The sequence below is a fragment of the Miscanthus floridulus genome, chromosome 18 (genome assembly GCF_019320115.1).
Source record: "Miscanthus floridulus cultivar M001 chromosome 18, ASM1932011v1, whole genome shotgun sequence".
In the NCBI taxonomy this organism is placed as follows: Eukaryota; Viridiplantae; Streptophyta; class Magnoliopsida; order Poales; family Poaceae; genus Miscanthus; species Miscanthus floridulus.
This window is the reverse complement of record NC_089597.1, coordinates 26997799-27141451: the sequence shown is the minus strand read 5'-3', so window position 1 is coordinate 27141451 and position 143653 is coordinate 26997799. Positions and strand designations below refer to the sequence as shown.

Here is a 143653-nt window from a genome sequence, read left to right as displayed (position 1 = left end):
ATGATGGATGTCAAGGTCCGTAACACAAAAACTGTTAGGTCATACATAATTCGATATTTTGGAGCTAATCAAATTGCTGATTTCTGAGATCGTGCCACCATTTTCATTTTTCAGACATCGATGAGTGTGCCCTTAGTCCATCTCCATGCCCTGGGCGTTGCGTCAACAGACAAGGTAGTTTCGACTGCAGGCGTGGTGACTTGTCACCCTCTGGCACAGCGATACTATCTATTGGTAAATCAGAATTATATCCAGTGCCCTTTTTTGTCTTCTCTTAGACGGTTAAACTGTACCAGTAGCATATGAAAAACTTTCAGGCATAAGCATCGCTGTTGTCATACTGGCCATAGCCATCACTTGCTCATATTTGACCCGTGAAAGGAGGAAACTGGCCAACATCAAGGAGAGATACTTTCGACAACATGGGGGTCTGCTGCTTCTGGAGCAGATAAGCGCAGGGCAAGGCACTACATTCACAATCTTCACAGAAGCAGAGCTCATGGAGGCAACAGACCAATTCGACGACAAGAATGTTCTTGGTCGCGGCGGCCATGGGACTGTCTACAAAGGCACACTCAAGAACAGCACTCTGGTCGCGATCAAACGGTGTGTATCAATGACAGATGAGCAGCGCAGTAAGGAGTTTGGCAAGGAGATGCTCATTCTGTCCCAGGTCAACCATAAGAATATCGTGAAGCTCCTAGGATGCTGCCTCGAAGTAGAGGTCCCGATGCTAGTCTACGAGTTCATCCCCAGCGGTACACTATTCCATTTCATCCATGGTGGCAGCGGGTGCTGTGGCGCCCCATTCTCAACTCGGTTACGGATCTCCCATGAGTCTGCCCTAGCATTGGATTACCTGCATTCATGTGCGTCACTGCCAATCCTTCACGGTGATGTGAAATCCTCCAACATACTTCTCGATGACAAGTACTCCGCGAAGGTATCAGACTTTGGAGCCTCCCATAGTGGCACCGACCGACGAGTCCCAATTCGTCATTCTGGTGCAAGGGACCTGTGGGTGCCTGGACCCCGAGTACATGCAGACATGCCAGCTTACAGATAAGAGCGACGTCTACAGCTTCGGCGTCGTTCTCCTGGAGCTGATCACCGGCAAGAAGGCGCTCAACCTTGAAGGGCCCGAGAGCGAGAGGAGCCTCTCCGTGAGCTTTCTGTGTGCGCTGAAGGAGGGGAGGCTGCTGGACGTGATAGATGACCGCATCAAGGGTGAAGAGAACGTTGGGCTGCTGGAGGAGGTCGCTGACCTCGCGAAGCAGTGCCTGGAGATGGGTGGCGAGAACCGACCAGCCATGAGAGACGTCGCTGAGAGGCTCGGCAGGTTGAGTAGAGTGACACAGCACCCGTGGATGCAGCGTGACCCCGAGGAGATGGAGAGCTTGCTCGCTGTCAGAGAGCCATCGGTGGACGGCATGGAGATGGTGAGCGCTAAGGGTGGGCGTTCGGTTCTCGGTTCGGTTTCGGTTCGGTTCTCTCGGTTATTGATGAAATTCGGTTCCTGAAAAATGGGAACCGATCGGTTCCAAAAAAATTTAGGAACTGAGCATTTCGGTTCTCGGTTATTTCGGTTTGGTTCCGGTTCTAACCGAACTAACCGAATTTTTTCAGAAGACCTTAGGACAACAATAAATATACCTGTTGTAAGACAAATTTATGCAACACTATGTTCATTTTTCATAATAATAATGTATAAAAAAACAATAGCAATACAGTAAGACAAATATATAGCAGTTCAAATATAAAACACTACACATAAACCAAACATAATCTTACAAATACAAGTAAGTGAAGTATAATTCATGTAATTCGGTTATTTCGGTTAATTCGGTTAACCGAGAGTAGGAACCGAATTTTCTTCGGTTATTTCGGTTCATCAATATCAGGAACCGAATTTTTTGGTTTCGGTTCCGGTTCTTTCGGTTTTGGTTTTGGTTCTGGTTCTTTCGGTTCGGTTTTCGGTTCTCGGTTAAATTTGCCCAGGGCGAGTGAGCGCTACGTTTTTTACCATGGAGAGGAGCGTTGGTCGTGGCCTACTGGAGTTTGGTCGTTAGAGACACCTGCCCGTCATGTTTTGTGGATCATCTTGCGTGTACCTATGTACTCCGTATGTACTATGATTCCATTGCTCTGGGAGATCTGACCTATTGTTTGCTTGGTCATCTCTGATAGAGGTTGCTGTTACTCGGCTGTTCATTGTCTCTTTTGTTACTCCTGAGGTATTATGCATTTGTGCCTCCCTTGTCCAATTCTCTCTTGTTCAAAGGAATATTATATACTAATGCGTAGTGAAGGGAATCAACCCTTTGGTGACGACGAGCGGAAATTAGAATTGGATACAGATATAGAGTGAAATCGATTGTCTCCATAAGAGCATTTCCAAGAGTTCTCTTATCCTCTTATTATCTCCACGAATTCTCTTATCCAACCTTTTGAAGTCAAAATTAAGATTTATGAAAAAAAAAATCACCTCTAACAGCCCCCTTATCTAATATCCTATATTCTCATCTTTGGAACAATTTCTCATACTAACCAATAACTACGACTTTATTCTGCATAAAGATATGCTTTGTCAACCTTTTACTTTCACTGATAAAAAAACTTTGAGAAAAAGGTCATATCCCCTTGGTTTGGTTTAGGGTTGATTTTACAAATAAAGCCAGACAGCCTTATGTGGCATACCAACAGAATACAAAACTTGGTGGCCTTGGTCACAACTCACAACCCAGTGACTAAAAACTATTTCTAGCAACACAACAGACAGCACATGCCCTTCTAGCCCAGCCAACCTAAATTGCCAACCTAAATGGGCACTACTTCAACATCAAAACTGCACAGAGCCTAAACAGAGAGTACTATGTTCTCCGTATCTGCACTCAGAATCTCCAGATGAGCCAAGCAAATCGCTTCGGTGGTCCGGTGGCCCCTTCTCGTTCTCCAAGAGGTCAGCCTCTCATCCAGCTCACCTCACTTGTCACTTATCTTCTCCCCAACGGATGCAAGTGGACTAGCCACAAAATCAAGGGGTTGTTGGATCCGAGGACTAAACCCTGTCACATGGAACGTTTGCATACTGATTAGGAAGAGGACTAAATATGAGCTAATTATAGAAAATTAATTGTACAGATGTAGACTAGTTTGCTAGGCGAATATATTAAGCCATCATTAGCACATGTTACTGTATCACCACGTTGTTAAATTAAGGACTGATTAGACTTAATAGATTCGTCTCGCAAATTAGTATTAATCTATGCAATTAGTTTTATAATTAATCTATGCTAAATTAGTATCAAATATCCGATGTGACTGGGACAGTTTCTGGAACCAAACACTTACACTAAGAGTAGACAGCAGCGCTGCCAGATCGGTTATTATATATTATATATACATGTTACTTACCTGAGGCAATTCAGAACCAGTTGCTCTCAAAAGCCCAGATTCCATGAGTCCCCAGCGCAGCATGCAACACGCCAGCTACAAGGCCCTCCATCTCCTTCACCTCCTCGTATTACGGGTTCGTAGGCTAGCTCACTTGCATCCCTATCCCCAAGTAACTTTTACCGTCTAGCAGATCACGGCATCACACCATCCGTAAAACAACACCATTATTTTCCTAACCATGTGAGGAAGAGTACAAAACAACCGGTAGCCGGCTTGAAAATTGAGCGACCTCGATCTACCCCAACCATCCAACGGATGTGCATAAGTGCATTGAGGTGGATAAACAAGCCCGAAGTGGGAAACCTAGCCTAGAGCCGAGTTCGTCCTCGTGATCACTTTCATTGGCAAACCGCCTTCCATCCGCAGCGTGAGCGAGAGCACGAGCCCCGGCCGCTCCTCGCCGCCGACAAACTGGAAGCTGAACCTCTCCAGCACGCACGCCACGATAGATTTCATCTGGATGTACGCCATCTCCTTGCCGAGGCACATCCTTGGCCCCGCGTGAAAGACCGGATACTTGAACGGGCTCTCCGGCCGGAACGCGCCGTCCTCGCCGATCCACCGCTCCGGCCTGAACTCCTCGCAGTCCGCGCCCCAAATGTCCTCCACCCGACCCATCGCGAACGCGGAGTAGGTCGTCAGCCACCCTTTCCCGACGAACGTGCCGTCGGGCAGGAAGTCGTCTTCCTTGCAGCTGTGCGTGTCCATGGCCACCGGCGGGTACAGCCGCATGGACTCGGTGATGGCCGCGTGGAGGTACTGCATGTCCCGCAGCTCGTCGAAGCTGAACGCCGCCGCGGCCGAATTTTCCTGCCTGCCGGACGCGCGCCGCACCGCGCGGACCTCGCGCACGATCTTCTCTTCCACGTCAGGCCGTGTGGAGACCAGCCAGAAGAACCACGTGAGCGCCGACGACGTCGTGTCGCGCCCGGCGAGGAGGAAGTTGGTGACCACGTCCCGGAGGCTCTCGTCGCTGTGCTCGCCGGTCGCGGCGAAGCGCGACAGGAAGTCGTTGTCCCTGCCGCACGCTGCTAGCCCAGCCGCCTCGCCCCTCGCCAGGCGCTCGCGGATGATCCTGTCGGCGTAGCCGTGGACGGTGCCGACCGCCTCGCCCATCCGCCGCTCGGGCTCCATGTTCAGAAACTTCTTGAGGCGCCACAGCGACTTCACCGGCGACATGAACCGGGCCATGGTGGCGCTCTGCGCGTCGTTGAAGGCGCGCATGAACTCGGCGCTCTCTGGCGCCGCTATGCCCTCCTCGGCGAGGCACGCCGGGTCCTCGCCGAACGCCACGCGGCAGATGTTGTCGAGCGCGAACCGCTCCAGCACGTCCTGCACGTCCAGCGTCCGGCCGTCGCGCCGCGCCCCGTCGAGGAGTGGCAGCAGCCGCTCGACGACCTCGAACTGGACGGCGTCGACGACGAAGTTCCGGAGCGAGCGCTTGCTGAACTCGTAGCTGGCGGCCTTGCGCTGCCACTGCCACTGCTCCCCGTCGGAGTTGAAGATGCCGTGCCCGAGGAAGTCCTCGATCATGGACACCGTCAGCTCGCCCTTGGGGTAGTTGGCGAAGTTGGTCTTGAGGATGTGCTCGACGTTGGCCGGGTTGGCCGTGATGGCGCCGCCGGTGAGGCCGAGCGCCTTGAACGACAGGGTGTGCGAGGGGTCGTGCTTGAGCACGTCGGTGGACCAGTCGAGGAAGCGGCGCTGGTTCTTGACGAAGTGCGGGAGGGTACCGACGAGCGGGTAGACCTTGAGGCCATGAGCGCGAGGCTGCTTCTTGGGGTCCTGGCGGCGCAGGTAGAGTAAGCAGAGGAGAGGGAGCAGGGGAAGGAGCACGACGAACTGGAGCACAGGGGATGAGGTCAGGGAGAGTTCCATGTCGATACGGGTTTGCGAATTGCGGGTGGTGCCGATCAGCTGACGATTTCTCGTTTTGTACTGGCCCGTGGGTTCGAGTGGCTCGGCTGACTGATGCGTCCGGCTCTAGGTGTACCACTCGTACAAATATCCTGGCACATTCTAGTACTCCGTACAGTACCTATACGAGTGCAGCACTCAAACCTTTTTTTCATTCTGTTATAACAAAACCTCCTTTCATATTATTTGTTTTCTCTTATAAATTATAATACTCTCTCCATTTCAAATTATAATGAGTTTTGACTTTTTTTATATCCATAGCCTTAGAATTGTCAAAATGTCTTATATTTGGACATAGAAAGTAATATACTAATCACCTTGTTCTTCAGCACTACTTCAACAGTAATTTTCAGCGAATGAACAGTGTTTTTCTCTCATAGCAAATCAGCATGATATCACGAAAGTAGATTTCAAGAATATCGTTGTGATATCTAATAAACATGATATCACGAAAGTAGATTTCAAGACAAATTTATACATAATATGAACTTTTTGAAAAAAGAAACTATTTTTGGTCAAAGTTTTCAAAGTTCAATAGGAATTTTGTCAAAGTGCAAGTGTTTCCTGCCAAAGGGAATATGGAATTTCTAGTTGTATGGTTGGAAACGGTATTTTTTCCTTTCCTTGAAAAGTCTCATGGGCAACTAGAATTTCATACTAGAGAAGCTGCATACCATGAATTTTCTATTTTTCATTGAGGGAGTGGAATTTTTCATTCCAGATAGATTCATCAGATAGAACCGAATGAGATGGAAAACCTTTTGCTCCTTGCAGGTTTCTTTTTCAAAAAAAAAGTTGCACGTTAGCCTGGTTCTCTTGTTTGTATGGTGAGGAGTCAACTGAATTATCGATTTTGGCCAAGAAATCTCTCGGGTGGCCCAACCCAAGCTCGGTCTGGCAGGACACACGGCCTGTATCCATACAAGAGCGGCGATCAGGCCGCGGCGCACGGCGCAGCAGGACTCGGCGGCTCTGCCCTCGAGGCGCGATGGTCGCGGAGACGCGGACGGAGAGCCGGAGAGGTCGAAGCCAGGTTAGCAGAGGGCTTGAGATGCTGCAGGGGTTCAGCTCGACGTGCGGAAGCGACGGCTAGACGGGTAGCGCGAGGTATTGCCTTTCCCTGTCCCCAAATCTGAGTCCACCAACTGAACAATGTGTTGACTTATGCTTTTTTTTTTAACATGAAGAGCTCTCCATTACTCATAGACTGACGCCAAATCTTTGGCAACCGGTGACCAGCCTGTTCGCTCGCTCGTAGAGGATCGTGGTGGAACAGTATTTTTCTCTCACAGCAAACCCACACGTAGTAAATAATCCACCATCGTTTACGACGAAACGAACAGGCTGACAAGCTGAAATACTGTCCTGAATCAGAGTTTGGGGGAAAACAGCGGGTTGGCTTAGTCCTGTTGCGATCCACATCCTGCGTTCAAATAATGTCCGATGACCTCTGCATTTTAAGGCTTGGCCAAACCAATCCACGTTCCGCGTTGACTTTAGTTTGGCGTGACATCTGTAACTATCGACCTCTGCACCTCGTAGTTTAAGGTACAGACTCCTATTTGAGTGAGGGCAAGTTGAGGGTATCTCTTGTGCAGCTGCGCGTTGAATTTTGCCGAGTTGTGGAGCTAGTTGAGGCCTTGAGGGAATCTCTTGTCAGGTTCCAATAAATTTGTGACAAGTGAGTGAGTGAAATGGAATACTTTTGCTGCTGGCCACGCAAGATTGAATTGTACAATGGGAGTAGAAGATGTTTGTGGAGAGTCAACTACACTGTACCTGCAGTAACTCATTGACTTGACCAAAGATAGCAGACTGCAAGTTTAGCATCTAGTTGTTTGATTCTCCAATATTTTGTCCTGAGATTGCAAGTTGAAACCAAAAGATGGTTTAAAACCGTAGCATTGAGAGACTAATGTAAACGATGGCTTAGCATATATATATATATAGAGAGAGAGACGGTTAACAGTATCAAAGCAGACACTGTAACACACCAAAGCACACTATGACCAACTATTCCTACTACAAGAACTCCACTGATATAGTGCCAATGCTTCTGCTGCTACTTTTCAGCCTCACAGTCACGCTGCAATTCCAAGCCAAGACGCTGGCTTTGCCAGGACCCAGCTGCCTGAAGCATTGCGGCGATGTTGAGATTCAATACCCATTCGGGGTTGGCGATGGCTGTGCAATGAAAGGATTTGAGCTCAACTGCAACAAGACTAAGGATGGCCGCAGCTTCTTAACGGTCTTCGGCAAAATTCCGGTGCGGAAAATATTGCTGCTTGATGGCCACGTTCGGATCATGAAACACATCTCATCCATGTTCTATAGTCGCTCGACCAAGGAGATCGAGTACAGTATTTGGGGCATGGATCTCTCCGGCACGCCATATACATATTCAAGGAAGTCTAACATGTTTACGGTTATCGGTGTCAACACTTTCGCAACCATGACGGATAATGTTGTGAGTAGATTCTTGTATAACAAGAATTCATTTATAATCATATACGGATAGCTGTATGTTTTAATTCTTCAGTACAATGGACTGGGTACGTTTTAGGCTGCTAATAAGTTGAATCTTCATGTTTATGCATGCAGAATGTGATTTTTGGGTGTGTATCGAGCAGCTCAGCCTACAGCAACCTCGAGGCACAAGATGGGAAGTGTGTCGGTGCCGGATGCTGCCAGGTTGCACTCCCCGGGGACATGCACTATGACGTGTTAGAAAGTTCTAAATTCTAGGTGTAAATCTAGCGGGTAAAGAACATTTGTTGGTGTATATTGGTAGCTAGTGCGTCCGCAGCGACCGGAGATGAAGTGCAGTCGCAGTCCCTACGGCGACGCGAGGTACAGCGTCACGGTGGTGGCACTGCAGAGGCGACGATGGAGTCGGTGGGGCTTCCCGTCGCTGGCAGCACCCTTCTTTAGATTGAATTAGTGTTTCTTTGTAGGTGGTTACGGCGGCTCAGGTCAACCTCGTCGTTAGAGCCCTGTCTTCCCACCTCTCCTTATAGTGCTGTGCGACAGGGGTCCACCAATCATATTAGGGTTGGACGCCCCCGATCAGGGCGTAGATCCAAGGAACCGGTGGAGATCAACTAACATTCTCCACCTTGATCTCACTACAATCTTTCAATTTCATATCATTTACTTTTGTTCATTCCTTTACAGATTAGCGCATAGAGCATGTTTCATCGTCACGGTCAATTGCCGATAGATTTAACAGCTACAACACACCACTCTGTTCTAAAATAGATACTTAACTTTGAACCTTCTTTTGTCCAGGAATTTTAGGCTTTTCCTTAAACCCATGCTAGCTACATGTTCTCTGAACACGTTGAGTGGTAAGCCTTTTGTAAGCGGATCCGTGAGCATCTTTTCGGTACTTATATGATCAAGACTTATGACATGATCCCAGACTTTATCTTTCACAACATAATACTTTATGTCAATGTGTTTGGTAGCACCACTTGACTTATTGTTGTGAGCATACTGTACTGCCGGATTATTATCGCAGTATAACTTAAGTGGTCTATAAATGTCGTCAACCACCTTCAAACCGGGTATGAACTTCTTTAGCCAGTTCACCTGCCCCGTTGCCTCATAACACGCTTGAAAGCTCTAGTTTGGTTTTGGTTAATTGATGAAACCCTAAGTGCTAACCTAGTTTATCAAAGTGATTATGAGATAGGTAGCACTACTCTAAGTGATGAAGCAATGATGAAGATCATGACAATGGTGATAGCATGGTGATGATCAAATACTTGAACTTGGAAAAGAAAAAAGAGAAAAACAAAAGGCTCAAGGCAAAGGTATAAAATGTAGGAGCCATTTTATTTTAGTGATCAAGACACTTAGAGAGTGTGATCACATTTAGGTTTGATAGCCGTACTATTAAGAGGGGTGAAACTCGTATCGGAATGCGGTTATCAAAGTGCCACTAGATGCTCTAACTCATTGCATATGCATTTAGGATCTAGTGGAGTGCTAACACCCTTGATAATATTTGTGAAAATATGCTAACACATGTGCACAAGGTGTTTGCAGGGTTGAGATGGGTTTGGGTCCCTCTCTCCCTCCCGCCTCGCAAGCTCGGCGGGATTCGGCGCTTTCGGGAAAATGAAATGTCTATTTTCTATTGCACCGGATGCAAAATTCTTGGTGGTTGGCACATTTGAGCAAGGGTGAAGAAGTTAGAGTTGAAATGGAGTTGGTCGAAATGATGCTGGCGTCGGTCTACTGATCGGACGCTGGGTCACTCAGCGACCGGACGCTGAAAGACTGCGTCCGGTCGAGCTGTCAGACGGCACAGTGGGTAGGGTTGAGCACCGGACGCTGGTCTGCGTCCGGTCAAGGTGGACCGGACGCGTCCGGTCGAAAAAACATGCCTCGGGGAGCTTACTGGAAACGACCGGACGTTGGGGCTTCAGCGTCCGGTCAGTTTTGACCGGAGCGTCCGGTCAGCTTCGTAGCCGTTGAAATCTGACAAACAGCGTTTGAAGCTGGTGACGCGTGGCGTCCATCGGGCGACCAGACGCTGAGGGCCAGCGTCCGGTCAGAGCGTGTTTTGCCCAGTGAAGGGGTACAACGGCTCTATTTGATGGGGGCTCTATTTATAGCCCCATGGCCAGCTCATGGGGTAACTCTTGCACATTTTCATTGGCATAACAACCTTATGAGCTTAGCCAAAGCCCTCCCACTCATCTCCATCATTGATCCATCATCATTGTGAGATTAGGAGAGAATCAAGTGCATTGCTTGAGTGATTGCATCTAGAGGCACTTGGTATTTGTGTTGCGCTGCGGATTTCGCTTGTTTCTCTTGGTGGTTGCCACCACCTAGATGGTTGGAGCAGCGGTGAAGGATCGGCACGAGTTGGTGATTGTTCGTGGCCACCTTCGGTGATTGTAAGGGGAGTTGTACCTTCCCCGGCGGAGTGCCGAAAGGTAACTCTAGTAAATTGCTCGTGTCATTGAGTTACCTCACTTGTGGGTCGGTTCTTGCGGTGTCCTATCGTGTGGACGAGGTTTGTGAAACACCTCTTAGCCGCCGAACCACCAAGTGTTGGTCGACACAACGGGGACGTAGCGTGTTGGCAAACACGTGAACCTCGGGAGAAAATCGATTGTCTCTTGTCTTTGGCATTCTCCCGGTGATTGGCTATATATTCATCTTGTGATTGGTTCATCCCCTACACGTCGGTATAATCACCTTACTCACTTATTTACATTCTTGCAAACTAGTTGACACAAGCTCTTTAGTGTAATTAGAATTGAGAGCTTGCTTTATTATTTATATTTATCTAGTTGAGCTCTTTAGAGTAGCAAGGTTGAGAGCTCTTAGTGAGTAATTACATAGCAAGTTTGTGTGCCTAAGTAATCATGGCACCTAGAATTGTTAGATAGGTGGCTTGCAACCCTTGTAGAGCTAGAGCAAGTTTGCATTACGCTATTTGTCATACTAATCAAATTGCTCTAGTTGATTTGTAGATTTTTAAATAGGCTATTCACCCCCCCCTCTAGCCATATTAGGACCTTTCAACGCTACAAACTCGGCATACATTGTGGACGATGTAGTGACGGTTTGTTTTGAGCTTTTCTATGAAATAGCCCCCCTGCGAGAGTGAATACATATCCAGACGTAGATTTTCTATCATCTCCCGCATAGTCAGAATCAGAATATCCCACTATATGGAGTGAATCTGATCTTCTATACGTCATCATGAGGCTTTTCGTTCCTTGCAAATAATGTAAGACTTTCTTTATCATTTTCTAGTGTTCTGTTCCAGGATTGCTCTGGAATCTGTCAAGTAACCCGGTAACAAATGCCAAGTCAGGGCGCGTACACACTTGAGCATATTGCAAGCTTCCGACAGCTGAAGCATATGGAACCGTTTTCATTTGATCGATCTCATAGCGATTCCTAGGGCATTGAAAATCCCATATCTATCGCCCTTGACTATAGGAGCAGGTGAGGGACTATATTTGTGCATACTGAATTTCTTTAAGATCTTTTCTGTTTATGCCTTTTGTGACAGTTCTAATACCCCTTTACTTCTATCTTGGTGAATCTCGATCCCTAGAACGAACGAAGCTTCACCAAGATCTTTCATATCAAATTTTGAGGACAAAAACTTCTTTGTCTCCAGTAGTAGACTAACATCACTACTAGCAAGTAAGATATCATCCACATACAGGACAAGGAAGATAAACTTCCCATTCTTAAACTTTGCATAGACACAATTGTCCTCTACATTCTCTTTAAACCCAAAATTTCTTATTGTCTGATCAAACTTCAAGTACCATTGTCTTGAAGCTTGTTTTAATCCATAAATGGATTTCTTTAGGCGCCATGCCATTCATTCTTTTCCTTTTATGACAAAACCTTTTGATTGTGCCACGTGAACATTTTCCTCGAAGTCCCCGTTGAGAAATGCCATCTTTACATCCATCTGATGTAATTCTAAATCGTAATGTGCCACTAATGTCATTATGATTCTGAAGAAATCTTTACATGAGACTGGAGAAAAGGTCTCATTGTAATCAATCCCTTCTCTTTGCGTAAAGCCTTTTGCCACAAGTAGCGCTTTATATCTCTCTATATTCCCTTGAGAGTCAAATTTTGTTTTGTAGACCCATTTACAGCCTACTATTTTGGCTCCTTGAGGAATTATTTCCAAGTCCCAAACTTTATTGGCATTCATAGATTTCATTTCATCTTTCGTGGCCTTAAGCCACTTTGATGAATGATCACTTCTCATGGCTTCTTCAAATGAGGTGGGATCATCCTCCATTTGAAATTTCTCAGTGTTGTATACTTCATAGTCAGCAGGAATAGCTGATTTTCTAACTCTTTGAGACCTTCTAAGGGCCTCAATATTTGGCACATCTTCTGTTTGAGGTTGTTGTTGCTCCCCCTCATGTGTGGCAATATGTTCTATAGGATCCTGAAGAACAGGTTCCTCATCGTCATTCATTGTTGCCACAGGCGAAATAACAACAGTGCTAGCACCACAATATCTTGTACTGTTGGTGCAGCGACAGCAGGTAGTGAGAAAAATGGCTTATGAATTATCGGAGTGGGCGCATACACCCGCTTCTCTTCAAGGTCAATTTCTCGAACTACCATGCTCCCCCTCATCATTTCATCCTCTAGGAAGACAGCGTGTCTCGTTTCCACAAACTTTGTATGTCTGTCCGGACAATAGAAATGAAAATCTTTTGACTTTTCTGGGTAGCCAATGAAATGACAACTTACTATTTTGGGATCTAGCTTCCCAATGTCTGGGTTAAATATTTTAGCCTCAGTAGGACTCCCCCACACACGTAAGTGGTTTAGTGATGGTACTCTTCCTGTCCACAACTCATACGGTATTTTGGGCACCGACTTACTTGGTACTCTATTGAGAATATGAATGGTGGTTTTTAACGCCTCCATCCATAGGCTCAACGGTAAGGTGGAGTAACTTATCATACTGCGCACCATATCCATCAGGATACGATTGCGTCTTTTAGCTACTCTATTCTGTTGAGGTTCGTCCGGTGTAGAATACCGGGCTACTATGCTATTCTCCTATAAGAACCTTGTAAAAAGGTCCAGGAACTTGGCCATATGGGGTATGCCGACCATAGTACTCCCCCCACGGTCAGATCTGACTATCTTAATCTTTAAATTGTGTTGGTTTTCAACTTCTGCCTTAAATATCTTAAATTTATCCAATGCTTCTGTTCTTTCTTTAATTGGATAAATGTAGCCATAATGGGAGTAATCATTTGTGATGTTATGAACGAATCATAACCATCCACACTATTTATAGGAAACAGATCACAGATGTCTGTGTGAATAATATGTAAAATTCATGTGCTTTGTTTGGCATCTTTCTTAATTTTCTTTACATACTTTCCTTTTATGCATTCTCTGCATTGTTCTAAATCTGAGAACTCTAATGGAGGAAGAATATCATTCTTAACTAGTCTTTCTATTCTCCCCCTCGAAATATGGCCTAAACGACAGTGCCATAATTTCAACGACGCATCGTGAGATCTCTTTTATTTTCTATTTACATCCGCAGACGAGGATACATTCTCATTGTCGCACGCAACGTTCCCATCATCGCATACAACATTCACATCATCACGTAGTAATAACAAATATTATGTGCTCTCTTATGCCATCATTTTCAGAGTACCTCTCTGTCACCAACTGCTTTATCAGCTGGATAGCATATGTCTTTGAAGAGTTAGTGAACTGACTCAGGCCCTGTTTGGTTGGGCTTTTGGCTTTGGCTTTTGGCCCCAAAAGCCAAAAGCCCAACCAAAGGGGCTGCTTTTGGAGGGTGCTTTTTCAGAAGCAGCTGCTTTTCCGTAGTTTATTTTTGAAAGCTGGGTTGACCCTGCTTTTAGCTTTTGGCTTTCTGCTTTTCGAAATTGGTGCAATAAAAAGCTCTTCCATAGTTGTTTCAAGAGAGATAAAGATAAAAGGTATATTTTATACTTGTTTAACCAAACAACTTTCAGCTTTTCTACAGCTCACAGCCCACAGCAGCTTTTCCACAGCTCACAGCCCACAGCAGCTTTTTCCCACAGCCACAGCTCAACCAAACAGGGCCTCAACTGGGTAGCATATGTCTTTGAAGAGTCAGTGAACTGACTCTTTATTCTATCGAGGTACTCGGTGACCGTGTCACGCTCTGGGATTAAGCCCACAATTGCAGGTTTAATCGTGTTCTTTATCACAGCCAAACATTTCTTGTTGGCAGTGACCCACTTCCTATGCTCAAGGTCATAGGACATCTTTTGGGATTCAAAATCTCTCTCTTTAGTTGTCCAAGCGGCATCAGCCTCGTTTGTCTCCCTCATCAGTGCCACAGGCTCAGTGGGACACGGTGAGGTGACTACCCAGTCCACCTCAGCCAAGATGAAGGTCAAATCAATCTTTTTTTTCTTCCACTCCATGTAGTTGTCACCTTTGAGAGTGGGGATCTCTTTGATACAACCTATCAAGTTGTATCCGCCTGGCAACACAATTCATATAGAGTGAGAACATAAATAATAACAACAATTGCATGCCTTGATTCCAACGTTGATCAAAATTAAAACATACAACTGTTCTTATACACTAATTCTACATCACCGTTGGGCAGAAATAGAATTAATGCATAAAATCATTAAAATTACGATATTGTTATTAACAACGTTGGTCATAAAATAACAATATCATAATCATGTCAAAATCTCTTTTTCTCCAATTAAATATCACGTTGGTTGATTATGATATTATTATTAACAACGTTGGTCAGAAAATAACAACATCATAATCATGTCAGAATCTCTTTTTCTCCAATTAAATATCACGTTGGTTGATTACGATATTGTTATTAACAACGTTGGTCAGAAAATAACAACATCATAATCATGTCATAATCTCTTTTTCTCCAATTAAATATCACGTTGGTTCCAAATAACTGGAAAATAAACAATTTCTTTAGCAGCGGAAAACGTATACTCAATTTCTTGAATTTTACCCACAGGGAAAAATTACTTTTTCTATTTTCTTTGAGCTATTTTTCATTTTTCAGAAATAAGCAATTACTGGAAAATAAAAAAGAAAAAACTGATCTTAGGCCGAAACTCGCACAGTGGCCCGGCCCAGCTCTGCCCTTTCACTCGCGCGCGCGTGCGCTGCGCTGACCCAGGCCGCAACCTGGGCCTAGGCCGGCAAAGCAGCCCGGCGCACTCGCCCGCCTGGGTCGAAAGCCGGCCCGGCTGTTCGCAGCCGCTCGATCAAGATCGACGGTCGTCCGCGCGTCTTGGGAGATCAAAAGCGCGCCGCGGCCAGTGCCCCGAAACCCTAATTCCATTTCAAATTCTCTGCTTCTCTCTCTTCGCTCTCTCTTCGCCGCTCTCCTCTTCCTTCTCAGTGCAGCCACAGCGAGCGACCGAGAGCGAGACGCGACGCGGGCTTGGCGGCTCCGCCGTGGCACCCCTTGCTGGCGCACGCGTGCGGCCAGAGCCGCGCACGGCACCATCGAGCGGCACCACGGTGGTGCCCTTTGGCCCGAGCCCGAGGCGGAGATCGTGTGGCAGCGCTTCTCCCGCCCCGGTGGCTGAGGTTGTCTTCCCGCACGGTGTCCGCGCGACTGCCGGTGGTGGAGACGGAGCGGGCGGACCCTAGGTAGGAGCCCTGCCCCTTTGTCCGTTCACTCTCTTCCCCTTTCTCGTCGTGAGTTAGGGTTTCGTTAGGTAAGCCGCCTTGTTAGCTCTTCCCCTTTCCCCTTCTTTTCTTTTGGATCTTCTTTCTTTTCTTCTCGAAGCTTTGCCGATTGGGGATTAGGGTTAGGGTTGTGTACTGTTCTTCTTCCCCGAGCTATTTGCGCGGGTTAGGGTTTGACTCACTGGAGTCACTATTCATCTTCCCCAGCGAGTTCTTCGTGGGTTTGAGCTTGGATTCGGGTTCTTCTTGAAGCCGAGTCCTTCTTCTTCTTACTCCTTTCCTTCACCCTGTTAGGGTTGGGGTTCAGCGACCCTCTTTTAGATCCGAAAACCGAATCTCTCACCTCATCTCTGTTCTTTTCTTGCCGCGCACCGGCGAAGACGGCGGTGCGGCATCTTTCCCCGCTCGGTGGCGGTGGTGACCGGGAGTTGAGTGACGTCCGCCACCCCCCGATCTCTTTTCATTTTCTATTACCCGGTTAGGGTTAGGGTTAGGGTTTCAATCCAAACCGGATCGAACCCACTGTTACTCTTCGATTTCTTTTCAATTCTCTACCCCATACTAGATCTACACACTGGCAACCTTGGCTCTGATACCATTGTTAGAAAGTTCTAAACTCTAGGTGTAGATCTAGCGGGTAAAGAACATCTGTTGGTGTACCTTGGTAGCTAGTGCGCCAGCAGCGACCGGAGATGAAGTGCAGTCGCAGTCCCTACGGCGACGCGAGGTACAGCGTCCCGGTGGTGGCACTACAGAGGCGACGGTGGAGTCGGTGGGGCTTCCTGTCGCTAGCAGCACCCTTCTTTAGATCAGATTAGTGTTTCTCTGTAGGTGGTTACGGCGGCTCAGGTCAACCTCGTCGTTAGAGCCCTGTCTTCCCACTTCTCTTTATAGTGCTGTGCGACAGGGATCCACCAACCATATTAGGGTTGGGCGCCCCTGATCAGAACATAGATCCAAGGGCCCAATAGGTGGAGATCAACTAACATGACGACGTGTCTTTCAGCTCACTTTACAACACGACGAAATACTACACCAACAGAAGTGCCACAGACAGGGCAGAGTACCAAGGCTATGCTGTGGTTATGGAGACTGACGCATTCTGGTTCAAAACAACATATCTAAACACAACAGCCACTCTGGATGAGCATGAGAACCACCGTGTCCCGGCCATCTTGAGCTGGGAAGTGGGCAACGTGACTTGCGATGTCGTGACGAAGAAAAACAATTCATATGCTTGACTCAGCACTAACAGCATGTGCGTTAATTCCAGCAGTGGATCAGGCTACCTTTGCAACTGCAAGGAAGGATATCAGGGTAATCCTTACCTTCCAGATGGATGCCAAGGTCGGTGTTGCAAGTATGGCAATGTTCGCTGGTCTTATAATCCGTATTTTTCGGCTTGTCTTTTTAGCCGGAACAACGTTTTTCTCTCACAACAAATCAGCCGGAACAGTGTTTCAGCTTGTTTTTTCAGCGAAGCGAACCGAAGCCTATACCTTTTGATTCATGCATACAAGCACAGCAAACAATTTCACAAAAGAATATATTTAAGCAAAATCTCTGAGGCTTGAGCTCTAAGTATCGTATTATTTATGCAGATATTGATGAGTGTGCTGACAAACAACCTCCATCCGCTGGCTGCAAGAACACACCTGGAAGTTTCTCTTGTCCAGACACGAGATCCTTGAAAGTTGTAGCACTAGCTGTCGGTAAACACGCTTTCTCTTCTATCTTTGAGAAAAATGTGTTTTCACATCTTATACCATTATCAATTAGAGACTTATTTCAGAGCCCAACATTAATCCTCATAAGACACACTAGGAAAAAAATGGAAAAGTTATAGAAGCATGAGCATAGTAGTGTCAATTGGATAGACTCAAATCATCATGGACAATAATAGCTACTGGATCTATTTTGTTTTTAAAAATACCAACCTCTGTCATTATAAAAGATAGTCCCTAGCTCTAAATTTCTATCTAAATTTCTCACCTCTACCATTATAAAAAACACCTAAAGCTAAGTAATCCAATAAGCTTTCATCTAAATTACCCATATATGTCATTATTAAATCTGATCTAAGGTACCCCTAAATTTGTATCTAAACTAGTAATCCCCAAAATTTTCATCCAATTTACCTATAAAAGTACTCTATAATCTATATATGCTTCTAGAATGCCAACTTATGCCATTGTTAAATAAAATCTATCACCACCGTATAAAGCAAAATGTACATGTACGAGTATGTGTTAGAATATGAACAAATGAGAAACCAAAGATAAACAACTTTGATTAGATAAGGACCCTAGACTTATCTGTGATCTTGTTTTTTGAAGATTTTTTTTTATTTTTAACACTTTTTGTAAACTAATTTTAAATCTAACATTGTTTTATTTTTTCCCAAAACTATCACTTTTGGCCGCGCCATGCATGGTGGCGCGGCGGGAGGATGACGTGGCGACGACTGGGGCGCTGACCGATGACGTGGCAGGGTCTGCCGCGCCAAAGACCATGGAGCGGCACTGACGTGCCAAGGCCCACGGCGCGGCGGATCTAGACGCAGACAGAAGATCAGCCTCAATTGCAATTGCTGCTGTCGGTGAGGATCGGTAGCAACGCGACCATGGACCCCGGCTTCGCGTCGCAGCTGAACGGCACCTGCAGCTCTGACCCCAACGCCTTCGCCTTCCTCGACCCCTCGTCGGTGGGCTTCGACAACGCCTTCTATCGGAACCTACAGGTCGGCAAGGGCCTCCTGGGCTCCGACTAGGTGCTCTACTCCGACATGAGGTCGCGCAGCACGGTCGACTACTACGCGTCCAACCAGGGTGCCTTCTTCGGCGATTTCATGACGGCGATGACCAAGCTCAGGAGGATCGGGGTCAAGACGTCGGCAACCGGTGGCGAGATACGCTGGGACTGCCGGTTCCCGAACTAGTTGCTAGTTAATCTCATCGGCAGTGCTGTCGCGACGCATTGAAATGAATATGAAGCAAATAAATGGAGTCCGTGCGCAAGTTGACAAGTTGCCACATAACATTTTCATTAGTTCATGAGTCTGCAAGTTTCGGAAGACAATATTTGTTCGACATAAGTTCGACATAACCAACTAAGTCTCAGGAGTGTAAGGATCCCTCGGACGTCTCTGTCTCTTCGGATTTGTAGGCAACACATTGGGAGTGTAGCCAACGTTGGTGTGGTTACGTTGCCGATGCGTACGGCTCATACCCTACAAGTATATGATATGCACGATTACTTATAATCTTTATGATCGTTAGTTCATGGAGCCTACATATTTAAAAAACTACCTTTGTTACTACCTGTGAGGCTCCTTAGGTACCAAGCGGGGCACCACCTAGCTGAGACATGTCGATCTCGTCCTACTGCCAATCGTCCCACTGGTGGTGCTATATGCGGAAGCCCGGGGGGTCATCGTCGTTGTCATCGTCATCGTCGTCCTCGTTTGCAGGGTCCTTCCCAGCGCTATGATGTGGTGGTGTACGCACTGCAGAAGCGGCACCTGTCACCGACTGAGAAGAGCCGGCTGGTGTCCTCAAAGAGCCAAAAGACGTGCCACCTGACTGCGCCGGGTAATCGGGTTCCACCCAAGGAGTGTCCATGCAGCTCAACTTCTGAGCTAGCTTCCTGCAGCTCCGCTTCACCTTCTGCATAAATAGACGTTAAAGTCAGTGCATTTCCCAAACGCATATACACTAAAGAAACATTTTCGGAATGGACAAGTTTATGTTTACCTCCACAAAATCCTCGAGAACGCCTAGCCCATGCCCTCTAGACTCGTGAGCCAAAACGCGGCTTCGTTGGACAGCCTTGATAATTGTGTCGCCTGGGTACAGAAACACGGTTGGATAGTTTTAGTACATATACTTAATACCAAATGGATAATAAATTGTACCATTCGAGTATCTTACCACGTATCTTTGAAGCGGGGCTCTCTATAGTTGTGTGTCGCCTCTAGTGGCAACATCGTACACATCTTTGATCATATCTTCCTCGTTGTCCTCGTCAATCACCTCCTCAGTGTACGGGGGCTTGATATGTGTCCTCGTAGACCTATGAAGCCACCGTAGGTACTCGTCGAAGGTGTGCTGGTCATGTGGGGGACCCGCATCGACTGGCTACCGGTCCCTGTTCTACCACAACTGGATGTACGCGTTGTGTGTCATGTACCAATCCTTGGTCTTGTACCTCTTCCTACAGTCATACCTGCAACAAAACGATTATTAGTTGTACCATACACACCTCTGAATTGTAGCTTTGTTATTAATCGATAACGCACCCGTGCAATTCTTGGTTGGTGGAGTAAAGCGGTGGTGGGTAGCCTGTCATTCTTCCAAACTGCCTGCAAACCCTGATGGGCAAGTGAATCTCGACCACGTGAAAGAAAATAAGAGGGACGTTACAGCGATACTCGTCTGACTCATCCCTAGTGATAGGACTCAGATAGTACTGGAGCTCCGGAGCATCCCAAGGACACCAATGCACCTGAACATTTTGTAATTGAGTTAGGTTGTGATATAGTATACATCGAACAAGACACATGTATGATAGTAAAGAGAGCGTAACCTGGTGCTGTGTCAGGACGTCGAGACAGTCCGTGTACTCCTTGTACTTGCGCCTCGCATTCCCTCTAACTAACTCTGCTTATGTCCAGATATACAGAGCTGTAGGGAGTGTATCCTGCCTGTTTCAATGCTGCATTGAACACGATAATGAATTAGCCATTAATAATTTCATCATATATAACTGCCTCGAAGAATATAGTGAACCGAAGTACTTACCGATAAACCAGTAACATGGAGCCTCCTAACGGGCCATCGTTCCCAACACCAAACCTGGAGTAGGTAGGAGCAACCCCAAGGTTCGCATACGCTGAGGTGCAACGGCAGGCAACGCATAGCTGTTGATACGTCCATGCCAGGACTACACTGCCCTAGCTGTACGCCGCTATGTTATCCCACGGTTGGCGTAGTATATCAAGAAAGATCCAGCTGATGGTGTTGCCCGAGGCGTCTGGGAATAGGAAAGCACCAAGGAAGTGCTAGAGCCACACTCTAGCGAACCTATCGATCTGAGCCTCATCAGCCTGTGGGTCTAAGTAATCAAAGTGCTCTGTGATCCACGACGACGAAACACCAGAACTTTTCCTAAAATTCACCAAAGAAAATGAGACCTGATGGCTGCAGGAAAGCAATACAAGTATTAAATAGGCTTGAATTGCTCACTTATTTTTCTTGGAAACCTCGTCGTTCGGTGGAAGAAAGCATGTGAACTGAGCCACTGGCTCCCTCCAGTGATCGTTGTCAACTATACCTGTCACTGAAAGTCCCCCCAACTAAAGGCCAAAGATAGCCTTCACGTCCTGCATGGTCAAGGTCATCTCGCCGCAAAGTAGGTGGAACGTGTGGGTCTCAGGCCTCCACCTGTTATAAGAATAGAACGACTGTTAGTTGCCTCAAATTTGTTATAAGAATGTTTACGTACAATGAAGGCACTCGCACCTGTCTACAGCTGCAGTAAGTAGTGCTGGGTCAAGGGGCGAAAGACCATAGTTGACAACATGGACAAGCTCGAGGAAGCCGGCACGCCGTATGTACGGTGCGTAACGCTCGTCCCACTGGTGCGCCCTGGTGTGCGTGCGGGGCCTCAAAGGAGGCAAGGGCACCTCTGCGTCGGTGTCAGTCAAGAAGTGTGCTCGGTGCGGCTCGTCGTACTCCACCTCAAGAAGGGGGTACAACTGGTGCTGCGTGGGAGGGGCCATCCTGTTACAAATTGATAAACAAAGGGTTAGAGTATTCAAATGAACAATATTCAAATTAACATTATGTAGCATTGCAAAATTTGAACTACTTGTTATGCAATATGAACACAATATGAATACACATGTATATATTCAAAGTAACATTAAGAGACATATTAAACAACTTCACTAGGAAAATAAGCAACTTCTATGTATGAACATGTTGCCCTCGTCTTCTATGCCTGCTAGCCTTATGACCAGGTTCTTTGCAAACAGAGCAAAGATTCCTGCCACGGGTCTGGTTGAAGTCTCTCCCTCTGTACATGTCTTCGTCGTATCTTCTCATAGCGTAACAGTAACCTAAACCCTAACTAACAGTAACCCAAAAGTGAACAACCGAGAGTCCTAACTAACAGTAACCTAAACCTTAACTACCTAACCAAACCTTAACTATACTACAACACACAACCTAAACCCTAAAAACTACCTACCTAAATAAACAAATTCACTAACCTAACTATACTAAATCACTAACCCTAACTATCCTAAATCACTAACCCTAACTAAAATAACATTCATAATAACAAGAAATCGAGAGAGGGAGCTACCTTGATATGAGCGAGGACCTTTTGGGGTCACCCAAGCCGAAGGAGATGGCCGCTGGCGCCTCAACACTGGCACAAAGCACGTGAGGCGGCGGCGCAGGCGCTGGCGCCTCAACACTGGCGAGGCAGCGGCGGCTAGCGCAGGCGAGGTGGCGGCGCTGGCAGGCGGTGGCCGCATAGGCGGTCGGCGGCGGCGGCGCCTGTTGGTCGGCTGCCGGTCGGCGGCGGCGGCGCTGGGCAAGGGCGGGCGTAGGCGGTGGCGGCGTGCGGTGGGGTCGAGGGCGAGGGTGGGCGCAGTGGGGGCGTCGCGGGCTTTTACTGGGCCTTTCCGCGCCACCAGCGCTGGCGCGTCACAGCTGCGCCAAGATGGGTGACGCGGCAGACTCTGCCATGACGACGCCACGTCATCCTCCCGCCGCGCCACCATGCATGGCGCGGCACAGGCGTTTTGCCGCGCCATGGCAATAGGCGCGGCCAAAAGTGTTAGTTTTGAAAAAAAATAAAACAATGTTAGATTTAAAATTAGTTTACAAAAAGTGTTAAAAATAAAAAAAAATCTTTTTTGAATTAGTAGCCCATGTAGGAGCAGAAGTTGATTAACTTGTTAATATTTGTAATGATGGTAATTGTCTGAAAACCACACAGGTTCAAGTGGGGGTGCGATTGTGGTCATAGCCATCACCTGCACGTACTTCAACCATGAAAGGAAGAAGTTGTCAAAAATCAAGCGGAAGTATTTTCAGCACCATGGAGGGATGCTTCTACTGCAGGAGATAAGCTTAAAACACGGAACTGGTTTCACCATCTTCACAGAAGCAGAGCTCATTGATGCAACGGACAAATTTGATGACAGGAACATCCTTGGCCGTGGTGGCCATGGCACTGTCTACAAGGGGATGCTCAAGGAAGGAATTCGGCAAAGAGATGTTAATCCTTTCCCAGATCAACCACAAGAACATTGTTAAGCTACTGGGCTGCTGCCTCGAAGTAGAGGTTCCAATGCTAGTCTATGAGTTCATCCCCAACGGCACACTATTTCAGTTCATCCATGCTAGCAATGGCTGCCACAACATCCCCTTCTCAACTCACTTACACATTGCCCTCGAGTCTGCTGCAGCCTTAGCTTACCTACATTCATGGGCTTCACCTCCAATCCTTCATGGAGATGTCAAATCATCCAATATACTCCTTGACAAGAACTATGTAGCTAAGGTCTCAGACTTTGGGGCCTCTACACTGGCACCGACTGATGAGTCTCAGTTTGTCACACTTGTGCAAGGGACTTGCGGTTACTTAGACCCTGAGTATATGCAGACGTGCCAGCTGACGGATAAGAGTGATGTCTACAGTTTCGGGGTCGTTCTCCTGGAGCTTCTCACTGGCAAGAAGGCACTCAACCTTGAAGGGCCTGAAAACGAGAGGAGCCTTTCACTGCGCTTCTTATGTGCTATGAAGGAAGGCAGACTCATGGACATCATTGACGACTGCATCAAGAATGAGAACGACATGGGGTTGCTTGAGGAGGTTGCAGAGCTTGCGAGTCGGTGCTTAGAGATGGTTGGCGAGAGGCGGCCGGCAATGAGAGATGTGGCCGAGAAGCTGGACAGGCTCAGCAAGGTCATGCAGCACCCATGGGTGCCTGCGCAACATCTTCCTGAAGAGATGGAGAGCCTGCTCGAGGAGTCGTCGATGGTCAGTTTGGAGATGATAGGCACAGGAAATTTCAGCATGGAGAAGAGGATTGTGCAAGGGCTGCTGGAGTCTGGACGTTAGAGTTTTCAGCTGTCACACCTTCATACCACAATACCACATATTCATAGTGATGGTCTTGTGTGTGTGTGTACATATACGTCTGTTGGTTTCAGGGATATATACATACTCCATAATAACATTTCTTGGGGAGAACTTATAGTTATTTAATTTACTTGAGTAGCACTAATGGAAACGTTGTTTACGTTTGCGGTGAAAAATCTGTTATTACTGGGGAAAGTTTCTCTTTTGCGACCTCTAACGTCGTTTTCAGTCTTCCTTAGGCGTTGTTTCGATATTGTCGGGTTTTCCTCATTCCACATGTGTTGAGGTGGATTAGGATGAAATTTAGTTCAAGTTCCACTCCAATCCGCCCCAACACATATGGATTGATGACAATCCGACTATATCCAAACAAGGCCTTACCTGGAACGGTGAAATCTGAATGCGGACATCACGAGAGAGAGAGAGAGAGAGAGAGAGAGAGAGAGAGAGAGAGAGAGAGAGAGAGGGAGAGAGAGAGAGAGAGAGAGAGAGAGAGAGAGTAGTTGTATGATCAACTCTTTTCTGCAGGACCGAAGGATGTGGAGTTGTAGGTGCTGGTGGGCCACTCCGCACTGGTTATGCCTGCTATGCTGGGTTGGTACCTATATTTTCAGCCCCAACATCTCCAAGAAGCAATCTTTAGTTAGTCAGATTCCACAGTACTTGTGTGGCCCATGAGCCCATCATGAACATGTGCAGTGGACTACTGGCCATTTATTTATGTGAAAGTTTGATTTTCCTCGCCTTCAGTATGTAGCAGAATTTGTCAAAGATGTTAAATAAAATTTGCGATGACGTTCTGCTGTGTGCACCTCGTAATTTTGGTACGAACTCCTATTTGAGTGAGGGCAAGTTGAGGGCATCTCTTGTGCAGCTGTGCGTTGAATTTTGCCGAGTTGTGGAGCTAGTTGAGGCCTTGAGGGAATCTCTTGTCAGGTTCAAATAAATTTGCGACAAGTGAGTGAGTGAAATGGAATACTTTTGATGCTGGCCACAAGTTTGAATTGTACAATGGGAGTAGAAGATGTTTTTGGAGAGTTAACTAAACTGTACTTGCACTAACTCATTGACTTGACCAAAGATAGCAGACTGCAAGTTTAGCATCCAGTTGTTTGATTCTCCAAAATTTTGTCCTGAGATGCAAGTTGAAACCAAAAGATTACTGTATTCAAAGGGTTTAAAACCGTAGCATTGACAGACTAATGTAAACGATGGACTAGTATATAGAGAGACTGTTAAGGTTATCATGTGTGCTCATGAATCAAAACAGACACGGTAACACACCAAAGCACACTATGAACAACTATTACTACTACAAGAACCCCATTGATATATAGTGCCTATGCTTCTGCTGCTACTTTTCAGCCTCACAGTCATGCTGCAATTGGCTTTGCTTTGGATTTTCCTAAGTGGGTAATCAAAGCAATTGATAAGATAAGATGGGCTTTTTTATGGAAAGGTCGCAAGGAGGTGAATGGTGACCATTGCCTAGCACATGTTTATGCTTGTAGAACGTGATTTCTGGGTGTGTATCACTAATCACAGAGCTCACCCTACAACAACCTCAAGGCATAAGATGGGAAGTAAATGGGTTACACTTGATCAAACATTGGGTCGGGTCAGGACGGGAAAAAGTTTTGGGTCAAAATCTTTGGGCCGAGCTTGACCCAACACACTAGCTGATGAGATTAGGGTTAGTTTTTTGTAGGTTTTTGCATCAAAAATCATGACTCGAAATGGTGGATTGGGTTTTTTGGGCAAATTGGTCGGGGTAACTTAACGAACGAGTTGGGACATCTATAAAAAAATATTTAAGGGAGCATTTTATTAGAAAAACTCAAGATAATTACATCAAGTTGATGTAACCACTTTAATATCATTTTTTACCTGTACACAAAAGTGCATAACCTATAAAAGTTCATTTCTCGAAAGATATAGACATACCGGTGACTATCAATTCATAGACTAGACCGCCACTAATGTGGCTCGGTAAAAAATCTCCTTACCACAAACTCTAATTATTGTTATACCATACCACTATGACCAAATCCTGTGAATATAATTACTAGAAAATAACCCAAGTATAAGCATCAATGAATAATCAAATAGATAAACTGCAAAGGAAAATTGATAGGCGTATGCAGATGTCGCAAGTTATAGTTGTTCAATGAGGAGTGAAGAATATTAGGGAGAATCGACAAAAGTAACTAAACTGTAGATGTCGCAATCCCTTGACTCCACCGTGGACTTGACGAGTTAAACACATCTGCGTCCATTCTGTTTTGGTGAATGTTTCCCTGATGATACTTCCATCGCCATCACTGGAAGGATTGATCAATATTTTTTTTAGAGTTCAAGGGTGGCCCCCGGCCTTTATGGGCTTGTTCGGCTGGTATTAAAGCCGGCTGAAGCTCAGTTAAACATCTTTACAAGTTTCTCAACCAGCACCGATACAGATTGATCAATATCTTTGTCCTGAGTTGGAAATTGGAAAAGGAAGACGCGTTGCTGAATAGAAAGTCATGACCGAGACGAAGCCTCGAAGGGTCCAAAATAGTAGCGCGTGTTTCTGGTAGAGAAAGATCCTTAATCTTAGATGCATAACTGCTTCAGTTCACTTTCAGAGAACGGATGTCCTTGTCTTTTCTTGGGAGGACATTTGGTTAGGCCGAGTCCCACAACTGCGGTATCCCATAATTGTTTTCCCTTGTCAAAGAAAAAGGGTGTCTCTGCACAAGGCAATTTCTGCACAGCCTCTGCATCGGCTCTTTCACCTCCCCCTATCTCTGCACGCTTTTGAACAGTTACTTGTTGAGTAGTGGGATTTGGAGGACAAGAACTTACCGATCATGTCTAAGGGCATGAGGGATTTTTACCAGGTTGAGACCCCTATTAGAGTAAAATTCCAACGTGTCCTGGGTGAGCCAGAGCCCTCTCCATGTGTGCTTTGTTTCAAGAGTTTGAAACCCATACATGGTACTTAAGATCATTGTCACGCTCCGAAAAAATTCTATTTTGAAATGTGAATAAAAAATACTAATAAAATAAACAATTTAATATTTTTATAAAAATTCTAAGCTTTAGTTAGTATGTTGTCGATTTAGAGAGTGAAAGAAAATTGATTTTTATAAAATGTTTATAATTTAATATAACTTGTTGGTTACATTCCATGCTGTTGCATTAACTTTAATGCGCGTAATACTGAGGCCCTGTTCGCTTGGAGGAATTTGGATGAATCTAGAGGAATTTATGAGAGAGTGAACAGTGTTTTTCATCCATAAACAGTGTTTTTCAGCTGAATTTCAGGGCAGCCGAACGGCCCCTGAGTTTAGAAAATGATTAAACTTTATTTTCAAAAACAGAACAAAACCTATTGGGAGTGTAAACGAATTTTCAAAATTCATTTTCACAACAAAGCTAACGCAAAGGCATAAATGCTAGAAAACAGATCATATTAACTTGTATTTTTAAAAAATAAAACCATGCATTCATTCTTTAAATTGACAACACACTAAAAAATCTTAATTTTTTTAGCAAAATTTATTAAATCGTTTATTATATTTAGTGTTTTCTATGGACAACGTAAAATAAAAATTTCACATTCTCTATTCCAAATAAGGGAGGGCAGGTACATTCTTACACGCCAACGGTCTCGTACTATGTCTCATGCAGTGCCACGTAGGATTTTTGATGATGTGGAGCAAAGAGAGAAGAGAGAGAGAAAGAAGGTCATTGCTTCGCAAAACAACCATCTTATGAGCTAAAATTTAGGGTTATGTGACAACTATTGTACCATTGTTGCAACTCAAATTTTCATTTTTATTCTATGCATAAATTAAAGAATTATGAGTTACTATAAGACAACTTAAAAGTCAACCAGCATTGTACATATAGTCTATTAAGTCGTCTTAATTACGTGGCACTACATGAGACCACGTACAAGACAACAATTGTTTACTTGCCGTAATGAAGTAACTTTCCACCCGGTGCATGATCCTTCTCCAGGGGATTGGATCGCCTTCTGCAACAGTGTTGAGTCTGTCTCAAGCTGGACATGAGGCCATGACTTCACCGTAGAGGCGTAGACTTCTAGTTAAACTTGTATGTGCCATTTTGTTGAGGTGAAAGGTTCCTCGATGATACTTCCATCGCTATCATTGTAGGTCTCTGTAGCTTGTAGCTTACACTTTGTTTAATTCTCATGAGGCCTTGTCAATACTGTAACATTGTTATCAGTTGAATGAAAGCTTGCCTGAAGGCATTTTTCAAAAAAAAAAACAATCATGACCCTGTCGAAGGGTGTCCAAAACTATAGCATGTATTTGGTGGGGGCCAAACAGTCATCTTGTTTTGCATAAAAATGACTGGCTGGTTGGCAAAGTAAACGCTTAGGGCCCGTTTGGCATGGCTCCGGCTCGTGAAAAAACAGCTCTGGCTCTGGCTCGTATGGAAAAGCAGTTTTTTCTGACTCTGGCTTATTTTGTACGAAAACGTTTGGCAAAACGGCTTCTCCTAGTGTAAAGAAGATGTGAAATGTCCAAAATACCCTTATATTTTTTTTTCTTTTTCCTTTTTTCTCTTCATTTTTCTTTCTTTTTTTTCTTTTTCTTTCCTTCTCCCTTCTTTTCTTCTCCTTATCCGAACGGCCTCACTCCTTACCGGCACCCACTCCCTCCATCCATCCATCTCTCTCTCTCTCTCCCTCTCTCTCTCTCTCTCGGGCGTAGCAGGAGACCGGCCCACCGGAGCAGGGAGGGGCCGACAGTGGGGCGGAGCTGGAGCTCGAGGCCGGCGGGGCGGAGCTAGAGACCGGCGGGGTGGAGCAGGGAGAGGCCGGCGGTGGGGCAGAGCAGAGCAGGGAGAAGCCGGCGGTGGGGCGGAGCTCGAGGCCGACGGAGTAGAGCATGGAGAAGCCGGCGGGGCGGAGCTCAAGGCCGACGGGGCGGCGTAGGGAGGCGGCCGTCGGCACGCGGCGTCGGGGAGGAGAGCAAGCTGGGGACAGGGATCGAAAGTGACGAGCTCGAGCCGGAATAAGCTAGTATTTTTGGCTTCTCGCGTGGGGAGGAACTGAGTCACCGGGTTTTGCGGGGCTTTTGCCTGCTTCTTGCCGCAAGCCGTTTTGCCTGTCGCCGTTTGGCAGGGCTTCGCGCGAAGCCGCTTGAGGAGCCGCGGCAAAAGCCCTTCCAAAGGGGGGCTTAGTCTATAGACATGGCACCGTCAAAGGATTCAACATCATATCACGCGTTGGAAGTTTGAACTTGGAAGATGCTTGACCTGGACTGAAATAATAGCCATGGGCCCATATGCATGACCCCGTCATAGGGTTCAACATCACGCCGTGTGTACTATATATAGAGTGTGTCATATGTGCTCATGAATCGAAGCAAATATTGTGAGACCCCATAGGAAACTATGTACTACTACAAGAGCGCCACTGATACAGTTCCTATATGCTTCTAATTCTACTCTTCAGCCTCACAATTTTGCTGCAATTTCAAGGCAAGGCGGTGGTGGCTTTGCCAGGCTCCAGGAAGGCAGTGGTGGCCATGGCACTGTCTACAAGGGGATGCTCAAGGAAGGCAGTCCGATCGCAGTGAAACGGTGTATATCAATGACCAGTGAGCAACAAAGGAAGGAATTCGGCAAAGAGATGTTAATCCTTTCCCAGATCAACCACAAGAACATTGTTAAGCTACTGGGCTGCTGCCTCGAAGTAGAGGTTCCAATGCTAGTCTATGAGTTCATCCCCAACGGCACACTATTTCAGTTCATCCATGGTAGCAATGGCTGCCACAACATCCCCTTCTCAACTCGCTTACACATTGCCCTCGAGTCTGCTGCAGCCTTAGCTTACCTACATTCATGGGCTTCACCTCCAATCCTTCATGGAGATGTCAAATCATCCAATATACTCCTTGACGAGAACTATGCAGCTAAGGTCTCAGACTTTGGGGCCTCTATACTGGCACCGACTGATGAGTCTCAGTTTGTCACACTTGTGCAAGGGATTTGCCGTTACTTAGACCCTGAGTATATGCAGACGTGCCAGCTGACGGATAAGAGTGATGTCTACAGTTTCGGGGTCGTTCTCCTGGAGCTTCTCACTGGCAAGAAGGCACTCAACCTTGAAGGGCCTGAAAACGAGAGGAGCCTTTCACTGCGCTTCTTATGTGCTATGAAGGAAGGCAGACTCATGGACATCATTGACGACTGCATCAAGAATGAGAACGACATGGGGTTGCTTGAGGAGGTTGCGGAGCTTGCGAGTCGGTGCCTAGAGATGGTTGGCGAGAGGCGGCCGGCAATGAGAGATGTGGCCGAGAAGCTGGACAGGCTCAGCAAGGTCATGCAGCACCCATGGGTGCCTGCGCAACATCTTCCTGAAGAGATGGAGAGCCTGCTCGAGGAGTCGTCAATGGTCAGTTTGGAGATGATAGGCACAGGAAATTTCAGCATGGAGAAGAGGATTGTGCAAGGGCTGCTGGAGTCTGGACGTTAGAGTTTTCAGCTGTCACAGCTTCATACCAGAATACCACATATTCATAGTGATGGTCTTTTGTGTGTACATATACGTCTGTTGGTTTCAGGGATATATACATACTCCATAATTACACTTCTTTGGGAGAACTTAGTTATCTAATTTGCCAATGAGCCTCTAGTCCATCTGGTTCAAGAGTCTAACATCCTTGGTGTTACAAGCTTGCTTAGCACCGCGATTTAGGTCTAAGTCAAATTTTCAAAACGAGTTTCTTGGAATTTTTTATTTAAAACGTGCTTGCCGTGATGAGGGAATCGTGTGTGACTTAGTTTCGTGTACTCGAATCAATGCCCAAGTTAAATTACTCAGTGCGTAAAGATATTTAGAAATATCGAACGACGATGCTAGCGAACGGTTTGTCCTATTAGATTAAGCATGAAAAGTAACTTTTATAAATAAAAATAAAATCCATTAATAAATAGAACGATATACATATATATAGCTTTTGAATCAAATTTAAATTCGAGCTTGTTGAAATTTTCCTATGCCTAAACGTTGCAAATTATCTAAATTAGTAAACCATTATATATATATATATATATATATATATATATATATATACACACACGTTACGACGATAACTCTAAAACAAAGAATTAGAAGAAAGGGTAAACGTACTCAGCGATACTAGTAGCGATTGACTGTACAAGTTGACCGACTGCTCCTCGCTCTTTCTTTTCTCCGCTCGTCTGCCTGCTACTGTTGCCGTACTGGACGTTGCTTCCTCGCGACCTCACGCACGTGGGCCTGCCCGCCTGGCTGCGCTGGCTGCTTGCTTCGATGTGATGCATCACGTAGTCCTTCCTTGTTTGTTCGCCTGCTGAGCCACGTGCTCATGGTCGCTGCCGATCGGTCCGCTCCTCCTTTAATTGACGAGTTCGCTCGTGTGCTTTCCCCACCGACGCGCCTTGTGCAGAGCCATCCTTCTTCCCTCCCCGCTCGCTCGTGCTCTCGGCCCTCTCCTCTGCTTGCGCGTGCTGCCCTGCTGCGGCGCCGTTGCCGGCTCCACACCTAAGCGCGCGTGCCCCGGTCCCGCGTTGGTCCTGCGGTTCCTCGGCGCGCCGAGCCACAGCGCCGCCCCCCCCTTTCCCCGTGCCCACAGTCGCCGAGCCCGAGTCCCACGCCGCGCCCCCACCATTTTCGGCGCCGGAGCCACCGATGCACCTGGAGCGCCGCCCGCGCTGTTTCCCTCCGCTGCTGCGGCCTCGCCGCATCACCGTCGTTCGCCTTCCGTTCACCGTAGCCACGCGGAGCTCCGCCCAGTCCGCACCACCCCACGCCACGTCCAGTCACGGCCGCGCATCTCCTCGCGCTCGCCGTCTGTAAGGTCGAGATGGCGGACTAGAGGGGGGTGAATAGTTCTTTCTAAAATTAATCGCGTCGGCTAACCAAAACAATTGCGGAATTAGAACTATCAGTCTAGCCAAGACTACACCCCTCTACCTATATCCTCTAGCACCTTCCAAAGATACTAATTAAGCAACAAAGGTGCCGGGCTAGCTAGAGCTCACCTAACCAATTCTAGGAGCAAGGTCACACAAACCTATGCCACTAATACTTTGAGCAACAAGGAAGCTCCTACATATGCTAGTAAGCAAAAGCACAAAGTCAACTAAGCTCACTAGCAATGCTCAATAACAAGACAACCAATGCCAAATTAGAGAGCGCAAATACTTAGCTACACAAACTAAGCAAAGTGACTAACAATGTTACACAAACCTAATTAGCCACACAAGGGAGCTACTTCTATGCTACACAAGCAAGAAGGTAATTAGCAAGCTACACAAGCTATCTAATTACAAGAGCAACTACACAAGCTTAATATGTATAAAAGTAATGGCAAGCTTGTGTAATGGGGATGCAAACCAACGGGAAGAACAAGGTTGACACGATGATTTTTCTCCCGAGGTTCACGTGCTTACCAACACGCTACATCCCCGTTGTGTCGACCGCTTACTTGGTGGTTCAGCGGCTAATTGACATCACTCGCCAAGCCCGCACGTCGGGCACCACAAGAACCTACCCTGAAAGTGAGGGTAGCTCAATGACATGCTCAACTAGAGTTGCTCTTCGTGGCTCCCGCAGGGCGAGCACAATGCCCCTCACAAAGCTCTTCTCCGAAGCACCGCACAAGCTTCTTGCGGGCTTCGACGGAGACCACCACCAAGCCGTCTAGGAGGTGGCAACCTCCAAGAGTAACAAGCACCACCGGCTTGCAACTCGATCACCTAGTGCCACTCGATGCAACCTCATGATGCAATTGCACTAGAATCACTCTCTCACACAATCAAATGATCACTATCAAGTATATGTGAGATAGAGGGCTCCCAAGCACTACTACACAAGCCACCAAGGCTCTAGTGTGCTCAGCTTCCGGTCCAAGGCCAACCATGGCTTCTATTTATAACTCCACGAACAAATAGAGTCGTTACCCCTTCACTAGGCAAAAGTCGGGACGACCGGACGCTCCGGTCCGATAGACCGGACGCTGGACCTCAGCGTCTAGTCGTGCGATGCACGCCACGTGTCCCCTGCTTCAAATACTATTCGCCCGATCTCAACGGTCATCTATCGACCGGACGCTCTAGCTTGAACTGACCGGGCACAGCAACCCCAGCGTCCGATCGTTTCCAGTAAGGTACCAGACATGACCGGACGCGTCCGGTCGATCGCGATCGGACGCAGCACCAGCGTCCAGTCACCTCCAGCAACACTGCTCTGCCTACGTCATCACACATCACCTTGATCGGACGCACCCTATCAGCGTTCGGTCACTTCTAGCGCCAGCGTCCGGTCGAAGACCGACGCCTGCCCGCTGACTGCCACTTCTGACCGGACGCTGGAACCTAGCGTCCGATCACTATATGACCAGTGTCTGATCTACTCTGTGAGACCCTATCTTTTCGGAATAGGGTGCCGGTGGCACTGTCGGACTGTTCGCACTCTACGGGCGGACACTCTGCTGGTGGAGTTCAGAAAACCCTTCTCACCTCCGTTCCATCGCCGAGTTGATCCACATCAACTCTAACTTCATCTCCTTTGTAAATGTACTAACACCACCAAGTGTACACCACCATGTGTATGTGTGTTAGCATTTTCATAATTATTTTTCAAAGGATTAGCCACTCAACTTGCCACGCTACTCAATCCTAGCGACGATGCAAAGTTAGATCACTCGAGTGGCACTAGATGACCGATATGCAAACAAGTTTGCCCCTCTTGATAGTACGGCCATCTATCCTAAACCCGGTCACAAACTTCTCTACACACCTATGATCGGTGAAATGAAATGCCCTAGGTTATACCTTTGCCTTGTGCATTCCATTCCATCTCCTCCAATGTCGATGCAACACATGCACCAACATGATCAACAATGATATGATCCACTTCATATCATCACGTGATCATATTGGTTCACCGATCTTGACTTCACTTGCTTTTCACTGTTGCCTTCATCCATCGGCGCCAAGTCTTGCTCAAGCTTCACCGCCACGCGGTCCATCACTCCAAAGCCTCCGACTTGCCCTTCATGGTTGCAACCGGTCCATCAAACCAAGTCTTGTCTTGATCTTCTCCACCTTGATCACATGACTCAATGTCATGTCTCATGTGCAATGAGCTCCTTCATCATCACATGTGTGAGGTTTGCAACATATCCAAGCCATTTTCACCTTCATGGCATATGATGCTCACACATATGTACCTATGGACTAATCACCTGTGTATCTCACATAAACATAATTAGTCCACCTAGGTTGTCACTCAATTACCAAAACCACACAAGGACCTTTCAATCTTCCCCTTTTTGGTAATTGATGACAACTCTACAAAGATATGGAAATTAAGCTCTTTTGGATTCATGTTACTTGCCCAAGTAATTTTACCATGTGAAAATGATTTAGGACAAGTACCACAAACCCGAGATGGTAGTATTAGCTCCCCCTACATATGTGCTAGAGTGTTTGATTTGAAGCTCGCACATATGCATAGATTAAAATTGTGGGAGAGTAATTACTACTAAATGATGCTAAGGTGTATAGAATAAACCTTTGAAGCGTGTACCAATCGGAGTTGCACCTTTAAGTTCATCCTTAGCACCATGGTTAGCTAGATATCACTTAGAAATAAAAACACTAGATACCTTATGAGATCAATATTAAAAGCAAGGTATTAGCATTACTTGAAAAGCATACCAAGTGTCTAGCTATCATCCTATGCATGCTAGTTATCAAATCATTATCCAAGTTCTACAACTAGCATACACCACACAAGCATGCATATTGAATTTGAAAGCTTATGCAATACAAGCAAGCACATGAATATGCACATATCAAATGCAATCAATCAAAGTTCATGAGCTTGCTCCCCCTACTTATGTGCTTCTCTTGTCCAAGAAATTTTGATCCATCTCTTTTCTTTAATGTTGCTCCCTCTTTGTCTATATCCATGTCCAACCTCTACTTCTTTGAGCTTTTATATATTATCTCTCCCCCTTATATAATCTCAATCTCAAAGCTTTCATATCTTTGTACAATCTCTCCCCCTTTGTCATCAATTTTCATAAAAGGTGTGCTTCTCATTGATACAAAGGTATGCATTTGGGGTAGATGATTGAGGCTTGAATCTTGTATTTTTTATGGACATCATTTGATTGGTGGAATGACACCACTTGAAGATACCACTTGTAACTTATACCACTTGTATCTTGTGTAGGGATTCTTGAGATACCACACATAGGATCTTTGATCTTGATATCAATTTGTGGTACACCTCCCCCTATGTGATAGCATGGGTCATCTATTTGATACACTTGAGCTCTTGTAGGTGAGGGATGCATTCTTCATTTGATGATCACTTAAAGTTGAGGATCACTTGTGGAACCATCGTCTTGCATGATTGATACCATGTGTAGATGTGATACCTCTTGAAAGAATCTTTTAGTATGGAACCACTTGTTTGATTTATCAATAAGAACCATTTCTTGAATATTTGCTATCTTCATGAGTACCACTTATAGGATATCACTTGTGAGTTGATCTAGACATTACTTGTAGATTCTTGATGAAATACTTGAGTCTAGATACCATTTGAAACAAACAAACTAGATATCTATTTACATTATTGTCTTGCGCTTGTACTCTTATCACTATCATGAGCTTCTATGATTGACTTGAACTAAATTAATTTGCCTAAGCTTCCAAGTCCGGTTTGAACCAATGACAAGCTTCTTCACACCTCTTACAAGGGTTATCTTACCAATATTGTACTTGTCACTTGTTAGCAATCCAAATTGAGTCAAGTACTTGTGTTCACTAGCTCATGAACAAATTCATGTACTAACCACTAGATCAAGTAATCATTCAAATAATAGTGGTAGGCTTATGAATTTAAGCATTTCATTTGTTATGTATGATCCTATGAAACATGTACTATATGCACTAACCGTATACTAGTAAGGGATGAAATGATCATGCACATTATAATGATACCTTTGCTATGTTGGAGTAGAGGATAGTCACATAGATTCCAATTCATTACTCCAATAGCAATGTAAAGTCCAATTATAAGCTTGGTGAAGACCAATAGATACCATGTTGAATTTCATTCTTCACCCATATGAAATGAATACTGTAGGATCTACAGGAAGACAAAGAAGGCCTAGAGGGGGGGTGAATAGGCCTGTAAAAAAATTAATTCAAAACTATATTAGAATAGAGGGCGGCACTACCGGCCTTACAGGGCGGCACTGCCGCTCTGCAGAAATTAATCTAACACAGTTGAGATTTAATAGATATGAACCTAACCCCACTAGCTGCTTATTCCTGCAATATAATTTCAAGATCCAATTCGAAGACTGGATACCACAGAAACTTCACACAAATGTAAATCGAGCAACTAAACCATAACAATAGCCAGCAACAAAGTAAACAGCAAGTATAATCAAGATGAAGCACGCAAGACATAAGATTTATCCCATGGTTCAGCTCACCACTAAGGTTTGCCTAAGTCCATGTTGTTGAGGAAGCCACAAAAGGCTTGAGCTTGCCACAAAGGCTTGCCTTACCCTCGTTCTCAAATCAAGAGAGTGAACTCTTAAAGTGAGGGGTGATTTCTTAGCTTTCGAATGAGGTTACAAACCTCCCAAGGCTGCCACACAAGTTGGCAAGCACATGGGTGATGCCTAGCCGGCTAGGAGCAAGCTCCAAGAGTAATAAACCCTAGAACCATCAGCCAAGCGTGAACCAAATGCTCTTAGACTTTGGGAATCAGTGGATCTACTCTCCAATCGAGTTTTGCTGTCTTTTCTCTCAAGTTTTGATGGTTGGAATCAAGGATTTGCTTGAGGGATGGAGGAGCAACAATGGTGGAGAGGGATGAGCTTTGGTTCTGTCTGTTTTCGAGCAGAGTGACTCTGTGTAGAAGATGACCGTTGTGGGCTAGGCCTGAGGGGTATAAATACCCCCCCCCCCCCGAGTCCAACGGTCGGTTAAGGGCGGCACTGTCGCTCTTAACAGGGCGGCACTGCCGCCCTAGCCAAAACAGGTAACATGATCTGAAATTTGGTTGGCTGTTTTGACTAGGTGAGATGATGTAGATCTGTGAATTTGAGCATCTGGTTCAATAGTTGACCAACTATCCTAAAATCCCTCTTAATAGTACGGCTTTCCCTAAACTTAAATTCAAAACATAAATGAATTTAAACCTCTTTTGAACTGGGTCTAGCCACCTTTCGTAATTTGGACACTTGTAGCCTATACATCATCCTCATTCTTTGATTCCCTGCTTGTCATCTCAATAAACCTCATTAGTCCTCTAATTTGGTGGTCATCAATACCAAAACCCACAATAGGGCTTGATTACACTTACAATCTCTCCCTTTTTGGTAATTGATGACAACCCAATTAGAGCTTACATATGATATGAAATCTAAACTGAGATTTTTGAATCATGAATGTAGGAGGCTCCCCCTAAATCTGTGAATAGAGATTTGAATTCTCAAACTGGCCTAAAAGGCCATGATTCACATTTTAGGTGTGAAGGGAGCCTCCCCCTATATCCATGCCTGCTGTGTGGTGCTAAACAAAGTGTCACAGGAATAAACAAGATGCATATGATAGGTTATATCAGTTCAAGCACACGAGATTCTAGCTGATACAGAAGAGGGCGGCACTGTCGGTCCAATAGGGCGGCACTGCCGCCCTGACTATGTCAGTCAGGTAGTAAACAGATTTCTACAGCAGATCATATATATATAAAACAATTTAATCTTAGAATATGACGAGCTAAAAACAGTAACCATGAATACATGTCCATATCCAAAGCAAATAAAGTCACAAAGTAGCATAATTTCATAAAATAGAGTTTTAAGCGACTCTCAAACTCACAATCTGACAACTACTCTCATCAGATCTGAACATAAGCGCAACACGAAAAATCATATGGCGTCGAAAAACATTGACCCCTCTAATTTTCTCCCCCTTTGGCATCAAGTACCAAAAATAGAAGAAAAAGAAGAGAGATCATTTATCACTGTCGGAGTCAACGTGGGCACGTCTGGCGACGTGGGTGTGCGAAGTGAAGCGTGCTGAACATCACGGAGGTATAGCCCTAGCTGATGTAGAAGGCCCTAGCTGATTCGTCAAAGGACGCGGTCTCCTGGAATAAGTGCAAAGCAAAGCTGCCTGAACCTATGGATCGGCCTCTGTAGGGTGAATCTCTACACCAAGGTCCTCCTACCTTGGGGGCTCCTCAAAATGCTGCCCCAATGGGTACCCATAGTACTGACTGAATGGCTCATATGAGTGCCCATACTGCTGATCTTCTGGTTGCTCATCATGGTGCTCATCTGCCTGATCCTGCTCCTCATCAGAAGAAGAAAGGCGAGGCAAGTTAGGAAACTGGGGTGGTGGCTGCACTGGTGGAAGTGGTGACAGCCCTGCCATCTCCCTAGCATGCCTCACTGCTTCTCTGTTCTCCATTCGATCCTCATAAACAGTCTGTGAGGCATATGTACACTGAGCAAAAATTGCTTTCATCCATGCACTCATTTTTCCCCACTTTGACTTCTTCTTTTGTTCCCTAGCCCTGGACGGCTCAGGAATATCTCTGTGTTCAGCTCCAGAGGGATGAACGCCTGCTGCCCCACTATCTCCAAGTCCTCCAGAACTAGTGTGCTGAGTAGCTGAGCCAAGTCCCCCTAAACCACCATGGGTCTTTTTGATCTTATAAACAGTATGCTCACAATCCTTAGGGAACCACATGCCAGTTACTCTCTCAATCGTAAACATGAGGTAAGGAGCATAGGGCAAAGATCTCCTCCCATCATCCATGGCATATGCAAGCTCAACCCAAATAAACCTTGGAACATTAAATTTCTCACTGTTGGGAAACCTAGACAACACATTAGTGATATAGCCATTCAAATCTATTGCATTGTCTTTAGGGTTGAGAGTGATCCTGAAAAGATTGTTCATGATGTAATAAAAACTCTTGAGCTTTGTTCTTGACCAATCAGGAACTGCAAGATTTTGATCCTCCCACATGAAACTTACTTCCATTGGCTCAAAACGATGCTCATTATGTATCCTCTCATATGCCCTGTGGATGTGTCCAAAACCAAGAATTCGACAGAAGGTAACAAAATCAATGCGATAATGTCACCCATCAGTCATCCAATGAAGCTCATCCACTTCCCTGTTCCAATAGTAAGTAGCATGGAATTGAGCAAGAATCTCCCTGTTCCAGTCATACCTGAAACTCATGATGTCTGTCATCTCAAAGTGGTCACAGGTCTTGATTGCTGTAACAAACTGATGATCATCCCTGCTCTCCAAGTCACCAAAGTCAATGTACTGTATCTTGCTAATCTTGCCCTTGGACTTAGACAGAATGGCTGTAGCATAAAAATCAGATTGGAAAGCATTCCAAAATCTATAATCAATACCATTTGATCTGTCAGAAAAGTAGGGATCAATCTCTCTGGCTTCACCTGTCTTCTTCCAACTCATAGAATAATCAACAACTCTATGATCATCACTGTTTTGGGGAGGAATGAGATCGAACCTATCGGTGTTATTTCTCATGTAGCTGCTATCAAACTCTGAAATGTGCAAAGGAGAATTAGGCCATACATGAATAGTTCTTCCCATCCTCTGAATGTTTTCCTCTTCAGCAAGTTCTTCATCAAGATCTCTGTCTCTGGGAGTATAGCTCGCCTGTCCCCTGCCTCTCTTGACCTTTTGCTTGGTTGTCAACACCTTTCTTTTACCTCGGTCCATCTATGCAATATAAATGAGACTTGATAAGAAACTGTAAAAGATAATGAGTTAGACATAGCTGCAAGCAGGTTTTAACAAGAAAAAGAACTTTGAAGATGACACAGAAAGCTGTGCTGGATTTGAAATCAGCATGGTAGGGCGGCATTGCCGCCCCCTGAGGCCGGCACTGCCGCCCTCAGTAGCTTCACTATTTCATCTTCAATTTTCTCGTTCTGGTTAAATCCTATTTCCAATAGTGTCTATTCATCATCACAATTTCATAATCACAGTCTAAACAGAGAACACATGAAACCCTAGCCATGGATTTAAAAGATTGAGTATGAAAAACTTTTAGAACGATTTTTGATAAGTGAATCCAATCCATTCTAAACTTCATCGGCTATTTGAAATTGAGTATAGCAGTTAGAATTTGTGAGGGGTGCCATTAATGGTCCCAAGGGCGGCATTGCCGCTCTCCCCAAAATCATCCAATCGGTGAAATCCAAAATAAACTCGATTCAACCATCAAAAACCTTTCTAAATCCTTCATACTCCCCCTAGAAACTGAAATCCATGACTAAAAGCTTCACATTGCATAGATCGAGAAGGGGTTAGGGTTTCACCTTGCTTCCAAACCATTGGAGTGGAGGGAGAAGAGAAGAAACGGCTCGGCCAAGAGCCTCCTGCAGTGACCAGCGAAGAAGAGTCTTGGCCGGCTGTAGGGGCAGCACTGCCGGAGTGGCAGTCCGCAAGGAACGGCGGCAGCGTGTGCTTGTGAAAGAGGAAGAGAGAAGCACAGGCGTCGGCGTCGGCTGGGAGAGAAGGAGAGAGTTGCATTGGGGGCCAGAGAAGGAATAAGTAGAAGAAAATGGGCCCCGCGACCTAGCCAAAATTGGCTGAAAATGGCCCAGTTTTCAAAGAGCGGCACTGCCAGCCATAATGGGCGGCACTGCCGCCCTACCAATTTTGTAGAGATTACGCTGAAACTTTATGACCTTCTTAACCTCAGATATGGATATATATTCTCTAAATATCATGACCAGTAAGCAATTAACAATACAGACAATGGTCATGACACTTAGTTGGTCTTTTTAAAGTGATTTTGAAACACAATGTAATATCCTTTTAAATCATTTTCCTATGTTTCTAGGTTGTCATAACAGAGTTGTGCTATATTTCAGACCATGTTACGAGAATCAAGTATATTTAGCTCACTACGCAAAGCACAAAATCTTGACTCATCGAGAGGCTTAGTGAAGATATCGGCTAGTTGTTTTTCGGTGCTCACATGACGAATTTCGATATCTCCTTTGGTTTCGTGGTCTCTCAAGAAATGATGTCGGATGTCTATGTGTTTGGTTCTTGAGTGGCTTACGGGATTGTTTGCAAGCTTTATGGCACTTTCATTGTCACACAAGAGTGGAATTTTGGTAAATTGACATCTGAAATCAAGAAGGGTTTGCTTCATCCAAAGTAGTTGAGCACAACATGCACCGGCTGCAACATACTCAGCCTCAGCGGTGGAAAGGGCTACACAATTTTGCTTCTTAGAACTCCAAGACACTAGGGACCGTCCAAGGAATTGACATGTCCCTGAAGTGCTTTTTCTATCTACCTTGCAACCGGCATAATCGGAATCCGAATAGCCAAGTAGATTAAACTTAGAGCCTTTGGGATACCACAAGCCAAGGTTAGGAGTGTGTACTAAATATCTTAAGATTCTCTTAACAGTCACTAAATGGCACTCTTTCGGGTTAGCTTGAAATCTAGCACACATGCACACACTAAGCATTATGTCCGACCTAGATGCACATAAGTAAAATAAAGAGCCAATCATGGAACGATATACCTTGATGTCGATGGCTTTCCCTTCTTCATTTAGATCAAGATGTCCATTAGTTGGCATGGGAGTTTTGATAGGCTTGGCATTCACTATGTTGAACTTGTTAAGCATATCATGGGTATACTTGGTTTGGCTAATGAATGTCCCTTCCTTCATTTGCTTGATTTGAAATCCAAGGAAGAACTTCAGCTCACCCATCATGGACATCTCAAATCTCTTAGTTATAGTCCTACTAAACTCATCACAATACACATGATTAGTACTACCAAATATTATGTCATCGACATATATTTGGCACACAAATATATCATTTCCAACTTTGTGAGTAAAGAGTGTAGGGTCGGCTTTGCCTATTTCAAAGCCTTGTTTGAGCAAGAATTCCTTAAGGCATTCATACCATGCTCTTGGTACTTGCTTAAGCCCATAGAGCGCCTTTTGGAGTTTATAGACGTGGTTTGGGAACTTGGGATCTTCAAACCCTAGTGGCTGCTCCACATACACCAACTCTTGTATTGGGCCATTGAGGAATGCACTCTTGACATCCATTTAGTATAGCTTGAAGTCATGATGGGCAGCAAAGGCTAGAAGCATTTGAATTGCTTCAAGTCTTGCCACTGGTGCATATGTTTCTTCAAAGTCCAAGCCCTCTACTTGAGTGAAGCCTTGGGCCACCAATCTTACCTTGTTCCATGTCACCATGCCATTTTCATCTTGCTTGTTGTGGAAGACCCACTTGGTACCAATGACATTGGTATTGGGCCTTTCCACCAAGTTCCACACTTGGTTTCTCTCGAAGTTGTTAAGCTCTTCTTGCATGGCCATGACCCAATCTAGATCTCCAAGTGCTTGTTCTACCTTGAGGGGTTCCAAAGAGGAAACAAACGAGTAATATTGACAAAAATTTGCTAAGTGTGAGCGAGTTGTTACCCCCTTTCGAATGCTCCCAAGAATGTTGTCAACGGGGTGATCCCGTTGTATAGTTTGACGTAGCCTTGGATGCTCAACACCTCCTTGTTCTTCTTCTGGACCTTCAGTCTCTTCTTGTCCGAAAATAGGTTCCAAGTTGAGCCCTTGAAGTGGTGGAGTAGGAGTTGAAGCAGCTGTTGCTGTGGTGGATGGGGTGGCACTGCCACCCTGCTGATGTTCAGCAGGTGAGTGCTGCCCTTGTCGATGAAGTACGTCAGCGGAAATTTGTGCAGCAACTGCCTGGGGATCCTCATCATCAGTGGCTCGATCTTCTTGTGGCCTAATGTCGCCGATAGCCATTTGCTTGATTGCCTCACATGGTGGATCCTCCTTTCCTACAACACTTGAATCAACTTGCTTCACTTGAGAGCCATTAGATTCATCAAATGTCACATCTACCGTGACTTCAACTCTTCCCATGGTTTTGTTGAAGACACGATAGGCATGCTCATTTGATCCATAGCCAAAAAGAATTCCTTCATCAACTTTAGGTGCAAATTTAGAGGTTTTGAGTCTTTTGTTAAGTATAAAACACTTGCACCCAAACACTCTAAAGTATGACACCTTTGGTTTGTTACCGGTTAGAAGCTCATATGAAGTCTTCTTGAGTTTCTTGTGTAAGTAAAGACGGTTGATGGCATGGCAAGCGGTGTTGACGGCGTCACTCCAAAAGAGATCCGATGTCTTATATTCATCTAGCATTGTCCTTGCCATATCAAGAAGTGTACGGTTCTTTCTCTCTACTACACCATTTTGTTGAGGGGTGTACAGAGTTGAAAACTTATGCTTGATGCCCTCATCATCAAGAAACTCTTCAACTAGAGTGTTCTTGAATTCGGTCCCATTGTCACTTCTTATCTTCTTGATAGGAAGGCTGAACTCCCTTTGTGACCTTCTCACAAATATTTTGACTTTTTCTTGCACCTGGGACTTATCATAAATAAAGAACACCAAAGTGAAACGGGAATAATCATCAACAATAACTAGACCATATTTGTTACCCCCGATGCTTATGTAGGCGACCGGTCCAAAGAGATCCATGTGAATCAACTCCAGTGGTTGTGTGGTAGTCATGATGCTCTTTGGTGGGTGTGGTACACCTAGTTGCTTTCTGGCTTGGCAAGCACTATAAATCCTATCTTTCTCAGATTGAATATTGGTTAGTCCAAGAATGTGGTTGTCTTTTAGGAGTTTGGCCAAGTTCCTCACCCCAACATGAGCCAGTCGGCGATGCCATAGCCAACCCATGCTAGATTTTGCCACTAAATAGGTCTCAAGCTTAACTTTACTTTTGCTGAAATCAACTAAGTAAAGCTTGTTCTTGAGGTGACCCATAAAGACAATTGAGGAATCCTCCCTCTTAGAGACTTCCACACCCTTATCCGTAAAGAGACAATTGTAGCCCATCTCACATAATTGAGAGACGGACAACAGATTGTACTTCAAGGAATCAACATGTAAGACATTTGTAATTGAATGATCAAGTGTAATAGCTACTTTACCAAGTCCAATCACACCCCCTTTTGAATTATCACCAAATATGATATTTTCATCTGAATTTGTAGTTGGGGAATATGATGAGAACATACTCCTTTCTCCGGTTATATGATTTGTACATCCACTGTCAAGCACCCAACTTAACCCACCGGAGGAGTATTCCTGCAACACAAGTTTAGTTCCTAGTCTTAGGTCCCCAAATATTCTTGGGGCCTTGCATGTTAGTAACAAGAACTTTAGGAACCCAAATAGAAGCATTATGATAAACATTTCGACCATTGCCAACAAACTTGGCAAACACCTCCCCCTTGTTGTTGTGCTGCAAAACAAAGTTAGAATCCAAACATTAAGGAGGTGATTTTGCCTTTGGTTGATAAGCATATCTGTTTGGAGTGACCCAGATAGATTTCTTTGGTTTCTGAACAACCTGTTCTGGAAGTGACACTTTCTTCTTGGGCTTGTCATGAGCAGAGGAGTAGGAGGTAGTCTTCCCTTTTCTGTGGGGAGCGGCACTGTCGCCCTTCACAGCGGCACTGCCGCCCATAGGCCGCGGTGCTGCTCTAGGCTGGCCTTGTGCCACCTTCTATCAGACCTATATGTACCTTCCTGCCCTTTGCTCATGAACTGAACACACTCATATCCATTTATTATCTTTCTTCCATTGATTTTACCTCCATGAGTATGCCCAATCCCATCTTTGATGCGTGGATTTCTTTCATCTTTGTATTGTGGCTTCGTTGGTTTTTCGCCTTTGCCACTAGCAGGTTTCTTACCTTCCATGCCCCTTTTTCCTAACATAGCATTGAGCCTAGCAATCTCCTTTTTCATGACCTCCAAGTTTGCAAGGTTAGTGGAATAAACTTTTAAGTCAAGATTATAGCATTTTCCACACCCTTGGCTAGTGGAGGAAATAGAAATGTCATTTGTGTTGGAGGGAAGTAGGGTGCTCTCGCATAGAAGGTTATATTGCTTCTCAAGTTTGTTGTGCTTTTCAACTAAGACACAATACTTGTCATTGAGTGCAATATTTGCCTTCTTTGTGAGAGCATGTTCTCTTTGTTCTTCGGCCAAGGCCTTGTTCAAAGAGTCCACCTCACTTCTCTCTAACTCAAGAGCTTCCTTGCAGCCAATATACATCTTTTTGGTTTCCTCAAGATAATCATCTCTATTGGCTAGCTCAACTTTGATACTTTCTAGTTCCTCCATTAGATTCATGATGAAGAGCTTGGTTTTAGAATCTAACTTTTTGGTCAACTTAACATATTTCTCAACCTCACTAGTATCATCATCACTAGAATCACTAAGTTCACTACTAGAGATGTCACTAGGAGGTGGAGGAGATTTAGCCTTTTAATTTACCTTCTCACCCTTTGCCATAAGACAAATGTGAGTGGAGCGGTGGTCATCATCATCGGACATGTTGTTGAAGAGCCTTGAGGTAGAGGATGACTTTTGAATAGCCACGGCTGCAATCTTCACATCCTCTTCACTTGACTCTCTAGTTGAGTCCCACTCATGCCCAATGTGTGCCTCTCCCATTTGCTTGTATCTCCTTTTGTGCTCATGCTTGCCCTCATTGTTGTCCTTCTTATATTTGTTCTCTTTCTTGTCATAAGGACACTTAGCAATGAAGTGCTCCGTGCTGCCACAATTGTAGCAAGTCCTCTTCTTCTTGTTTGGGAACCTTCTTTGCACTATTTTGTACCCATTCTTTTTCAACCTCTTGTGATAGCTCCTCATGAACAAAGCCATGTCATCAATCTTCATATAATCAGCCCCATCATCTTCATCTTCACTTGAGGATAAACTTGGATTATTATTTTGTGGAGTTGACTTGATTTCCTTGGGTTGACTTGTTGATGCTTGCTTGCTGCCCTTTACCTTGTTGGAGATGCCTTGATTGCTTGATTTGTTGGCCTTGAGAGCTACTTCATTGATCTTCATACCTTCTAGCTTGGCTTGCAACTCACCAAGTCTTCTCCTCTCATTAGCTTCTTCTCTTTGCATATCAAATGTCAACAATCTTCCAAGCACATCATTAGGTGTGAAGTGCTCAAACTTCTTCTTATCCCTAATCAAGGTGACTACGGTCTCATTTCTTGGTGAGTAGGCCTCTAACATAACCTTCACAACTTTGTGATCATCAAGCTCATCACACCCATAGCCTCTAATTTTGCCCACCAAGGTCATTAATCTATCAAACATCTCTTGTGGCCCCTCTCCATCTATAATCACAAACCTATTGAGCTTGGCCATCAACAAATCAATCTTTGCTTTCCTCACTTTATCTACACCTTCATGTGCTAGATGCAAAGTGTCCCAAATCTGTTTTGCAACATTGACATTCATCACTCGGTTGTACTCATTTCCATCCAAGGCACTAAGGAGAATACTTGTGGCTTGGCCATTGAGATGGACAACAGCTAGCTCTTCATTTGTTGGCGCTTCAGGATCTTCCGGTGGCTGCAATCCATTCACCACAATCTCCCAAAGACCGGGGTGAAGACCTACAAGATAGGCACTCATCAAGTGCTTCCACTTGGCAAAGTTTGTCCCATCAAAATGAGGCAACTTTCCTGTGGGTACATTGACAAAGGACCTTTTGTTATGGTTAGACAAATAAGAATAATTAAAGGATACAACGGTATATTTGTTCTTGTTATTGTTGCTGCCCTTGTCCTTGTTATCCTTCTTTTTGTCCTTGCTCTTCACCTCCTTGCTATCTTTTGAAGCATGGTATGACACATCATTATCTCCATCGTCCGAGCTACTAGAGAGCTCACTAGATGATGCATCATACTCATTCTTCTCTTGCTCTTGAGTTCTTGCTGCCCTTCTCTTAGCTCTTGCCTCTCTTGTGATTCTTCTTTCTTCTTTTCTCTTCTTCTTGTCTTTGAGACGCTGCTCTTCCTTCTTCTTTTCTTTAGCTTCTCTTGTCTAGATCTTTGTGGCTTTTCTTTCTTTTCTTGCCTTTCTTCTTTCGGTATCGATGGTCTTGGGTTCTTTGATGGTGGCATCACTTGCTGTGGACATGGACAGCTCACTGCTGCTGCCGACATCCTCAACGTGCACACCACTTGCGTCTGTAACGTGAATGTTCTTCGAACCTTCTCCTTCTTCCATACTTCACGCGGTGAAGCGTATGCAAAGCAACCTTGCTATGATACCACTTGTAGGATCTACAGGAAGACAAAGAAGGCCTAGAGGGGGGTGAATAGGCCTGTAAAAAAATTTAACTCAAAACTCTGTTAGAATAGAGGGCGGAACTGCCGTCCTTACAGGGCGGCACTGCTGCTCTATAGAAATTAATCTAACACAGTTGAGATTTAACAGATATGAATCTGACCCCACTAGCTGCTTATTCCTGTAATATAACTTCAAGATCTAGCTCGAAGACTGGATACCACCGAAACTTCACACAAATGTAAATCAAGCAACTAAACCCTAACAACAGCTAGCAACAAAGTAAACAGCAAGTATAATCAAGATAAAGCACGCAAGACATAAGATTTATCCCGTGGTTTAGCTCACCACTAAGGTTTGCCTAAGTCCACGTTGTTGAGGAAGCCACAAAAGGCTTGAGCTTGCCACAAAGGCTTGCCTTACCCTCGTTCTCAAATCAAGAGAGTGAACTCTTGAAGTGAGGGGTGATTTCTTAGCTTTTGAATGAGGTTACAAACCTCCCAAGGCTGTCACATAAGTTGGCAAGCACAAGGGCGACGCCTAGCCGGCTAGGAGCAAGCTCCAAGAGTAATAAACCCTAGAACTGTCGGCCAAGCATGAACCAAATACTCTTAGACTTTGGGAATTAGTGGATCTACTCTCCAATCGAGTTTTGCTGCCTTTTCTCTCAAGTTTTCATGGTTGAAATCAAGGATTTGCTTGAGGGATGGAGGAGCAACAATGGTGGAGAGGGATAAGCTTTGGTTCTGTCTGTTTTCGAGCAGAGTGACTCTGTGTAGAAGATGACCATTGTGGGCCAGGCCTGAGGGGTATAAATACCCCCCCCCCTCGAGTCCAATGGTCGGTTATGGGCGGCACTGCCGCTCTTAACAGGGCGGCACTGCCGCCCTAGCTAAAATAGGTAACATGATCTGAAATTTGGTTGGCTATTTTGACTAGGTGAGATGATGTAGATATGTGAATTTGAGCATCTGGTTCAACAGTTGACCAACTGTCCTAAAATCCCTCATAATAGTACGGCTTTCCCTAAACTCAAATTCAAAACATAAATGAATTTAAACCTCTTTTGAGCTAGGTCTAGCCATCTTTCGTAATTTGGAAACTTGTAGCCTGTAGATCATCCTCATTCTTTGATTCCCTGCTTGTCATCTTGATAAACCTCATTAGTCCTCTAATTTGGTTGTCATCAATGCCAAAACCCACAATATGGCTTGATTGCACTTACAAATACCACTTATGATCAAGTGCACTTTCTTGTTATAGTTGGTTTGCTTTATCTTTTGATCTTTGTTTGCATGAGAGCATCAATTTAAGAATACCACTTGAAATATCATGACTAGCTCTCTTTTAGGTGTTGCTTGCTTTTCTTGATCAACCATTTTGATTGCTTCAACTAAGCATCTTAAATGTTCCTCGGATCACCACTTCCATGTTAGCCTTCTAAGTACCACACTTGGTTCATCTACACATAGGCGGCAAGCCCCTACACTAGGGAGAAGTGACCTCTCTCCAAGAATCATTCTTGATACTCACTTGAAATGACTTGATTGATTGATCCAAATGATGGACTTAACTTGGTGAGTAACCTTGATTCCTTCTTTAAGTCCTTTTCTTTCTTCTTGTTTAAGTCCTTTTTCTTTCTACCAAATGATTTCCAATAGTCACTAAAACTTAAACTTCAACTTTATCTTGAGTTTGATCTTGATCTTTCAATTTGAGTACCAAATGTTTGCAAAGTACACTCCACAATCAAATAGCCTTGTACTCTTTGCTTGTCATGCTTCTAGATCATCTCAAAACCAAACTTAGGTACCTCAAACACTTGTAAACATGTTTCCAGCTTGAGGACCTTTCAATCAAAGTGACTCTAGATCAATCCAACATTTGTCACTTTTCTAACAGATTTTATACCCTTCAAAGGAATAAGCATATTTCCCAAAGTACAAATCCAAATATCATGAAATTTGGTGGAGGTGTGCATTACTAAGTTGTCTAGTAGCTGTAAAAATTTGAGAATCATTTGACTTCTAGATTGCTACCAGATTTCAATTCTTCCACCACTGCTACATGCTAAAAACTGTTGCACTATAACCGACAAGATTCACTCCAAAACCAAAGCATTTCTTATCCAATTCTCATGAAAATTGTACAGCATCTTATACCATAAGTCTAGAGCATGTACAACAATTTTTATACCAATCCAATAGGTTTTGATTGCTCAAATATGGCTAAGATCACAGCTAGCTCAGATTCTCAATATAAGATAGATTTCAATCACTTGAGCTATACTTCATCAAATATGAATCAAACTTGAAACTAACTCTTTGAATACTTTCACAAGGCATAAATCCATTCAATCCACTTACTAAATATCATCTTATGAACTTATCCAACACAAATCAATCCAAACTTGACTACTAATCAATTATCCATTCAATCATCTCATAGCAAGCAACGTTGCATATTTATCCAATTCAATCAACTCATATGCAGTCAAATAAAATGATCAACAGAAGATATACCTTGATTAGCTCATGATCATCCAACTTGCAAGCTTCAACTCAATTATTTGCAAACCATCAAATATATCCAATGAATCACTAACAACTTAAATTTGACACTTGTATGTTGTAGCACATTTGGACTTCACTCAATTTGTCATGGCATTGGGACAATGATCATCACTTAGCAATACTTGGCTCAACTACATAATCAACAAGATGAATATCATTTGAACCAAGCCTCCAATGCCGATGGTATCTACAAACAATCATCCACTTTTTGATGGTACCCAAACAAGTTTGGGTCCTCTTAAGTTAGGAGCAACATACTTAGGCATAGCCTTAGTATGAATAGCGGGATGTTTTGCAATAGCAACCATAGAGGTACCATTACTATCCTTTCTAAGCACATTATTATCCACATTGAAATAGGCTTAGAAATATCACCTAGGGGACATGAATGTGCCATGTGTCCCCTTTCCCGGCATGAGTAACACTTTCTCTTTGCTTAAGTCTTCTCTTCTTTGCTCATATGGTGCTTCTCATTGCCTTGCCTCTCATGGATTGCTTGAGCCTTCTTCTCAAGCTTGGTAGGACACTTAGAGGCAAAGTGTCCCACACTTCCACACTTAAAGCACTTGTTGTGAGCATGATCTTTCTTCTCATCTTCATTCTTGCTCATCATCTTGGCATCTTGAGTTTGCATTGGATGCCTTGCCTTTTCACCCCTTCTTGTTTTCTTCTTCTTTATCATCCAATCACCACCATCTTCATGATTGATCTTGATTTGAACTTGGGGTGTCTTCTCTTGCTCAACTTGTGGCTTTGGTTGAGGGTTCACTTGTTGCTTCACCAATTACTTGATTGGGCACATTGAGGTAAGATGACCCAAAGTGCGGCACTTGAAGCACTTGACATGCTTGAGCCTCTCATCTTCTTTTATCTTCTTGAGCTTCTCAAAGTTAGGGCAACCATTTGCAAGGTGTCCCGCTTCATAACACCGGTAGCACATGGTATGAGAAAGCTTTCTTTGTTGTAGCTTCTTCATCTTTCTTTCCCTCTTTCTTTCACCCTTTGTCATCTTCTTCTTGAAGCCAAGGCCACACTTGTCACCATAGTTTCTTTGAGTCTTCAACATGTGCTCAAAGATGACTTTTGAGTTGTAGCACCTCTCTAACTTATTGCTCAAATTCTTTACTTCATTTTTGAGCTCATTGTTCTCCTTCAAAAGGTTAGTCTCACAAGATATAGAAGTAGAACAAGCATCTATATGTGAAGAGCATAGCATATCTAATAAATCATCACAAGAGGTGGATACATGCGTCTTGCCTACATCACAAGGGTTAGCAACAATTTGTGATTTATCATTTGATCCATGTGATGAGCTCTCATTATTTTTAAGTTTCTTTGTAAACATTTTAATGAGAGAAGCATGTTGTTCTAATAATTCATCATGAGATGCAAGTAGTGTCTCATGATTCAATTTTAGCTCATCATGTGAAGATTTATAAGCATCAAGTAATTTCTTATGTTCTTCACAAGAGTTCTTTAGAAATGAGTTTTCATTTTCTAATTTCAATGTTTTAGCTTTCTCATTTTCTAAAGACATGGTCATGCTAGCAAGTCTACTAACAAGCTCATCATATGAATCAACATGATCAACCACATTATCATTTGTTACCTTGGTATCACCTTGTGACATGAAGCAATGTGGTGATATAGTTGGAGAACTTGTAGTAGCATCTTCAACATGGCTTGAGCACACTATTCACCTAAATGGTCATTTAGCCCGTTTAAACACCATGTAAACGCTACACGGTGGTACGCCATTTCTGTTTAATCACCCGTTTACCCCGTTTAATTAGCCGTTTAGCCCGTTTAATGGGACGTTTTGCCCGAATAATGGCTAAACGGTAGGTGACCGACTGTTTACCATTTAGCGTTTAGGAAAACACTACTTGAGCATGAACCATCATCACCATCAAGTGTGCATGGGGTAGAATCATCACTCACAACACTTGTGGCATCATCATCAACCTTGTCAAGTGAACTTGTAGTAGATCAATCATCACCATCATCACTTGACCATGAGGTGGAGCAATCTTCCACAATCATCAAATTGTGGTTATGCTCAACACACTCATGCACCTCCTTCTTGGGCTCATCCTCCTTCTTGAATTTGCTATCATCTCATGTGGAGGAATCACCGAAGGTTTCCTTGATAGACTCCCATATCTCACGAGCGGTTCCCTTGATGTTTACTTGTTTCATCAAATCAAAGCTCAAAGCATCCATTAGAAAATAACAAGCATGTGCATCAAATTCATAGAGAACTCTTTGAGCTTTGGTGAGATTTCTATGGTCCAAGACATGGGTGAGACCACTAGTGACAATCCACCAAAACTTAGGTCCCTTTTTACGAAAATGATCAAGCATGTGATTTTTCCAAAGCGCAAAGTTTGTGCCATCAAAAATATGTGTCTCACAAACATCTAGCCCACTAGATGCCATCGTCTCGGGTCGGTGAAGACTATAAATAAGAGACCTAGCTCCGATACCACTTGTAAGGTCGAGATGACGGACTAGAGGGGGGTGAATAGTCCTTTCTAAACTTAATCGCATCGGCTAACCAAAACAATTGCGGAATTAGAACTATCGGTCTAGCCAAGACTACACCCTTCTACCTATGTTCTCTAGCACCTTCCAAAGATACTAATTAAGCAACAAAGGTGCTAGGCTAGCTAGAGCTCACCTAACCAATTCTAGGAGCAAGATCACACAAACCTATGCCACTAATACTTTAAGCAACAAGGGAGCTCCTACATATGCTAGTAAGCAAAAGCACAAAGCCAACTAAGCTCACTAGCAATGCTCAATAACAAGGCAACCAATGCCAAATTAGAGAGCGTAAATACTTAGCTACATAAACTAAGCAAAGTGACTAACAAGGTTACACAAACCTAATTAGCCACGCAAGGGAGCTACTTCTATGCTACACAAGCAAGAAGGTAACTAGTAAGCTACTCAAGCTAAGTAATTACAAGAGCAACTACACAAGCACAATGTATATGAAAGTAATTACAAGCTTGTGTAACGAGGATGCAAACCAATGGGAAGAACAAGGTTGACACGATGATTTTTCTCCCGAGGTTCACATGCTTGCCAACACGCTATGTCCCCGTTGTGTCGACTGCTCACTTGGTGATTCGGTGGCTAATTGGCATCACTTGCCAAGCCTGCACGTCGGGCATCGCAAGAACCTACCCCAAAAGTGAGGGTAGCTCAATGACACGTTCAACTAGAGTTGCTCTTCGTGGCTCCCGCGGGGCGAGCATAATGCCCCTCACAAAGCTCTTCTCCGGAGCACCGCACAAGCTTCTTGCGGGCTTCGACGTAGACCACCACCAAGCTGTCTAGGAGGTGGCAACCTCTAATAGTAACAAGCACCACCGGCTTGCAACTCGATCACCTAGTGCCACTCAATGCAACCTCACGATGCAATCGCACTAGAATCGCTCTCTCACACAATCGAATGATCACTATCAAGTATATATGAGATGGAGGGCTCCCAAGCACTACTACACAAGCCACCAAGGCTCTAGTGTGCTCAGCTTCTGGTCCAAGGCCAACCATGGCTTCTATTTATAACCCCACGAACAAATAGAGCCGTTACCCCTTCACTGGGCAAAAGTCGGGACGACCGGACGCTCCGGTCTGATCGACCAGACGCTGGACCTCAGCGTCCGGTCATGCGATGCACGCCACGTGTCCCCTACTTTAAATATTGTTCGCTTGATCTCAACGGTGATCTATCGACCGGACGCTCCAGCTTGAACTGACCGGACGCAGCAACCCCAGCGTCCGGTCGTTTCCAGTAAGGTACCAGACATGACCGGACGCGTCCGGTCGGTCACGATCGAATGTAGCACCAGTGTTCGGTCACCTCTAGCAACACTGCTCTGCCTGCATCATCACACATTACCTTGATCGGATGCACCCTATCAGTGTCCGGTCACTTCCAGCGCCAGCGTTCAGTTGAAGACCGACGCCTGCCCGCTGACTGCCACTTCTGACCGGGCGCTGGAACCCAGCATCCGGTCACTATGTGACCAGTGTCCGGTCCACTCTGTGAGACCCTATCTTTTTGGAATAGGGCGCCAGTGGCACCGTCGGACTGTTCGTTTCATCGCTGAGTTGATCCACATCAACTCCAACTTCATCTCCTTTGTAAATATGCCGACACCACCAAGTGTACACCACCATGTGTATGTGTGTTAGCATTTTCATAATTATTTTTCAAAGGATTAGCCACTCAACTTGCCATGCCACTCAACTTGCCATGCCACTCAATCCTAGCGACGTTGCAAAGTTAGATCACTCGAGTGGCACTAGATGACCAATATGCAAACTTCTCTACACACCTATGATCGGTGAAATGAAATGCCCTAGGTTATACCTTTGCCTTGCGCATTCCATTCCATCTCCTCCAATGCCGATGCAACACATGCACCAACACAATCAACAATGATATGATCCACTTCATATCCTCACGTGATTATATTGGTTCATCGATCTTGACTTCACTTGCTTTTCACCGTTGCCTTCATCCATCGGCGCTAAGTCTTGCTCAAGCTTCACCGCCACGTGGTCCATCGCTCTAAAGCCTCTGGCTTGCCCTTCACGCTTGCAACCGATCCATCAAGCCAAGTCTTGTCTTGATCTTCTCCACCTTGATCACATGACTCAATGTCATATCTCATGTGCAATGAGCTCCTTCATCATCACATGTGTGAGCTTTGCAACATCTCCAAGCCATTTTCACCTTCATGGCATATGTTGCTCACACATATGTACCTGTGGACTAATCACCTATGTATCTCACATAAACACAATTAGTCCATCTAGGTTGTCACTCAATTATCAAAACTACACAAGGACCTTTCACCATCGCCCTGCATCCCTAGCACGCGCGTCGCGCCCCTCATCCCGCACGTGAGCACGCCTTGCCCGCCCGGTGCCGGAGTTGCCTCGCCGACCGCCGTGCCCCACTATGCCGTTGCCGCGCCGCCACCGCACGTCGCCCCATTGTTGTGGGCCACCTTGTTCAGCATCATGGGCGCCCTTGGATGTGGGTCGGTTCCGCGCACCCCGCGGCCGATCCCCAGCCACCGCCGTACGGCTCCAGCGTCGTATCGATTGCCGATGACGACTCCTCTTTGTCGTGCTTTGTTTTTGTGAAGAGGAAAAGGTGAGGTAGGTAAGGATAGAATCTTTCTAGGGTCCTCAATGCGAGTTCAGTGACTCCCGTAAACAGTTTTCATGTCCTATGGGTTGATTTAAGGAAAGTACAAGGGCCTCTTAGCAAAATGAAGCCGCCGCCGCTGGGTTACCTGGTGGGCCGCCTGCCGGGTGCACCACTGGGCCGTCCGCGCCGCCTATCCTGGGCCTGATACCGCGCGCCTTGTTGGGCCGCTCGTGCCCACACGCTGGGCCGACCTACAGCCGCCGTGCCTGGGCTGCCTGGCCAAGCTGGCCACTGAGCCAGTTTGGGCAGGACCCCCACCCCCGCGTGGGCCGGCTTGACTGGGCCATCGCCTGCACCGTGCTGGCCGGTTTACCGCTGACCGCGTGCCCCGCTGGGCCAGCCAGTCACTGCCGCGCTTGGGCCGCTCCACCGCGCACGCTCCGCCCTTCTGGGCTGCTGGGCCGCTTAGATGTCGTTGGCCTTTTCGTTCTATAAACATTTTCTAATTAAGTTTTAGAAATAAACTTATAAAATCAATATAAAATTGTGTAGGTGTCAAAAAATGGTGAAACTAGTTTTGTTGAGTCTCTAAAATCATGATCTACCTGTTAGTATATTTTGTTCACATAGTTGTTAATATTCTTGAAAGCTATATAACTAATTTAAGGTACTTAATATTATAAAAGATAAACTTGTAGGAATTTCCATGATAAATCGGTAATATTGTTGAATCTGAAATTTGTACAGTAGGCTTCTAGCAATATTAGGTACTCACTATAATTTTTGTAGCTTCAGAATAATTAGTTTGCTAAATAGATAATGATGCCCTATATCGAATAATGATTAAATTGATAGAATAAAATAAAGAAATAACTTGGGTCTGTATAACTAAAATATTTATTGGGAAAGAACATCTTATTCGACAACATGGGTACGTAGATAAGTACGGTTGTCGTTAGAACTAGCTTATTAACTTGAGAGGCGTAAATCATATTGTACGAATCACGGTTGCAGTTGATTAATTACTTCTTGCATTGCATCGCATTGCATATCATATAGGTATGATGATGGGTCAACGGATCAATTGAAGGATGATTGGGAATCCAAAGATGGTGTAACGGTATTCTCTCTAGGAGATAATGCAATATGCTTTCTATTCAGTTGATGGTGGATGATCTGAAGATGCAGATACTAAGTTTTTAATATATATCTTACCCAGGCAAGTCCCGATGCATAACCCTTACTTTCTGTAGTTTAAATTATAGTTGTGCATTAAGTTTAAGGAGTTGAATGAAACCCACTTGCATATATATATTTTTATTATATGAGTCTTACTAGTATAATAGGATCGTGTAGAATGCTATGCTATAGGACTCCGGTAGAAGTCGAGTGATGACTGTCATTCGCAAGAGATAGGAAATATATTATTGGATTATTATCACTTGGAATATATAAATAGTGGAAAGGAAAATGGTGACCGGACAGGGATATGGTTTGGGTATTGGTGGGTGTAAGAGGTTGTGTCGCCGTGGACGCGGGGCATAGCTTGGTTACACTGCTTTCTCTGTCTATGTCGGTTAAGGACTGATCATTACATAAGCCATCGAGACAAGTCACAGACTTATTATCCCGAGCATATACTTGGGTATGGGCGCTTGGAAGAATTATTGCTCTCTTGTCGTGTGTTCTGGCTCTTTTCGGACCGACCGTCAGGGTTTTGTTTTAGTGGAGGAGGTCCTTGCACCGCACCGAGTCCGGAACTCAGGGGCGGGGGCTTGAAGTCCCAGTTTGGACGGGGACCTAGGACCCCAGGATAGGAGGGTGACGGGTTGGTCCTGCTTGTGCCTTGGGCACAAGCGGGGCGTGTGTTTTCGGGGTACCCAGCTGGGGGCATTGATTCGCGAATCGCCGGACGATCCAGTACGGCTTGTCTTATGTCTAGCACCATAGTAAGAACTGAAGATGAAAGATGAAAGATGGAAAAAAGAAATATGATTGCTTACCATCTGCTTGAAAGTAGCACATGTGCTTACATAGAATGGTTAGTTAATGAATCAATACGGCTATTAATAAAAATTGAATATAAGGACGCACGCTTAGTAATGCTTACTGCAAATGCAATAAACCCACAAGCCAGATAGCCTTACATATCCTTGGAGTCGTTTCTTTCCTCCTACCGGGTAAGTCATGCTGAGTACAATTGAGTACTCAGGGTTTTATTCCTCCTGTTGCAGGTGACAGGTGGATGCTAAAGCTGACTCTTGTGTATGGATTCCTCCTAGTGGGCTCAGCGAGGATTCCTTTACGCTGCGATCGTAGTTGTTATTTATAACTCTCACCAAATGCTTTTATAAATAAAAGTTTCATAATATGTTATCGTAGTTTATATATCAATACTTCAGCATGTCATTAATAGATGTTTATTTCTATTGTAACTCTGTTCACACGTTTATATTCTGTTGTTCAATTAAATTGTTCATATCTTTGTTAAGATGATTACATTCCGTTGTTATAACATTAAATATTATACTCTGATGTTGCATTAAAAGTGATGTAAGAAATGATTAAGAATGATGTAAGCTTTATTCTCTCATTTATGATCCTGATGGTAAAAATATGGATTTTCGGGTTCTCCCCTGAGGTGTGCCCGACGAAACCGAGTAATTTAGTGTTCTCCCCTAAGTGCTTAGTGTCTAATAGAAGACAAGCACTCCTATGAGGCATTAGATTAGGCAGTTCTACCACAGAGAGCCTCAGCGGCACTCCACAGGTCCTGAGTTCGACTCCCCGTAGAAGCGAATTTTAGGCTGTGGTTAAAAAAAATCCCTCGTCTGCCCATGACCAAAGCACAGGTCAAAAGACCCGGTCCGGTTCTCACAGGGCAACGGTACCCCTGTGTCACGGTGGGGCAGAGGTGGCCTGTGTGAGAAGTGTTTTCTTAGTTATCTAATATACTTGAGTGCACTAATGGAAAACGTTATTTACGTTTGCGATGAAAGTTCTACTGTGACTGGAGAAATTTTCTCTTTTGCCACCTCTTTCTATCACTCGTCATTTTCAGTCTCCCTTACCTGGAACGGTGAAATCTGAATGCTGGACATCACGAGAGAAAATATTCGTATGGTCGACTCTTTTCTGCAGGATCAATGGATGTGGAGCTGTAGACTAAAGGTGCTGCTGGGCCACTGGTTGTGTTGTGCCTGCTATGCGGGGCTGGTACCTATTTTTCTAGCTCCAACCTCTCCGAGAAACAAGCAGTCAGTCTGTTCGCTTTGGCTTATTCATCCGTATCTAGCTTATAATTTATGGTTTAAACAGTATTTTTTTCTCACACCAAATCAGTCCATAGCACTTTCAGCCATGGCTTATAAGCCGATTCAGCGGAAACGAACAGGCGCTGAGTACTTGTCCGGCCCATGAGCCCATCATAACATCTGACTCCCAGTTTCTGGTTCATCACCGTTTTATGCATACTGAATTTCCGTCTGGTTTGCAAATTTAAGCAAGTCCTAACAGACACAAGTGTTTCAACACGAAATTCTTGTTGACTTGGACACATGGTGCAAAATTCCTTCTCTGCCTTCTTATTTGCCACCTTCGGCTATACTCCGGCATGGCGGCATGGATTTGGCCAAAAGCTGAGAAAAAATGCCTCTTATCAAATTTGATGACAAATTCATGATCAAAGTGGATGTGTTTTCCCAATAGGAAATACCATCGGTGGATCATAGAAAATCTCCTCACCTCTATGGCACAAGTTTCTCAAGTTCACTGATATGATTTGATTAGTTTACTAGTAGTTCATGAACCCAATTACCTATTAGGCCCCGTTCGCCGGTCTGAAACTTGGCTGAAACTGGTTGAAAAATACTGTTCTGGCTGAATTATTGTGAGAGAAAAACACTGTTTCGGCTGAAAAAAAAGCCGAACAAGCCGAATATGGGGTAAGCCGAACAGGACCTTAGTCTCTTTTCTACATTCCAAAATATATTATAGATTTTAATAAGTTGTCCTAGGTGAAACTATTCTAAATTTAGCAAAATTTATATAAGTAAATAATACTATTTGGGCCTTACTAAACACCGCGTGCGCAGGCGAAGAAAAATCCGCCCGCACGCCTTCTTCTCCCCGCCCCCGTCTTACTATTCTTCTTCTTCCCCCGCCTTCTTCTCCCTTGCCGGCGCCTCCTCCCCTGCTGATGCCGGCCGCGCGAGTGCCCGGACTCCAGATCTGGCACGAGTGCCCCCGCCTCTACCATCTCCTAGCTCCCACCGCCCCGCCGCCCACCACCCACGGTGACCTCCTCCTTCCCCTCCCCCCTCCCGCATGCCATCACGCGCCCCCACCCCCGACCTAGCCCGGCCACCAGGCCTCTAAACCGCCTTGCTGCCGTCCCCACCGCTTGGCCTGCCTACCTTCCCCGAGCCCCTTCTCTTCTAAGCCTACCGGAGTTGGGGAAGAAGGAGTAGTGCGGGCCGCTGGAACCCTAGCCGTAGTCGGAGCTAGGGAAGAAGACGGCGGGCGCGGACGAGGGAGCGCGAATCGGATGACCGGGGAGAGCAGCAGCGCGAAATCAACGGTGGGTGCGGGTATGCACGCCGAGCTCCTAAATCTTGCACTTTTGTAAGTATAAGCATTTCCAATAATATTTACATTTTTTTATAATTTACCCCTTTGATAGATGTTACTATTCTTCTCTAAAATTCTATTAAATTTAGAATAGTTTAACTTAATTACTTTAAGTAATTTAAAGTCTCTTATATTTCAGGACCGTAGCCCAATTTGCATTTTTTTTTACACGGACTAGCAACCGGTTTGATCCTTGCCGGCGCCGTTGGTGCTGTGCATCGTAGGCTCCCACTCGCCCGCCCACCATTCCGTTCCCACCGCTCACTCCACGCCGGAGACGCGGAATCGAATCAACCCGACGAGCCGGACGGCATTCCCACCGCTGGTCGTTTGGCTGGCTTGCTGGCCGCCCCCCATTCCCTTGCCCGCACCGCGCAGACGCTGACGCGAGGGAGGGGTAAAGCGCGGCAAGGGGAGAGGGCCAGCGAGCCAGCCGCAGGCAGCCAGTGCGGCAGGCCGCGCCGCAGCCGCAGCAAAAGGCCGCACCGAAAAGCCCCTTTCCCCTCGGCCGCATCCCACATCATGACGATGGCGACGCCGACCCGTCGCTGCGGCGCCTGCGCCAGTGCCAGTGCTCGCGCAGTCGCCACTGAGTCCGAGACCCGGCCAGCGGCCACTCCACTCCCGCCCGCCCCGCCCCACGCTTGCTTCTCCGACTTGTGCACCCCCACCGCGCGCCACCTTTCGCTTTTGCTTTCCCTTTTGCGCCCCGCATCGCACTTATCTGCTTGCTTGGGCGATTTGGACTGGACGGGGTCGAGAGGGCGAGAAAAGCGAAGCAGGCGGGGAGAGAAGAATCACGACACCGGGCCGTGCCGATGGGTGTGTAGGAGTAGGAGCTGTACCTCATTGACCTCTCCGCCTGGGCAGCAAGGAGGAGATGACTTCCCCGAAGCGGGCAGCGGGGCGGGAAGGGTGCGGGTGCTGGGCCGCCGTCGCGCGGGGCCTCCGCGGGGCGTGCTTCCGGCCGGCGGCGCCGGCGGACGGTGACGGCGGCGGCTCCGCCAAGGGCAGACACGTTCACGACGCAGGTGGTGGATTCTTGTCATATTCTCTTCTCTTTTTTTTCCCTACATATAAGTCTCTTTTTAGTCGGTTGGTTGGTGGATGATGATCGTTTGTTTGGTTTGGGAAAGATTTGTTCCTGCCTGCTTGTTCGTTAGTGGCAAAGAGTTGGCTTGGCTATTAGCGTGGTGTTGTGATATATGATTGATGATTTGATACGCTGATCATACATGGCAATAGGAAGCTCTTCTTTTCCATGTTCTTCTGTCCCCAGCATTCTTTGATTGTATTGATTGGAGTTTATCATGGATTTGATCGTAGCTAAAGAGGAATGATTAGATTGGCATGCAATGGTTAGAAAGTAAATTAAGGGTCAAACTTCAGCCGCTGAACTGAAACTCTCATATGGATGTGAGTTGGCTATTGGTCGATCAACTTTTCAACAAGCCATTCTTGGTGGTTGGCTGATTAGAGCGGACTAATACAGCATTAGGTGATGCATTCAACGTTGTCTGTTTCTCCTATGCTAGGTGTGAATTCCATAAACAACTTGCACTATATTTATGAGCTTGCGCCGAACTATTTGAATGTTATATGCTCATCAGTCAGAGGTAAAAGGCATATCTTAATCTGATTTGTATGAAAATCCCCTTCCGGTCTGTCAATAGTCTGTGCTCCTTATCTTTCAATCCAAATAGTTTTATTTAATCCATTGTGGCACATTTCAGTTGCTAAGTGAGATTTCTAATCATAGGGAAACAATTGAAGCTGACGTGGTAAAAGCTTTGAGAAAGTCTATGATTCATTGGTTCCAGGAGCCAATTACATCTGACTGTGTTGCTTGCTGCTGTGATGTTATCATATTGCCTGAAAGTGACACCTCCACAAATGATTAACCTGGATAACATAACAAAGCATGGTCATGGTACTTCAAGTCAACTGGATAGGTTTGATCCTGTATTAAAAGCTGGGGATGACTATGCTAAGTACATAATACTTTGGGTCAATGCCTATAAACTTTGTCTAACCATTTTGGATATGTGGGAGCCTAAGAGCGAATAGTTTTGACTTTGGCAAATATATTCTATCTTATCTTAGTAATTGCTGTAGGTAAAAATATCATTTTCTGTGTGATGTGCTCAAGGAACTTTGTTTTCTCTGTAGTAGCAGAGACAAGATATCTGAATGCTAGCAAACGGGAGCTTGGTGATCATTTTCGGACAAAACATGATGGTGAAAATGGTGTTGATGCATCAATTGAAAAGAGAACACCCAAGCTACTTCAGTTTACCTTTCAAGAGTTGAAATCTGCCACCCTTAACTTCAGGCCAGACAGTATTCTTGGGGAGGGTGGGTTCGGTTATGTCTTCAAGGGGTGGATTGAGCCAAACAGCACTGCTCCTGCAAAACCTGGCACAGGGGTTACTGTGGCAGTCAAAAGTTTGAAGCCAGATGCGCTTCAAGGTCATAGAGAATGGGTGGTAAGTATTGTATGGCTTTTTTCTTTTTGAATGGAGTATTGTAGCTATGGTTTTAAAATAATCACATTTTCAGGCAGAAGTTGACTTTCTGGGACAGTTGCATCATAAACACCTTGTTAAGCTGATTGGATATTGTATTGAGGATGATCAAAGGTTACTTGTATATGAATTCATGGCACGGGGAAGTCTTGAAAATCATCTTTTCAGAAGTAAGCAATCACCTAACAGAGTTAATGCTTTAAGTTGAGTAGATTTAGTGCTTTGACTAATTTGTTTCCCCACTTAGCCTAACAAGTTGTTTGCTTCACTTATAAGTCTTTTTTGCATTTTTTCTGAGCAATCTTGGAATTTTTTTTGTCGTCTATCACTCTGTGACATCAGAGATAATTACATTCTAACTTAATTTGATTATGGTAATGTAGACCTGAGCATTTTAGCCTGGCCTTATTACATATTAAGTTTGACCTGTGCCAGTTACACCTATTCATATCTTCTTAGTCAATAGACAAATGATTTCCACACAAAAAAAAAAGTGGTTCTACAATAGTACTGTAGTGAGCAGGGATGCATGCCTACTACCAATGGTGGTGTCCATTCTATTCCTAACTTCTATATTGGTATTAGGTCATGCCCACATAACCATTATTGTTGGGAAAAAAATTATTACCAGCTTTTTCACGAAGTTGATTTTACTGTATGTGCCTAATCTTGTCGACTTTCCTTGTCAATCATAATCTTTCTGTCTTGTTGTTCTTATGATCCTGTCATCTTACTTTGTTTAATCTTGAAGGGGCTCTTCCCCTACCTTGGTCCAACAGAATGAAGATTGCTCTAGGTGCCGCGAAAGGACTAGCCTTCCTCCATGGAGGTCCCAAACCTGTTATTTACAGGGATTTTAAGACATCGAATGTTCTCCTTGATGCGGTACTTTATCTGTTGAATCTGTTTCATATCGTGCTTAGACAATGCATGCTACCTTGTTAATTGTTCTGATTTTACTTCTGTAGGAGTACAACGCAAAACTATCTGATTTCGGTTTAGCAAAAGCTGGTCCTCAGGGTGATAAAACTCATGTATCTACTCGGGTTGTTGGCACCTATGGTTATGCTGCACCAGAGTATGTAATGACAGGTATCAGGGATAAACTTTTGACTTCAATAGTTACCTTTAGCAGAATTTCTGTAGCTTGGCGTTATCTGTTGCATGTTTGTACTTTACAATGTTTCAATGAGCTTGTATCTGTTCTCGTGTTCGCTTCATACTGGATTCTAAATTGGCTTAACATTTTTCGCCGAAGATGTAAAACTGGGGTGTCATTCTTCCTTGAGTTTTCCACCAACTATAGTTCAAACTTCTTTCGAGTGAAACTGTGTTTTGCTTTTTATTGATGCAGTAAGGCTGTAGACATAAATAACGAATCTTCTTGGTAATAGAACTAATGTTACATATGATTGCTTCTATACTATAATTTCGCTTCCATACTAGAGTTCTGTTGTTTCAATTTGTTTGACTAACCATAATCTCAGGAATTGCACATACTTCTATGCTAATGCATGTGAGGGTAGCTTCTATATGCATCCCAGTGGTATTCTTTGCACAGGATTTGTATGCCTTACCTGATGAAAGCTGAAAAAATAACAAAATGTGTTAGTTTATGGTTCTTTCTTTAAGCAGTTGATATGTCAAGTTTTGTTACTCATATCATGCGTACTGTTTTCAGGGCACTTGACATCTAAGAGTGATGTCTATAGCTTCGGAGTTGTGCTACTCGAGATGTTGACTGGGAGAAGATCAATGGACAAGAAGCGACCTACAGGGGAGCAGAACCTGGTTGCATGGGCGAGGCCTTACCTAAATGATCGCCGAAGGCTCTATCAGCTCGTAGATCCTCGCTTGGGGCTGAACTACTCTGTCAAAGGGGTACAAAAGGTTGCTCAGATCTGCCACTATTGCCTCACCCGTGATAGCAAGTCTCGTCCATCGATGGATGAAGTTGTCAAGCAACTCACACCATTACAAGATCTAAATGACATGGCATCTGCATCGCCAAGGCCTCGCTCAACTCAGCGTGGTGAGTAGCACATGAACAAACTGCTCTTTACCAGTTTATCAGAGTGCAATTCTAGAAGCATCATCCAAGATGACTGATGAAGCTCACTGATTCTAAAAAAAATTGAAGTTCACTGCAATTTACTTTGTATGACAGGAAAGGTGCATAGATGACGGCCGGTTCTGCTGTAAGAAGAGCCGTGTGCTTCTGGTTGCTGGATGCTTGTTTGGTTTAATTGTATAGCAAAATTAGCTTTGATGTTGACTGCCGATACCTGGAGATGTGACACCGCCAGATGTCTCGCTCAGGTCAATCACGCTCTGTTTGGCTGGTTGGCAAAGCGAGATAAGGATGTATCTGGTTGCAACATGTAATAATTACTAGTATAGGGCGTGCGCCATCGCCCGCGTAGGCGGGCACATGAAAGATTTCAAATATGGAGAATATATAGACTGCAATATAAGTAATAAGGTAGGTAGATATACATCGAGGATGTGTATAGGTTTATATTACATCAGCTGTGGGGTGAAAAGAACTCACAAAGAAGGTATTCAATCTAGATTTAGAATTGTGTTTGGTAGTAAATATGCGCGAAGAAGGTGCCTCCGCATAGTTTGAAATCCACGATCATGCTCAGAGCTGAGTCTTACAAAGGAAGAAACTCATGCATGTAGCAATGTAGCATGGAACAAATCTCAGTGTTATCTAAGTACAAAGTACCCATATAGATGCAATAATAGAGCTGCACCTGAGTGGTTGAGTAAGAACACAGGTGGCTAAAAACAGGGACTATATAGCATAGTCTATGACTACCTATATTGTACCAGAAGAAAACCACAAATGGTCAAAACTGAAGTGGCTATGAAGAATATAGGTTTTTTTCTATCTTCCTTTGCATTGCAAGGACAAGGGTTCGGCAAGTAAAGGCATCCTATTTGTCTCAGGCAGAGCAGGTATATGTTTAGTAGTAATTTTATGGAGTCCTGGAGCAGCATGTGTGTAATATCTAAAATGTTCAGAGGTTGTATGCATATATTTTTATCTTAATTATATAAGACATGTTTGACCAATGAATCAAAAATTAGATAGGAGTGGCACACGAATATGCTAAAATCGGGAGGTTGCCAGGGTAATTCGTAGTAATCGATGCAAGGTTACCTTTTCTTCTCTGTTACCCTCGTTCTATCTATTGCTCCTGCTGCACGTTGGAGGTTCAGTTGCTGGTGGTTGTCCCTGCACGTGTAGGTTTGATATTATGTTTGAATCTGTGATTTATGAGCGGTCAGCACCAACGGAATATTAACCGAGGAGCATAAATATGACTGGGAATGGTACAAGGCACAAAAAAGAACGCAGGTTGCAAAAGCTCTGTAACAGGAACACAGGTATCAAACCAATCCACTCCTGTGAACGAATGGCACAGGGAAATACGAATCAAAACGGGGAAACAGACGTTGTTAGAGAAGAAGCAAATTTAATACAACAGTCTCTGCTATAAAGGAAAATGCGAAAGTAGAGGTTGTAGACATCAGAACAACCCTGTCCATAGGTAGATAAGTAGAAAAATCAAGGTAATCTCCATTCTGAACTGTCCATTATTGATGGTCATTTGACCCTAGGGGTGTACAGACATATTATGTGTCCATCATTTACATTATGTGTGTGACATGGGGGAATAGAACTTTTCTTTTCTAATAAAAACAAATACTTGTACCTATATATTATCAAAGAGAATGTGACTGTGAGTGATAGGTGGCCTTGACATCCTAATGGCAAATGTCCAATACCTATTTAACTCGATCATATAAAGCTGAGAGATTTGGCATAGCCTAAAAGTATACTCGACTATTGAACAGAAACTACCAGATGCATGAACTCTAGGTATCTTCGGTCCACCTTTGAAGCGGCTGTTGAAGGTTAGTTCATACTAAAATGATGCCTTCTCAAGGAGATCACACCTTGACACTATATGACCATCATGCAATGTCAAAAAGAAGAGAGCAAAACACCTTAGACATAATCGCTAAGGTATTGGTGCCCCCACTTGCTTTTGTACTTGTTTGAATTTGTCAACTTGCTAGTTTAAGTGAAGCTGCAACCTCTTAGTGAATAATGCAATAGCATCGATAACCATGCAGAAGGCATAGGCACGCCTGCAGTTGTCATCAGTAGCTACTGAAATTTTTTTTGCAAGCATAGGAAAACTGGCATCAAAATGGTTATTTCAGTTGTCATTCATTAGTGTCACTCTACAAAGCTCATGAAATCAAAGTACGCTGACCAGCAAAATAAATGTGAAACTACCTATAGTTAAAAATTACATATTGATACTTACTAACTGAGCAAATTTGTCAGCCTGTAGTTGTTATCAGTAGCTACTGAATTTTTTTTTTGCTAGCATAGGAAAACTGGCATCAAAATGGTTATTTCAGTCATCATTCATTAGTGTCACTCTACAAAGCTCATGAAATCAAAGCACGCTGACCAGCAAAATAAATGTGAACCTTTGAGTCCTATAGTTAAAAATTGCATATTGATACTTACTAACGATTTTTTTTATATTTTTAGCACTTTTTGTAAACTAATTTTAAATCTAACATTGTTTTTTTTCAAAACTAACACTTTTGGCCATGCCTATTGCCATGGCGTGGCAAAATGCCTGTGCCGCCGTGCCATACATGGTGGCGCGGCGAGAGGGGTGACGTGGCGACGACCGGGGCGCTGACCGGTGACGTGGCAGGGTCTGCCGCGCCACCGATCTTGGCGCGGCTGTAAGGTCGAGATGGCGGACTAGAGGGGGGGTGCATAGTCTTTTCTAAAATTAATCGCGTCGGCTAACCAAAACAAGTGCGGAATTAAAACTATCGGTCTAGCCAAGACTACACCCCTCTATCTATGTCATCTAGCACCTTTCAAAGATACTAATTAAGCGACAAAGATGCCGGGCTAGCTAGAGCTCACCTAATTAGTTCTAGAAGCAATGTCACACAAACCTATGCCACTAGTACTTTAAGCAACAAGGGAGCTTCTACACATGCTAGTAAGCAAAAGCACAAAGCCACCTAAGCTCACTAGCAGTGCTCAATAACAAGGCAACTAATGCCAAATTAGAGAGCTCAAATACTTAGTGAAAGTGCATCTAGCCCTTTAGTGGGTTTTGGATGATTGAATGACAACGTGATTAAAGGTCTAACCCGTTTGCTAAGTGTGGACATATAATAGGTTATCTCACAGGTACTTATTGAAAGCCAAAATGATGTGTTGTTATATAAACAATCTAGTTCAAGCATAAGACAACAATACAAATGAAATTCATATAAAGGCTTATTTATTGTGGGATTTCTATATACTATATGAAAGCAAGCTAGTAAGAATTAATTAATGAGACATGAGTGATTGCATATGGAATGGTCTTATATTTGAAGCTTGTTAAAGATAACAATACAAATGAATGGATGATTCAACACAAGATGTGACTTGATGGCTTGAGATGGTGAAGATAGCAAGGAAAGGCTTCAAGGTACTAAGCAAGGGTGAAGGGCAAGCGACGACTTGACGGCCGAAGAACCTAGCTAGGATGAAGAAGGAAGTACTTACATTTAGTTGAGGTACTAATCAAGCTATGATGGTCATGTTAATGTGGAGGATCAAATCACTATTGGAGTGTTTGATGGAAGTGACTTGATACATTTGGGATTATTCAAATTTGATGAATGGAATCAAGTCACGTGCTCAAGATGGCTATGCTCAAGTGAAAAGATCAATATTAACATGTTGGCACCCTCACTTGATGAAGATTGGAATACACAGCTTCGGTTAAAAGAGATCAACTCAAAAGGTTTAAATTCGTTATGCTTTTAAATTTGAGTTAATAGGAATGTCGTACTATTAAGAGGGATGCATCATGTTGATTGATAATCATTCATAAGTGCTCATGCCAACCCATGTGAGTTTTGAGTGTTTGAGAGACAAGAGCTAACTGATTTTTTTGCTGGTCTGGCAATACCGGACGTGATACCGGACGTGTCCGGTATTGATATCGGACGTGTCCGGTATGTGCCCAGCAATGATTAAATTCTTGTTGTTTTTGGGTTGGTTCATCGGGAGTTCCAACATGAGTCGGAAGTTTCGACGATCGGGAGTTTCGGCAATGGTCGGGAGTTCTGACGTCTTACGGTCAACTGACTTGGAGGGTTCACTGTCCCTGGTCATACCGGACGTGTCCGGTATGAACGACCAGAGGCCAATGGCTAGTTTTCAAATGCCTTGAGGGTCGGAAGTTCTGACGTGAGCTAGGAGTTCCGATACCTCACAAACTTCAACTCAGTTACTTAGTTTTCAAATATGCTGAGGGTCGGGAGTTCTGACGTGAGTCGGGAGTTCCGATGGTCAGAAGTTCCAGCATTCATCGAGAGTTCCGACGCCTCACATTGTCACTATAACTTAGTTACCGTTGGCGCAGTGTAAGTCATAGGCTGCTGATTCTATTGATACACATACACATTTTTGAGCCTTGCCAACTCTCCCAACCCTCTCTTAGTGAGTGATTGATCAAATTTGCCAAATCAAATTGTGGGTTGAGTGAAATTCAAAAATAGAGCAATCCAACCACTTGAGCACTTGTGCATATTGTCAATCTCATGATTTGCATTTGTTACTCTTGGACTCTTCGGCCCTAGACGGCTAGGCGTCGCCGGAGAGCACCCGAGAGATTGTGGTGTGCCTCGGAAAATTTGTAACGGTCGATTCCGCCGCCTCAGAATCAACTAGTGGAAGGAGGAAAAGGAGTTGGAAAAGACTCCAGCTAGAGTGACCTTCATGGTACCCTCTAGGGCTGACCTTCGCTGGGTCGCCCGTAGCCCCCTCAATGGAGAGTAGGACTCAAACGAGTCCGAACTTCGGTAAAACAAATATTGTGTCTCAATTCATATTTTATTTGATATTTGTGTTGCTCTAGCTCTTGTGTAGGTTCTCTATGTATATTGTCATCTCTAGTAGGTGCCTGCAGTTTGGTTTGAAAATAGAAATTGAAAAGAGCAAGTTCGGGGCTGATCTGCAGAAATCGTGTATACTGGACACATCCGGTATTAGAGCTTAGGGCTAAATATTATTTGATTTATGTTCCAACTTTGTGTTGTAGGGTTATAGCTTCTAGATATATTCTTTATACCTTGTTTACTCTGTGGCTAACTTGTGAGGGGTGGTATTACTCTTAATTTGGAGTTTCTATTTTGGAAACTCTCTTTTCTAATTGTTTCCGCATTTAAAGGTGTTAGTTTTCAGAAATGCCTATTCACCCCCCCCCCTCTAGGCGACATCCTAGGTCTTTTCAATTGGTATCAGAGCAAGGTTCTCACCTAAAGCTTCACAGCCGTGAGAAAATGATGTCGACGCCTATCAAGTTGGAGCCGGTGCTTCTCCAAAATGATGGTTCAAACTTTCTACCTTGGTCAATTCATGTACTCAATGCTTTTATGGATATTACCTCTTCCTATAGTTGATTGGAACAACTACAAAAAATTGTCAAAAGAGGAAGAGATATGTGTGCAACTCAATGCTTAAGCTATTAATGTCATTTTGAGTACATTAAGTGTAGAGGTTCAAGATGAGGCAATCTTCAATGGACAAACACCTCCGGAGAGTGCTCATCTCATTCGAACTAGACTTTTTGATTTATATGGAAAATCCAAATGTGATGACGCACTTGAGATCGAGTCAATGGAAAGTATGTCCATTGTGTCTTCATGCAGCGAAGAAGCCTCACAAGATCTCAAGAGCGCTGAGTCGGAGCAAGAAGTGTAAGCAACGCATGACATGCTGTCTGCATGCACATACCGGACGTGTCCAGTATGACCGTGGCAGCAGGACAGTAGGCTGTCTGTGATGATGAGGCTCAAGCCTGTGGCGACCAAGTGATGAGTCAACCTCAGTATCTCATGATACTCATCACTTGTGTCTCATGGCCAAGAAAAGCAAGAAGAAGAGTAACAAGAAAGATCAAGAAAAAAAGAAAGCACAAGTAGATGATCAAGATGAGAGTGATGTTGAAGTTGAAGACAACTACAACCTTGATCATCTCAACCACAAAGACAAGTTCATCATCATGAAGATAGTTGAAAAGAATGATGAGCTTGAAGAAGAGATTGAGAAGCAAGAGCAATCACTTCAAAAGCAAGAATTGTTTCTCATCTCCAAGATGGAAGAACTAAAGGCTCTAAGTGAAAGGTATAAAAAATTGTCAACTGAGCATGCTTTAGTTACTAACTCCTCTTCTAGTGTTTCACAACTAGAGAAGGAAAACTTGGAGCTCAAGGCTAGGCTAGATGAACTATCAAGCAAGTATAATGTGCTACAAGCAAACTATGTTCATCTAAAGTGCTCTCATGATGAAGTAGTAGAATCAAGCATCATGCTTGAGGTGGTCATGAGGTTGTGATCACATCGGTAAAAAATTCTCAACCTCTCACACATTCACTCACTAGTACATCATCTCAATTAAATATTTCTTGTACTAATGAATGTGCTCCTCAAGCAAGCCAATCTTCGATTGAGCTAAATTTCATAGAAAACATAGAGCTCAAAGAAGAGGTGGATAGATTAAAGAAAGATGTGATTCGGTTGAAGGGTAAGAAGAAAGCACAACCTTCTCAAGATAACCGTGATAACATGGTGAAGAAGCTTGAGAAGGGTTCAAACCTTGCTTCCTCCAAAGCCCAACAAAAGAATCACATCTCAAGTAAGGCCAACACAACCAAGAGCAAGAATCATGGAAAAAGATTATGCTATGGTTGTAGATTATATGGACATGAGTGGGCTATGTGTCCACACAAGAGTTGGGCCGACAAGTGTGAAGTGGCCAAACAAAAGGCTTCAAACAAGTTGGCGAACCAAAAGAAAAGTGATGAACAAAGCGCTTGTCTCATAAGCAAGAAATTGGGGCATCCTATCAAGAAATGTCCAATGTACAAAGAGGCAAGAAAGGAAGCCCAAGTTGCAATAAGAAGATGCTATGGATGCAATGAGATGGGCCACAAGGTTGATAGATGTCCATACAAGCAAAGCAAGCATAGAGCAAACAAAGGCCGCATATGCTATGCTTGTAGAAGAAAGGGGCATCTATGCTATGAATGCCCAAATGGTAACGCTCCTAAGCCAAACACATTTGTTTATAATAATATGCTTAGGAGGACCACAAATGGAGTTAGCACTAGCAAGGTGATGTGTTCACCACAAACTAGTGCTAAAGCCATTTGGGGGCATAAGCACATGTTGACTAACTCAAAAGGACCCAACAAGAGTTGGGTACCAAAGTGTGCTTAGGTTAATGATGTAGGTACTTGATGATGAGATGAAGGCTTCGGGGTGGTTGAGCAAGCAAATTGATAATGTTCACTCAATCTATCAACTAATTCTTATCATAACCTCTTATATGGTTGACCCGAAGAAAATTTAATGAATATATCATTTACTTCATCTTCACCATTGGTAACAAGTACCTAAATCTTATAGGATAGCCACTTTATTTGTTTTGTGCTCAATGACTCACAAATAGGCATATTTGTGAATAATTGAAAGTGGCTAATTAGTTTTACTTGATAATTATCAAGTTTGCCATATGGTGCTTTTAATAGTTCTCTAGTAGAGCAATTCATTTGTTGAGATGCAGGTAAACAATAAATAATAAAGCTAAACGAAGAATCAAAAATAGTGAATTAATTGTTTCTTTCCTGCACCTATCGGACGTGTCCGGTATGACTATCGGACGTGTCCGGTATGGCCAGGGACAGAAAGAAAGTGTTTATGTTCTGCGTATTTCGGACATGTCCGGTATTGCAGGAACCAGAACACTAATAGGATACAACTGAGTCTTTGATCCATATATTTTCATATATCCTCAATTTACTCAGAAGCTTGTGGTTTACCGAATCTAAGTGGATTGTGAGCATCTCTTGAACTCAAATTTAAATATGGCAAATTATTTGGTTATGGTTCAAAATAGAAAATTGACTCCCATATTCTTAATAGAACAAAGTGTTAGTTGAAAGTCATTCAAATTACTTAAAGCACTTATTTAGGGGGAGCTCAGTTTCTATTTTGCACCTTTGTGGACTAACAAATTTATCTAGCATTCTTTATAGTCCTTTGGATGAAAATGTATCTAGCATGATTATTTGGCAATTAAGGTCAACATAAAGATTATCATGCTATGTATCTTCTTAGTGGTATTCTTGTGGGCTCAAGGCAAAGGTATGTATTTACATACATGCATTGTAAGTGCATCTAAGGCCCTTTATATGTTAGAATGTGCATTTGTGTGACATAGGAGAGATGTTTTTCAAAACCCATAACTAGCATGTGTAGGTGGTGTGAATTTGAAAAACTATTTGAATCTTGGTCTTTGTGACCTAGCCTTGTCATGTGATAATTATAGTTCTCCTTGACTGATTGATTGGCTAATTAACACATGACATGGCTTTCTTAAGTCCACAATCTACTATGTCTCACAATTGGTATCAAGGACATACTCATGGCATTTGAAAAAGAGAAGTGTTACTCATATGCTAGATATTTGGAAAAGAGAAGTGATACTCATGGCATTTGGATAAGAAAAAGTAATTACACCTTATTTGGATCAAGGACATACATGTTTTTGGATCAAGAAATGATAGAGAAGGGGATTGGAATTGAGTGAATGAAATTTGGAACTAGAACAACCAGCCTGCAAATACCGGACGTGTCCTGTATGGTGTCCGGTATGAGCGGGGTTATAAAACGGTCGGTACCCCTTCAGCCCTGGTCCTCTATCTCTCTTTTCTCTCCTCCAAGCCGACGCCACCACCGTTGTTCCACCGCATTGGTGATCGTGTGATTCCATCGAGAAAAAAAGAAAGGGAGATTGGATCGGAGGAGATTTGCATCAAGATTGAAGGCTTCAGGACTTGGATTTCCAATCGCATCTTCATTCACTCTCTCAAGGTACCCTAATCCTGGACCTCATCCGATCTAAGCGGTTAGGGCATGATTTTGAAATCCTTTTGGTAGAGATGCTACATTACCTATCTAGAAGCAATGCCTAGAGTTTGGATTGGATTGATTGAAGATTGAGCCAAGGACCCCGGTTAGGGTTGCTATCCGCTCATGCTAGACATGTCCGGTATGTCCGGTATGGGACAACAGAGCAGATTTTGCTCCCTTGTTTCAATCCTCTCAATGGTTGATTCTTAGGACTAAGTTTAATTGTCTATTGTGTTTTGTGAACCTTTTGACCTAGTTTGGTTGAGGTGGTTACAAAGCATAGGATAATTATTCTTATTTCTATATTTCAACTAAAATAAGCTATCGTTTGGGCATGTATCTAAAATTCCTTACAAATCTTTGGATACAAGACAGTAGCTATGAGTGGAAGATAGGAGCCTAGGTCCAAGCATAGGCATGATCCAGCATTAGAGAAATACAAGAAGGCAAGACAGGAAATGCATCCTGGATTCGAGCCAACCAGCAGGAGGTCTACCAGAGCTGCCTCTAGTGCAGCACCTTAGTATGCAGAGGGGTCAGGGAGCTCTTCTTCTAACACTGATACTAATGAGTTTAGAGTGGAGCCCAGAGAAGATAGAAAGAGGAAGAGCACTGACAGAGGCTCAGAAGGTGACAGCTCAGATAAGGAGCAGGGGATTGAGGATGAAGAGCCAGTACCTCCATTTTAGCACCAGCCTAGTTAGGGTATGCATTATGGTCTTCTTGAGACACGTCTGCCTAATGTGCCCTCTTATGTTTCCAAAGTTGACTATAGGGAAAGGGCGTGACCAGGAAAGCCAGAGATGAGAGAAGAGTAGATCCGAGAAGCTTACCTAAGGTTTAGTTTGATCACCACTTCCGGATAGCCTTTCACATGGACTTCTACTCTAGTGTGATTCTCACCAAGAACCCTGTGGTAGCCAAATCTCAGTGGATAGACTGGTAGTACATCAGAGAGTTGCAGAAGGCCTCAGTTGATCATGCTATTGCCATTTGCCAGCGCATAGGAGTTTATGAGATCATGGAGTTACAGCATGACTAGAACACAGAGGTGGTAGGTTAGTTTTATGCTACTCTATTCATTGAGGAGGACGAGAGGCAGATGCACTGGATGCTGGAGGGCCAGTGGTACAGTGTTGATTATGATGTTTTCGCCGCCCAGCTTGGCTTCTCAGAGGATGATCTCTAAAGGGATAAGATTCACACAGAACATGTACTCCCTCTAGAGCAGCTGGCCTACATGTACCCACCAGGAGGTGAGAGAGGAGCAGTGGGCAAGGTTCTAGGTCTTCACCCTACTTACAGATACCTAGACAGGATGTTTAGGAAGACCATTGATTGCAAGGGTGGAGATAAGGGAAACATCGCAAATTACTCTAGGAACCTGCTCCACGAGATGGCACCTGATGCTCAGCCCTTTAGCGTTTTTGACTTTATCTGGTGTGAGATCTAGAGTGTAGGTGAGAGGCCCCTCAAGGGCTGTGGATTTTCTCCTTATATCATGTATATGATTGAGCAGGTCACAGGGCACACATTCGAGTATGACAAGATTCATAAGGCCCTGAAGATTATTGTAGACTTGCCTGAGACAGGGATACCTCGAGCAGGTCCAGGGGAAGCAGCAGCTACAGCTATGGTAGATGCACCTGCTGGTGGTGTACCAGTAGGAGGAGCTTCCCTTCCACCATGTGGTTCTCACTCACGTTCTTCCTCAGGCTGTGGCAGTCCTCCCTCACCAATCCGTAAGTTCTTTAGTTCCATTTTTGGGATGTGCCGGGACATTCAGGTTAGGTAGCGGGGCATTGAGTCTAGGCAGAGGAAGGAGAGGGAGGCTAGGAGGAAGGACACCAAGACTCTAAAGTAGTTAGCTACTAGACTTGAGCTTGATCCTCCTAGGTCTCCTTTGCCAGATGGAGCAGTCTCAACAGCTAGTGAGCCAAAGACTAAGAAGCAGCAGCAGGCCAGATATGACAGACAGTTTGCTGAGTTCTTTCAGTGATAGCAGCCTCTGCAGGAGCAGCCTCAGGAGCAGGCACAGCAGCAGCCTCGCCCTAGTGTGGGAGAGGAGATGGGTTCTGCCTTTTGGTAGGACATCTTTGGCAGTGACCCTAGGTACTCTACCAATGACTATGGCTTTGGTGCTCCAGGATAGAGTTCTGCTCGCCCACCTGGTGCTTCACGCTCAGACAACATGGGCGATGGTGATGGCGATGAGTGATGTCAGAGATCAGATACATCTAGCAGCCCCTTTGTCCTTAGTACGTCATTGTTGGACCTTTGTGGTGATAGATGACAAAGGGGGAGAGAGACTGATTAAAGTTTCAGGATAGGTTCATCTGCTTATCTTTGTACCTAAAGATATGTACTGTAGGCTGTAGTTTCTTTAGCTTCATTAATGTAATCTTTTGAGCGAGATTGTATCTTGTGAGTGATGAGACTCATTTATGCTTTATCTATGTATCCCTTGAGACATGATCTTTATTTATATATATTAGTGGCTTGTGGACTTGAGAAAATTTGTAATGAGTGCTATGTGTGATATACATGTGTTATATTTATTTTCATAAGGACTATGCATGCTAGAATGAAAATATTTGATGTGATGACTTTATATTTATTCTTGTGTGATATATCTTGTCATATGCATCATGATTTTACTTTGTCACACACACATGCACCCCACGGATGCAATGATTTAGGGGGAGTCTCCTATATGTCTTAGTATGTGCAAATTGACATTTGAGGTCATTTTGTGAATTCTAATCATAAGCACATATTAAGGGTGAGCCTCTCATAAATCATTGAACCCAAATGCTTAAATGTTTATATCTTTTTGTAAGCTTTAATCAAGTTGTCATCAATCACCAAAAAGGAGGAGATTAAAAGTGCATCTAGCCCTTTAGTGGGTTTTGGATGATTGAATAACAACATGATTAAAGGTCTAACCCGTTTGCTAAGTGTGGACAGGTAATAGGTTATCTCACATGTACTTATTGAAAGCCAAAATGATGTGTTGTTGTATAAACAATCTAGTTCAAGCATAAGACAACAATACAAATGAAATTCATACAAAGGCTTATTTATTGTGGGATTTCCATATACTATGTGAAAGCAAGCTAGTAAGAATTAATTAATGAGACATGAGTGATTGCATATGGAATGGTCTCATATTTGAAGCTTGTTAAAGATAATAATACAAATGAATGGATGATTCAACACAAGATGTGACTTGATGGCTTGAGATGGTGAAGATAGCATGAAAAGGCTTCGAGGTACTAAGCAAGGGTGAAGGGCAAGCGACGGCTTGGCGGACGAAGAACCTAGCTAGGGTGGAGAAGGAAGTACTTGCATTTAGTTGAGGTACTAATCAAGCTATGATGGTCATGTTAATGTGGAGGATCAAATCACTATTGGAGTGTTTGATGGAAGTGACTTGATACATTTGGGATTATTCAAATTTGATGAATGGAATCAAGTCACGTGCTTAAGATGGCTATGCTCAAGTGAAAAGATCAATATTAACATGTTGGCACCCTCACTTGATGAAGATTGGAATACACGGCTTCGGTTAAAAGAGATCAACTCAAAAGGTTTAAATTCGTTATGCTTTTAAATTTGAGTTAATAGGAATGTTGTACTATTAAGAGATATGCATCATGTTGAGTGATAATCATTCATCAGTGTTCATGCCAACCCATATGAGTTTTGAGTGTTTGAGAGACAAAAGAGGTAACTGATTTTTTTGCTGGTCTGGCGGACATGTCCGGTATGTGCCCAGCAACGATTAAATTCTTATTGTTCTCAGGTTGGTTCGTCGGGAGTTCTAACGTGAGTCGGAAGTTCCGACGGTTGGGAGTTCTAGCAATGGTCGGGAGTTCTAACGTCTTACGGTCAACTGACTTGGAGGGTTCACTATCCCTGGTCATACCGGACATGTCTGGTATTCATACCGGACGGTATGGACGACCAGAGGCCAACGACTAGTTTTCAAATGCCTTGAGGGTCAGGAGTTCTGACACCTCACAAACTTCAACTCAGTTACTTAGTTTTCAAATATGCTGAGGGTCGGGAGTTCCAACGTGAGTTGGGAGTTTCGACGGTCGAAAGTTTTGGCATTCATCGGGAGTTCCGATGCCTCACATTGTCACTGTAACTTAGTTACTGTTGGCGCAATGTAAGTCATACTGGATGTGTCCGGTATGGCAACGGCTATAAAACAACTAGTTTTTCCAAGGGGGTTATAAATAACCCCAAGTCTCCACCTTTGGAGGTTGCTGATTCTATTGATACACATACACATTTTTGAGCCTTGCCAACTCTCCCAACCCTCTCTTAGTGAGTGATTGATCAAATTTGCCAAATCAAATTATGGGTTGAGTGAAATTCAAAAATAGAGCAATCCAGCCACTTGAGCACTTGTGCATATTGTCAATCTCATGATTTGCATTTGTTACTCTTGGACTCTTCGGTCCTAGATGGCTAGGCATCGCCGGAGAGCACCCGAGAGATTGTGGTGTGTCTCGGAAAGTTTGTAACGGTCGATTCCACTGCCTCGGAATCAACTAGTGGAAGGAGGAAAAGGAGTTGGAAAAGACTCCGCTAGAGTGACCTTCATGGTACCCTTTAGGGCTGACCTTCGCTGGGTCGCCTGCAGCCCCCTCAACGGAGAGTAGGACTCGAACGACTCCGAGCCTTGGTAAAACAAATATCATGTCTCAATTCGCATTTCATTTGATATTTGTGTTGCTCCTGCCATTGTGTAGGTTCTCTGTGTATATTGTCATCTCTAGTAGGTGCCTGCAGTTTGGTTTGAAAATAGAAATCAAAAGGAGCAAGTTCAGGGCTGATCTGTAGAAATCGTGTATACCGGTCACGTCCGGTATTAGAGCTCAGGGCTGAATATTATTTGATTTATGTTCCAACTTTATGTTGCAGGGTTGTAGCTTCTAGATATATTCTTTATACCTTGTTTACTCTGTGGCTAACTTGTGAGGGGTGGTATTACTCTTAATTTGGAGTTTCCATTTTGGAAACTCCCTTTTCTAAATATTTCCGCATTTAAAGGTGTTAATTTTCAGAAACACCTATTCACACCTCCTCTAGGCGACATCCTAGGTCTTTTCACTTAGCTACACAAACTAAGCAATGTGACTAACAAGGTTACACAAACTAAATTAGCCACGCAAGGGAGCTACTTTTATGCTACACAAGCAAGAAGGTAACTAGTGAGCTACACAAGCTAACTAAATACAAGAGCAACTATACAAGCACAATGTATATGAAAGTAATTATAAGCTTGTGTAACGAGGATGCAAACCAACAGGAAGAACAAGGTTGACACGGTGATTTTTCTCTCGAGGTTCACGTGCTTGCCAACACGCTAGTCCCCATTGTGTCGACCGCTTACTTGGTGATTCGGTCGCTAATTGGCATCACCCGCTAAGCCCGCACGTCGGGCACCGCAAGAACCTGCCCCGAAAGTGAGGGTAGCTCAATGACACGCTCAACTAGAGTTGGTCTTAGCGGCTCCCATGGGGTGAGCACAATACCCCTCACAAAGCTCTTCTCTAGAGCACCGCACAAGCTTCTTGCGGGCTTCGACAGAGACCACCACCAAGCCATCTAGGAGGTGGCAACCTCCAAGAGTAACAAGCACCACTGGCTTGCAAGACGACCACTTAGTGCCACTCGATGCAACCTCATGATGCAATCGCACTAGAATCGTTCACTCACTCAATCGGATGAACACTATCAAGCTAGAGTGAGTTAGAGGGCTCCGAAGCACTCTCAAGCATGGACACAAAGTCCTCCGAGGTGCTCAGCTCAAGCCATGGCCGAGACTACCTTCTATTTATAGCCCCATGGGCTAAACTAGCCATTACCCCTTCACTGGACAAATTTTGGGACGACCAGACGCTCCGGTCAGATCGACCGGACGCACCATACCAGCGTCCGGTCGCTCTACGCCGTCCACGTATCGCTCTGCATTCAACCGGAGCCACCCGATCTCAACGGTTAAGTTGCGACCGGACGCTGCACAGTGAATGATCGGACACTGCTGCGCCTGAGTCCGGTTGTTTCCAGAGCTCCCCGAGCCTCTATTTTGCGACTGGACATGTCCGGTCCACCATGACTGGACGCAGACCAGCGTCCGATTAGTTCTATGCCCGCACACCAAACTCCAGCATTGCCTATGTCACCATACGTCAACACTGACCGGATGCAGACCCTGAGCGTCCGGTCACTCTTCACGCCAGCGTCCGGTCACGAGACGGAGACCATGCGCTCACTGCTGCCACTGACCGGACGCACCGGTCTTACCGAGGCTAGCATCCGATCAGTTCTACGAAACCCTGTCGTTTTTGTATAGGGCATCAGTGGCACCATTAGACTGTCTGCACTCTACGGGCGGACACTCCGCCGGTGAAGTTTTGAACCCTTCTCGCCTCCGTTTCATCGCCGAGTTGATCTACATCAACTCCAACTTCATCTCCTTTGTAATTGTGCCAACACCACCAAGTGTACACCACCATGTGTATGTGTGTTAGCATTTTCACAATCATTTTCCAAAGGATTTAGCCACTCAACTTGCCACGCCACTCGATCCTAGCGATGATGCAAAGTTAGATCACACGAGTGGCACTAGATGACCGATATGCAAACAAGTTTGCCCCTCTTGATAGTACAACCATCTATCCTAAACCCGATCATAAACTTCTCTACACACCTATGGCTGGTGAAATGAAATGCCCTAGGTTATACCTTTGCCTTGCGCATTCCATTCCTTCTCCTCCAATGTTGATGCAACACATGCACCAACCAATCACCAAATGATATGATCCACTTTATATCATCACGTGACCATATTGGTTCATCAATCTTGACTTTACTTGCTTTTCACCGTTGCCTTCGTCCATCGGCGCCAAGTCTTGATTAAGCTTCACCGCCACGCGGTCCATCGCTCCAAAGCCTCCGACTTGCCCTTCACGCTTGCAACCGGTCCATCAAGCCAAGTTATGTCTTGATCTTCTCCACCTTGATCACATGACTCAATGTCATGTCTCATGTGCAATGAGCTCCTTCATCATCACATGTGTGAGCTTTGCAACATCTCCGAGCCATTTTCACCTTCATGGTATATGTTGCTCACACACATGTACTTGTGGATTAATCACCTGTGTATCTCACATAAACACAATTAGTCCACTTAGGTTGTCACTCAATTACCAAAACCACACAAGGACCTTTCAGCGACACTGACGCGCCATAGCCCATGGTGCGACAGTCCTAGGTAAATATCACCCACGAGCCGCCGCCCTCCCTCTGTCTGCTTGCCCGTCCGACTTACCTGCCCGCCTCACCGCCGCACGCCATCGGCCACACCTGCTGCCGATCGCACGCCTGCTGCCGGCCGTGCCACGCACGCTGGCATGTCCCTCTGGCCACGCCCGTATGCGTCCGCCGTGCTAGCCATGCCACGAACGCCGCCTGCCGTGCCCGCACGCCACCATGACGACGACGCCCGCCCGACCATGACGACGACGCACGCCGGCAGCGAGTAAGATTGATTAAAGTCCTAATTAAGTGCTAATTGTGGTTTAGGTGTTCCTATAATTAGGTTAATTAAAATCTTGTCTAAGTATAAGTTCAAACAATTGGTATCCGAGAAGCCGCTTAGCCTAATTCTTGAACCCTAAGACCTAATTAGTGTTTGGTTAAGATCTAAATAGCCTCGGATTTGTTCGATTCAAAGTTCTTTAAGACAAATTAGAATATAGGGTTTCGCTTAAGCACTGAGAAGTAGGGGAGTCGAATCAACTTCAACACTAAGCTCTAGTTTTTGCCCAAATCCGAACCCTAGGAATGCAAATTACTCAAATTCGGTTACAATCCTCAACCCTAAGATCAGTAAGACGCTTTTCACTTATCTTAAGAACTAAGATGGCGTCGTCGGGCTCCGTCATGAGTTTGCCGGCGGCCACAAAAGGGAGCCACGCTGCCGCCCTGCTATGTGCGCGCGTGGTCTCCGCGCTACGGACGCTCGCCGCACCAGGGACGCTCGCAGGCATAGAAGACGAGGGCAGCAGATCCATACATAGAAGTTGCTTATTTTCCTAGTGAAGTTGTTTAATATGTCTGTTAATGTTACTTTGAATATATACATGTGCTTTCATATTGTGTTCATATTGCATAACAAGTAGTTCAAATTTTGCAATGCTACATAATGTTAATTTGAATATTGTTAATTTGAATACTCTAACCCTTTGTTTATCAATTTATAACAGGATGGCCCCTCCCACGCAGCACCCATTGTACCCCCTTCTTGAGGTAGAGTACGACGAGCCGCACCGAGCACACTTCTTGACTGACACCGACACAGAGGTGCCCTTGCCTCCTTTGAGGCCCCACACGCACACCAGGGCGCATCAGTGGGACGAACGTTACGCGCCATACATACGGCGTGCCTGCTTCCTTGAGCTTGTCCGTGTTGTCAACTATGGTCTTCCGCCCCTTGACCCAACACTACTTACTACAGCTGTAGATAGGTGCGAGTGCCTTCATTGTACGTAAACATTCTTATAACAAATTTGAGGTAACTAATAGTCGTTCTATTCTTATAGCAGGTGGAGGCCTAAGACCCACATGTTCCACCTACCTTGCGGCGAGATGACCTTGACCATGTAAGACGTGAAGGTTAACTTTGGCCTTTGGTTGGGGGGGACTTCCAGTGATAGGTATAGTTGACAACGATCACTAGAGGGAGCTGGTGGCTCAGTTCACTGGTTTTCTTCCATCGAACGATGAGGTTTCCAAGAAAAATAAGTAAGCAATTGAAGCCTATTTAATACTTGCATTGCTTTCCTGCAGCCATCGGGTCTCATTTTCTTTGGTGAATTTCAGGAAAAGTTCTGGTGTTTCGTCGTTGTGGATCACAGAGCGCTTTGATTACTTGGACCCATAGGCTGATGAGGCTCAGATCGATAGGTTCGCTAGAGTGTGGCTCTGGCACTTCCTTGGTGCTTTCCTATTCCCAGACGCCTCGGGTAACACCATCAGCTAGATCTTTCTTAACATATTATGCCAGCCGTGGGATAACATAGCGGCGTATAGCTGGGGCAGCATAGTCCTGGCATGGATGTATCGATAGCTATACATTGCCTACCGTCGCACCTCAAGGTATGCGAACCTTGGGGGTTGCTCCTACCTACTCTAGGTTTGGTGTTGGGAATGATGGCCTGTTGGGAGGCCCCTTATTACTGGTTTACCGGTAAGTACTTTGGTTCACTATATTCTTTGAGGCAGTTACATATGATGAAATTATTAATGGCTAATTCATTATCGTGTTCAATGCAGCGTTGAAATGGGCAGGATACACTCCCTACAACTCTGTATATCTGGACGCAAGCAGAGTTAGTTAGAGGGAATGCGAGGCGCAAGTACAGGGAGTACATGGACTGTCTCGACGTCCTGACATAGCACCAGGTTATGCTCTCTTTACTATCATACATGTGTCTTGTTCGATGTACACTATATCATAACCTAACTCAATTACAAAATGTTCAGGTGCATTGGTGTTCTTGGGATGCTCCAGAGCTCCAGTACTATCTGAGTCCTGTCACTAGGGATGCATCAGACGAGTATCGCTGCAACATCCCTCTTATTTTCTTCCACATGGTCGAGATTCACTTGCCCATCAGGGTTTGCAGGCAGTTTGGAAGAATGACAGGCTACCCACCACCGCTTTACTCCACCAACCAAGAATTGCATGGGTGCGTTATCGATTAATAATAAAGCTACAATTCAGAGGTGTGTATGGTACAACTAACAATCGTTTGTTGTAGGTATGACCACAGGAAAGAGGTATAAGACTAAGGATTGGTGTGTGACACACAACGCGTACATCCAGTTGTGGTAGAATAGGGATCGGCAGCCGGTCGATGCGGGTCCCCCACATGACCAGCACAACTTCGATGAGTACCTACGGTGGCTTCATAGGTCTACGAGGACACATATCAAGCCCCCATACACTGAGGAGACGATTGACGAGGACGACGAGGAAGATGTGATCGAAGATGTGTACGACGTTGCCACTAGGGATGACACACAACTACAGAGAGTCCCGCTTCAAAGATATATGGTAAGATACTCGAATGGTACAATTTGTTATCCATTTGGTATTAAGTATGTGTACTAAAACTGTCCAACCGCGTTACTGTACCCAGGCGACACAATTGTCAAGGCTATCCAACGAAGCAGCATTTCGGCTTCATGAGTCTAGAAGGCAAGGGCCAGGCGTTATCGAGGCTTTTGTGGAGACAAACATAAACTTGTTCATTCTAAAAATGTTTCTTTAGTGTATATGCGTTTGGGAAATGCACTAACTTTAACGTCTATTTATGCAGAAGGTGAAGAAGAGTTGCAGGAAGCTAGCTCAAAAGCTGAGCTGCATGGACACTCCTTGGGTGGAACGCGATTACCCGACGTGGTTGGGTGGCACGTCTTCTGGCTCTTTGAGGACACTAGCCGGCTCTTCTCAGCTGGTGACAGGTGCCGCTTCCGCAGTGCGTACACCACCACATCATAGCGCTGGGAAGGACCCTGCAAATGAGGATGACCCTCGGGCTTCTACATACAGCACCACCAGTGGGACGATTGGCAGTAGGATGAGATCAGCATGTCTCAGCTAGGTGGTGCCCCGCTTGGTACCCAAGGAGCCTCATAGGTAGTAACAAAGGTAGTTTCTTTAAATACGTAGGCTCCATGAACTAACGATCATACAGATTATAAGTAATCGTGCATATCATATACTTGTAGGGTACGAGCCGTACGTACCGGCAACGCGACCACACCGACGTTGGCTATACTCCCAATGTGTTGCCTACAAATCCGAAGAGGCAGAGGCGTCCGATGGATCCTTACACTCCTAGGACTTAGTTAGTTATGTCAAACTTATGTCGAACAAAAATTGTCGTCCGAAACTTATGTCGAACAAATGTTATGTGGCAACTTGTTAACTTGCCAACGGACTCCATTTATTTGCTTCATATTCGTTTCAATGCGTCGCGGTAGCACTGCCGGCGAAATTAACTAGCAACTAGTTCATGAACCGACAGTCCCGGTGTATCTCGCCGCCGGTGGCCGACGTCTTGACCCCGATCCTCTCGAGCTTGGTCATCGCCACCACGAAATCACCGAAGAAGGCACCCTGGTTGGACGCGTAGTAGTCTACCGTGCTGCGTGACCTCATGTCGGAGTAGAGCACCTATCCGAGGCCCTTGCCGACCTGCAGGTTCTAATAGAAAGCGTTGTCGAAGCCCACCGGCGAGGGGTCGAGGAAGGCGAAGGCGTTGGGGTCGGAGCTGCAGGTGCCGTTCAGCTGCAAAGCGAAGCCAGGGTCCATGGTCGTATCGCTGCCGATCCTCACCGACAGCAGCTCCCGTTCAATTGCAATTGAGGCTAGTCTTCTGTCTGCATCCAGGTCCTGCCATGCCGTGGGCCTTGGCGCGTCAGTGCCGCGCCGTGGTCTATGGCGCGGCAGACCCTACCACATCATCGGTCAGCGCCCCCAGTCGTCGCCACGTCATCCTCCCGCCGTGCCACCATGTATGGCGCGGCACAGGCGTTTCACCGCGCTATGACAATAGACGCGGCCAAAAGTGTTAGTTAAAAAAAACAGTGTTAAATTTAAAATTAGTTTACAAAAAAGTGTTAAAAATAAAAAAATTCCTTACTAACCGAGCAAATTTCTCCATTTTCTAATTAACTCCAAACACTTATGACAAATATTATTGTACATATGAAAATGATCGGTGATGTCGAGTGCTGAAGCCAAAATTTAAACAGGTTCGATTGAAGTGGAGGCATTATCTTTTCCTAGGTAATGAGATTAGAACGGTCGAAAGTGAAAAATGGCAGGCATGATACACATAACAAAATGCTTTATCTATGTCTAAATGAGGTATACTATTGGAGTGCGGACCAAGATTTGAAGCTTCATTATTTGAGCATACTATTTCACTCTAGGTAGGTTAAAGAAATAAGATCGTCATGGTCAACTTAAATCATTTTGTCAGACCTAGCTGGGGCTGGAATGAAAGAATTCAATATTCACCATGTTCGTTTGGGCTTGTTTGGCTTATAAGCCGTACTTTTTCAGCCAACGAACAATATTTTTCTCTCACACCAAATCAGCCAACAGTACTTTCAGCCATGGCTAATCAGCTAAACAAGCCCAAGCGAACAGGGCGATTATTGTTTGAGCATGATCTAACCTAAATTTGACTCAGTTTCGTTGGACAAAACAGGTCCTGCTGTGGTCAATGACAATGATGGACCACCTCACCCGAATTACCATCTAGAAAAAACTATAGTCTACCGATCAGCATGCAAAGGAATGAAACAAGGCCAAATCTAAACCACTATCTTGCTTGTCATTACTTAGGCAGTATAGCAGTCAAGTAATGGATATCGAAATTATATGTGTACTGTGCTCTAAGACGTATAAGAGCATACAGGAAAATGCCAACAATTAATGACCATAAGTTGTGAAGCGTAATTATGTGGCACACATACCAAATTGCTTTATGTATGTTTGAATGAGGTATACTACTGGAGCATAGAGCCAAATCTGAAGCTTCATTATTTGAGCATATTATTTTACTCTAGGTAAGTAAAAAAATAAGATCATCATGATCAACTTGAATAATTTTGTGAGACTTAGCTTGTGCTGGACTACCACAAAGCTACCCAATCAACACAATGACATGCTCACATCGTAAGCTGAACCCTGATCTTCTCTAGTGTTTCCGGCACCAGATGTGGGAAGCCAAGCTTTCGCTTTCTGCTGTTCAGCAGTGAGGCATCTGAACCACAAGGTACCACTTTCTTTGTTTAAAAAGTGGATAACTACTGGCACTGTGCCGCATGTAAGTGACAGCATCCCAAAAAATATCACTACTAATTTGCGTTTTAGGTGGCACACACAATTTCAATAGTATCGACGAAGATTTTCTACTGAGTAACAGTATATATAACCACTATTCTAAATCAAGTGCGTAAACAACTTTGAGATCATCTGTATAATCTGTTCAGATACTCCATATTGCGTGTAACTGAATGCTAAATTGAATTGCTTATTATTCAGTTAAATGGTCCAACTTCAATGTATTGGGAAGAAAGAAAAATTTTCCTACAGTTTGAAGCAACTCAAATATTGTACTGGATTAGACATACCAGTGAGCACGTGATCCATCGAAGAAGGCAAAATTCATAACCAACAGCAAATCTGCAGTTAGTGTCGATTAGCATTGCAGATAGATACCATGAAACATCGACATTAGATAAGGTGAAGGCGACGAAGTTACCCTCAAGCAAGTATGGTGGCAGCCTCAGTAACATTAGCATAGGTGCAAGCCAGTGGCCACATAAATAAAAATTATCAAGGTACAAGATCTCTAGATAAGCAACTACATCTTTGTCGGTCTTTCAGTAAGCATCCCAAATAATGCAAATGATGCTTTTGCTGCAAAATGAGGGGAATATTTCAAGCCAAAAAAAATTTCGCAGACATCACATGAATGGAGAAGTCGCAATATCCCTCACATATATGTTTTACATAAGTGATCCTGAACTCAGAGCATTTTGTCAGATACTTACCAAAATCACACGATCACGGTACTAATTAATATGGATATGAGTTTGCAATTAGTAGAGGATCTGAAATAGATTTTTTTTTCAATTGGCACAACACTCAGCAGAAAAGAAGTACAAGGCCACAAATTAAATGAAGTTAGACTAACCACGAATGCTAATTTGGTAGTAAATTTAGTATAAATTAGTTGGATCAGTATAAATTAGAACCACGAACTTAGTTAGTTGGATCAGTATAAATTAGAAGCACGAACGCTAATTTGGTAGTAAATTCAGATGTAGCTAGAGGAAAAACACTGGAAGTGACGTAGGATCGGACATAAGAAGGTCACCTTGTTTCTGTGGCTAACCAAGGAAGAGGCAAATCTGGTTACAGCAGCATTTGCAGTTCACCAAGTAATAAAATTCTTTGCTAGCAAGCCCAACTACAAATACATCATTGGCAATGGGGTGTGCTCAGTAATAGAACAACCGATAAATTGTACGAAGCAAAGACATCATTGATAATGGATGTATGCTGACTACCAAACGGATAAAAATATGCAACTAATATAACGACATTGTCACCACAAAGGCACCGAAAATAGCAACATTCATGGAAGAATGAAATAATTATGTAATCATCACTGCACAATTCCATTGTCTCAGTCTAAAAAAGATCATCATTGCACAATCCCCAAGCCTCAGTAGATAACATCAATGAAACAATTAATCATCATTGTACAGGGAAGGATCTCAGTTCTACAGGACCCGTGGAGTAGCAAGAGAACAGCAGGAGACGATGGACACTGGGCGAGCTTGCTCGCTGCAGCGAAGAGGGAAGGGGGGGCTAAGATCCCCGCCGTGACGAGAGGGAGTTTAGGGAAGGTGAGGGAGAAGGGGAGAGAGTGCACCCGCGGAGTTTAGGGCTTGGCCTGTCCGATATAGTACCTAGGGTTTCGTTGACCAGAGGAGCGCACGCTCCCCGGCGGAGGAGGCATCGAGGAGCCCGCGCGGAGGATGGGGAGAGGGAGGGGGTCGCCGGGCCCCTCCTGCGCCGGCAGAAAAAAAATGCAAAATTAACACTCAAAAGATTGACTCCTTGATTATGATGACACTCGGGTGGATGACAAGTGGGTCCATCTGTGTCTATGAATGTGGGTCCAGTGTTAAATCTGCAAACGACCGATGTTTTGAGTCCCAGGCACGCCGCCCGCAGGGGGCGCCGTCGCCTCGCCGCGCCCGCTGCCATCTCGGGAGGGAAGGGGAGAGAGGGAGAGGAAGGGGAGGGAGGCCGGAAGAGGAGGAGGAGGAGGAGGGCGGTGGCAACCGCCGCCGCCCCGCTCGCCCCCGGCGCCGTCGCCCGTCGGGGAGGCGGACGCGTCGAAAACGAAAAGTAGCGAGTGTGGACGACGACTGCGAAAGAGACCGAAAAGAGAATGTGGCGCTGGACTTTATATGTAATTGACTGGATTCCGAGAAGAATCCAACTAAGACTAAGGAAAAGCAGAGGTAAGCTGAGGTGAAACGGAAGGAGCTAAACACGGTAAGATGGAGCAGTTTCTACCAGAATTTGGCGTGAGAAATCACAGCCACCGGCAGGCGAGATCGGATGGGCCTCCGTTTTGTTGACGACGTGGCTCGTGTTTCTCCTCGAGGATCACACGGTGAATATAGGGTTAAATATATAATGATCATATAGCCAGGGTAATGCAAGGCAACACATCACTGCACCCTCACGAGGACGCGCCACGCATCGGTCCCTGTCGTCGTCCGCACATGGAAACAGAAACGATGCCCACTGCTCAAAGTGCTCATGCTCACCATAGACCGACTGGACATACGATCGAAGGGACTGTTCGTTCTTATCAGTATTTACAGTATTTTTCTTTCACAGCAGATCAGATTCAGCTGTCTTATCAACCGACCGGTTTTAATACCAGTGGAACAGGCGCGATAAGGGTACGCGCGTGACCCCGCGACGAGAGACGACCTCGCGTCGCGCAGCCCGGCGAAGCCCAGCGCCGGAAGGCTCCAAACCTGCGGCAGGGCGGCAGGGTCACGGGCGCGCCCGCCGTTCCCGAAGAGGACAACCACGTCAATCTCCACACGATACCCCCTGCGTCCTGCCTGGCCTGCGAAGTCTCGAGCCCATCCGTCCCCGCGCTATCGCCTCTCGCGATGCATGTTCCGTCCGAGCAAAGCACGGAAGCACGGCCGGCGCCCGCCCGGCGGAGCAGGGATAGCTACGAGCCTACGACTGGAAGCGGACGCTTCTGCGTCACTGCCGGCCCGTGAGCCCCCGGCCCCTGGCGGCTTGCGCGCGCGTCCTCGCCAGGTGCCGCGCGTCCCGTGCATGCTGCGCGGCCAACACGTGGCACCCATCGGCCCGTCGCACATGCAGTTTACTTGGCAAGCAGAAACACATGGCAATGAAGGGATTGAGAGGACACGACCATGAATCCATGATTAGTGTTGATAAGTGGTGCATTCAGGTTGGAACCTGTGAGATTTGCCATCGCGTGCACCAGACTGCAGTGAGATCTCGTCACAAACCTCGGCGATGTTTAGATCCACTGTCTAAAGTTTAATCCGGGTCACCTCGGATATTTGAATTTTAATTAAAAAGACTAAATATGGGCTAATTATAAAACTAACTACGTGACTAGTTCACGATACGAATATATTAAGCCTAATTTATCCATGATTAGCATATATTTACTGTAGCGCCGCATCCGCTAAACATGAACTAATTAGGCTTAATAAAGTTGTCTTCTGAATTAGCCTTCATTTGTGTAATTAGTTTTGTAATTAGTCTATAGTTAATACTCTTAATTAGTTGCATTCTTTATGCAATTAGTTTTATAGTTAGTCTATATTCAATACTCTTAATTATTATCTAAATATTGGACGTGAGTTGTGACAGGGACTAAAGTTACGCTCCTCTATAAAAGCAGACGTGTGCACAGCCCGTCACGGCCATCGTCGCTGTGTTGAGACGGCGCAATGGCCACCTCCACCTCAGTTCCCGTTCTCCTGCTCCTCGCCGCCGCCGCCGCCGGCTTCCTGCTCCCCAGCTCGCTGGCGTGGACGAGCAACTGTCCCCCGACCGCGCCCGGCAGTGGTGGGCACGGCCACCCGTCGTACCCAGCGCCCGGCAGTGGCTCGCCGACGTGGCCTTCCCCAGGCTCCGGCTCCAGCGGCGGCCACAGCCGCCCACCCCACCATGGCAAGCCGCCCAAGCACCATCACGGCCCCCCATTCAACTGCCCGCAGTGCAACCCGCCGTACGTGCCTCCGACGCCTCGGCCGTCGCCGCCGTACGTGCCACCGTACGTCCCGCCGACGCCTCGCCCGTCGCCGCCGTACGTTCCCCCGACGCCACGGCCGAGCCCTCCCTACGTGCCACCGTACGTCCCGCCGACGCCACGGCCGAGTCCTCCCTACGTCCCGCCGTACGTTCCACCGACGCCGCCGTACGTTCCGCCGACGCCACGGCCGAGTCCTCCATACGTGCCACCGTACGTCCCGCCGACGCCACGGCCGAGTCCTCCCTACGTCCCGCCGTACGTTCCACCGACGCCGCCCTACGTCCCGCCGTACGTGCCTCCGACGCCTCGGCCGTCGCCGCCGTACGTTCCACCGACGCCGCCCTACGTGCCACCGTACGTGCCTCCGACGCCTCGGCCGTCGCCGCCGTACGTGCCACCGTACGTCCCGCCGACGCCTCGCCCGTCGCCGCCCTGCGTGCCACCGTACGTTCCGCCGACGCCACGGCCGAGTCCTCCCTACGTCCCGCCGTACGTTCCACCGACGCCGCCCTACGTCCCGCCGTACGTGCCTCCGACGCCGCCGTACGTTCCGCCGACGCCGCCGGCGGTGCGGACGTGCCCGATCGACACCCTGAAGCTGAACGCGTGCGTGGACGTGCTGAGCGGGCTGATCCACCTGGTGATCGGGCAGGAGGCCAGGTCCAAGTGCTGCCCGCTGGTGCAGGGGGTGGCGGACTTGGACGCGGCGCTGTGCCTCTGCACCACCATCCGCGCGCGCGTGCTCAACATCAACATCTACCTCCCCATCGCGCTCAACCTGCTCATCACCTGCGGCAAGCACCCGCCGTCGGGCTTCCAGTGCCCGCCGCTCTACGACTGAGCTGGCGAGGGAGATCACCGGCTACCGGCGATCGATGTATACGCGCCATGCATGGCATCGTGTGTGCAAGCTAGCTACTAGCAGCATGTCTCTACATTTTGTGTCGTAATTTCTGTGCTCTCTCGGGTATGCATGTGTGCTTGGCGTCAGGACTCGGGTCTCGGGATCGAAATCTTTTCTAAGTGTGTGGCTTGCATAATCAGTCGATGTACCATGTTGTTCTTGTCTTCTGGTGACGGCACATGCACAGCGGCAGATGGTATTTCGTTTAGCTGGTTCGTTTTCAGAAATATAGCAGTATAAGCTAATGTGGCTGGAACACCTTGTTTGGTTCATTTCCGCAGCTATCGTAATGCTTGACGGTTCTATTACCACCTTGTAGTTTTCACTAGAGTTGCGAGTTTGAGGCAAAACGTATGCATGATTGGCACACAAAAGGTAGCTACGATTATTGGACATTTAACCATCACAATAGGCATAAAAAAATATAGCGTCAACGTTATGTTGAGATAACACCTATGGTTAATACCGGTTATAGTTTAAGGACACGGCTAAAAGACTCCCTCTTCCTTGCACCGCCCTTTCCCCTTGCACCGACCTTTCCCCTTCTTCCTCCTCGTTCTGGTTGCCGCCCCCGGCGGCCTCCTTCTCCCCGGCCCCTCCCGCTACCGCAATGACCTCCTTCTCCCCTAGCTCCACTGCCGCGACTCCCCACCCAGACCTGGCCCGGCAGCCTCCACCGTCGCCAGGGCCCTCCGCCCATCCCCAGCGCCTGGCCGGCCTTATTCCTCCCCCAAACCTTCCCTTTCTAAGCCCGGTGGAATTGTGGAATATGAGAGGGAGAGCTCGCCGGAACCCTAATTCGTAGATCTAGGAGGAGGAGGAGGAGGAGGACATACCTCGCCGAGATCCGCCCTGAAGCCTCCATGTCCGCCGATGCTGGATCCGCCAGATCCATGGCGCGGTGGGCGCGGGTGCGGCCACTAGGGAGGAGGTCGTCGAGAGGGGGGGGGGGGGGGTAGGGGCGTGCGGGTGTAGTGGATGCCCGTAAGTAAGCCTTTGCCACCTATGTCTATGTGTGTACCCAGCTGTCACACGAAAGATGGTAGAACTTGAAGTAGCAAGTCCTCGAGTTGAGAACACGTGCTGGTTGTCTTCAGTTTAATTCTTTAACGAGGATTGGAAATCTTGCGGCAACACGAACATATGTAACTGCACATGCATTTTGTTCACGAGAAACACACAAGCGATTTTTTTTAACCAAATTAACAAGACATCCATCTTTGGTGCATGTGTCATTGCCACTGTCAATTTGAAGTTTGCCTATTTTAATGACTATGTTCATCTTGATGAAGAGCCGAGTAACTCCCTTCTTCTCAAAAGAAAATAAGATAGTTCCCATCATAAAAAATAATGTTTGGAAGTTGATTCTCTAAAACACGAGACCTCAGTTTTTTTTTTTTTTTGGCAACGAGACCTCAGGTGTTCCATAGACGTTTTCAGTGATTTTTTACCTCGATGAACAGTCTTCCTATAATATAGTTTGGCATATGGGCCTACAAGTTGGGCTTTAGGAGTTGTCTGGGTAAACGGGCTAAAATGTCTCTGTTCGCAGCGCCCGCGCACACAGGGGCACAGGGCAGCCAAGCAAGGGCGCCGCGTCAGGTAGCTCCACCAGGCTGCCAACTCGGCCCTGCAGACAAATAGGCCCACCCAGACCGACTGAGAGAATTCACACGACGTCCTGCTCCACTGCTCCCGCAGAGCCGCACGAGCCTGCACCGCATTCCCGCTCCTTTCTCCCGTACGATTCCTCTCGATTTCGAATTCAGGGCAAACGACGCCGGCACGGCATTCAGATCTCAACGGCTGCCGTTGCCGGACAGCGAGTATCCTCGACCGTCGCGTCACCTCACAACGCAGTTGCAGCGTCTTCCTTCCCCTGCAAGGAAAACGAGAATCGAATGCCTCGCACTGACGTGGCAGTCCGTACCAACCAATCATACGGCGGCCCCCAAAAGTCCACGCCACCCTCTCAAAACCTGGCAGCGTACCAGCCGTCCAGCCCGCAACCGCAAGAGGCTTGCACAGCACGCTCCTCGATTCCCGCCTGCCGCCCGCGAGCGGCGAGCCGAGCGCACAGCCGCACACGCGCACGGCGCACTGACATCAAGGGCCCACGTGCCGGCTCGTGACCGTCGCAGCGCAGACGGCAGAATTTCTGCCTTCTGTGACATGCTGGACCGGACAGACCGACTGACATCTGGGCCCGCACGTCGGTTTCTTGGGTTCCGGCTCGGCGGGAGTTGCCGCCCACCAACCCCACCCGCGCTCCACGACGCCAAATCCGCGCGGGAAACGCCTCCGCGCCCGCGCGGCAAACCCAATCGAAACCCAAAACATTTCCTTCTCCAGCGCGCACCTGAAAAAAAAAAAAATCCTCCACTCCAGCTCCGCTTCATTACTCCTCGCCTCTTCCACGCCGGGAAGGCGTTTAAATCCGCCCCCAAACCCTACCCGCCTCCCTCCCATCCCTTCCCCCCCATCCAATCCTCTGCTCGCCTTGTTCTGCCCCGACGGCGGCGTGGGCGCGCACACCAGGTGTTCGACGGGAGTCCTCGCCGGCGCGGAAGATGTACGTGGTCAAGCGGGACGGCCGCCAGGAGACGGTGCACTTCGACAAGATCACGGCGCGCCTCAAGAAGCTCAGCTACGGCCTCAGCCAGGACCACTGCGACCCCGTGCTCGTCGCGCAGAAGGTCTGCGCGGGGGTCTACAAGGGCGTCACCACCAGCCAGCTCGATGAGCTCGCCGCCGAGACCGCCGCGGCCATGACCGCGTCTCACCCCGACTACGCCTCGGTGAGGAACCCACCCTTGGTTTCAGCTCTCATGTCTGTCTTCGTTTTCCTGACGTGGGATTGGTTGCCCCTGTTCTCTGTCGTGATTCGTGAAGCTGGCGGCGAGGATTGCTGTGTCGAACCTGCACAAGAACACAAAGAAGTCCTTCTCCGAGACGTAAGAAACGGTTGTTCTTTGGTTGAATTTCATTCATTCATTCATAGCCGCAGGAGGAAGGTTGGATCCGTTGGATTGGGTTGTGAGTTGGGATGTGGATGTTGTGGATGCAGGATTAAGGACATGTACATGCACTTCAACGAGAGATCTGGGCTGATGGCCCCTCTGGTCGCTGAAGATGTTTATGAAATCATCATGAAGGTGAGATTCTGATAGCTTCTGACACATTTCTGACAGGGCACCTGTGTAGATAGTGCTGATCTGTTTCTGGCGGTTAAATTTACTGTTCCGTTCCTTTTTTTTATAATATTGTTTATTTCATACAGTAAACCTGTTGTGCCCTGCACTCACATGATGTAAATCGTCCCTCACATATGCTGTTACATTTCAGAATGCTGCTCGCTTGGACAGCGAGATAATTTATGACAGGGATTTCGACTATGACTACTTTGGCTTCAAAACTCTGGAGAGGTCTTACCTCTTGAAGCTTGGCGGGAAGGTTGTTGAAAGGCCGCAGCACATGCTGATGAGGGTTTCAGTGGGGATACACAAGGAAGACATTGAGTCTGCCATCAGGACGTACCATCTGATGTCCCAGCGCTGGTTTACACATGCTTCACCAACGCTTTTCAATGCTGGCACACCGAGGCCCCAGGTACTGTCTTGTATCCCGCCAGATTATGTCAGTGTGGGTTGTGAAATTGTTATTAACTGTTTCATTTTTCTGTGATGCAGTTAAGCAGCTGTTTTCTTATATGCATGAAAGATGACAGCATTGAGGGAATCTATGAGACCCTGAAGGAGTGTGCTGTAATAAGCAAATCTGCTGGAGGAATTGGTGTCTCAGTTCATAACATTCGTGCTACTGGGAGTTATATTCGAGGAACAAATGGAACATCAAATGGAATTGTTCCTATGTTACGTGTCTTTAATGATACTGCTCGCTATGTTGATCAGGGTGGTGGCAAAAGAAAGGGTATGCTTTTTCATTGTTTTCACTTTTATTAGTTCCATCGTCTTCAGAAATTCTTACGAGCTTCTAAAACTTAGGTGCATTTGCTGTATACTTGGAACCTTGGCATGCTGATATTTTTGAGTTCCTTGATATGAGGAAGAACCATGGGAAGGTAAAATCTCGACCATTAGTCTTTAATTACTTCCACATATAAAAACATAAAGTATCTTTGTCTTTTGAACTCCAGCACTAAGATGACTTTATATATGCTTACTGTTGTCTTGATTCCTGCACCTAAAATTGATTCCTTACCTGTGCCGAGTGTCTTCCTTATATATGGTTGTTCAAGCTAATGTCTTATAGAGACAGTTACTCTAGTTTATTTCTGCATGATATCTAAACTTCTTGATATTTTAGTCTGCATGCTGCTATCATGGAATAAGTACACCATGCTTTGCCTGCTATCTGTGTCTAACATAGTATCATCCACTCAACTTATGAGTGGCTAGCATGGAAAAGATCCACTCAACTTTTGTTAACATAGTATCATCCGCTCACCTGCTATGAACAATATTTTCACAGGAGGAAAATCGTGCAAGGGATCTTTTCTATGCACTATGGGTTCCTGATCTATTCATGCAAAGAGTCCAGAATAATGGAGAATGGTCATTATTTTGCCCTAATGAAGCTCCAGGGTTGGCTGATTGCTGGGGTGAGGAGTTTGATAATTTGTACAAGAAATATGAGAGCCAAGTAAGCTGAAAAGTCAAAGCTGTATTTGTATGTACGCTATATTGAAATGGGAACGTGCTTTAGTAACCTTGCTTTCTGGTTTCAGGGCAAGGCAAAGAAAGTTGTTCCAGCACAGACCCTCTGGTTTGACATTTTGAAGGCACAAATAGAGACTGGTACACCATATATGCTTTACAAGGTACATTTGGTAGCTATCAAATAGGAATACCTTCTAGATTTGTCTTTTTTTACCAAAATTGTCCACGGTTAACTATCAGACTCTAAGGATTTGTTGTAATGGCTATTGACTGTATGCAGGATACTTGCAATAGGAAAAGTAATCAGCAGAATCTGGGCACAATTAAATCATCAAACTTGTGCACTGAGATAATTGAGTTTACAAGCCCTAATGAAACTGCTGTCTGCAACCTAGCATCTATTGCTTTACCTCGTTTTGTTCGGGAAAAGGTATATCTCGTCAGTCCTAAAGCTCTAGTCAATCATGAAGGTTTGATTCTGATGCACCATATAATAAACTTGTTTTACAGGGTGTTCCTTTAGAGTCCCATCCATCTAAGCTTGTGGGTAGCAGTGATTCAAAAAATAAATATTTTGATTTTGAGAAGCTAGCTGAGGTTTGTTCAGATCCTATTTGTCTTGGATCCTCTATTCTGACCTATGTTGATGAATGTTCTGATACATTATTGATTCTGGCAGGTTACCTCAACTGTTACTTACAATCTTAACAAAATTATCGATATTAATTATTATCCTGTTGAGACAGCAAAGAGATCAAATATGTGGCACCGGCCAATTGGCATAGGTGTTCAAGGCCTGGCAGATACTTTCATATTACTGGGCATGCCATTTGATTCACCAGAGGTACTTTTCGATTTCTCCTTAACTCAGCATTAGCCACCTGTTCCCTTATGTAATTAGCTGATATATGTAACAAATGGTATATCTTTTTCAGGCTCAGCAGTTGAATAAGGATATATTTGAAACTATCTACTATCATTCTCTGAAAGCTTCTGCTGAACTTGCTGCTAAAGAAGGTCCCTATGAAACATATGAAGGGAGCCCTGTCAGCAAGGTTTTCCTCAACAAGCTTTCCCCTTTTCAATTACTTATATGCCTAGTGTTTAGTGATATTTATATTCATGATGAAGAATTCTGTTTTTTTTTCATTAACAAGTATGCATCGACCTTATGCTCTCTACCTGCTTCGTAGGGCATTCTCCAACCTGACATGTGGAATGTAGTGCCATCTAACAGATGGAACTGGTCATCTCTAAGGGAGACCATTTCTAAAGTTGGGATAAGAAATTCTCTTCTTGTTGCTCCAATGCCCACTGCTTCCACTAGTCAGATTCTTGGCAACAATGAGTGTTTTGAACCCTACACGTCTAATATATACAGTCGACGGGTTCTAAGGTCTGTAACAACACTCCTTACTTTAGAGTGTTTACATTCTGACCTACATGTGCATATATGATTAATCTTTCTATTTTTCTTCCAGTGGGGAATTTGTTGTGGTTAACAAGCATCTTCTTCATGATCTGACTGAAATGGGCATTTGGACTCCTACTCTGAAAAACCAGATAATATATGATGACGGTTCTGTCCAAAAGATAGCAGAAATCCCAGATGATCTTAAAGCAATCTACAAGTATGTATTTCTACCGGATGCCATTATTTTCTACAAGACTCGAATTACTATTTGAACATCTAAAAGTTTATATACAATCATTGCACCAGGACTGTTTGGGAGATCAAGCAGAAAACTTTAGTTGATATGGCGGTTGACCGTGGATGCTATATTGACCAGAGCCAGAGCCTCAATGTCCACATGGAGCAAGCAAACTTTGGGAAGCTAACATCACTTCACTTCCATGCTTGGTCCAAGGTATTGAACCTCCAGCCATCACAGCAATTGTCTTATCTTTATGGAGTTTGTACTTAACCTATGAAACTAGTGATTTGTTTTTTTTTTCTAATCTTGTTCAATGCCAGGGCCTGAAAACTGGAATGTACTATCTGCGCACACGAGCTGCTGCTGATGCGATCAAGTTTACAGTTGATACCACACTTCTAAAGGAGAATGGGAATGTGGTATATTTTCTTTCCTTTAGTCCTACAATCTTTTTCCTCAAAGGTTACTAAAACACTATTCACCTTGAAACCCACTTGCATATGCAGGTGAGTAATGGAAAGCCCACAGAGGAAGACGTAGAAGCTAAAATGGCACAAATGGTCTGTTCTTTGAACAACCGGGAAGAGTGCCTGGCGTGTGGAAGCTAGATTGGAGCTCCATCTGGACACTGCACTTCCTTGTTTGTGACCACGACATTATACACAACCGGCTGATTATTGGAGCTCAATAACCATAACGAAGTCTGTGATGTAGGTTGAATTAAAAATTCCCATAATGGGAAATATCTTGTTCCCTGGATACAGCTACGGATCTCTGGTTTGTATTGCTCTACTGAGATATTTGTGCTGCTGGCCTGATGCCAATGTATATATCTACTATCAACGGCATTGCCCTATTGGTGTGTGCAATTGCATTTCTGTGTGAACTGTGTAATACCCTTTGCATATGGTCGAGTTTACCATCACAAACAATTGGCTCGAACAGGAAGTAATTCATAATTTTCCATGGTGAGAGACCATGCTTGTTATAAAAAAAAAACTGAATTCTAAAAGAAAAATATTAATACGAGTGAGAAAACTTAGAAAATAGATACGAGCGCAAAAAAAAAAGGCCTGTAGACGGAATGACGGAGGTCATCAACTCATCATGAATTGTCACACGGTACTGATAGGTTACGTTCCTGGATGACTAGTATACTGGATTGCAATGCATTTCCTAGATGGCTAGTATACTATATTGCAATGCCAATACATAGAAGGTTTGTTTGGCTGCACTGCACACTAGTATCCAAATCCACATGAGTTTGGAGAAATTGAGGTAGATTGGTGCAATGGTGCAACCAAACAAGCCTTGATAGATGTGGATGCAATCAATACTCGTTTGACTAAGCACAAACTAAAGGTCTGTCTGGATAAACATAGCTAATTGTTAGGCAGCTAATTTATACTACTATTGTTCTGCATGTTCGCTTGTTGGTTTCAGCCAGGGTTTATCAACCAGCCAACAATATTTTCCTCTTACAACAAACCAGCACCAGCCGGGCTTATCAGCCCAGAAACCAACCAACAAACAGACTCGTTATCTGTTCATCTAAGAAAGTTAGAAGATTGTGTTTGACAGCTTATGGTACATCATTTGGCAATACATATTTGTGATTGATGAGTTTAGTTATTCTTGAACACACGGTAGAGCAGCATCAACGCTAATCCAAAAAATTTAGTTGCACTGTTTGTCGGGGAAAGTTAAAAAGTAACTCAAGTCTCAACTTTAATCACCATCTGTTGCAAGTTATAACCATGCAGACAAAATAACTTTTGTGAAAGGAAAAAGGGTTTGGTTTGATACATTGTAGGAATCTTAAACAGCAACACTTGTAATGTTGCTTCCGCCTCCTGTTGAACTGGGCTCCAGCTTGAAATCGTCCTTGATCTTCTTCAACTTGGCAACAACATCAGTCATAGTTATCCTTTCGTCAGGTAATTCACTTGTGCATAGCATACCCAACTCAAACACTGATGTGAGAGTGCTATGCAAGATGCTTGGAGAAACTTCCGAAGGGTTGCTGGTGTGGTGAAAACCATGTACTATTTCATCATCTTTTTGTACATTACCGTCCAAAATATGGTTAATTCTTGATGGAAATGCTTGATGGACCCAGCGCCTAAGGCTGAGTTCTCCGACAAACATGGTGTCTGTGGGCTTCTTCCCAGTGAATACCTCAAGCAGCATGATTCCAAAACTAAACACATCGCTCTTCCTTGATGCTTTACCCATGGAGCCATACTCTGTTCAAGAATGTTTTAAACAAAGATCAGCACAATGTGAAATAGGTTTACATGGTACTAAAGAAATTAATTCAGTCATGATTGGTTGACTACCTGGTGCCATATATCCGATTGTTCCTGGCATGCTTGCAGAAATCACCGAGTTATTATCACCTAACAAAAGTCTTGCTATGCCAAAATCTGCCACATGTGCTGTCATATTGTCATCAAGTAACACATTGCTAGGTTTCAGGTCACAGTGCAAGATTACTTCATGGTGTCGATAATGCAGATGTTCGACTGCCATCGACACCTCTATCATGATGTCCAATCTCTTGAGGAATTTTAAGGGTGGCTTGTCTTCATTGTGAAGATGTGTATCCAAACTACCATTAGGCATGTATTGGAGTAACAATGCTTTAAAGTCCAGGCTTGAACAAATGTTGATTATCGGTGAGAGCAGGAATGGAGGCTGGCTCGCCCTCATGGCGCTCTTGGGCCGACGAGGCCGAGGACGAGCTCCCGTCGCCGGAATCCCTGGGAGCGGGGTATCCAGGCCGTTTCTCGGAGGACTTCTTCGGCTGTGGTCGCGGGGAGCGAATCTCCTTCACTGACTCGGAGGATTACTCCGACTCTGAGCCGCCCTCACCGCCGACGGCTGGCAAAGGCATGGCGGTTGCGGAGCCGGCTGGGCAACGTCGTCGTGCGCGTCGTCGTCGTCGTAAGCGGCAGGGGCAGGGGGACTTCATGGCTGCTGCTCGTCGGTCTCATCCCCAGCTTGACCCGGCTCCGCCTCCAGCCTGCCTCCAACGGCGTCGTACCCCCACGGCGCACCCTGCTCGTCCTCTGGAGGTACCGGACGCGGACGGCTTCTTCCGGGTGCGCAGTCGCCGCCGTTGGCGTCGTCGATCACCGCCCAAGCCGGCTAGGCCTGTTCCGCCAGCGTTGGTTGGCCTATGCTTCAACTGCTTGGCGAGCTCACATGTAAAGGCAGAGTGCACCTTCCCGGCGAGGTGCTTCAATTGCTGGTGTGTGGGGCATCGCGCCGTCGCATGCCCGCTCCCTGCGCGACATGCGGGCTCTAAGCGCGAGCGCACTCCGCCGCGGTCGCCATGGGGTACAAGGGTCTCCCGGCGGAGGTCCGGGGGCTGGCGGACTCGGCGCGCCGACAACGACACGCCCTCGGCGCGGTCTGCCTCCACGGGAAGGTCGCCATCAGTTCCTCGCTGCTGCGCCCCTCCGACTCCGCCTCCTCCACCTCCCCCGCCTCCGCCGCCGCCGCCAGCCTCTGCTGCCGTCGTGGATACGGTGGGGGCAGACGTACTCCGGCGCCACACCGGGTTCGTCGTCGTCCCCCGCTCGGCGGAATTGCTGGCAGCCGAGGATGCGCTCGGGCTTGCGCTTGTCGCGGTGGTTGGCGGCACTCGGCCAACGGTGTCGACGGCCATGGTGGCCCGGTTCCTCTTTGGCCGCTACGGATTGACGGAAGAGGACGCAGAGGTTCGGCGCCATGATCCAGAGGACTTCGTTGTGCGGTTCAGGCGCCGCGATGACAGAGACCGTGTACTGGCAACGCCGCCGGGGGAGGGGCACCTTCCTCTCTTCTGGCGGCCATGGCGGAGGACGTCGCTGGCCAGTGCCGGATCATTCCCGTTTAGGGTGCTTGTGGGGATGAGGCGCGTCCCCCTGCATGCTCGGAACGCGGCCACGGCGCAGGCCATCCTCGGGCCCGCTTGTGCCGAGGTGGACGTTTTCCGACCTAGTGACGTTCCGGCGGATGACGACCGAGAATTCTTCGTCACGGCATGGTGTCTGCATCCAAGGTTCATCCCCGACGAGCAGGTCGTGTTCATCCCGGAGCCACGCATTCTCAGCCCCGTCGAGGCCGCTTTGACCGTGCTTCCGGGGCTGCGCTACCTCGTGCGGTTGCGCCTGGTTGCGTTTCAGGATTGGAGCGCGCCGTCGGCGTCGCCTGCGGACGATGCGCAGGACGGGGGTGATGCCGATGGAGATGACGGTCCTTGCGACGGCAACCGCAGCCGCGGGGCCAATGTCGGATACGAGGATGACTACTTCGGCGGCCGTGACAGCGACGACGATGGCTCCGCCGACAGCAACTTCAACCGCTTTCATCCCGGGTTTGACCGGCGTCGATGTCGTCTCTCGTCGCCGTCTTGCACGACCGCCGTGGAACGGCCGTCCGTTTTAGTCGGGGCGGTTCGTTGCCCGCTGGTCACTGGCAAGCAGGGACCCAGGCGCGCGGACGTTGCAACTGGTGGCCCGCGCGAGATTCCGGATGTCGCGTCGCCGCGGCCGCGAGTGCGTGCTATCGCGTCGCCGCGCCCTCGACTGCGTGCTGTCGCGTCGCCGCGCCCTCGACTGCGTGCTGTCGCGTCGCCGCATCCTCGACTGCGGGCTGTCGCGTCGCCGCGTCCTCGAGTGCGTGCGCCTGCACGTCCGCGAGTGCGTGCTGTCGCGTCGCCGCGCCCTCGACTGCGTGCTGTCGCGTCGCCGCATCCTCGACTACGTGCTGTCACGTCGCCGCGTCCTCGACTGCGTGCGCCTGCACGTCCTCGGGAGCGGGCGCCTGAGGACCCGTCGCTGTCGGACTCTACTCCAGATGCCGCTGACGTACCCACTTTGCAGCTGGCTTACACGCCACCAAAACCAGTTGCTGTAGCGGCAACTCAGGCCTCGGATGCCAAGGCCAACGACCGGTTACTGGTGCCAATGAGCCCATCTCCCATGCTCAGGCGTGCGCCCCAGGGACCTGCAGCAGGCTTTGTGGGCCGCTTGCTCGCGGAAGACCCAGAGATACTCCTTGTGGGCGGTCGCACCCTGGAGTCCCCCCGTACGGCGGCATCCGAGGACTGGTGGGCTCTTTGCATTGAGGCAGAGTTCGCAGGCCCAGCACGGTCGTCCAACTCAACGCTACGGGCGGACGTGTCCACGAGTACACATATGCCTGTGCCTTCAATCAATCAGGTACAGACTGAGTTCGTCGGACCACCATCGACGGGTTGCGTAACAGACCGAGGTGGCTCCGAACCGGAGTGGACAACGCTGGTGCCTCATCGCGCGAGGACGCCGACCAGGCCTTCTGCACCGAATGCGGCATCTCCACCCAGGCCTCGGCAGACAGAGGCGGCATCGACGGCGGTGCCGGCGGCAACAGTGCCGGCGCCGGCTACACCGACGGAGATCTCAAGGCGCCTCCGGTCGCAGCTGTGCTCTGTCATCACAGAGCCTATCATTCTTGACCCCCCAAGACTACGTGCAACCAGGAAGAGCCGTGTGTTGGACATGGCGCTCTCACCGCCGCGCCGAAGCGGTAGACTTGCAGCCAAGAGCAAATGCAGGGCAACTAACCCAACGGTGCAGGCACAGAATGTGCTAATGGCCAAGTGGGGGGTGCAACCGCTGCAGCAGTCTTTGTCTGGAGAGGATGGCGCTTTTGACGAGTACTTGGCGATGTTCGGCGAACCCCTCTCAGAGTCCAAGCGGGAGGCGATCAACATGCTGTTCCCGGCCGGTTGTGCGATCAACGGCATCCAGCTTGCCGAGGGGGTCGAGCTTGAGGTCTAACCAACCTCTACAACTTTGTCGCCAAATGTTGGCAATGTCGAATGAAAACATGTTAGTCTCCTTCGCAGTGGCTACCTGGTCACTGGCGGTTTGACCTCGCGACTACCTGGTCGCTTGAGGCTTCCTACGACGTCTCCCTCGCAGTGGCTACCTGGTCGGTGTCGTCACACTTCGCAGTGGCTACCTGGTCACTGGCGGTTTGACCTCGCGACTACCTGGTCGCTTGAGGCTTTCTACGACGTCTCCCTCGCAGTGGCTACCTGGTCACTGGTACGACGTCTCCTTCGCAGTGGCTACCTGGTCACTGGCGGTTTGACCTCGCGACTACCTGGTCACTGGAGGCTCTGGAGCTCGTTGTCTCCTTCGCAGTGGCTACCTGGTCACTGGCGGTTCTACCTCGCGACTTCCTGGTTGCTTGAGGTTTGCCACCGCGGCTGGACCCTCCCGGTTGGCGACCATTGTGCGGATGTATCTCTTGTGGCAGGCATAGCTTAGTTTCTGGCTTTTTTTCTCTTGTTTTCTTGCTGTGTTCGTCGTTGTCTTGGGTTCGCGTCGGTAATCTTGGGATTACTTGCGACTCCTCTGTGTCAACTATGTGTTGCTCCGTGGTTTGTAACCTGTGCTATGAGGGTTCTCTCGTAGCTGCGTCGTGTATTTGTTTGGATGTTCTCTGCTTCCTCTTAATGAAATACGTGCTATAGTGCACGTTCGAGAAAATGTTGATTATCCTTATCAAGTTGCGATGCCGAACCATGCGCAGTACTTGGCACTCAGCATCAAAGCTCTTTGTAGCTTCTTCCAATTGTACGTTTAGAACTTTGATGGCAACCACCAAACCATCGTTTAGTTGTCCCTTGAAAACTTTTCCAAAACAACCCATTCCCAACAAATTTTCCTCACTAAAATTGTTAGTTGCATGGACAATCTCGTGATAAGATATTAACTTGTGGCTGATTGCATCAGTAATATTATTGGAACCTGTCAAAGCTCCTGGGTTGTTTCTTTTTCTTCTGATGATTAGATACAAGCAAATAGCTATTGCTCCAAATGCTGCAAGGGCACCAGGGAGTACAAATTTGAGGATCTGTCCATTTGTTGAGTAAGATCTGACGGTACATGATGAAAACCCTAGGCGTGGAGCACCACAAAGCCCATTGTTTCCTAGCAAGGACTGTAAACTGATGTTTGAGAAAATGCCTCCTTCTGGTATACGTCCATGTAGCTTATTGAAGGAGAGGTTCAGATTGGTGAGATATGTAAAATTGGCCAGGTACAGTGGAATGTTGCCAGAGAGGTTATTGTAGGAAAGGTCCAATGTTTCCATGCTCGCTAACTTGCCAAGAGAATTTGGAATTGAACCTTGAAACGAGTTATGTGATAAATTTAGGTAGGTCAGCATCTGTAATTGCCCAAATGAGTCTGGAAGGCCACCAAGTAGTCGATTGCTAGAGAGATCTATTTTATTAATTGCATTGATGCTTTGTATATCAGCTTTGAGAGGACCCATCAAGTGGTTGTTTGACATATCGAGTTCAACAAGGCTGTCAATATGAAATAAACTCGGCGGTATGGTTGAAGACAACTGGTTATAGGACAGAGATAAAAGTTGTAACATACTAAGATTACCAAGGCCATCAGGTATGGAGCCAGAGAATTCATTGTCGTCAAGAAGCAATTCAAGAAGGCTTTGAAGCATGCCAATTTGGGTTGGAATGGGACCAGATATGCTGTTACTGGTGAGAGCAAGTACCTGGAGTTTGTCCATTAACACAACAGATTCTGGGATTGGCTGGTTCAGATTGTTGCCTGTGAGATCAATGAATTGGAGACTAGTTAAATTTGAGATAGTTGCAGGCAGTCCGCCAATTAAGTTGTTATCATTTGCTCGGAAAGTCACTAGTTTCTTGGAGAGGTTTCCTATGTAATCTGGGAGACTTCCAGAGTGAGAATTGGAGGAGATGCCAAGGTAACTGAGTTGCCTACAATTTGAAAGAGCACCCAAAAAGTTAAGGTCTCCCTCGAAGTGGTTCCATCCAAAACTAAGATAGACTAAAGAGCCGAGGTTCCCAAGTGTGTCTGGGATCGGTCCAGTCAACACATTTGTATCCAACACTAGGAAAGACAAGTCAGACAGGTTACCGATGGAAGCAGGAATTGGACCTGTCAGTTCATTATCTGAAAGATGCAAAAAAAAGAGTCGTTTCATCTTCCCAAATTCTGGTAGGATTTGCCCTCTCAGCTTGCAGTTTGACAGATCTAGTTTTTGAATCCCAGTGAGATTGGTTAACTGAACTGGGATCGACCCAACAAGGTTATTTCCACCTAAGGCAAGGTACCAGAGGTTCGACAATTTGTCCAACCATGTTGGCACAACATCCGTAAAAGCATTTTCTGACAAAGATATTACTTGGATGAACTGGCACGCGCTGAGTCCCACAGGAATCCTACCCACGAAGTTGTTTGCAGAGAGGGACAACATCCGCAGCGCTGGAAGACTGAAGCTTTCATTGCCAGGGATAGTCCCAGTCAGATTATTGTTTCTCCAGAGGCTCAGAACTTGCAGGGAGGACTTATTGAAGATGTTAGGAGGCACTGTGCCGGTTAACTGATTGTTTTGCAAGACAAGGAGCTGAAGCACGGGCAAGCTACCAATAGCAACTGGTATCGTTCCCCATAGGCTGTTGTTGCCTAGGTTCAGATGACTCAGGTAAGGTGTGTTGTTGAATAATTCTTCTGGTATTTTGCCACTCAAGTAATTCGTCTGCAGCTCTAAGTGCCTAAGATTTTGCAGGTTTTGCAGCTCAGGTGGGATCTGCCCAGATAAACTGTTCTCGTAAAGAACAAAGCGCTCGAGCCTCGTGAGGTTTTCAATGGTTGATGGGATATAACCTGACAAACTGTTCCAGGGAAGAGCAAGAATCCTGAGGCGTCTCAGTCTTCCAAGCTCAGGAGGAATGGATCCTGTGAGGTTGGCGTTGGTGAGATTTAGGATGGAGAGGAAAGAGAGGTTACCGATGTGGGGAGAGATGCTCCCATGCAGGGGAGTGTTTGTCAGCGCCAGGGCGGTGACGCGCTCTCGGCGCTGGCTGCACGAGACGCCCAGCCAGTGGCAGAAGGACGTGCCGGGGGTCCAGTTGCCACGAAGAACGCCTAGAGGATCCGAGAGCTGTGCTCTGAACGCGAGCAGAGCGTCGAGGTCAGTGCCAGTGCCATTGCTCCGGGAAGAAACGGCAGCCGCCGGCAGCACGGCGGCCAGTAACACGAGTGGAAGGAGCTGGAGGGCCATGTCGCTGGCTTCGTGCGTGATACTTGGAACTGATGGAGCGGTTGGCTGTACTTATACTTGCCATGCAGCCCGAGGCACGACGGCACGACACGAAGCACGTTTTTAGCCCGACACGAGCACGGCCCGGCCCGGTGATATGCGGGCCCGGGCTGGCCCGGCCCGAGGCAGCAGGCCGTGCCTGGGCCGCTGCTCAGGCCAGTGGGCTGGCCCGGCACGGCCCGGCAGCGGCCTGGCTACCCCCTCCCCCTCCTCACTCCGCTCCTCCCCTCCCGGCCTCCCTGTGGCCCAGCGCGCGCGCCGCGCCTATCCGTCCCCGCCTCCCCCTCCTCATTTCCTGGTAACCCTACAACTGTGAGTCGCGCTTTCCCCCTCCCTCCCTTTCCCCCCGCCGCCACACTCCCTACGACAGCGACTGCGAGTCGCGCTTCCTCGCCCCCGCGGTCCCGCTCGTGCCTCGCGGTCACGACAGCCACATCGCTCCTCCATGCCCCAGCGCCCCCCTCGCGCAGCCGCAGGCGGCGCAGGCGGTGGCAAGCGCGGTGGCCAGCCTCCACGCCTCCTCTCGCGCGACTTCTCCCTTCGCGCAGCCGCATCGCTCCTCCTCGCCCCCCTCGCACAGCAGCAGGCGCAGCGCACGCGGTGGTGGCAAGCGCGGTGGCCGACCTCCACACCTCCTCCGAATCTAGGTCTAGGGCGTCGGCCTCCTCCACATCCGGCTCGAGGTCGAGGATGTCGGCCACCTCCGGATCCAGCTCGAGGTCGACGCCGCCGGCCACCTTCGGATCCAGCTCGAGGTCGACGACGCCGGCCACCTTCGGATCCAGCTCGAGGTCGAGGACGTCGGCCACCTCCGGATCTAGCTCGAGGTCGACGACGCCGGCCACCTTCGGATCCAGCTCGAGGTCGAGGACGTCGGCCACCTCCGGATCCAGCTCGAGGTCGACGACGCCGGCCACCTTTGGATCCAGCTCGAGGTCGAGGACGTCGGCCACCTCTGGATCCAGTTCGAGGGCATCAACCTCCACCATGCTTTGCGGCCTTGGCCTCCTCCTCCCCATCCTCCGTTCCCACTTCCCACCCTCTCTCTCTCAGTCTCTCGCTCTCACCTGTTTCGGGTTGTGGGCTGGCCTGATCCCCGCCTCGGACCGTGCTTCTCGGGCTGGCCCGGCCCAAAAAACGGCCCAGCAGGCCGTGCCTGGGCCGTTGGTCAGGCACGACGCCCGCCTCAGCACGGCTCGGGTGGCACGGTGTGTCGTGCTGGCCCGACCCCCTTCGGGCCGTGCCTGGCACGGGCCCGGGCCAGGTTGGATCGGGCCGGCCCGTTGGCCATCTATAGCTGTACTCTTTCCTCAGCTTACGGCCTGCTATACTATACTTGCTCTAACTTAGCTCGTCGTCTGGAGCAATTCTTTCTGGTCAAGACTCAAAAGTCAACTCTATACTCTAGTGATCTTGGCTATAGCCAACTGAAGACTAATGCTATTCATATAGAAAAAATTACTACTTATATCATCTTACGGCCCTGTTCGTTTATCTTATAATCCGTCTTTTTTAGTTTTTTTTTTCAGTTGGAACAGTGTTTTTCTCTCACAATAAATCAGCCGGAACAGTGTTTCGGCTTGTTTTTTCAGCGAAACGAACGGGACCTATATCTTACTATTACTAATTAGAGACTTCAACGAAGACTCCACGTTAATTTTACCAAATACGTTAGAAGAAAAAAAACCCTATAAATTCTTACAACAATCAGAAACATCTTACCTTTAACTTGATATAATCTAATCGTCATCACCAATAATAACCAGTGGATATATCATGTTTATAAAAAAACTTATCTTACTATTACTAACCGAGACTCCAATAGAGCTACCTCGTTAATTCTCACAACATAAGCTAGAAAAAAGATACATCCTAAAAAATTCCCCAAAAATAATTAGAAACATATGACCTTTAATTTGGTATAATCTAATCTGATCACCAATAATAACCATTGAATCCATTATGCTTTATAAAATATTATTTTACTATTACTAATTAGAGGCGCTCCAATAGAGCCTCCGTGTTAATTCTCGCTAGATAAGCCAGAAAAAGAAGATAAATCCTAGAAATTCTCAATATAATCAGAAACATCTAACTTTTAATCTGGTAGAATCTAATCGCTATCGCCAATAATAACCATTAGATCTATTATGTTTTATAAAAAAACTTATCTTACTATTACTAATCTTAGAGGCTCCAATAGAGCCTACACATAATTCTCACAAGACATATTAGAAAAAAATAAATTTTAGAAATTCTCACAATAATCGAAAACACGTTAACTTTAATTTGATAGACTCTAATTGTCATTGTCAATAATAAACGTTGGATCACCTCTACCATTATAAAAAAAAATATTTAAAATAAACTCCTAATTTTGCATTTCTATTATGAAAGGCAATTCAAAATAACCTCGTAAATTTGTATATAACTCATCAAGATTCTATCACACTTGGCCACATCAAAGATAAGTTTAATATTTTCTTGTCAATTATTACGAATTGGCTCGAGAGAGGAGCAAGTATGTGTTTTGTCTTTAGGAGACCAAATAAACTCAGGGCACCTGCTCCGGTACTCCTTTTAAAACTATATATACGCATCTCAAAGCATCGAATTCTAATTAAGTAAAGATTTTTCTTAATTATTATTACCCATCTAGGTGTCGTATGGGCCTGGCCCTTCCACGTCCAGCCCAAACCCAATCCATTTTAACATCATCTAGATCTAGAAAAAGAACTCCGATGTTTGGAGCCTCCACGGTGCTTATGCCGAGATGACGCCGCTCCTCTGATGGGTCTTGCCGAGTCGCGCGTCGCGCCTTATCGTCCTCCATTACGCCGACGACGAGACGATGCCACTCCTATCCTACGCGAGCGGCGAGGATGACAAATGCATGCGATGTTCATCGGGTTTTACAGCACGACGTTATGATCGACTCCACCTGATCCTGCGGCGATACGTGTAGGATACAGGCTACGGTGGGCTTCGACGGAACTGGTGGCTTCTTGCCGGACATAAGCGAATCGAACGGGCACCGGGGATAGGAAAGAGATGAGTTAGGCACGGGCTGGGTTGGATACGGACGGACACTTGAGGGGCCCATGTGACAAATAATTAAGAAAATGTTTAATTAATCTGATAGACTTCTATAAGATCCGTGCAATTTTAAAAGGAGAAGTATTGGAGCAGTTCTCTTCATTTATTTGGGGACGGAGGAAGTATTGCTAGAACTATTTGGGAGATCAAACAGAAAACTTTAGTTGATATATGGCGGTTGACCGTGGATGCATATTGACCAGATCCAAAGCCTCAATGTCCACATGGAGCAAGCAAACTTTGGGAAGCTAACAGCACTTCACATCCATGCTTATTGGTCCAAGGTATTGGACCTCCAGCTGTCACAGCAATTGTCTATATCTTTATGGAGTTCGTACTTAAACCTATAAAACTAGTGGTTTGGTTTTTCTAATCTTGTTCAATGAATGACAGGGCCTGAAAACTGGAATGTACTATCTACGGACACGAGCTGCTGCTGAAGCGATCAAGTTTACAGTCGATAATACCACTTCTAAAGGAGAATGGGAATGGGGTATATTTTCTTTTCTTTAGTCCTACAATCTTTCCCCTCAAAAATTACTAAAGCACAACTCACCATGAAAACCGCTTGCATATACAGGTGGATAATGGAAAGCCCACAGAGAAAGACGTAGAAGCTAAAATGGCACAAATGGTTTGTTCTCTAAACAACCGGGAAGAGTGCATGGCGTGTGGAAGCTAGATTGGAGCTCCATCTGGAGTTCTGGATACTGCTACGGTGCTGCCTCTGGCTTGTATTGCTATAAGATACTGCATTTGTGCTGCTGCCGATGTAAATATCTACTACCATCAACGTTATTGATGTGCTCTAAGATATTTTTTTAACTGTGCAGCACTCTTTGCATTCGATCGAACATGATGTAATGTGTTATGAAGCTATTAATTGTGGGCAAATTATGATTAGCCAAAGGGAGAAGCACGCACATGTGTGGACGTGGGGAGCAACCAAGAAAGTCAGCAAAGGAGGCTTGAAGGGTTCTCACCTCCTTGCCTCCCGTCTATAAAATAAAAGGGGGCCCGAGGGAGAGCCCTTGGCTGCTGATATGAGAATGTACTCATACACGAGAATAATAAAGAGCTCCCAACTTCTCCTATCTCTCTGTGTCCAATCTTGTGCTTGTGTGCTCAATCGATAGAACGATTTCTTAACATAATACATCATTTTCCATTGTGAGTGAGAACTCAGAAATATAAGAGTGCGAAAGACAGAAAATAATTAGATTTGTATCCTGGATTGCAATGTCAATACGTTGATGGTAGATGTGGATGCGATCACTACTTGTTTGACTACTGTAAACACGAACAAAATACAAGTACTGTAACTGCAAATTTAAGCACTCATGAACCGCGTAGGTCGACGTGGATGCGCTGGAGCGCAACAGCCAGCTCGTCCACCATCTCGCCGCCTCCGCAGCTGTCCTCAAGGCCGAGACGGCCCATCTTCAAGAAGGCTGGCATCTAACAATCACACAACCTCTAGTTCAATATGTAAGTTAACTAATTGTTGATCAAAACTTCCAAAACCAATTATGGAGCGCAGTCCCACATAAGGTGCTCAGGGTTGCCGGATTGGCTACATTAGAAATCGACTACATCAAAGCATACTTGATGCTGATCGCACATCTAGCTCTACGGAAACAGAGATAAGACACAAATATAGAAAATTCTCAAAATATGTAAAAAAAATGGAAAATTCTCAAAATATTCTAATTGATATGTGAATGTGTTTTAAAACTTCGCAAACAAAAAACATAATATGCAACTACCATAAATAAATAGCATGGGTGCATTCAACGGTAATGTATGTTGCATTCATATCGATTGCATCTCATATTTTTGACATGAAACGTTTTCGAAACATTTTTATACATTGGTTATAATGTTTTCAGAATTTTCTGGATGTTTTCCATTTTCATAGAGCTAAACTTAGCTTTTTGCAGTCTCTAATTATGTTTCATGAGCTCTAGATATTTTTTTATTTGTTGTATCCCAATCTACCACTAGCTTTTAAAAAAAAATCTTACAGACATTCTCTGTGGTCTAAAAAACTTTATCAAGTATTTTATTGAATTTTTAACTAAGAAATGACAAAGTCGCCGTCAAACAACTCCATAGTTTTTGATAGTTTAGGGTGCAAGTAAACTGATTTTGAAGTTTGAGAAGAAAAATTAGACTACAACAATAATTAGGATAGAAGGCTGTCGATACAAGGCTGCAAAATAATTTGAACGATTTTAAGAGTTTAGGTGTAAGATATTTTACCAATTTTTTTAACTAAAGGATAAAACTATCTTTAAAACCACTCTAATTAAGACAAAGAGGTAATTGGAACGACTTTGAAAGTTCAGGAGGTAAGATATTTAATTTTAAAGTTCGAGGTGAAATATTAGACTACAACAATAGTTAAGGTAGGTAGAATGGACTTTTCCCTATAATTTAATTGTCCTTGTTATGCATCAAATGTTCTCATTTTCTAATACTACTAGACAGAATATTATGGAATACCATTCACCTGAAGCTAAAATTTTATTCTCCTTAATCTGAGATTATTCTCTGAACCATCGCAGCTCGTATGAAGCCAGCTATATAGTTCTGTTATTTACACGTGGTTCATGGCCATACGGTTCAGTGTGTTACCCACAAAAAGATGAGATGCTGAGCATATTTGCTAGCGGAAGTAGACGAACAAAACTTGGGAGCAAAGCTTGCAATATGGCAACAGGAGGATAGTATGCTCTAATGGCACCAGCAAAGTGGCTGTAAAATATGCTGCTGCTAGCTAGTCGTACGGTGACAATGGACATAGAATCTCATCACTATGTAGGCGACAGTGGGCATATATAATCTCATCGCTAGCTGCTGACTGCTCTAAGGGACTAAAATTAGATGCCAGCGCGTCCCCGTCCAACAATTTGTTGATCAAAATTAAAAAGCATGGGGCTCAATCATCTAGCAGCATCGATAGATTAATTCCAATTGACCATATGCACATATACGCCATATGCATCAAGCTAGCATCGATAGATTAATTCCAATTGACCATATGCACATATACGCCATATGCATCAAGCATCATCCGACAGTAACCATCCTTTTTCGTCCCCAAAAAAATGTTACACGTACTTTCACACAGCATCATCCAACAGTAACCATCATTTTCCATCCCAAAAAAATATTACACATACTTTCACAGACGTAAATAACCAAAAGGACACATGGCGGAGAGAGGACATGTATCATGGTCTAGAATAGGTGAGATGATGTAGAAACAAATTACTACATCCGTTTCAAATTATAAGACGTTTTGACTTTCCTATATTCATAACTTTTGTTATGCGCCTATAAGCTATGAATCTAGAAAAGTTAAAACATCTTATAATTAGTATCTGCTCCCTCGGTCTCAAAAAATTACACATACGAACGCTACATCCAAGAGAAGACTAACACGATCGCTATTCATATTTATAGAAAAAGGACTATTTATGTCATGATGTCGAAAGGATCGGAAAGCCTAGAGAGTATAGTAGTAAAAGAAAATTGTGAAATTACATTGTGTTTTTAGCATAACTACTGTTCCTAGTCAACCGCGCGCAAAGCCCCAATTCCCTTGCTTTTCAATAATGCAATATAAACTCTTTTCTGTTAACGCATGATACTAATTCGAACAATGTCTCCCTATAGAACCTGTTTCGAATACATGTGTCTCCGTGCGCGACTACTACTGCTACAAGTTCCAGATACGGCCAGGGATATTTAATCCAATATTCTATGCCGGCGTCTTTTCCAGCAGTTCACCGTCGACACCTACATCAAGATTGAGAGCTCGCGTTTAGACTACACACTACAGGAAACAGGTCCTTTGCCTACAGCCGAAAGCAGTCGGCAAAGGCAGTTTTCCTGTCGGCAAAGGCTTTGCCGACCGTTTCTCCACGTGGCTGTCGGCAAAGATCTGTCGGCAAAGAATTAGTCGGCAATGACTTCTTTGCCGACAGCCACGTGTCAAGCTGTCGGCAAAGCCTTTGCCGACAGCCAGCTGTACAGTCGGCAAACGCTGACGGCGCCGTCAACCCTGACCGAGGCTTTGCCGACAGCCCTGACCTACGGCTGTCGGCAAAGACTTTGCCGACCGCTGCACAGTGGCTGTCGGCAAAGCCTTTGCCGACAGCCGTCGGTCAGGGCTGTCGGCAAAGCTTTGTCATTTTGCCGACTGCCCTGTAATCCTGTCGGCAAAGCTGGAATCCGTGGTCAGGGAAACCCAGCTTTGCCGACTGTTTCCTGTCGGCAAAGCTGGGAACCAATTTTTTTTTTCAATTTTTTTTCCTCATTTCAGTTGCATTTTAACCACATTTAAGCCACATATTGCATACACATCACATTTGAACACAGTAATTCACAATAATATCACCGAAACAGCGCATTTAACAATAAAATTCAGTTTTCACATGAATCCATACATAAAGGTCCCGAAATACAACGATACATGTCCAAAACGAATCCATACAAGTCCAACATGCACATAACATGTCCAATGTGCCACACGTTCATCGATGAAGGTCCAAAAGCGAGAAGCAAAGATACCTAGCTCTGTGCGTCGTCCCCAGGGGTCCCAGAGCCACCACCGTGCTCATACAGACGCCAACCCGACTGCGAAGACGTACCGTAGTTCCACCTGTTCTGCGGCGCTGTGACGCTTGCCGGCCCGGAGTGCCCCTGCTGCGTCGGGAAAGGCGGCCACGAGGAGTACCCCTGCGACGGTGGAGGGTACACGTACCGTCTTCTGTATCCACTTCAGAACTTCCTTCCTATCCGACCTTTTCAAGATATAATCGGCCGGGCCCCTTTTCCATCTCTTGCCTGGTTCAGGACTCTTCATCACTAGCTTTGGTCTATCACAAATCGTTTCAATGTCCAGTCTAGCCTTAACGTTGTCCTTTGACTTCTTACCAATCTCCATGAGTGTTCCCCAGAGTGCCTCTGCGACATTCTTTTCTGTATGCATTACATCGATGCAGTGTGGAAGAAGAAGGTCCTTGAAGTACGGTAGCCTATGCAAACCCGATATATGAGTCCACATGTGGTCAATACCATATCCAACAAAGCCACCGTTCTGTTCATCTATTTCGAGAGCCTCTATCTCCGCGAGGACATCGGCCGGGCTCCTAACCTTAGGAATGGGGTCGGTGACTTGAACACCTTTCGTGAAGTGCTTAACATCTCGTCTCAATTCATGGTTCTCTGGCAGGAATTGACGATGTTGGTCGAAAGAAGAGTACTTCCCACCCTTCGCCAGCCAGGTGAACATCACATCTGCCTTGCATGTTGGGCAAGGGAACTTCCCGTGAACACACCACGCGCTAAATAAGCCATACGCTAAGAAGTCATGCATTGAATACTGGTACCAGACATGCATAGTGAAGTTCCTCTTTGTAGCTCGATCATACGTCAGCACCCCCTTTTCCCAAGCATGTTTCAATTCATCCCACACTGGCTCCATCAGGACACCCATATTGTTGCCCGGGTGTCCAGGTATTATCAGCGTCAAGAACACGTGCCTAGGTTCAAACATGACGCCGGGGGGAAGATTGAGGGGGATCACGAACACGGGCCAACAAGTGTACGGGGCCGCCATCATTCCAAACGGGTTGAACCCATCTGTTGCTAGTGCTACGCGTACATTCCGAGCTTCTAGAGCCTTCCCAGGATTCATGTTATCGAAGTGTCTCCATGCATCACCATCGGCTGGGTGCACCATCTTGTCAGTGTATCTTTTGCCATTCTTGTGCCACGTCATCTGTTTCGCGGTCTCCTCTGTCATGTACATCCGTTGTAGCCTAGGTATGAAAGGAAGGTGTCGTATGACCATCTCGGGTATCTTAGACTGATTTTTGTTGCCATCTTTGCCTTCTACCTCCACATACCTAGAGGCTTTGCACTTTGGACAGTGTGTTGCTTTCTCGTGGTCTCCCCTGAACAGTACGCACCCCTTCGGACAAGCTTGGATCCCCTCGTACGGCATCTTCAGTGCACGAAGGAGCCTCTGTGACTCGTACGTGTTCTTCGGCAGGATGTGATCCTTCGGAAGCAGTGTGCCAACAACTGTCAACACGAGATCGAAACCGTCTCGACTAATGCCCAGTTGTGATTTCAACGCTATTAGGCGTGAAATGGCATCCAGTTGCGTAACCGTTGTCTTCTCGTGGAGAGGCTTCTGTGCCGACTCCAGCATGGTGTAGAACGCCTTTGCGGTTTCCTCTGGATCATCCTCTACCTCCACTCCTTCGGCAAACCGTCCTTCGTGATAGTCTGCCATCATGTCTGCCATCCCGGCATCTGCATCACACTCCTCGAGGAGGGATCTCACCACCTCCTCCCTAATACGATCGCGTTCACCATGGTAGATCCAGCGGGTATAGTTTGGAACGAACCCGTTCTTGTAAAGATCTTTCCACACCTGGCTCTTTTGTTTCTTTTTCTTGTTCTTGCACTTGCTACACGGACACCGCATCCGACATGACCCTCTAGCAGCTGCGCCAAAAGCAAGCTCTAGGAAAGCATTGACACCCCTCACCCAGTCACCGCTCTTACTTGCAAAGCCCGTGTACATCCACTGACGGTCAGCCATCCTCTGTCATGCGCCAATGTAAGCGAGAAATAAAACCAGCATTTGCATCTACAAAGCGTTCCTGCCATCTAATAGGTGAAGGATAGGTCCTAATCCCACCCGAGGATGCGTAGATAAGGTTAGGTTCCATGTTCTGCTCCCGTCCGAGTCAAAATTTCGGCAGCACCTCCCCGTTGTTCTCCAGATACACGTCCTTTTCGGAGAGTGTGTATCCGAAGAACAACGGGGAGGTGGTGCCGAAACTCCGACTCGGACAGGAGCGGAACATGGAACCTAACCTTATCTACGCATCCTCGGGCTGTCCAAAAAACGTGGACAATCCGAAACAGATACCGTCGCAGATATGCAGTGATCCGCATACCTCGAACCATATCTGTTTCGAACGGGAGACGCCTAACTGGGGTACACGATCGATCTACGGCAATGATACGAGAGAGAGTATGTGTATACCTAGGGTGGCGAAGGAGTCAGGCTAGCGGGGCAGTGGCGAGTCGCTGCAGTGGCGAGGCGACGCGGTGCAGGCAGTCCAACTACGCCCAAGCAGTGGAAGGTCGTCGAGGTCCCTCTGAAGAGCTCTTCTCCTGCATAAAAGACCTTAGGTTAGACTTCATTGAAAAATTTCGGCAGCACTTCCCCTGCACAGGGAGGTTTTCTAAACCTGCAAAAAAACAACGCCACGAAGGCCGACATCCATATAGCGGCACGAAGGCCGACATCCATATAGCGGCACGAAGGCCGACATTCATATTCAGGCACGAAGGCCGACATTCTCAACATTATACCTTCGATGACGGCGAAACGTCCTCGCGGAACGTCCTGCTGGCTGGCTGCAGCCTCTCTCGGCCAGCTGTGGCCTGCTGCAGCCTGCTACGGCTGGCTGTGGCCGGCTGCGGCTGGCTGCGGCTGGCCGGAGGTGGCTGTCGGTGGCCAGCAGGTGGCTGCAGCTGGCCGGAGCGCACTGCAGGCGGCCGGGGCTGGTCGGAAGAGCCGACGGCGTTCCTGCACGGTGTAGACCTACCCGAGCGGAGCCGAGGGTGGAGAGGGCAGGGTAGGGTGGGAATGGAGTGGCCGGCGCGACCGGTGGGCGCGCGTGGGGAGCTGCCTGGCGGGCAGGGGGCAGGGAGCAGGGGCTGGCGAGCAGGGAGCTGGCGGGCAGGGGATGGCGGCAAGGGAGCAGGGGCACCTGGAGTGGCCTGCTGGCCCCCGGGGTGGCCGGCTGGCGGCCGGCCAGGCCGGGATCTGGCCCGGGGGCGGTGGGGGACGCGGCCGGGGAGGGAGGGGCGCGGGTTGCGCGAGCGGCACGCCGGGGAGGGGCCGGCCCGCGGGGGCGCGGCCGGGAGGGCGGCCGGCGGGGCGCGCAGGGAGGGGGTCCGGGTAGGCCACGGCCGGCATGGTCGGCCGCGTGCGGCGGTCGGGGAGGGGGCCGGGAGGGGCGCGGCCGGGAGGGCCGCGGGTCGAGGCCGGCCGCGGCTCGTCGCGCTCCTGGCGAGACGGCGGCCGCGGGTGGCCGTGGGTCAGGGCGCGGCGGCCGGCGGCGGCCACGGGTTGGCGGGGCGGGCGGTGGCGGCCACGGGTGGGAGGGGCGGGCGTAGGGCGAGGCGGCGAGGCTCCGCGCGCGCGCTTGGCGGAGCGGCGGCCGCGGTCGGCCGTGGGTCGGGGCGGGGCGGGCGGCGGCGGCCACGGGTGGCGGGGCCGGGCGGGCGGTTCAGGGCGGGGTGGGGCGGCCGGGCAGGCGGCGGGTGCGCGGAGGAGGTGGCCGGAGCGGCGTGGGGCAGGGCGAGGCGGGCAGGGCAGCGCAGCGGGGCGGCACGGGCGGGCGGCGCTGCGTGGTGCGGCGCGGGCGAGGGATTGGGAGGAAGAGGAGGGGATAAGGCGCTGGTGGGCCGACTTGGGCTTTTTAGGGTTGGCTCTTTGCCGATAGCAGGACAGGGCGGCAGTCGGCAAAGGCAGCTCTTTGCCGACTGCTAGGTCGGCAAGCAGTCGGCAAAGTCTTCTTTGCCGACGGCCGCCACAAGCAGTCGGCAAAGTTTTCTTTTTTTGGTTGTTTTCCTATCTAATATTTTTTGTACGTTCTTCCAACATTAAATACGTCACAAATTCAAAAGTTGGAGAATTTTTTAGTTTTTTTATATATTTCGTGAATTTATTTCATTTTCATGAATTTTTTCGCGTAATTCAATTTTGAATTGTAGGTGCATGAAAAAACGAAACATGGGCATTCGAAAAATGATATTCATGTTGGACAATGTATTTTGAGGCTGTGTGCATAAACTCACCGAAAAGTTTGAAGTCCTTGCCCACAAAATAAGAACATCTCGACGCGGTACAAGTGCTTTTAAATTATATAAAATCCAAACAACGTCGAAAAATCACGAAACTTGTGGACGTGTCGTGTTATCGCATGTGGAGGCTACGATAAAAATTTGAGAAAATTTGGAGCAAGTTTGAGCTGGTGAGTGTTCAAATCCCATAACGCAACTGGATGTGTCCTCTTATCACATGTGGAGATCTCTGGGTTTGAACACTCACCGGCGCAAACTTGCTCCAAACTTTCTCAAATTTTTATCGTAGCCTTCTAATGCGATAACACGACACATCCACAAGTTTTGTGATTTTTCGACGTCGTTTGGATTTTATATAATTTAAAAACATTTCTACCGCGTCGGGATGTGCTTATTCTGTGAGCAAGGACTTCAAGTTTTTCGGTGAGTTTATGCACACAGCCTCAAAATATGCTCTCTAACATGAATATCATCTTTCGAATCACTAAGTTTCGTTATTTCATGCACCTGCAGTTCAAATTTGAATTACGCGGGAAAATTCATGAAAATGAAATAAATTCACGAAATATAGCGAAAACTTTCAAAAATCCTCCAAATTTCAACATAGACTTGTAAACAATATAGTAAGGTCACACAAAAAGTCTTAATTCAAAATTCAAAAAAAAAATAAAAATTTTGCCGACAGCATGTCCTGGCTGTCGGCAAAGGGCTGCCTTTGCCGACAGCCTGACGGTTGGGCTGTCGGCAAAGCCGACGGCGTCTGTCACCGTTACCCAGGACGCGATTTGCCGACTGAGGTTCTTTGCCGACCGGCTGGCTGTCGGCAAAGCGACTTCTTTGTCGACCGCAGTCTATCGGCAGTCGGCAAAGCCGGCTATGCCGACTGCCTTTGGTGGCTGTCGGCAAAGAGGATCTTTGCCGACAGGGATATTCCATCCTGTCGGCAAAGCCCAGGGCTGTCGGCAAAGCCCCGTTTTCCTGTAGTGACATGAGGAACAATCATAATACTTTGAGGGCTGACCTATACCAAGGCCAGGTAGATAGCATGCATTCGGGTGAAGGATCTGCTAAGAATGTCGGAAGGCGTACTGTCCTATCTTCGTCATTCATCGGAGAACCCCGTGATATGAGGCACCGATACATGGATGCAATACATTCCAACGGACGTGAAGGAGTGGAAATGGGGATGCTCCACCCACCAATTTTCTTCAGGGCACTTTCTTTCGTTGATTTATTGCACAACTCAGATGGCTACGGCCTACTCTCTTCTTTTCTTTTTAACTGTGGTTCTCACGTATCGAGAAGTTAAACGTACTCAAGTTTGATCAAATATATATAATAAATTATTAAATTATTAATATTTATATAGTGTGTGATAAGTATCATTACATTAATCATTGCATCTATTTTATAATACACTTATTTGCAGATATAAATATTACTAATATTTTCTATAAATCTAATCAACCTCACAAAGTTCGACTAGCACGGAAATCCATACGACACTTAAAAGGAACAAAAGGAGTGTAGCCTATACTACTGACTTCCTCAATTCCAAATTATAATTCGTTATAATTTTTTTGGATTCATAGTTTTTACTACACATCTAAATATACATTATGTCCTACATGCATAATAAAAAGCGAGAAAGGACTCGTTTGGAATATAGGAATTTTACAAGAATCATGTAGGATTTACAGGAATCAGTTCAATTTTATAGAAAGTGGGCTCATCGCTTATTGAATGGAAACAACTATGATGGAGATATTCACCAAGCTTATATATGTGCGTGCCTTTAATAGGCGCTTGGTGCTTTTCCGTTCGAATTATCAAAAAAGTTTTGATTGAAAACAACTGCTTGATAGTGGATGCTGATATTCACCAACTATTGTTTATTCCTTTTTTTAGAAATGAATCAATGATAGGAAATCTCCCTGATTGGTCTAATTGAGAGGAAAGATAGTATGACACTATTATCTCGGTCCCAAGAGGAACACAATTCTAATTTTTTGGTCTAAATCAAACTATTTTAAAGTTTAAACTGAAATAGATTTATAGAAAGAAAATAATACCAATAATTATGATTTCAAATATATATACTACAAAATATATTCTTTAATTAATCTAACGATTCTATTTGATATGATAAATTAATATTACGTTTTTATAAAAGTTAAAGTGTGAAGATGATTTCTTTTCGTATTGTATCTAAAAATTGAGGGAGTAGCTGCAATCGGACAGAGGATAGTCTCCCAATTTTTCACGAAATAACAAGAAAGAAATAGCTAGACTCACTTATTATGGACGAATCCACAAAAGTCACTGTCAAGGGACGTCGCTTAGAGCTACTCCTTTATCGCGGGGCGCTCTCTCGGCTTGACTAATGGAAAAAAAACACTTTCTACCATGCAACGACTAATCAGTAATCCCTAGCAGCGAATCATCATTGCCGCCCAGCAAAGTGGCTGTAAAATATGGTGCTGCTAGCTAGTCGTACGGTGACAATGGACATAGAATCTCATCACTATGTAGGCGACAGTGGGCATATAGAATCTCATCGTATCGCTAGCTGCTGACTGCTCTAAGGGACTAAAAATAGATGCCAGCGCGTCCCCGTCCTACAATTTGTTGATCAAAATGAAAAAGCATGGGGCTCAATCATCTAGCAGCATCGATGGATTAATTCCAATTGACCATATGCACATATACGCCATATGCATCAAGCATCATCCGACAGTAACCATCCTTTTTCGTCCCCAAAAAAATGTTACACATACTTTCACACAGCATCATCCATCAGTAACCATCATTTTCCATCCCAAAAAAATATTACACATACTTTCACAGACGTAAATAACCAAAAGGACACATGCAGCGCCGGTCCTAGAATTTTGAGGGCCCTCCGATAAACTCGTGGTGACGGCCCTCTAAACCATGTATAAAATCTTATAATATACTTATAGGCATAAATCTTATAGGCATAAATTTTACTTGCAAAGCGAAAGGAAATTCAATAATATATTTTTGATTTAACCAGTCTGATAATTATTTTTTTCGTTTTCTTTTCTCAGCCCCTGACAAATGTTTCTTAGGTAACATTCTAAAATGCTAACACCTAAATTAGAGAAAAAACATGACTATATGAATATAAAGTACTAGAAGTCTGGAATACTATACAAAGAATTAATTTGGATTAAAAAAGAACAAGGAAAAAATACCTAGGGTATGAACATGAACAAGAACAACTGATCGGCGATCGCAATTTATAAGAAGGCAACAACCAAGATGTCGTCGACATGGATCCCTACCTGGTCGCCGCCGTCGTGCGCCTTTCTCCGGCAAACGGCAGTCTAGCTCTCCGTGCCACACGTGTGTGTGTGTGAGTGCGTCGGGCGTCGCCACATCGGCGTGACTGGAACTCACGAGTCACGATCGTGATCAGACTGCGGCGCCCTCACCTCCTCTCTGCCCGAGGGCCATGGTGAAAACTGGGAAAGAACGGCAGAGAGGCTGACGTTGACTTCTTGGGACGACTCTTCTCATTAGTTTGTTGATATCTAATGGATTATAGGGGCCTCGGGGTTTGTATACCTAGACTTGGGCCCTCCCTTGCATGGGCCCTCGGCCGTCGCACCCCATGCCTACCCCCTAGGGCTGGCACTGGACACATGGCCGAGAGAGGACATGTATCACGGTCTAGAATAGGTGAGGTGATGTAGAAACAAATTACTCCATCCGTTCCAAATTACAAGATGTTTTGACTTTTCTAAATTCATAGCTTTTGTTATGCACCTATAAGTTATTAATCTAGAAAAATCAAAACATCTTATAATTAGTAACTGCTCCCTTGTTCTCAAAAAATTACACATACGAACGCTACATCCAAGAGAAGACTAACGCGATCGTTATTCGTATTTATAGAAAAAAGGACTGTTTATGTCATGATGTCGAAAGGATCGGAAAGCCTAGAGAGCAGAGTAGTAAAAGAAAATTGTGAAATTACATTGTTTTTTTAGCATAACTACTGTTCCTAGTCAACCGCACGCAAAGCCCCAACTCCCTTGCTGTTCATGATAGTCACGTTATAAATGCCCCTGATATTTCGAGAAGGAAATATCCTGATATCGGATCCACGTTTTGTTTGCTAGGAGGAGTACATTATACACGTGGGAATCCAACATTCCAACGGACGTGAAGGAGTGGAAATGGGGATGCTCCGCCCACCAATTTTCTTCAGGTCACTTTCTTTCGTTGAATTATTGCACGACAACATATCAAGTGCAAACTAACTAACTTGTGCAAACTTGAAAACTACCAAATAGGATCACTAGATGTTGATCCAATGAATGTGGTGAGAGGTGGGATTTTTTGCGCTTAAACCCCCACCCACCATCTTTTTTTTGCGCTTAAGTCCCCTCACCCTATCCATTGGATCAACATCCAGTGATCCTGATTGGTAGTTTTCAAGTTTGCACAGGTTGGTTGGTTTGCACGTGATACGTTGCCGTGGCTACGGCCTACTCTCTTCTTTTCTTTTTAACTGTGGTTCTTACGTATCAAGAAGTCAAACGTACTCAAGTTTGACCAAATGTATATATACTAAATTATTAATATTTATATAGTGTGTGATAAGTATCATTACATTAATCATTGCATCTATTTTTATAATACACTTATTTGTAGATATAAATATTACTAATATTTTCTATAAATCTAATCAACCTCACAAAGTTCGATTAGCACGGAAATCCAAACAACACTTAAAAGGAACAAAAGGAGTGTAGCCTATACTACGTACTTCCTCCGTTCCAAATTATAAATCATTATAAAATTTTCGGATTCATAGTTTTTACTACACACAATATACATTATGCCCTACATGCATAATAAAAAGCGAGAAAGGACCCGTTTGGAATGTATGAATTTTACAAAAATCATGTAGGATTTACAGGAATCAGTTCAATTTTATAGAAAGTGGGCTCATCGCTTATTGAATGGAAACAACTATGATGGAGATATTCACCAAGCTTATATATGTGCGTGCCTTTAATAGGCGCTTGGTGCTTTTCCGTTCGAATTATCAAAAAAGTTTTGATTGAAAACAACTGCTTGATAGTGGATGCTGATATTCACCAACTATTGTTTATTCCTTTTTTTAGAAATGAATCAATGATAGGATATCTCCCTGATTGGTCTAATTGAGAGGAAAGATAGGATGACACTATTATCTCGGTCCCAAGAGGAACACAATTCTAATTTTTTTGGTCTAAATCAAACTATTTTAAAGTTTAAACTGAAATAGATTTATAGAAAGAAAATAATATCAATAATTATGATTTCAAATATATATACTACAAAATATATTATTTAATTAATCTAACGATTCTATTTGATATAATAAATTAATATTACGTTTTTTAAAAAAAGTTAAAGTGTGAAGATGATTTCTTTTCGTATTGTATCTAAAAATTGAGGGAGTGGCTGCAATCGGACAGAGGATAGTCTCCCAATTTTCCACGAAATGACAAGAAAGAAATAGCTAGACTCATTTATTATGGACATATCCACAAAAGTCACTGTCAAGGGACGTCGCTTAGAGCTACTCCTTTATCGCGGGGCGCTTTCTCTCGCTCTCTCGGCTGAGACTAAGGCTCGTTCGTTTGGCACAGTATGACGCCACGCTGATGGAATCTTATACAATTATAAACTAAAGATCCAGCTGGAACTATTTCTGCATGCCATTCCCCAGGAAGCGAACGGAGCCTAGGAGGGAAAAAACACTTTCTACCATGCAACGACTAATCAGTAATCCCTAGCAGCGAATCATCATTGCCGCCCAGCAGCTAGTACACTCGCAGACCATAGTAACTGATGGTGCATCACTGCATCTATATATATGTTCTTATACGCTGTCTTCTTACCTCTCACCTGCCCTGTCCCAGACTCGGTCACTCACTCCTCACTCGGAAGGCGCCACATACCTCATACTCATATATACCATGTCCATCACCAAAGCCGCCGTTCCCGTGGCCGCGCACGGTGGTTACGACCGCCGGCGAGACCTACTACAGGCATTCGATGACACCAAGGCCGGCGTCAAGGGCCTCGTCGACTCCGGCACCAAATCAATCCCGTCCATCTTCCACCACCCACCGGATTCCCTAGCGGCGATCACATCCTCCACCACTGCAGATGAAGCGGCGGCAACGATCCCGGTGATCGACCTCGCGGCTGCCCGGCGGGAGGAGGTGGTCGCCCTGGTGAGGGCGGCAGCCGAGACGGCCGGGTTCTTCCAGGTGGTCAACCACGGCGTGCCGGGCGAGGCCATGGCCGCCATGGTCGCGGCCGTGAGGCGCTTCAACGAGGGCACCGTGGAGGCCAAGAGGCCGTATTACACGAGGGACACCACCCGCAAGATGCGGTTCTACTCCAACCTCGACCTCTTCCAGTCGCCGGCGGCCAGCTGGCGTGACACCGTCTTCCTCGACATGGCGCCGGAGCCGCCGCAGCCGGAGGAGCTGCCGGAGGCCCTCAGGCACGTACTTACAGAGCAAGCTAACTAACTAACTTCTTTTTTCGAAAGAAAAGATCACTAACTAACTTCGAGTATATTTCACACAAACGTGTACATGAATTTTAAACAAAAACAAACAAATTCTATCAAAAACAAAAACAAACAAATGAAATTGAACAGGGGCGTGATGTTCGAGTACGTTGGTGCGGTGAGGAAGCTTGCGGTGTGGGTGTTCGAGCTGCTGTCGGAGTCGCTGGGGCTGGCCAGCGACCACCTCGCCGAGATGGGCTGCGGGGAGAGCCTCAAGGTGGCGTGCAACTACTACCCGCCGTGCCCGGAGCCGCACCTCACCCTCGGCAACACCAAGCACACGGACCCGACTTTCCTCACCGTCCTCCTGCAGGACGCCGTGGGCGGCCTGCAGGTGCTTCTTGACCACGGCGGCGGCGGCAGGGGCTGGGTGAACGTCCCTCCGGTGCCCGGCGCTCTCATCATCAACATCGGCGACCTTCTCCAGGCATGCACTTCACTTATTATTGATGACGTCTATAGTTTGTTTATGTATGTATCCACCTGGACCACTTCACTTAATTATCCTGGTGCAGCTTGTCAGCAATGGGCGGTTCAGGAGCGTGGAGCACCGAGTTCTGGCGAACCAGAGCGCTGACACGGCAAGGGTCTCCGTGGCGGCTTTCGTTGACGTGGGAAGATCCATGAGGCAGTATGGCCCCATCCAAGAGCTCACGTCGACGGACGGTGGCAACCCCCCGATCTACAGGAGCGTCACGGTTGAAGAGTTCATCGTGCACTTTTACAGGAAAGGCAGCGAGCAGAATCGCCCTAGACTCGATTACTTCAAGCTGGAGTAGCGTACTCCTTTTTTTACCCCTTATATTCGCGTTGCTGCGAGAATAGAGATGTCATAGGAAGAACTTTATATGAAGCGCGAAGAATTTATAGTTACCGACCCATTGGAACCGGTGAATGTAAAAAAACACAGAAACATAAAAAATATAGAAATATATAATAGAAATACAGGTAAAAAAACAAAAGATTAGAAAACATATAAATTTCATAGGGACGGGTGTTCTAACGATCATGAAAAAATATAGAAAACAGTAGCACATGTCAATGATGGGAATAATAATTATGATCTATACCTAAAGAGCAAATTATTATACAAAAATAAAGAACAGCATATTGAAGAGTAAACAACCATGAGCTTATACGTTCCTTTTTTAGTGCCTGCTTTTCTCTCCTCGCCGCCTCTCGTCCCACAGTCTGTCCTGCCGCCGGTGTCTCAGACGCTGTCTAGGTGGTAGAGATGTAGCGGCAGCACCTGTGCATCAGGGGTCGCTGCATACGCTGCTGCAGCTCGCTGCCACCAGGAGACGGAGTTGCGTGGGTATAGCTGGTGGACTCCATCGATCTCGCAGCTCGCCGCTGCCGAAGGAGATGGAGCCGCATGGGGCCGACGAAGCTGGACTCGAGTTGCCGTTGCCGTTGCCGGAGGAGACAGAGCCGCGTAGGGCCAACGGGGGTAGACACCGGAGCGATCCTGCAGCTTGCCGCCGGGTGCCTTCAATCTGCGATGGTGTTGGTATTGACTACGACGCACGAAGCTCCCGCTACGGTGATATGGATGGTACTAAGGGCAGTCTAACGGTGTATTGACGATGATTTCTATCCTCATTAAATGACTTCCACGTAAGTAAAATGTTGATATGGCAACGTAATTAATGAAGAAAGAGAGCAAAAATCATAAAAATAGTTTCTTCATGAAGAAATCAGGTCTACTCTTGACCCAATGCACCAAGAAACCATGAAATCGCCATTAGGGAGAAACCACCAGTTTCTAGGGAGCTCGTGTCGCACTTCCATTGAGGAAGAAGATAGAGTTGGGAGAGAGAAAGATAAAATAATTATTACTCATAGAAACCATGAGTTGGAAAGCAGTACTTTTTTGGTGCGGTATCCTATATTATAGAAACTATTAGTTTTTTTTATTGGGACTGTCCTGATTACGCTTGTGATGGGATAAAAAAACAGAGACCAGAGCCCTATAAATAGAAGATAGGGGCCGCAAGAGAAGTAACTATCAATAATGACAGAAGGGCAGGTGAAAAGATCATGGCAGAGGGAGGCTGCGAGGCGTCATGGAAGTGAAGAGATGCATTAATATTTTTTTGTAAATTGTTTGTCCACTCAGTCACCCATAAACGAAGGGCTCACCGGTAGAGAAACGATCTTTGATCCCACTTTGAAATTTAGCTTTAGTCCTGATATTTTTTGCGTTCGGAACTAGAGATACCTTTAGTCCCGGTTTTTAGCTCCAACCGGAACTAAAGGACCCTACCCAACGGCTACTGCGGCAGGCTTTTGCTGCAGGGGACCTTTAGTCCCGGTTGGAGCTACCAACCGGGACTAAAGGTTAACTTTTACTCCCGGTTGGTCCCTCCAACCGAGAGTAAAAGTCTACTCCCGGCTAGAGGCTCTGTCCGGGACTAGAAAGGGACCTTTAGTCCTAGTTTCTGTCTCCAACCGGGACTAAAGGTCCCCTCCTATATAGCCCTTATTTCTCCCCGAGCCCGAGCCACTTCGAGCTCAGTGTTCTTGCTTCATCGTCGGCCTCTCTTCTTCCTCATCACCGGTGTATCACAAGATTTCTTCCATTCCTCCATCGATTCTTCGGTTCCGAAGGTTACCAACTATATACTCTTATGTTTCATCAGTAGCTTATTTCATTTTGTGGACTAGATATATATGTGGTTTTTTTATGTTAGATTTTTTTTATTTGTAAGCCAATTAAGCTCAAAATCACTTTAAAGTTTGCGTATTTGGATGAAGGAAGGTTAAAGTAGTTATTCAACACTAGTATTGAGTTTTCAATTCTAGCATGCATAGCACACTTCATGGTTTGGAGATATAGAGAATTTTAGAGTTTTTTTAATTTTATTTGTTTATAAAATGAGAAATTTATATTATATTGAAAATGAGTATAGAGAGTAGATGACAACTGCTTCCGGGTTCTCGGCCTCTCATCGGGTTTCAAAGCGACTGAGGCCGGACCTTCCTCTCATTGCATGCGGCAAGTGTGAGGAGAAGATTGTGATGGAGTATCGGGTGAGGAAGGAGTGTCCCAACAAGAGCCGTATCTTCTACAAGTGTCCGGATCGCAATGCGAGTTATTTTGTCGCATTTGATGATTATAGTTAATTTATACTTATTTTCATGATGATTGTGATTAAAGTTCTAATTTTTTGTTTTAATTTCAGTGGGATGGCACTGGATGTTCAGGCTGGTACTGGGAGGAAGAGTATGTTGAACACGTGCAAAACTCTTTTACACAGGCGGCTACGGTGGCTGATGAGGCAGTGATCCTGCAGAAGAAGCCCATAGATGTTGAACAAACGCATGATCTGTCTGTTTTAGTTGGAATTGGTCGCGAAATCCTTATGCTACTGAAGTGCATTTTAGCTTTAGTTTTTTAGTGGTAGTTGGGATTGTCTACATTGTAGTGAGACTTTCATAAATTAATACCTTATGTGGTGGCATGCATGTCGTATAATTAACTGATTATGTTTTAGGCTTTAATATGGTATGTATGTCATGTAATGCAGATGAGCCGGCATTGGATGTACAATACTGATCGCCGCTCCCAAGATTCATTGAGGACATGCATTCTTTCTTACGTGTGGCCGAGGCAAACAAACGCGATGGTTTCATGTGCTGCCCATGTGTCATATGTAAGAATTTGAAGGAATATGCTAGCTCAAGGAGTCTTCATTCACACTTGTTGAAGTCAGGTTTTATGTCAAACTATATTTGTTGGACGAAGTACGGAGAAACCGGGGTTGTAATGGAAGAAGGTGAAGAAGAACAATGGGACGATGATGACATTATTGCTGAATATGGTGCCTTCAATGATACTACAATGGGGGAAGCTGAAGAAGAGGTAGTGGCAGAAGATGAACCCGCTGATGATATTGGTCAGGCCATTCGTGACGCACAAAGAGAATGCGAAAGTAAAAAGGAGAAGATCAAGTTCGAGCGCATGCCAGAGGATCACAAGAAATTGCTATACCCAACTTGTGATGCGGGACAGAAAAAGTTGGATACCACACTGGAATTGCTGCAATGGAATGCAAAGAATGGTGTATCTGACAAGGAATTTGGGGAGTTACTGAAAATCCAAAAGAAGATGCTTCCAAAGGATAATGAATTGCTCGTCACTATGTACGAAGCAAAATAGGTAGTCTGTCCTTTGGAATTAGAAATCCAGAAGATACATGCATGTCCTAATGACTGCATCCTCTACTGTAGCAAAGAGTACGAGAAATTGGATGCATGCCCGGTATGCCATGCATCGCGGTATAAGATCAGGTGAGATGACCCTGGTGATGTTGAGGGCGAATGTCCCACGAAGAAAATCTCTGCCAAGATTATGTGGTATGCTCCTATAATACCACGCTTGAAACGTCTGTTCAGAAACAAAGACCATGCAAAGTTATTGCGATGGCACAAAGAAGACCGTAAGGTAGACAATATGTTGAGACACCCTGCTAATGGGTCCCAGTGGAGAGCAATCGATAGAGAATTCCCAGAGTTTGCAAATAACGCAAGAAACTTAAGGTTTGCTTTAAGTACGGATGGTATGAATCCTTTCAGGGAGCAGAGCAATAGTCATAGCACTTGGCCTGTTACTCTATGTATCTACAATCTACCTCCCTAGTTATGCATGAAGCGTAAGTTTATTATGATGCCAGTGCTCATCCAAGGTCCAAGGCAACCTGGCAACGACATCGATGTGTACCTGAGGCCACTAGTTGAAGAACTTCTACTTTTGTGGAACAGACCAAGTGTACGTGTGTGGGATGAGCACAAATAGGAGCACTTTGACCTACGAGTATTGTTGTTCGTAACAATCAATGATTGGCCTGCTCTAAGTAATCTTTTAGGACAATCAAACAAGGGATATAATGCATACACGCACTGTTTCGATGACATTAAAGGTATATTCTTGAAAAAATGTCGAAAGGTCGTGTACCTTGGCCATCGTCGATTTCTTCCTACGAATCACCCCCTAAGAAAGAAAGGCAAGTATTTTAAAGGTAAGGCAGACCACCAGTCCAAGCCAGGCAACCAAACTGGTGAGGATGTACTCAATATGGTCCAGGATGTGCAAGTAGTATTTGAAAAGGCATATGGCAGCGAACCTATTCCGAACGACACCGACGGTCATGCACCCATGTGGAAGAAGAAGTCCGTATTTTGGGAGCTACCCTATTAGCAAGTCCTAGAGGTCCATAGCACGATCGACGTGATGCACCTGATGAAGAATCTTTGTGTGAACCTGCTAGGCTTCATGGGTGTGTATGGGAAGTCTAAGGACACACTTGAAACACGATAGGACCTACGATGTTTGAAAGAATGAGACAACCTACATCCAGAGAAGACAGATGATGGACGCCATTACTTAAGTCATGCCAGCTACACTCTTAGCAAAGAAGAGAAGGAAAGCATGTTTGAATGCCTAGCAAGCATCAAGGTACCATCTGGATTCTCCTCGAATATAAAGGGTATAATAAATATGCCAGAGAAGAAATTCCTAAACTTAAAGTCCCATGACTGCCACGTGCTCATGACGCAATTGCTTCCAGTTGCATTAAGAGGAATTCTACCTCTAAATGTACGTCTAGCCACCGTGAAGCTATGTGCATTCCTCAATGCAATTTCTCAGAAGGTAATCGATCCAATGGATCTAGCTAAACTACAGAATGATGTGGTTCAATGTCTTGTCAGCTTTGAGTTGATGTTCCCTCCTTCCTTCTTTAATATCATGACACACCTCCTAGTTCACCTGGTCAAGGAGATTAGCATTCTCGGTCCTATGTTCCTGCACAACATGTTCCCCTTTGAGAGGTTCATGGGAGTCCTAAAGAAATATGTTCACAATCGTGCTCGGCCAGAAGGAAGCATCGCCAAGGGCTATGGAACAGAGGATGTCATTGAGTTTTGTGTTGACTTTATTCCTGACCTTGACCCGGTTGGTGTTTCTGAATCGCAACATGAGGGGAGACTAAGTAGAAAGAGGACACTAGGGAAGAAAACATATATTGGTACGTAGGACAATTATTTTAATAAAGCACACTACACAGTTCTACAAAACTCCTCCTTGGTGGATCCGTATATCGAGACACATAAAGAGTTGCTCCGATCCGAGTTTCTAGGGAAGTCTGAAGCTTGGATTACGCGTCAGCACATGGAAACTTTCAGTGACTGGTTGCGAAAAGAATGTCAAGGTGATGAGAGTATTGATGAGCAACTGTATTTGTTGGCTAGGTAGCCATCGTGGCATATCCTCACATACAAAGGGTATGAGATAAATGGGAATATATTTTACACAGTAGCCCAAGATAAAAGGAGCATCAACCAAAACAGTGGTGTTCGCATAGATACCACCGACCCTAATAGAAATAAGCAAATATATTATGGCTGCATAGAAGAGATATGGGAACTAAACTATGCACCTACTTTTAAGGTACCTTTGTTCAAGTGCCAATGGGTAAAGGCGACTAGAGGCAGGGTAGCAGTCGACAACCAGTATGGAATGACAACCGTAGACCTCAATAATATTGGGTACAAAGATGAACCATTCGTCCTTGCCAAGGATGTGAATTAGGTGTTTTATGTCAAGGACATGTCTACAAAACCGAAGAGAGGGAAAAACAACAACGACCCAATCTATGAGCCAAAGTGCCACATAGTTCTTTCAGGGAAAAGAAACATCGTCGGAATTGAAGACAAGTCAGACATGTCAGAAGATTATGAAAAGGATGAACGAATTCCACCCTTCACAGTGAACAAAGACCCAAGCATCCAGCTAAATGATGAGGACACTCCATGGTTACGACGCGATCATAACCAAGGGATATACGTTAAGAAGAAGTTCACTACTGTGCCCACTTGATATATTTAGTGATGTATTAGACCTATTATGTAATAATTGTGACTTCAGATTTTTTTGTCGTGTTTTCATATTTTCTACGGTTTAAATGAATTTTCTGCTAGACGATGGATTTCCCGTGGAGAATGTGTGATGAAAAACCAAATGATCAACGTTAATAAGATGTGAAAACTAATTTCCTGTCGAAAAGCAATAGTTTTAATTATTTTAATTAAGTAGTATATTTTTACATGGTGCAAATTGTAATTATTATTTACACTATGTCAAATATTCATACAGTAAAACAAAAGAGTTTGGGTTACAATTTTTTGTTATGTATAATAATGCAAAACCAAGTCCAGGATTTTTTTTATAATTTTTTTGGTAATATTTTATTTATTAGGCAATTAATAACTCTATGCATTTTTATATAAAAGACATATATAAAAAAGGAAAAAACTTATGGAAACCGGAGAAAGCCAACTGCAGACCACCTTTACTCCCGGGCCTAAAATGCCCTTTACTCCCGGGCCATGGCTACACCCGGAACTAAAGGTGGGCTACGTTTTCGTAGCCCGCCAAAATGACCTTTACTCCCGGGCCGTGGAGACACCCGTGACTAAAGATCAGACCTTTAGTCCCGGTTCTAATCATCACCTAGGACTAAAGGTGTGCTACATTTTCGCAGCCCGTCCAAATGACCTTTACTCCCAGGTCGTGGCTACACCCGGGACTAAAGATCAGACCTTTAGTCCCGGTTGTAATCATCACCCGGGATGGGTGCGAGGCCGCAGCACCCCTAGGCGAGCACCTGCTCGGCGCCCTGGGGAGCACATGCAGGAGGCCACGAGCACCCCTAGCGAGCAAGAGGGTAGGGTCGAGCACCTGCGGCTGGCGCAGCGTGGACCCCGCACAGGGCGAGCACGCACTATGCAGGGGCGAGCAAAACAGTTGTACGCACAGGCGCGCATGGGGCCGACTGGTGGCAGGTCAGTGTGGGGCCACGCGACGGTGTGGTAGGGGCGCGCTTGCGCGTGTAGCGCGGTTTTTTCGCGCCATTCTTTCACATGGGCCAGAGGGTGCCATTGGGGAGGCACGCACGTGTACGGACTTTGACCCACGCGGTTCAGTGGGAAGCCGTGTCCGGTCAATCTGGACGTCCTCACGGAAGTATTACTTTTTTTAGAGAGAGGACACCGGTCAGCAATTAAACTACCATTGAGATGGTGGGCCAGAAGAGTATCACAGGCCCTTTCTAGGGCGAGTCGAAATGCTCACGCCAGTGTCGTTAGGGATTTTTTTATTATTTTTAACACTTTTTTAAATTATTTTTAAAACCGACACTGTTTATTTTTTTAAATCTAACACTTTTGGACGCGCCTGTTTGCACGGAGCGGCGAAACAACTCTGTCGCGCCATGCATGGAGGCGCGTCAGGGGTGCCAACGTGGCAGCGACCAGGGCCGCTGACCCGTGACGTCGGCACTGCCGCGCCACGCATGCATCAAGGTGCGGCAGACCCTTTTACAGGCATGCGGCCCGGCCTTGCTTCCCTTTTGAAGCAGAGCCGCTCGCACGCCGACCTCCCACACGTCGCACGCCCGCCCGCCCACACGCCAGCCGTGCCCTCACGCCGGCCACACCACGCACGCTGGCCGCCCGCCCGCCCGCTGCCCGCACGCCTCCCATGCACGCCGCCGCGCCACGGCCACCGGGCGCCCACCACCCACGCACGGCGGCCGCCTACCACGCACGCCGGCCGCCCTCACTACTGTGCCACCGCTGTACACCGCTCCCAACTATCGCGTGCACCTCCCTCTAACCCGCGTCCACCCGCCGCCACCGCCGAGGCCAACGCCCGCGCCTCCCCCGCGAGGACGAGCGCCGCCGCCGTGAGGACGAGAGCGCGCTGCTGCCGCGAGGTACTCCCCTTGTGTATTTGTTGATTGAATCGACATTGTTGTTATTTAGGGTTAAGATGCAAAATTAGTTTGAATGATTAGTTAGTATAGTAAGTTAGTACAATAAGTAAAGTTAGTATAGTTAGTAAAGTTAGTTAGTTTAGCTAGTATAGGCAGTATAATAAGTTAGTATGGTTAGTAAAGTTAGTTAGTTTAGTTAGTATAGATAGTGAGTCTAGGTAGTTATTGTATTTAGTATAATTAGTTATTGTAGTTAGTCTTGTATAGGTGTTAATATTAGATTAGTTAGTATAGTTATAGTTAGAATATGTATTAATATTACTATGGATAGTACGTACGATGATTTCGACGACTTGATAAAGTTTCTTGAAATGCTTTTATAGATGGATTGTTGTGTTAGAGTTTTTATGGAGGAAATGTTAGGAGAGAAGATGGTATGTTTAAGGATATGGAAGAAGAATTGGAATAGTTTGATGAACCTCCTAGCTTCAACGAACTTTGTGTCCGTTTGAATGCAAAGTTTGGTGGTGATTTTACTCTGAAGGGGAGGTTTGATACTGGGAAGACTAGGGCACACTATGTCCTGATGTCCTTACATGACCTTGCTCACTGGTCCCACTACAATAGGGTGTTCCAAGGTTCCAATATGCCCATGGCTGAGGTGGTGGTGGAGAATGGGTACATGATTTAGGGTGTCCTAGATGGGTCATCCATTGACGGTGTTGGAGGCAATGAGCAAGAATTAGGGGTCGAAGGGGAAGCAACTCAGGGTAACATGGATTTGAACGGTCAATTAATACAGGAGCAGTTTCATTCAAGTCAAGTAGGCTATATAAGCAATGACTTCAATGTGAACGAGTTCAAACTGGAAGAGGAGGAGCAGGAGGAGGAGGACAGGATCGGTGATGTAGTTAGCAGTGATTCGGATGATTCAGATGATGACTAGGGAGATAGACATGTTATGCCCACACTGGTTGATGCCATGCCAGTACATGTTCATGGTATGCCATTACCAATACCAACTGAGGTTTTGCATGCTATCTAGGCTCAGGGTAGACTAGTTATAGATTTGCTAGCAGATGATACCCCCTATGATTCATGGGGCAGAATTAGCGAAGCACAGCAGTATGTTCCACCACCACCTTACACAGCGACTGAGCTTGAGCAACTAAGGTCGATGAACGTACCTTTTAGGGGGATTTCAAACTATAGGGATGTCAGCATGATAGATATGGCAGTTTGTGACACTGGTTTCCAGATGTGTAGGAAATCATTATATGACCATGAGAAAGAAATCCTTAGGAAGGGGATGATATTCAATACAATGTCAAAGATGAAGCTCTTCCTTCAGGACTATGCTATGTATCACCATAGGCCGTACACCTGTACAACGTCACTCATTCAGACCAGGAGTTGAGGTACCACGTGATATTCAAAAACGGTTGTATGTGGAGGTTAAATGCACGAAAGAGATAGAGTGATGGCAAGTGGAGGATAAGTAAAGTGGTCGAACCCCACACTTGCCTAACAAATAGGGGGAAGGAAAATCATTAGTAGCTCACTGCACGTTATCTTGCTCGTCGTATATTGGGGCTCGTTGATGACAATAATGACATTTTGGTGTCTTCATTACAATAGTCCATATCTAGATTCATTAAGTATAATGTGAAGTACGGAAAGGCTTAGCGTGCTAAGCAAATTGCCCTGGCGTTTCGTTGGGGTAGTTGGGAGGAAGCGTACAACAGGGTGCCCCGCATCTTATGTGCAATGTATTACTACAACCCTGGCTTGAAATGGTTTGTGGCACCAGAGGGATGTATTTTTGGGACCCGTTGAGGCATGTCCTCTATCATGTGTTCTGGTCGTTCGCGCAAACGGAATATGCATTCTAGTTTTGTCGGCCAGTCATACTTGTTGATGGCACTTTCCTGATAGGAAAGTACAGGGGCACCTTGACGATGGATGCTACTATTGATCCTGAAGACCAGATAGTACCCATGGCTTTTGCTTTGGCAGAAGGAGAGAACAATGAATCATGGTCATGGTTCATGTGGCTTCTACGTGTACAAGTGCTTGGCCCATCTCGAACTATATGTTTGATCTTGGACCGTCACCCAGGGCTTCTTAATGCTGCAGCTGAGCATATAGATGGGTTCTCGCCTCTAGTGCACAGATGGTGCATGAGACACTTTGCCACTAATTTCTGGTGGCGTTCGAGGAAGAAGGAGGTATGTGACAAGGTAAAGGCTCTATGTTGTGTACGTACAGAGCACCAGTTCAAGGAGACAAAGAGAGAACTAGACAAGATGCTACATGAATCGGGAAATTGTAACACCTCTGGTGTTACAAGCTCGTTTAGCACCAAGATTTAGGCCTAAAAAAATTTTGAACGGGTTTCTCGGATTTTTGATTTAAAATATACTTGATGTGATAAGTGAATCCTGGGCGACTTAGTTTTGTGGACTCAATAAACACCAAGTTAACTTACTCAGTGCGTAAAGATATTTAGGAACGTCTGACAACAATTCTAGCAAATAAGTAGTGGATGGTTTGTTCTATGGGATTAAGCGTGAAAAACAATTTTTATAAACAAAACTAAAATATAACTTGTAATTGGTACTTAAATAAAATTCAAAGTGCAAGTTTAGTAGATGAAACTGCAACTGTGGATTTGGCGTATAGATGTTGTTCCATGGCTTGGTATGGAGTATGAGCTATCGCGTGAAATGTTTAGTGATGGAAGTCGATAGGATTTAGATCTTTTGGAGTTCCGACAATATATCGTTGTTCACATCCGCATCACACGCGCAGGTAGGCAGCCAGTAGAGCCACGCGACGCCCATGTATTATGCTTTGCATGATCTCTCGCGTCCTTGCTATTGTAGCTACTGTCCTTGCCTCACTACCGTCCTAGACACTTGAATACGGTGGTGCCCCTGCTCTGAATCCATCAATCATCGGAGTTATTCACATCACGCCATGTTGTCGAGTCCCGTCGTTGTGTCGCTGCTCCCTCTAACTCGTGTCCTTTCTCTAAGGGCGCCTTAAAGAAAGTTGGCCAGGCTGCTGCTGCCGTGTACTACTTTTCCCTACCTCTGTTGTCCCGTCGAACTAATGACCTTGTCGTGATGCCGCTACTATCTGCCTCTGTGCTGAGCCGAGCAATCGATGTGTCTGTGCCCGCACATGTGCCACTATCGCTCAATCACGTCATGCCTAGACAAGGTCAGGCCGAATCACCTCCATGTTGCCGCTGCTGCTCTCGCTCCGCCGTGCTGCCCCACCTTTTCCTCCCCGCATCGCGCGCCTGTGTCCGTAGCGCTGCCCCTCCTTCTTCCTCCCTCGCGAGCGCGCGCATGCCTATGGCATCGTGCTGGTCCCCACTCCCCCGCCGCTGCGCTGCTCCCCCAAGCCATCGCACCCACGGCCCATTGCTCCTGGTGGCCTCCGGCAGCACCTGCGGCCGCTCCCGTCATTGTGGCCATCGCCGGGCCATGGACACCACCGTCCTGGCCGTGTCGCTCCACCTCCGCTACTGCGGTCCCATAGCGTTCCGCCGTCGTTGCGCCGCCCACCCGCCATCATTTTTCCCCTCGCGTGTGCGCCGCGAGCGCGCGGGCTCCACTACGCTGCCTTTCTGAGCGCCTCCTCTGCCTCCAACCTGCTCCCAGCGCCTACCGCCATGCGCGCTGCTTCCCTGCCATGGTCTGTGCCCCTTCCACGCTCCTTCCCCAGTCCCGTTGCGCCCCGTAGCACCGTTGCTGCTACGCGCCTTTCAAGCGAGTGGGCTGCTAGGGGTCGGCTCGGGTCTTGCTGTGGCCAGGCCATGGTTGCTCGGGCTCCTGTGCCCTCACCAGTGGGTTTTCGCCGCCACCATGTCTTCCCCGGCCGAGATTGACCGTCGGCCGATGATTCCCCGTCGGTGCTCTGCTTTGTGGATGAAGAAAAGGACGGCGGGGTAAGGAATAAGTCTCTCTAGGGTCCTCGATGCAAGATCAGTGACTCACGTAAATAGTTTTTGTGTCCTACGAGTTGATTTAATGAAAGTACAGGGGCCTCTTAGCAAGATGGTGCCACCGCCGCTGGGCTCGCCCGTGTGGACTGGCTGCTTCCGATTTGCTGGGCTGCGGCCTACACACTTGGGCCGGACGCACCAGTTACCGTGGCCTACTCACCGTCCGTGCCTGGGCCTGGTGTCGCGCGCCGCGCATGGGTCGGCCTGCTCCGGCTACGCTCCGCTAGTTGGCTACGTGAGCTGGCCTCCGTGCTCGTCGGATTGGGCATGCTTGGGCCGAAATGGATAGCAAAGCCTTTTTCCTTCTTATCATTGTTATTAATTCCTTTAAATGGCTGAAACTTGTAAAATTCGTAGCAAATCATAGAAAAATCATAAAAATACCAAACTAGTTTTGTTGAGTTTCTAAAACCATGATCTACCTAATAGTGTATTTTATTCATATAGGTTCGGTATGTTTTTAGGGTTGCTCTAATTATTTTAACATGCTTAATATTGTTAAAAGGTGAACTTGTAGGAATTTCCGTGATAAATCGGAGATAGTGTTGACTCTAAAAAATTTACAGTAAACTCCTAATAATATTAGTTACTCACTATAATTTTTATGGCTCCAGAATAATTAGTTTACTAGTTAACTATTGAGCCCTAGTTTGAATATATATTAAATCAATGAAATAGATAAAGAAATGCCTTGGGGTTTCATAACTAAAAGAATTGTTGGGAAATAATGTCTTATTCAACAACATGAATACGTAGCCTAAGTACGGTCGTCGTTAGAATTAGCTCGTTAGATTGAGTGGCGTAAATCGTATTTTATGAGTCACGGTTGTAGTTGATTAATTACGTCTTTGCATTACATCGCATTGCATATCATAATAGAGCCATCGATGGATCGCGGAATCATCGGGAGTTGCTGGAGAAATGGTACTTTTGGAGATCGTGTCGCCATGATGGAAAACTAACTTCTGATTATATCTTGCCCAGGCAAGCCCTAGTGCATAACCCCTACTTTTCTGCACTTTAAATTATATTTGTGCATTAAGTTTTAAGAAGTTGAATGAAACCCACTTGCATATATAACTTTATCCTATGAGTCTTACTATTATGACAGGATTGTGTAGATTGCTATGCTACAGGACTCCGATAGAAGTCGAGTGATTGCCTGTCACTCGCGAGAGACAGGAAATATATTATTGTATTATTATCACTGGAAAATATAAATGGTGGAAAGGAAAATGGTGACTGGGTAGGGATATGGTTTGGGTACTGGTGGGTGTAAGGGGCTGTGTCCTATGGCCAACAGGGCATAGCTTGGTTATACTTTTTCCTTATCTGTGTCGGTTAAGGACCGGCCCTTGCATTAGACGTTAGGCAAGTCATAAACTTATTATCCCAAGCACATACTTGGGTATGGGTGTAGGGAAGACTTGTTGCTCTCTTGTCATGGGTTCCGGCTCTTTCTGGACTAAATGATTGGAGGCGGGGATGGTGGAGGTCCTTGCACCGCACTAAGTCTGGGACTTAGGAGCGGGGGCTTGGAGTCCAAGTTTAGACGGGACCTGGACCCCATGACAGGAGGGTGATGGGTTGGTCCTGCTTGTGCCTGGGGTACAAGTGGGACGTGTATTTTTGGGGTACCCAGCTGGAGGCATTGATTCGTAAATTGCCGGGAAATCCGGTATGACTTGTCTAAACTCTAGCACCGTAGTAAGAACTAAAAGATGATAGATGGAAAAAGGAAATTTGATTGCTTACCACCTGCTTGAAAGTAGCACATGTGCTTAAATAGAATGGTTGGTTAATGAACTAATGCGGCTGTTAATAAAAATCAAATATAAGGACGCACACTTAGTAATGCTTCCTGCAGATGCAATAAACCCACAAGCCAGATAGCCTTGCATATCCTTGGAGTATTTTCTTTCCTCCTGTCGGGTAAGTCTTGCTGAGTATAATTGAGTACTCAGGGTTTTATTTCCCCCTGTTGCAAGTGACAGGTGGAGGCTAGAGCTGACCTTTGTGTGTGGATTCCTCCTGGTGGGCTCAGAGAGGATTCCTTTATGTTGCGATCATAGTTTTATTTATAACTCTCACTAAATGTTTTATTAAATAAAAGTTTTATAATCTATTGTCATAGTTTATATATCAATATTTCATCATGTCATAAATAGATATTTAATTCCGCTGTAACTCTGTTCACATGTTTATATTCCGTTGTTCAATTAAATTGTTCATAACTCTGATAATATGATTACATTCCGCTATTATAACAATAAATATTATACTTTGATGTTGTATTAAAAGTGAGGTGCAAAATGGTTAAGAATGATGTAAGCTTTATTCTCTCATTTGTGATCCTGATGGAAAATTGTGGATTTTTGGGTTCTCCCCTGGGGTGTGCCCGATGGACCGCGTAATTTGGTGTCCTCCCTTGAGTGCTTAGTGTCTAATGGAAGACGAGCACTCCTGGGAGGCATTAGATTAGGTGGTTCTACCATAGGTGGTATCAGAGCATAAATGAGGAAATAAAGCTTCGAAAACCTTTTCTAAAATAAAATTTGACAACAAATTCTTTTTAAAGAATAGGACGTTTGTATGCAAAGTTATATAAGTAGCCCTATTACTATGGTTATGTATCCACGATAGATGGCACTCTGCTGACTTAGGTAGGCTTAATCAATTTTTCAGCAGGTACACTGACTCGAGCATAGTCCGATAGTATCGACTAGCTACAGGGAGAGAACGATGTGCCAAAAATCTAAGAATGGTTGTCCTATATGTTGGCAACAGTGGAAGGATGTATAGGACGTGCATTCATGCATATCCTGTTTGTGCATTGTAGCGCTTGTATTGCTTGTAGATACGCCATCTATAGTTGTCACGCGTGTCGTATTGTGCATGATTGACCCGTCCTTGTTTTAGAGTTATTTCTGCACTATGGCTTCGTGCTCCGCGTTCATCGTGGTTTACCCTGGTCATGACCCACGTCTCCCTGTACCCCTTTTCTGCGCTCTTGTCGGACCCTTGCCCTACAGTCGTACTAGTCAGTAATGGCCTCGGACATCGCTCGCCTCAAACACGCAAAAATTTGGTCGATTCATTCGTAGTGCCCCCACGCCAGAACCACTGACCGCTCTGTCTTTATAAGCAGAGCCTGGCTTAGCCATTGGTACCACCACTCGATGCACTTTAGCTAGTCTAGCTTTTCTTTTGAGCAAGCTTTTCGTTCAGTCCTTCCCTGCAACCATCGCTAGAAATTGTAGGGGCCTGGGTTAGTAGTTATTGCCTAAATGTTGAGGGTTTTCCCAGAATCCTGCATGCCACCCTGCAAAAGCTCGGAGTCAAAGATCATCCCGAGTATGAGGGCCGTGAGTATGAGAAGCATGGCACCGAGCGGTGTGAGGTAACCATCTACATTGGGAAGAGTGAAGAGTTCACTGACCTCATTGAAGCCTAGAATGTGACCGCAACCGGGTTTTGCTTCGTCGACACCTACCAGGTTGTGGCCCACAAAGCCTTGTGGTATCTTTGTCAGATCTATGAAGAGCCCATTGCCCATAACCCCATGAGGTTCTTTCCACCTTTGGACAAGAATCGTCGGGCATGGAAGCTTTGCAAGGGTGTGATGCGCAAGAGGATAGCCCTACCATGGTGCACTTGACCGCATACCTGCTTGCTCTGGATGAGAAGTATGATCGGCAAGCCTCAGAGCTGAGGACGTGCCTCTAGCGAGCCGAGGAAACCAAGATCTTCTCTAGGATGCTGCAGGTGCAGCTTGCTAAAGCGCATGCCAGTGCGGTAGCTACTGAGAGCCAGGAAACTATCATGTCGGAAGCTCTGAAGGAGGCTGAAGATCGGCATGTCCATCAGCTGGGTGAGGCCTATCTTGTCACCAGGGTCCAGCGAAGGACGCTGGTTGCTGAACGGCAGGATCCCTTGATTGTGGAGGGAATCCCTGTCCACCCACCAAAAAGAAGGAGAACCGGTGTTGCAGTACCACCAGCACCTCCACCCTTAGAAGTGTTAGAAGTAGAGCCCTTGGTTTCTCTCACTCAGCCACTACCAAGAGAAGAGGCAAATCCCTAGCTAGGGCGGTAGAAGAATCTGCCGAGCCCAAAAATGAAGATGCATGGTCCTAAGTAGATTAGTTGCCTTGGGATGTTGTACCCGTAGTAGTAATGCTTTTCATCGCTGTCCTCCAGTATTGTACTCTTGCTGTTGTTGTTCGTCCAAAGTTGTTGAGATCGTCCGCCGTAGGGAAGGGAATGATGTGTCATGAATGGGAGACTGGATGCCTATATGATGTGCCCGTATAAGACCGTTGGAATGCGCATTTTATTTATTTCGCTGTGTTTATTGCGTCCATCTACCCTTAAGTTCGTGAGATGTGCTTAGAGTTTTCAAGGGCAATGTTAAGTGGGTTACAAGAGAAGCTACCATTCAAATGCCAATAGACCAGCCGTGATTGGAGAACATAGGACACTGTATCGACTAATTGTGGATGTCCCAGCAGAACACTTGAATCTCTTTAAATCAAATCCGACGTTGGATTTGAATTCCTTGTCCCTTGTTGTGTAGGAAACTCTTGTTGTTGAATCTTCCCTTACAATACTCCTCTTACTCTGTGGTCTATGATCCCACTGCCTTCATGACATGTAAGTTAGTAATAGTTGCCTGGTTAATAGCTTATGGTGTCGTGACAAAACCAAGGGCTCCCTACGGAACAGCTACCATAGGGTGATGCTGCTCGGCACGCGCTGGTATCGAGGTTTTTGACCAAGTACCTTTACCAAGTTACACCGCCGTACCACTTTTTCTACAAATATTCTCCTTGAAAATATTCGGGTGTTCAAATGGGAAATCCACAACGGGTTGATGCAGAAGTGTTCTCTCAAGGTAAACAAGAGGAGGTGGTTTTGGAGGAAGCATGTATGTCGTGCTCCCAATTCATACAGAGGTTGGTACATATGGTGGGTAAGGAAGGGAAAGAAAAACAAGAGTAGTAGGGAAAAGTTAGTCGTGGATAGTCGGGAGTGATTGTAAAAGCCTGAGTGGATGTCATGTCCCAAGCCCTGTGTTAGTTGACAGTGCTACACATGCTGGGTCATTTCGCTACGTGCCCTACGAACGCTGTCTATATCGGGCCCTTAGCTCCCCGTTCTTGTGTGGCCGCGGCATCATGCCGCACTTGCTGTCTTCGTGCACTGTGCGTTTCTCCTTTTCCCAGCATCCGATCGGCTCTTGACCCCCACGCCTCGTCCCCGTACCAAACCCCACCCCCCCTCTCTCCCCTTCCCTTCTTTCTTCTTTTGGGGACACGACCGCCCACATGCCTCCCTCAATGAGCGCACCCTCTTATCTTCCCTCCTTTATTTCTCCTCCTCTCATTTGCGTAGGGAGCGCACCATGGCCATGTTTATCCCCACAGCATGAACCATCTGTGTACCTCATCCACGCCGCCTCCACTTCCGGTGTGTTGCTCCCCACCTCCGTTCGCCTCTATAAGATACCCTTGGTCCTTGCTCTTCTTTTTCATCCCCATTCTCCTCATATTCGGAGTAGAGCTACGAGATCCAGTCGTCATCCGAGGAATTAGGTTCGTCAGTCTGAGGCGATGGTGTAATCTGAAAAGAAGAAAGGATCTGGTTTCGAAGAAATTCAAGTCTACCATTGGTTAGTCGATCTTAGGGTTCACGATGTTTGACTTCTTAGTCGACTGTTTTTGGATCTGTTGGTCATACGCTATGTTTTAGATACTCATTATCTTGTTGTTTCTCCATTGCCCTCGTCTGTCTCAACTTCTGGATTAAGTCTCGCCATATATGTCACAATTACTTAAACATTGTAAGTAACGATGCCTATATTGTAATTGCAGGGTCCTAGTTACACTCAGCAGTACCGTCGGGTGTACCACCAGCGAGACCGTACCGACGTTGGGTTCACCCCTAACGTGCGGCCTTCACGTCTAAAGAGGTAGCGACGTCCACGGTAC

General features: G+C 45.9%; 8 protein-coding genes and 2 pseudogenes across 10 annotated transcripts; 7 read left to right on the top strand and 3 right to left on the bottom strand.

Annotated features, from left to right (window-relative positions):
* Positions 1-1520, top strand: part of LOC136523548 (putative wall-associated receptor kinase-like 16) — a 1969-nt pseudogene extending 449 nt beyond the window's left edge.
* Positions 1521-3607: 2087 nt separating this feature from the next.
* LOC136520720 (cytochrome P450 CYP94D108-like) lies at positions 3608-5406 on the bottom strand. The gene has a single exon (XM_066514367.1). The coding sequence runs from the start codon at positions 5332-5334 to the stop codon at positions 3760-3762; it is 1575 nt and encodes a 524-aa protein (XP_066370464.1). The 5' UTR covers positions 5335-5406; the 3' UTR covers positions 3608-3759.
* A 1972-nt stretch (positions 5407-7378) lies between these two features.
* LOC136523547 (putative wall-associated receptor kinase-like 16) lies at positions 7379-30244 on the top strand (annotated as a pseudogene).
* A 29777-nt stretch (positions 30245-60021) lies between these two features.
* Positions 60022-64933, top strand: LOC136520224 (serine/threonine-protein kinase PBL35-like). 3 transcript variants are annotated; one of them, XM_066513672.1, is made up of 7 exons: positions 60022-60435; positions 61580-61890; positions 61964-62099; positions 62681-62814; positions 62898-63021; positions 63611-63961; positions 64097-64933. In XM_066513672.1, exons 1-7 carry the CDS (start codon positions 60285-60287, stop codon positions 64111-64113), a joined length of 1224 nt encoding a protein of 407 aa, XP_066369769.1. In that variant the 5' UTR covers positions 60022-60284; the 3' UTR covers positions 64114-64933. The 3 variants fall into 3 exon arrangements, with proteins under 3 accessions (XP_066369769.1, XP_066369768.1, XP_066369767.1); XM_066513671.1 differs by having other exon boundaries at positions 60023-60435; positions 61577-61890; XM_066513670.1 differs by having other exon boundaries at positions 60023-60435; positions 61574-61890.
* Positions 64934-89566: 24633 nt separating this feature from the next.
* On the top strand, positions 89567-90935 carry LOC136520109 (36.4 kDa proline-rich protein-like). Its single transcript, XM_066513510.1, has one exon. It carries the CDS (start codon positions 89591-89593, stop codon positions 90734-90736), a length of 1146 nt encoding a protein of 381 aa, XP_066369607.1. The 5' UTR covers positions 89567-89590; the 3' UTR covers positions 90737-90935.
* Positions 90936-91760: 825 nt separating this feature from the next.
* Positions 91761-98027, top strand: LOC136520108 (ribonucleoside-diphosphate reductase large subunit). The gene is made up of 17 exons (XM_066513509.1): positions 91761-93597; positions 93692-93753; positions 93867-93954; positions 94145-94408; positions 94489-94729; positions 94804-94880; positions 95291-95461; positions 95547-95639; positions 95759-95908; positions 95989-96075; positions 96158-96322; positions 96414-96533; positions 96672-96874; positions 96960-97109; positions 97199-97346; positions 97454-97552; positions 97640-98027. The coding sequence occupies exons 1-17, from the start codon at positions 93370-93372 to the stop codon at positions 97739-97741; spliced, it is 2448 nt and encodes an 815-aa protein (XP_066369606.1). The 5' UTR covers positions 91761-93369; the 3' UTR covers positions 97742-98027.
* A 924-nt stretch (positions 98028-98951) lies between these two features.
* On the bottom strand, positions 98952-106232 carry LOC136523545 (probable LRR receptor-like serine/threonine-protein kinase At3g47570). Its single transcript, XM_066517193.1, has 3 exons — positions 103662-106232; positions 99473-99800; positions 98952-99379 (listed from the first exon to the last, which is right to left on the bottom strand). Exons 1-3 carry the CDS (start codon positions 106227-106229, stop codon positions 98952-98954), a joined length of 3324 nt encoding a protein of 1107 aa, XP_066373290.1. The 5' UTR covers positions 106230-106232.
* Positions 106233-113988: 7756 nt separating this feature from the next.
* Positions 113989-115986, bottom strand: LOC136523544 (uncharacterized). The gene has a single exon (XM_066517192.1). It carries the CDS (start codon positions 115984-115986, stop codon positions 113989-113991), a length of 1998 nt encoding a protein of 665 aa, XP_066373289.1.
* A 1059-nt stretch (positions 115987-117045) lies between these two features.
* LOC136523542 (uncharacterized) lies at positions 117046-117954 on the top strand. The gene has a single exon (XM_066517191.1). The coding sequence runs from the start codon at positions 117046-117048 to the stop codon at positions 117952-117954; it is 909 nt and encodes a 302-aa protein (XP_066373288.1).
* A 6223-nt stretch (positions 117955-124177) lies between these two features.
* Positions 124178-125750, top strand: LOC136520833 (DIBOA-glucoside dioxygenase BX6-like). The gene is made up of 3 exons (XM_066514492.1): positions 124178-124803; positions 124963-125299; positions 125388-125750. Exons 1-3 carry the CDS (start codon positions 124268-124270, stop codon positions 125649-125651), a joined length of 1137 nt encoding a protein of 378 aa, XP_066370589.1. The 5' UTR covers positions 124178-124267; the 3' UTR covers positions 125652-125750.
* The last annotated feature ends 17903 nt before the right edge of the window (positions 125751-143653 follow it).

Coding starts and splice junctions, on each gene's coding strand:
- LOC136520720 (XM_066514367.1), bottom strand. CDS start 5,334: ATGGAACTCTCCCTGACCTCATCCCCTGTGCTCCAGTTCGTCGTGCTC.
- LOC136520224 (XM_066513670.1), top strand. CDS start 60,285: ATGACTTCCCCGAAGCGGGCAGCGGGGCGGGAAGGGTGCGGGTGCTGG. Junction 62,100..62,680: donor TGAAAATCATCTTTTCAGAA/GTAAGCAATCAC, acceptor TTAATCTTGAAG/GGGCTCTTCCCCTACCTTGG. Junction 62,815..62,897: donor CGAATGTTCTCCTTGATGCG/GTACTTTATCTG, acceptor TTACTTCTGTAG/GAGTACAACGCAAAACTATC.
- LOC136520109 (XM_066513510.1), top strand. CDS start 89,591: ATGGCCACCTCCACCTCAGTTCCCGTTCTCCTGCTCCTCGCCGCCGCC.
- LOC136520108 (XM_066513509.1), top strand. CDS start 93,370: ATGTACGTGGTCAAGCGGGACGGCCGCCAGGAGACGGTGCACTTCGAC. Junction 95,640..95,758: donor CACCATATATGCTTTACAAG/GTACATTTGGTA, acceptor GACTGTATGCAG/GATACTTGCAATAGGAAAAG. Junction 97,553..97,639: donor TAAAGGAGAATGGGAATGTG/GTATATTTTCTT, acceptor TTGCATATGCAG/GTGAGTAATGGAAAGCCCAC.
- LOC136523545 (XM_066517193.1), bottom strand. CDS start 106,229: ATGGCCCTCCAGCTCCTTCCACTCGTGTTACTGGCCGCCGTGCTGCCG. Junction 99,801..103,661: donor ACTTGATAAGGATAATCAAC/ATTTTCTCGAAC, acceptor CCGATAATCAAC/ATTTGTTCAAGCCTGGACTT. Junction 99,380..99,472: donor AATCGGATATATGGCACCAG/GTAGTCAACCAA, acceptor ATTCTTGAACAG/AGTATGGCTCCATGGGTAAA.
- LOC136523544 (XM_066517192.1), bottom strand. CDS start 115,986: ATGGCTGACCGTCAGTGGATGTACACGGGCTTTGCAAGTAAGAGCGGT.
- LOC136523542 (XM_066517191.1), top strand. CDS start 117,046: ATGGAGTGGCCGGCGCGACCGGTGGGCGCGCGTGGGGAGCTGCCTGGC.
- LOC136520833 (XM_066514492.1), top strand. CDS start 124,268: ATGTCCATCACCAAAGCCGCCGTTCCCGTGGCCGCGCACGGTGGTTAC. Junction 124,804..124,962: donor GAGCTGCCGGAGGCCCTCAG/GCACGTACTTAC, acceptor GAAATTGAACAG/GGGCGTGATGTTCGAGTACG. Junction 125,300..125,387: donor ACATCGGCGACCTTCTCCAG/GCATGCACTTCA, acceptor ATCCTGGTGCAG/CTTGTCAGCAATGGGCGGTT.